Consider the following 143,187-nt stretch of genomic DNA (forward strand, 5'->3'; position numbering starts at 1 on the left):
TTCTGGGCGACGCCATATCCTGTAGCGCTTTGACCTTGCTAGGGTTGGCTTCAATGCCTCGCTCGGTGACTATGTAGCCTAGGAAACGACCACTTTTTGCTCCGAACAGACACTTTTGCGGGTTCAACTTGACCCCGTACGTTCGTAATATCCGGAAGGTTTCTTCTATATCTGCACAGAGGTCGGCCGTTCGGAGTGATTTAATGAGTATATCATCAACATATACTTCTAGGTTTCGCCCGATCTGCTTTCGGAACACTTGTTCATGAGTCGCTGGTACGTAGCCCCAGCGTTCTTCAGTCCGAATGACATTACGTTGTAGCAATAGGTGTCGTCCGCCGTAATGAAGCTTACTTTCTCTTGGTCTTCCCGGGTAAGCGGCACTTGGTGGTACCCCTGATAAGCATCCAACATGCATATCAGCTCGCATCCAGCGGTTGAGTCCACCATTTGGTCAATACGGGACAGAGGGTAGAAGTCCTTTGGGCATACCTTATTTAGATTACGGAAATCGATGCAGACCCGCCATTTTTTGCCAGGCTTGGAGACTAGTACCATATTCGCTAACCAACTCGGGAACTGTACCTCGCGTATGTGGCCGGCCTCCAAGAGTTTCTCGACTTCCGCCCGTATGATGACGTTCTGCTCGGCACTATAGTCCTGCTTCCTTTGCTTGACGGGGCGAGCGTCCGGCCGGACGTGGAGCTCATGCTGCGTGATGCTTGGTGAGATCCTTGGCAACTCGTGCGTTGACCACACGAAGACGTCGTGATTCTGCTGGAGGCATCGGACCAACTCTTCCTTCCGTTCTTCTTCCAGATCGGATGCAATGAATGTGGTGGCCTCCGGTCGGCCTTCCCGAATCTGCACTTCCTCCTTTTCTTCATAAACCAAAGTAGGGGGATTTTTAGTTATAGTGTTTACCTTAAGGCGCGATGCTTTCCGAGCGGACTTTGCTTCGGCTCGGACCATCTCCACATAGCATCGTCGGGCCGTCAGCTGATCTCCCCGGACTTCTCCCACTTGATCTTCTACGGGGAATTTGATTTTTTGACAAAAGGTTGAGACGACCGCCCGGAACTCATTGAGGGCCGGTCATCCCAATATTACATTGTAAGCAGAGGGAGCATCGACCACAATGAAGTTAGTGGTCCGCGTCCTCCGTAGCGGCTCTTCTCCCAGCGAAATAGCCAACCTGGTCTGCCCAATCGAAAGGACTTCATTGCCAGTGAACCCATATAACGGGGTCGTCATTGGCAATAGCTCGGCTCGGTCAATCTGAAACTGGTCAAACACCCTCTTGAAGATAATGTTGACCGAGTTGCCTGTATCAATAAATATGTGGTGAATAGTGTAGTTAGCTATTACCGCTCGGATGATGAGGGCGTCATCGTGGGGTACTTTAACTCCCTCAAGGTCCCCGGGACCAAAGCTGATCTCGGGTCCGGATGCCCGTTCTTGACTGCAGCCAACCGCGTGGATCCTGAGTTGACGGGCGTGTGACTTTCTGGCCTGATTCGAGTCACCTTTCGTCGGTCTACGGCGATGATGTTGATTTCGCCCCGAGTTGCATTGCTTCTATTCTCCTCCTCCCGAGTGGATGGTCTCACTCGCTCCTGTGAGGCTCGGGGGTTGGCCCTTGGCTGGTGATGTTGCTCGAGTGAACGCCTGGCCATTCGCCGTTCGGTGTTCTGATGATGAGCCCACCTGTCCAGTGAAGGTGATCGGTGGCGATAGTTCCTTGGCTCAGGTTGGCTGACCGGGGGGAGACTCCGACAGTCTTAAGTGTTGTGAGTGGCTGATTGATGGATTCTGCAAAACATGGGCGTCCATACCTTGTCTTTTTGCCTAGGTCGTTCGACTGCAATGTGCTGAACGGCGGGTGACCTAGAGTCTTGATGTGGCCTCATCCCCTCGGCACGTGGTCCCCTTGGCGGTTGCTGGCAGGTGTGTGGTCTCCGCTCGGCTGGGACCGAAGGCTCGCCTGGTGTTTCCTTCTTTCGGGCCGCCTGTGCTTCCTCCACGTTAATATACTCACATGTTTTTTTCAGCATGTGGTCATAGTCGCGAGGAGGCTTCCTGATGAGCGAGCGAAAGAAATCATCGTCGACTAAGCCTTGTGTGAAAGCATGCATCATTGTCTCGGACGAGACCGTGGGAATGCCCATAGCTGCTTGGTTGAAGCGTTGAATGTAAGCTCGGAGTGCTTCTCTTGGGCCCTGCTTCATGGAAAAGAGGCTGACGCTGGCCTTCTGATAGCGTCGGCTGCTGGCAAAGTGATGAAGGAATGCCATTCAGAAGTCTCTGAATCTCTGAATTGATCCGTCCGACAACCTCCGGAACCAGCGTTGTGCCGAACTGGACAATGTAGTGAGGAAGACTCTGCATTTGACTCCGTCGGTGTATTGATAGAGAGTAGCAGCATTATCGAACTTACCGAAGTGGTCGTCCGGATCGGTTGTACCGTTATACTCTCCGATCGATATGAGAGCGTAATGCTTTGGGAGAGGGTCTTGTAAGATAGCCTCGAAGAACTGGCGATTGACCCGCTCGGGGGATGACTCAGCCCGCGACGCCTTCTCCTTCCTGGCGTCCCACATGGGCGCTTCATCGGACGATCCCTAGTTGGCTAGGGCCAGCTCCGACGGAGTTTGGAACAGTGCCCGATGAAACGGAATAGGGGCGGGTGGCGTGTCTCCTGGTGTGCCGGTCTGCCCCTTATTCTGTGCCCAAGTAGAGTATTGCTCCGGTTGGTCCTCCATCGTCGCTTGACCACCAGAAACCGAGGTGACCTGCTGCGCTATCCACTCGGCTTGGGCCTTCTACTGTTGCTCGACCATCTTCGTAGCTCACGTTTGGATGAGTGTGTCGAGCTCCTCGGGAGAGAGCGTCACCATGAGTTGGCGTCTAACTTCTTCCATCTTCTCGGCTCGGATTCAGGTGCGTTCCCACAGACGACGCAAATTTGATCCTGTCCGAGTCCTGAGTCGATGAACGTTGGGTACGTGGCGCTCCTGGTGATGACGTATAGACCTTCGACTGCTGTGAACCTCCGGTGAGAACCTACAAACACAAAACCGAGCCGGGAAGGGGTTCCCGGCAACGACCCTCCGATGCTCAAGTCAACTCCGGCGGAAAGAGAGAATGACGAGAATGAGAACTGTAGATACAGTGATGTAGAATGCATACCTCCATCGAAGTTAGGGCTCCCGGGGGGATGCGTGCACGCATCCCAAAGCATGCACGTTCCTCAAAGCATACCTGAAGTGGTCGTGTCAGAAAGCGCGTCTGACGCCATACCGCAACTGTCCGAGCATATCCCTGACAGGACAGTGGAAACTTCCACCATACGATTCTCTGTACGACCCGACCGCCGACCATGCTGCCCGTCGGCGGTAGCAGTCTTGAGGTCGATGTCATCCACTGCCCTTTTGTCCTCTTCTGCATTGTTTGTCTGTCACCGGGCCGAACGGGACGGCCACTTAGGCCTCCCAACATCCAGTCAAGGGAGCGTACCGGACCGAGCGGGAAGGCCGCTCGGCAGACCAACTCCTCTCCTGAGCGTCGGCAACCCAACCTGTGGTTCGGTTTGGCTGCGTACTGGCTCGGCTGCTATCTCGGCTGCTAGGCCAAGTCTTGTCTCCTATCGGCAGGAACCATTGGCGGGCCCCCTGGACTTTGACTTCCCGACTCACGTGTCGTTTGATAGATCAATTTAAGCGATAGAGGGGAGGGGGTGAATATCGCGCGTTTAAAACTATTCTTTAACCTTTTGAAACCAAAGTAGTGCAGCGGAAATAAGAAAAGAGACAAGGTATTTTAATTCGTTCGGAATCTAGCTTGACTCCTACTCGAAGGCCCGCGGTTCTTGACCGCACCGATGGGAAAAACACTATAATCATTCTTTCTGAACTCCTCGGAAAGAAGTGAATCGTACAATTACAGATATGTAAGATAGTAACACTTCTACTATCTTACAGAATTAAAGTGCAGTACAAAAAGTAAAGCTATACCGACAATAGTAGTTGTAAAACGAAGCTCGGTCGGCAATCAGATGAAGTTGCTTGCAAAATTGATGAAGACTTGTCACGTGAGCAGCTTGCAGAAGATCACAAGAGTCGATCAGAAAGTTCTACTGACCTCAGACTTCGAGCCTCATTTTATAGGCCTTAGGCGTTCGGTCAACTGATCCCACTGTTCAGTCGACCGAACCCGCTCCCTCCTTCTTTCCTGGCGGGAGTCTGACGCTGGCTCAGAAATTTGCATCAACTGATCTTTAATGGTTCGGTCAACTGATCATGCCTTTCGGTCGATCGAACAACTTCCTTCCTTGTTCGTCGTGATTTTGCCGAGATCATCCTTTAATGCTGAATAAATGTTGATTGGATCGGTCGACCGATCCCTGATTCGGTCGATCGATCAAGCTTCGATCGGACTGTGCTTCGCTTTGGTCTGAACTGATCTCTGGTATGAGTCAAGCTGGTTCAGTCGACCGATCCTCCTGTTCGGTAGACCGATCAGGCCGAATCTGCAAAAGAGAGTTAAGCAATATTCCTACAAAACAAAGGTTATCACAGTAATATAATGCATGAGTAATATAGACAGTAGAACTGTCTTGATCTCAACTTGGAAACCTAAGGTTGTTCTCTTTAGGAACCCGACCTCACTATCGCTCCTCCAGTTGTATACCTCAACTTACCTGCCAAACATTGGTCCTCCAGACCTGTTTGGACTTTTACCTGCTTAGTGTCTGATCGCCCAATCCACTAAGACTTTTCCTGCAATACTACATTAGCCAACAACAATAATAATAATACAGAATACAATGGTAAACCTAAACCTAGATTTACTGAGATCCGCTGGTCTGGTCGACCATTCAAAAAACCTTGCTTGGAGTTCACTCCTCCAAAACTTCTTGTTACCTAAAGTTACCACCCCCTAGGATTTACTTCATCTGGCTTCACTTACCAGAACCTAAGGTTACCACCCCCTAGGATTTTCTCCACTTGGCTTCACTCACCAAGACTCAGTATTCGGCTACCCTGGGATTAAGTCCTCCAGACCTATCCACCTGGCTTCCACGATATATCGAGATTTCTCTCCTTGCCTAGCCTCCAACTAGGACTTCCCTTGATCAAGCTCTATACTTAAACATATTTGTCTGACATTAAAACCTTGGAGGTCGATTGCACCAACATCGTTGACCTCTACCAATGTGGGCCTCCCTATCCTTATCCCTGGATCAATATACATATATGTAATTGTAAGTACCCCAAGTTGGTTTTGATGTGATCAACCTAGTCAAGTTAGGTCTTGTTTGTATTTGATTATTGTGTCTAAGTATGTAGAAGCTTAGGAACACAAGAAGTCAAGGGGAAGACACAACTAGTGAGAAGGGTGACACGGGAAAGGAACTGACGAGTTCGGTGCATCCGAGGGACGAGGTGCTACGGAAGTACACCGGTGGACGAAAAGGACGTAGGTGATGTTTGAGGGATGAGAAACCGAGAAGGAAGTCTGCTCGAGAAGAAGGTTGGAGTTAGGTTCGGGTGAACTCAACTTTGGTTAGCCGCAACATCACTTACGCGAAAAGATCAGCTAAGGAGCTGATCTGCCTCATGAAAGGCACCTTACATGGCTTGGAAGGCGCCTTCGATGAACAATGTCGAAGGCGCCTTCCATGGTGGAAGGCGCCTTTGATGAACAGTGTTGAATGTGCCTTCTAGCCTATAGAAGGCGCATTCTAGTGATCGTTAGCCGAAGATAAAATTTTATCTTCGGCGATAAGATTTCTCTGATTAAAGGCACCTTTAACCTTATTAAAGGGGCCTTCTAGCTTTGGATAAGTTTTTTAGGGGTTATAAAAGACCCATGGAGTTAGGAAATATTCAAGAACTTCTGTATTAATCTCCCAGCAACTTTCTGAGCTTTTCAAAGAATGTAAGAGGCTTCTCCGCCTTTATCAAAGGAGATATGTTTAGTGAAGTTTTGCAACTGCCTTGATTAACAACCATTTAGGTTTTAACTAAATAAAAAATCATAGTCTTTTACTTAGTTTTTTTTAAGTTGTTATTTATTATGTCATATTTGGTTAACTAATATTATTTCCCTGCTAAAACTAGCTCGAGATTCTTCTAACTTATTTTTAGGATGATTCACCTCTCTCTCTTGCCAACCTACCTGCTCTAATAGTAATCTTATGGAGGATTAATACATGATGTTTATGATCATTAAATGTTTAAGAGACCAATAATTGGGATATTGTTAGAGCTCTTTTTTATATATGACAAAGGGAGAGAAATTTAAATTTAAGTGGGAAACCTAAATACTTTTGCAAGAAATCTTAATTCAATGGAGAGCTTAGGTGAAGGGGAGCCTAGGATTAGGTTTCATGATATATTCATGAGTAGATTTCATATTTGTTTGCATGTTATTGCATTACTTGTTTCTCTAACTTAAATGAGTTGTCAATCATCAAAAATGGAGAGATTGTTGGAGAAATCGGTGTGACATTAGGTTTTGATATTTGGATAAACGTTTAAGTTAAGATTATTGTTGTATTTGATATGTGCTTGTGAGTGTGCAAGATGCAGGTACAACAAGGTGAAGTCCAAGTGTGTAGCCTTAGCAGTGTAAGTTCAAGTATGTAGCCTTGGCAACGTAAGTCCAAGTGTGACTTGACATGGTGAAGTCTAAGTGTGTAGGCATTGCGGTGTAAGTCCAAGTGTCTAACCTTGGCAACGTAAGTCCAAGTATGACTTGACATAGTGAAGAGCCGACAACAAGGATAAAACGTGAAGGATGAGGAAGCATCTAAGGGATGCGAGGCTGATGGAAGAGGCTAGAAGGCAAAGACGAGTGCATGAGTGATTGTACTCAGGGTAAAAACCCTAGTGTTAGGGTTTACCAGTAGACTGATCCTCATTGTGTTATTAAGTAGGTGCCCTAATTGTCGCTGCCCTAACTGTACCCTAGAGGAAATTCAAATTAATAAGGAGAGGAAAATCAATGTGGAGGTACGAGCGATCCTACTACTTACTAGCGACGTGAACTCTTTCTCCAAGAAGCAGGAGTTGCTCTTGAGACATGATTTAAGTAGAGAAATCAGTTGACTAAACCAATAGTTTCGAGTAAAGCGGATGTCTACTAGTACTTGACTTTCTTTATGTTGAAGCAATGGAAGAGGCTAGAAGGAAAGGACGAGTGTATGAGTAATTGTATTTAGGTAAAAATCCTAGTGTTAAGGTTTACTAGTCCGTTGGTATGAAATCCAGTTGACTGGTCCAAGGCACAAAATGTTTCTGTGCCTTCGGCTGTAAAGATCAGTTGATTGATAAAAATACCAATTAACTAGTAGATAATCATTGATAGAATTATGGATTCTGTGGAATGTCATTGCTTGTGTCCAACAATGACATTGGTAGGCGAAAAATGAGCTGGAAGTCCAGCTCGTGGCCTATATAACCAAGCCCATGGAGCTTGGTTATGGTTGAAAAAAACAAGAGTGGAAAACCCCTGTTAGTAGTCTATCTTGAGCCGTGATTGGTGTGTGGTGTATTGATCAAAGTTGTGTGAGGTTTACTCTACTAAGAAGGAGTCCGTGTTAGCTAGAGTTCCAGAGCTTGATCCATAGAAGGATCATAAGGATCGTCCACCTTAAGAACACGTCGTGGAGTACGAGTTTTATCTCCGAACCATATTAAACAAATATGTTGTGATTTGCTTGCTCTTCTTGTCTTTAGATTAACTTTATATTTATTTTGTTTTTTCCATTGCGCTAACATGATAGGAAGTTAACGACTTAAGATGATCTTCTATTTAACACTCTTCTAGTCGATCCGAAGATCCTCAATAGGGAAGTGGAGCTTAGATAGGCCTATGTAGGCAAGCTCGAGAGGCGGTGACATCAACCTCTGCAGATAGAGGCGACAAGCTTGAGAGAGAGAAAGAGCAAAGTGGAGAAGAGAAGCGAAGCGAACAGAAGAGAAGGTGGTGTGATAGTGTCTGTCTGTGACTGGGAAGGCCAGAGAATGATCCCAATAATCAAGGCTGTAGTGGTATTGAGACGAACAAAGAGGAACTCTTGAAGGAGACTGAGATGGAGGACGGATGAGGATTTTCTGTCCGATTTAGAAGGATGAAAAAAGTTAAATTAATCCACAAATGAATTGACAAATCCTTCCATCTATCCATTATTTAATAACAAATAAATAATGAAAAGGATGATTCATCCTTCTTTCCTAGCAATGTATAAATTTTCTTACGGGAAATTTTCTTCAGTTTTTAAATCCGTTAGTCGCGCCACCAGCCCTTACCGGGTCGTCGTCGCACACTGTAGATGCTGAGCTGTCGCTGGCCGAACGCACCTGTGCGTCTCCTCCGACGGCGTGCGCGTTCATTGCGGCTAGCCGAGTGACAGATTGAGCCACAAAGCTCACGAACAAATTGCGCCAAGCCATGCCGAGGACACAATTTTAACTCAATGGGCCGCGCCGTTCACGCCTTAAATCGGATCGGGTTGCAAATGCCATGCCAGTGGAAATGATGGGAAAATGCGTTACAATCCGGGCTAAATGTTAATTACTGAAAGTACAGGAGGCAGATTGAAACAAATGAGAATTTTCTTAAATGTAAGAGGTAGAATGAAATTTTACCAGACCAACGCAACGCGCGAACGAGTGCTACACGACGTCCGGGCTACATTGATAAAACTCATCGACTCCTGGCGAGGAGAAGGAAACGCTTGCGAGTAGAAATTAAACGCGAAGAAAACTAAGCGGCGATCGAAGCCTCGTGGGATCTTCGCAATAGCAGCAGGGGGGAAGGTATCAATTTGGGCTGTGATCGCAGGAGCGGCGGCAGGATCTTGGCCACTCCGACCTCGGAGAAGCCCCCTCCCTCTCGCTCCCTCTTCTTCGAGGCGCTCCGAGCGGGGAGGTCGAATAGGACGACGCGGGCACGGCGTGGTATTCGACTTTTGTGCCCTCGAACGGATATTTCCGAGGCGGATCTCGGAGTCACGGCGAGCAGGGAAAAAGAGGAAATATTTAATGGCCGAGAGAAGAAACATTTGATCTTTTCGGACGGAAAGTTCCTTCTTTTGTTTTCCCGTTTGTTTTTGTGTGGATCCTACCTTGATTGTTTGTGGGCATTCTCATTGGTGCGATCTGGGATCTCTGGAAGTATCGGCCTGAGGGAGAATCAAGGAGATCAGGCGTTGACCTGATTTTGGAGCGCGAAATGGTACGTTACATACTTACATCGCTCTTGTACCTTCCATTCTCTGGAGATCTAGCATTTGGTGTAGTCCGTGCAGATTTAATGTATGTACAAAGGGCCTCCATGTCTGCGTTGAAGCAGCTGATTGTTGTAGTCCTATAAATGTGTACGGCAAAGTTTTAAGATCTTACTTGATCTTACTTTACTTGGAATTATAAGCCGAGAAATTTAGTGAATACAAACCAAACATGTTTTCCTTTGGTCTTCCAGTTCCAGTGCTTTCATAGGTTAGTTTCTGAATAAGCTAAAATCGTAAAATATATTGTTTTTTTCTTTCAATTAGTTGAAAGATCAAATGAAGGTGGATTGAGTGATTGATGAACGGCTGTGTCTTATCATTACCAATAGTCTCTGTTGATTTATTTAGTCGCTTGATTTTCACTATTTATATGGTCTTCGATTTATTGTTCTCATTGCTTAACAGGCCAATCTTAGCAATCCCACAGTAGGGTCACAAGTATGGACTGAGGATCCTGATGAGGCTTGGATTGATGGGGAGGTCGTGGAGGTCAACGGAGATGAAGTCACGATCACCTGTACTTCTGGAAAGACAGTGAGTGTTTTACTCGAGTATTCTCCATTTCTAATCAACTTCTATTTTATGATATACTGTTTCCCACTGCAGATTACGGCAAAATTGAACAATGTGTTCCCAAAAGATACCGATGTATCACCTTGTGGTGTCGATGACATGACAAAGCTAGCTTATCTTCATGAACCAGGTGTCTTGCTGAACTTAAAGTCAAGATTTATGATGAATGAAATATATGTAAGTATGGATTGTGGACTTGATGTATCTTCCCCACTTTATTCTATGGCATTTTAGATAGATATTTATTCACTATGCTAATATAATGTCCAATTTCTCAGACATATACTGGGAATATACTGATTGCTATGAACCCTTTTCAAAGACTGCCACACCTATACAGTACCCACATGATGGAACAGTATAAAGGGGCAGATTTTGGTGAATTAGCTCCCCATCCTTTTGCAATTGCCGATGCTGCATATAGGTAATACTCATATTTTCTCTAAGTTAATGCTACTATATCTCCTTTCCTGATTATTAATACTGATAATCTGATCTTAAATGAAGACGCATGATGATTGATGGAATAAGCCAGGCAATATTAGTAAGTGGAGAAAGTGGTGCTGGAAAAACAGAAAGCACTAAGATGCTTATGCGCTTTCTTGCTCATATGGGTGGTAAAGTGGCAACTGATGCACGGTCTGTCGAGCAACAAATTTTGGAGGTCACACATTGAATTTTTTCTTTATTAGATTAAATTTTTTGAACTATGGATTTTGTGCCTACAATAGAATGTCTTCATCTGGAAACTAACTTGAGTATCATTTACTATTTCATCTTTGGTCCAGTCCAATCCTGTGCTTGAGGCATTTGGCAACGCAAAGACAGTACGGAATAATAATTCCAGGTAGTGAATCATTATTTCCTCACTCTTTCTCACTTCTCTGTTCCCTTTTCCTTTCTTAATCCCTTGGGTCAATAAAGTGGAAGAAAGATTTAAGTGGAGGATTGGTTGTCATTTATGATGACCAACGTTGAATTTCCTACCTTGTCAGTCGTTTTGGAAAGTTTGTTGAGATCCAGTTTGATGAAAAAGCAAGGATTTCAGGAGCTGCTGTCAGAACATACTTGCTTGAAAGATCTCGTGTCTGTCAAATATCTGATCCTGAGAGAAACTACCACTGTTTTTACATGCTATGTGCTGCTCCATCTGAGGTAATTTCTCCTCTTGGTGGTTATTGTCCTTTTTAAAATAAATAATTTTTCAGAGAAAGAGATCTAGTTATTTATAATCAAAAACTTATTTACATAAAAAGATTGTTTATTAGTTTCTATTCATCATAAGATCTGACATAATGGGAATTAATCACGCAACAAAAACATGATGTATGTCACAACTTGATTGAATTTATGGATATTATTCCACTATTGTACATCATGCAAGGCTCTACCATTAATGCCCACTAAGTTTTTAGCTCAGCATGGAAGAAAACCATCTTTTGTTGAGCTAATACATAAAACCACTTAAACTTTGTGGTATTCCTTGCTACTCACAAGAGAACTTGTCTTTTCCTTGTTGAACCTGTAAAACTATCTGGCCTTTTGTAGCCTCATAGGGGGTTGCACTCATCATGCTTGCTGTGTTCATACTACTGTGATACAGCATAGTATATTCATTTCCGTTGGCCTTGTGAATCAACTGGGTAATTGGCCTCAACACTGTCAAGCAATTTTATTTTATCATATCAAGTTGCCTTTATTTTGCGTTGGTCTTACTTGAAGAGATTATCATCACCAATTAAAAATCATAAACCAATATTTGGCTGATCAGTTCACTCTGTGTGCACATATACATTCCTTTGCTTCATTCTTTCACACTTGTATTTTAATTTCTTATGCCTGGTGAGAATTGGAATGTTAAGTAACTATCTTGAGCTGGCCCTTCTTAAGGAGTTGGGCTATCTATAATTTGAGTTCTTGTGATGCTATCCTGACCGTAAAAGGATAGTGAGTTGTTATATATACTATTGTCTGTTCCGAGAATTAGTTCAACTCTAATTATGTGAAACTTATTGAGGTTGGAGCATATCCTATTGTTGTAGTCTCTGTGGTAGCAGGTTTCCCTTTCTACTTGATGAAAGAGAGACCATGTATCCCAAAGAGAGAAAAGATAAATCAAGTTTAATTGCACTCGATATTTATTCCTGCACCCAGAAACCTAGTCCAGAAGTCAATGCTACCATATCAGAGTCTCATGGGAACAATTTAATAATAAATCTTCTGAGGGAACTATGGGAATCTTAGGAGGAGAGCCAGAACGTGAAATAAGTAAAAATAAAAACGATACTAAAGTGATTTATTCCCCTTATTCTTGTATTGATCTATAATCTTAGTATGATTGATTAGTTGGCTAAGTCACACTCAGTTGCTGCAATGGGTAAGCAGGACATTGATAGATACAAATTGGACCATCCTAGAACGTTTCACTACCTTAATCAGTCCAATTGCTTTGCACTTGATGGGGTAGATGAGTCAGAGGAGTACTTAACAACTAGAAGAGCCATGGATGTTGTTGGAATTAGCACTGATGAACAGGTACAATTTATCCTGTTTCATTCTCAAACATTTTACATCCTACTATTAAGTATGTAGTTTATTTTATATTTATTTTTCGTGTATGCTTTATTCAGGATGCAATTTTCAGTGTGGTGGCTGCCATTCTTCACCTTGGAAATATTGAATTTGCCGAAGGAGAAGAACCTGATTCATCTGTACCTAAAGACGATAAATCTTGGTACCATCTAAGAACTGCTGCAGAGCTTTTCATGTAAGTCCACTTCTTATCACATGTCCTATTCATTGCATTTTTATAATCTGTAAACAAATCTCTTGAGAAGTCAACTAAATTTTTAGGTGTAATGAGAAAGCTCTTGAGGATTCCTTGTGTAAAAGGATTATCATAACTCGCGGTGATCGCATTACCAAAAATCTAAATCCTGAAGCTGCAACTCTTAGCCGAGATGCTTTGGCAAAGGTTGTCTACTCACGGTTGTTTGATTGGTCAGTGTCATTGAATTGCAACAAATTTGTGAACATTTTTTGTTAACTGATACTTGCCTTCCAAGAATTTGTTTAAAATATTCAATATTCATTTTGTATGACAGTCTTTAGTCACTATGCTATTTACTTGTGTCTGCAGGCTTGTGGATAAAATCAACTGCTCAATTGGCCAAGATCCTGATTCAAAGATTTTGATTGGGGTGCTGGATATTTATGGATTTGAAAGTTTCAAGACAAACAGGTGCTTAGCTGGTATGCTTTTATATTCATCATTGAAGACGCCAAAAAAATCATCATGTTGTGCATCAAGTTGGGGGTTGGGGGGTGCCTCATTATGATCATTCCATTGGTTTTTTGTCTTTTTCTCTATTCTATAGTTCTGAACATCTGTTTTCTGCATTAGAAAAGAAGTTTCCAGCAACATTGCTTCTGTAACTGGTTTTTGTCAAAAGAAAGAAACTTTACGCAAAGTCTTAAGTACATGTATTCCATTAACTGAAAAGTTGAATTGTTTGAGTCTTGAAACATATGCTTTGCCTGTCCCTATCATTCTTAGATCTTACTAGTTCCTTTTTTTCCCCTATAAAAGGAGGAAATTGGTAAGGGGAAAAAAACTTTGGGGAAAAATTCAGAGAAAAAAAATTGCAAAATATTTTTATCTGACTGGTTCCTTGGAAGGAAAGAAAGAGGGAGGAAATTAAGTCTTAAAACTTTATTTATCAAAAACATAGAAAAATAAAAAGGCAGCATTGTGCACAAAACTATCGCCAATGTGGAGTCCCAAGGAAGGGTATGCAGTCTTACCTTGCTTTGCAAGAGGTTGTTTTCGAGATTCTAACTCGTGACCTCTAGGTCACATGGCAGCAAATTTACTATGCGCCAAGGCTTTCTTCATGCAAACATTAGGGATGACAATTTCACCCGAATCCGATGGGTAATCCGACATCCGACCCGAATGGAGGAGGATATGGAGGGAATTTTTATACTCGATTATAGTAAATGGGTATGGAGGCGGATGTGGTAAAATCCTACCCATACTCTACCATATATATATATATATATATATATATATGGGAAAGAAAAAACTTTAGCCCGCTTTTCGTCTTAGAAAAAAAAGACTTAGTTTGTCTCTTTATCCCATCATCAACACGTATCTCATCTTCTTTTCCACGAGAAATGTTCACCTGATCGAAGGAACGTGAGATGAGGAAGAGCTTACAAGTACCTTGAAATATTTTTTTTTTTTTAAAACAAGAATGGTAGGAAGTAATAAGATGATGGGTAGGATATGGATACCCGAAATTCCGACGGGTATGGGGATGAGTATGGGTATAGATATAATAAATGGGGATGGGTACGGAGGATATGAAATCCTACCCATCGCCATCCCTAACAAACATAGAAAAATAATGAAAAATATATCTGAAAAAAAAAATCATTACTTGGAAAAGTGAGTTTTCCACCTAAATTGGACAGAAACTATATAGAGGAGAACTTGAGAAAGATTTTTTTCTGAGTTTTTGAATGGAGGAAAGTGTTACTAGGAATTCTTTTTGGTAACTTATTTCCTTTCTAGTTTCCTTCCCTCTTATGAAACACCATAAGTATCTTTGCCCTAACATTATTGGAATTTATTCTTGTTAAGAGATAATAGTTATATGATAAATTAGCCTTACATGGGATGTTAAACATTAACTATTATGTTGGAGGCTAACATAGATTACACGTAAGCCTCAAATTATTACACACAAGTCTCTTTTAATGAATGTTTTACATTGTTATTTCTCAGCTTGATATCAATGTAGATAATTGTTTAGTATTTTTATTTTTAAATCCCTTTAAGAGGATGCCACAAGTTAATTCAGTCTTCCTCCACCCAACATCGCTTACTTTCCACATCTCAATTTTCTTTAGTTCCTTCACATATTTCACTTTTTAAGTAGACCCACCAACACTTAATGCCCGTCTCCTCATAAGGTCTTGCCAATCCTCACTTCTCTCCTTCTCCTTTCTCCACATACTCCCCATTATATATTCTCCATCATCATGGAGTCGAGCTTCATGTAGATTGCAACACACTCAATGCGGGTAGTGTCACAGGATGTCTCAATGTGGATGCATGGTGATCTTTTAATGCCACCATGATTGGTTCTGTATCTCAGTTGTCGGCAACCTCCACAACTGTAAGTTCTAGTTTCAGTCTTGTCACATATTCTGCTTTGTCACACAACCTTGGTACCATGACAGAAACCTACACCTTCTTCCTTGCCTTCTAGCTTCTACCCTAGCACCATGACAGAAACCTACTCCTTCTATTCTCCTTGCCTTCTATGTTCTGCCCTCTTCTTCCCCCATCACCCATGCTTTTGATCCATACTGCCTTGTTGCCACCCTGTAAGGTGTTGAAGGGAGGAGCAACTAGGGAGGATGAACACATTGCTCGACAAGTCACTGTTACAACTTCTTTGCTAGGAGCTCCATTCCATGTGGGAACTTGCCTCCACATTCAAGTTGGCGCTTGGTGTCACTTGAGGTAGGAAATGACTAGTGGCAGATAGGAAGTGACTCTTTATTTCTGTATTGCCAAGTGCAGGATTCGGAGTCATGTGTGTGTTCCAAGTGGTCTACTAATGATTTTAGATTGGGCTAGGTCTACTGTACATCACTTATCTTCCTCTAAGCTTCTTGTATTGATATGGTAACAGATATTTTCTAACTTGTTTTAATGCTTTCACTATACCCATGAAGTCTACCTCAAATAGTTAGGACAAGCATTGCTTGCCAAGAGCGGTATCTCTTTCCTTCACTCACTATGCAGCCTTTTACATGTATACTTTGATGCATATATTTGTTGAAAAATGCTTTTGTTTAAAATTTATACTTATTTCTGGTTGGCTTTATTGGCACAAACACCATCTATTTCTCATAATTCAGACCTCTTTGATCCTGGAGGATAGATATTGATACAGATGCATGTGACGTATATTCATGTTGGAATGTTGATGCCCTTCTACCTATGAATAAGTGTATTTTTTTCTCTCTACCTATTAAACAACATGTAGCTAATCATTTACTTATTTCCCTCCTATCTGTGCTTAAGGCCCCTCCATTTGATTCTAACATATTTATCATTTGCAGTTTCGAACAGTTTTGCATCAATCTTACTAATGAAAAACTGCAACAACATTTTAATCAGGTTTGACATACTAGTATTATCATAAAAACTGGATGAGAATTCCTACTTAGTTGTTCTGCTGAGAATGCAACATTTTTATGTCTAGAAGATGATTGTTAATCTGTTTTCTGCTTATTGCAACAGCATGTTTTTAAGATGGAACAAGAAGAATATACAAAAGAAGAAATTGATTGGAGTTATATCGAATTTATTGACAATCAGGATATTCTTGATCTTATTGAGAAGGTTTGTAATGAGTTTCAACCTAAAATATTTTTTCTGCTATAAATCTTTTGGGTTATGTCTGGTGAACAAGCTTCTTTTTTACATTTGCAAGAATTCATCTATATGGATTGCAAAATTCTCCATGGTTGAACTTTGCTATTCTAAATATTTTCTTTCTTTTTCCATTACAAAATTACCCAAGTAAATAAATTGCAAAATCAGTGTAAATTGCTTTTGTGTATCTTGCTACATCTTCAATAGTTTGGTGAACACAGATGAGTTGTAAAGAAAAACAATCTCCTTATTAGTGATGATTATCTGTCTTCTCCCATGCTTAACAGTTTATATCTGACATTTCAAATTGTCCTTTAAGTGAATGAAGGATTATGACCCATAATGGTTTTGTTTCGCACTAAAGACTAGAAAGACCCACTTATTTCTTTTTCAACAATGATCAACAGAAGTTGGAAGAGGCTTTCTAGGAATGTAAAAAATTGTTTCTATCTAGAATCTGGCCTATGCAGTCTGATATCTTGATGAAAGGAGAGAATATGTTAAAACTATCCATGAGCCTCATATATAAATGGTCTGTTTGTGTCTTAGAGTACTACTATATGAGCTATGACTTTTTGCCAAAGATATGTGATGATACACGGTACACCAATAGCAGTAAGATCTAAGTATGCACTTCAAAGATCATAGGAATTTTATGGAAAATTATTTTAGTTAACTTTGAGAATTGACAGATATGTGTTACATGATTAATTGTTGTAATCAACTTCTAAAATGTCAGAATTGGTCCACCAGATCTGAGTTTTGGACCAGTATATGTGCTAGATAGCATGCTGTAACATGGAACACTATGCCATATTCGATTGTGTACTGGTTTGATAGGATTTACGACATCTACTGTCTATTTTCTTTATAGTAAATTAATTTACATAGTTTGTAACAATGACAGGGAAAAATAGAGAAGACTCCTGTGCTAACTAGCAAATCCTAGGCACTCCTGTGTATTTATTGTTTTATGTGTGGTTCATAGTTGTACACTCATATGCACTTCGTTATAAAGTAAATTGAAATTTCAGTATTAAGAGTATATTTTCACCCTTCATTGAACATTTTTCAGAAACCAGGTGGAATAATTGCTCTTCTAGATGAAGCTTGGTATGTATGATAATACCCCTCCATTTTTCTATTTTGTTACATTGCGTATTAATTTTTTTTCAGCAGCTGATGTATGTTCATATTCTTAGTATGTTGCCAAGGTCAACACATGAAACATTTGCTGAGAAGTTGTACCAAACATTTAAGAATCACCAGCGATTCATCAAACCTAAATTTTCACGCTCCGACTTTACCATCCGTCATTATGCTGGCGATGTAAGTTGAAAACCTTCAAACATTTAAATTCAACTGGATTGATTGAACTAAGCAAGTTTTGTTAACTTCTTTGAAGTGGCAAAAAACTGATTAATATGCAATAAGTGCATAATTCTGTTGAGCCCAGCTTCAGTTTGAACTATGGTTCATAGTCCACAGTCTAGATACGATCTCTTAGTTTCTTCCCCATTTTGAGTAGTTCTTGTGCATGGTCAGGAATGTCATCTTTTCTTAATATCTTTCAGGTTACATATCAAACAGAACTTTTCTTGGATAAGAACAAAGATTATGTTGTTGCTGAACACCAAGAACTCTTGGGTGCTTCAAGGTGTCCCTTTGTTGCAGGTCTTTTCCCACCACTTACAGAGGACTCATCTAAATCTTCGAAGTTCTCATCAATTGGCTTAAGGTGTAAGGTGAGTTGTTGGTCTTTTCTTTCCCATTTTACAATCTGATGCTAATATGCTGTATATGTACGTAACACTTGTGTGCACTTCTTTGCAGCAACAACTTCAAACTTTATTAGAAACTCTAAGCCATACTGAGCCCCACTACATACGATGTGTAAAGCCTAATAATCTTCTGAGACCTGCAATTTTTGAGAACACTAATATTCTCCAGCAGCTTCGTTGTGGGGTAATTTTGCATCCACTTAGATTATTGCTATGTAATTGTTCTTGTCTACCTTGCTCACACCTTCGTTTATCCCGAACTATTATTTACTTGTAAGACCAAACATTGTAGATGGACCATTCTGCTAGATAACCCATTTGAGCACTCCTTTTGTTGCTTAAATGAGTTGATATTACTTGGTTTACCATTCAGCATTTCATTGCCATGAGTTTCAGAAGTAGTTAAAATTGGTACTTGATTAGTTTCTGAAATTTTGGTCTCTATACTGTTGAAAAGACTCCTGTTTCTTCTATCTACATGCTTGTTCATGCCAAATGGCATGGTGAGAGCGTGTTGAATTATAGTTGTCAAATTGTATGATTCACGATTTGATAATTTATCATGCGATTCACAGCTCTTGACAACCTTATGTTGAAATACTAGTCATTTTTGTTAGTATAGTTTTAGTGTATCGGTTACATGGAAAGATGCTTTCCTTTTTGTGGCATATAGGGTGTGTTGGAGGCAATCAGAATAAGTTGCGCTGGATATCCCACACGACGCACATTCGATGAATTTGTAGATCGGTTTGGCATTTTTGCACCCAATTTATTGGATGAGAGGTAGTTGTTATCAATCTCAATGTCTGGAAAATAAGCATCTTGGCTTATAATTGGTTACATTTTTTTTTCTTTGTCACAGTAGGAATTTTGATGAGGTGACTGTTACTAAGAAATTGTTAGAGAAAGTGGGTCTCAAAGGTTATCAGGTAAATAAACAAGTTGGCACTAAGAAGCATGATATTGCATTGTCTCCTTGAAAAGTCCAATTATCTGCAGGTTCATCCAACATCATCCACATGCTCCATACAATTTGTTGCTAACTTTTTTATGTTTACGTTTGGTGCTTGATTTTGGCTGCTTTGTGCTTTGCTATGGATAAATCAATACAACATGAAAGTTTTAACCTACAAGCATGCCTCTACGTATTTCATAAGGAACAAGAGCAAAGTAATAGGTTTGGGAAGATGAACAACAAAATTTTTGGGTTAAGTAGCTGGAGAAGGTTATCACCATTGGAGAAATTACTGCAAATATGAAACTACTTTAATTGTTAAAGGAAAATATCCACGATCCACATCAACCATACTTTAAAAACAATTACCAAGAATGTATATATGTTACAGCATCCTCTAAATTCCTTATGCAGTTAATAAAAGATTAAGTCATCTTCTAAAGCAATAATACAGAATAATAGTCATATTTCAACTCATGTAACTTGATATAAAAATTAGGTCAAATAGTTGGGACTCATTGCTTGTTATTCTATAATAATATGTAATAGAATAGTATGAGCATAAAATAACCATAAACTCTCTGATCTACCTGACTTTCATTAGCTTTATATGAATTTGAAAGAATTCACAGAGATAAAAAATAAGGGTAAAAAACTAAAAATCAAAAGAGCCTAATTATCAGAATTGTCAAAAGGGCAACCCTTTTTTAAAAAAAAAGTCAAAAGAGTGTCCTATCATATTTCTGAAGATGTCCTTATTCCAATAATGTTGTAGCAACTATGGATGTAGCATCTATAACGTGTAAAAGTAAATTTATTCAACTTCGTTAAAAAAATTTATACATAGAGTACTTTTATATCTAAAAAAAATTCTTTACCAACTTGGTCAAAATTGCTCAAACTTAATTAAAATTGCTTCAACATGGTCAAATTCAAAACTATTGTAACAAGGATTAATTGAGTGTTACAACATTGTAGTAGCCAATTGGTCGTCACAATATTTTTAGTGTGAATTTGTTCATGTTGAAGCGATTTTGATCAAGTTTGAATTTTTTTTTATATAAAAGTTATTTTTTAACCAAGTTGAATTAATTTATTTTTACATGTAGCAGCAGCCTATGTCGTAGCTGCTCTAACAATATGCTGGAATAAGAGTATCTTCTGTATTAGAAATATGGTGGGGTGTCCTTTTGATTTTTTGAAAAAGAGGAGCCCTTTTAAGGATTCTGATAATTAGGAGAACCCTTTTGATTTTTGTTCAAAAAATATCATTCAAAGAATTTCTCATTGTTTTTTCCTTTTCATTCAGGCTATTATAGTTCCATATTCCATGTATTAGTGGTAGATAGGAATGGTAGAAAGATGTAGTCGATGCTTTTGACTTTTTTCAAAATGTCTTTGTCCAAAAAAAAGTGTGCAAATAGATTTTCCCTATATATTTTGCTAATTGGTATCCGTAGTGGGTAAATTGTGCCCAATTACTTAAACAGAAGGAAGAAATTTTACATTTGTCAAACTGCATATTCTTGCAGAGACTTGCCATGTTTTAATGCTGACAAAATTTTAATTGTACTATATGGATTTCTAGATAGGCAAAACAAAGGTGTTTCTTCGTGCTGGTCAGATGGCTGAATTAGATGCTCGTAGGAATGAAGTTCTTGGACTCTCTGCTAAGAAAATTCAAAGAAAAGTTCGATCCTATTTGGCTCGCAAACATTTCATCTTACTCCAAAAATCAGCTATACTGTTACAGACTGCATGCAGAGGTAATATCAAGAACAGTGCATTAATTTAGTTGGTTTAGGATATGTTCCCTCTGTATATTTCTGCATATTTGATGTCCAGAAGGATTAATATGATTGCACTAAAAGTAAATTTCACCCTCTGTTGAAGGTTACAATGCATGTCAACATTATGAAAAGATGCGTAGGCAAGCTGCTGCCTCAATAATCCAGGCATATTTTCGCATGCACCTTGCAAGGAAAATGTACACCAACAACTGTCTTGCATCTATTACCATTCAATCTGGTTTACGTGGGATGGTTGCTCGTAAAGAATTTCATTATAGGAAACAGACAAGAGCTGCAATAATTATTCAGGTACAAGTACATTGTGTTTACTTTTACCTGTCAACAAAAATTAACAATATATCTGTTAAGAAGTGACACTTTTCAGTTCCATGAATCTATCCATATTCATAATTATTGTTTTTTTAGTTGAATATCTTCCCTAGCATATGCATATTCATTCATCTATAAAATCAACCTATTTCCAGAAGTATTTATTACATGTGTATGTGCTGGATGCTTTAGTTTTCAACACTAATTATCTTTTTCCAGTTATTGTGTTAAGTCCATATGTCCTTTTTTCAGAGTTATTTCCGCAGACACTTAGCGTGCTTGCGTTATTTGAGACTAAAGAAAGCAACAATTACGATGCAATGTGCTTGGAGAGGAAGAGTTGCTAGAAGGGAACTACGAAAACTTAAATTGGTATTTTTTTTTTCAACTTCAAATATACTTTAAAATGTTCCTATATTATCTCGTAAAGTTTTGTTGTACAATTATGCATTAGATTGTGCCATAAGAAAGAACTTGTATTTTCAAGTAAGCAAAAAGGTTTGCTTGCAAATCTAGAGCAACCTGATAGTTTACTGAGGAGCAGATTTATAAAAAAAAAAGGACAGCCCGGTGCACGAAGCTCCCGCCATGCGGGGTCCTGGGGAAGGATCCATTGTACGCAGCCTTATCCTGCTTTTTGCAAGAGGTTGTTTTCAGGATTCAAACCCGTGACCTTTTTATCACATGGCAACAACTTTACCGTTGCGCCAAGGCTCCTCAACTTTACCGTTGAGGAGCAGATTTATGAATATGTAAGATAGTTGAAATGCCTCATCTTTCAAGTACACAACAATACTGCATATCTTATCTTGAATAGTTAGCACACTGAAGGCTTATTTGTAATTTGAATAGATAAAGAGAAACTAATGTAAAATTATTGTTGTAAGAGTCAAATGGATAAATTTAGAATGTTGCTGTCAAATGTCTTTGTTCTCTGTTATTCAAGTTTACTACCGATGAAAAACTCACTTATTTGAGCAAAACATTTGTGCGTTTACATTTACCTATTTTGAGCATCACCTTACATTTTTTTTTTCTTGATTTTTAGGCTGCAAAAGAAGCCGGTGCACTCCAAGAAGCTAAAAATAAGTTAGAGAAGCAAGTTGAAGAACTCACATGGAGACTACAGCTGGAGAAACGAATGAGGGTTAGTATGGTGTAAATTTTCAGTATTCTTTATCAAAATTTTGAGAAGTGTATGAAGATAGGTGTCTGTGGTTGCCATGCATAACTCATCACAACATGCTGGCACTTTATGCGTCTGTGGCTTAAATATATTTTATTGACAAAAAGTGAATATTTCAATGTAATTTATATTTAGAACAAGTATGGCTACAAATGTTTAGGTCCTTCTCATACCATTTACTTTCATTTGTAGCTTGACCTGGAGGAAGCAAGGTCTCAAGAAATTACAAAGTTGCAAGTAGCCTTGCAGGATATGCAACTACAGGTTAAAGAAACAAAAACTATGCTTGCAGCAGAGCAAGAAGCTTCCAAGAAGACTGCAGAAAATGCTTCTTTGGTACATGAGGTCCAAGTTATTGATACAGATTTGACGAATAAAATCACAGCTGAAAATGAAAAATTAAAGGTGAGTTTGGTCCCCATAGTTATCCCTTATGAATTCTTCACTTGCCTCTGCTACAAAACAAGTCTAAGCACAAAGAGTAAATAAACTTTTATTACTTCCAATACAATGCTACTGGTCTATATTTCAAAATCACCTGTGCTGGTGATACTTATTAGTAGGCCTATATTTCTTTGGATACTGCTTTATATTGCTATATATAACTATTATTACTACTACTACAAAAACAACCAAACTTTATCTCACTAAGTGGAGTCGGCTATATGGATCCTTTACGCCATTGAACTTTATCTTCTATTATATCGTCTATACTTAAATAAATTTTATTTTGTTTTATTGTTACTATCTAAGTCTTTTTTTGGTTTTTCTCGTTTGATATGTGTGTTTGTCATAGTTTCATATCGCCTAATTGGAGCATTTATTGGTCGTCTGTACATGTTCGTACCATCTTAAACATGTCTCTCGGAGTTTTCCCTCAATAGATGCAACACCGATTTTCTCTCTAATGCTCTTATTTCTTATTCTATCCATCCTCGTATGTCCACACATCCATCTTAACATCCTCATCTCTGCGACTCTCATTTTCTGCTCGAGTCATAACCCAACATTCAGCTTCATATAATATAGCAGGTCTAACTGCAGTTTTGTAAAACTTTCCTTTAAGCTTTAGAAGTACTTTACGGGCACATAAAACACTGACGATCTTCTTCATTCAACCATCCTACTTATATTTTATGTAAGACATCTCTCTCAATCCCTCCATTGTTTTGCAAAAATGATCCTAAATATTTAAACCTCTCGGTTCTAGGTAACTCATCATCTCCTATCTTAACAATTGTCTCATTACGTCTAATATTGCTAAACTTAGATTCCATATATTCTATCTTTATTCTACTAAGCCTAAAACTTTTCCCTTCTAGTGTTTCCCACCCAGATTCTAGTTTAGTATTTACTCCTTCACATATTTCATCTACCAAAACAATATCATCTGCAAACAACATGTATCACAGTACTGTGTTTTAAATGTGTACAGTGAGTTCGTCTATAATTAGTGTAAAAAGATAGGTACATAGAGCTAATCCTTGATGTAATTTTATCTTTATTGGAAATGCTTCACTTATTCCGTTTGAAGTCTTTACTCTGGTCGTTACATCCGCATACATATCCTTAATTAGTTCAATACATGTTATGCTAACACCTCTCTTTTCTAGAATTCTTCATATAATTTCTCTTGGGGCTCTATCATAAACTTTTTTTTAAGTCAAAGAATACCATGTGTAGATCTTGTTTTTGCTCCTGATATTTTTAAATTAGTTGTCTGAGAAGATGTATAATTTTTATTGTCAACTGATGTGTGTAGATCTTATGATCATTTATACATGTTTTGACGCACATTCACTTACTTTATTCACGTATATTCTATGCATGTTCGTCTCTCTCAGCATATATTCAGCATAAATACTCTTTTGTTCGGAGATCTGTTCTTTGTTTGGTTTTGTGTTGACAGGGACAACTTTCGGAGCAAAAAAAAATAGCGATTGTCGACGAACCGGAACGAGGCAGAGAACATGGTCGTGCAACCTTGCACGGCCGTGTGGCCAAACAGAGGAAGAACAGTGCATGACCGTGCAACTCTTGCACGGCCGTGCGACCAACCAGAGATAGATCCGTGCATGGCCGTGCAAACCTGCACGACCGTGCCCCCACGACTGCAGCCAAGCAATTCACGGTCGTGCAATCCTGCACGACCGTGTCCCAGGAGCAGTGCCCCAGAGCCACATGGCCGTGCCAATTGGCACGACCATGCAGCACGACCAGAGACAAAAGAAGGCACGGTCGTGCCAACAAAAACTTGTTACGAACCACAAGTGCACGGATGCGTCGTCAGTAATATATAAGATTGTCGAACCACAGAGACTGTTGATTAAGCGCTAGAGATGTCACAAAGTAAGTTATTGTAGGTGCAGCGGAGGCCGGCAAGAGGGGGGTGAATTGCCTGAAAAATAAAAACTATACCCTCCTCGTGCTTTCAACTCAAAAATGCAATAGCAATAATAAAATAACTGAAATAAAGAAACAGAAATAAAACAGACTTAGCAATTAACCTGGTTACAACCAAGAAGGTTGTTAATTCAGGGCGATGAAAAGCGCACTAGAAAAAGTCTCCTTTACTGAAGGCGGAGAAGCCTTTTACACTCTAACAGCTCAGAACTATTGCTAGGAATGACTACAGAGTTGATTGAACAATTGATGATTAATTCCTAGGTCTAGGGGTCCTTTTATAGCCCCTAGAAAGTCTATCCCGTAGGTCTAAGGCGCCTCCAACTGAGGTCCAAGGCGCCTCAGGTCGAGTGAACGGATAAAACTCTATCCGGTGGACAACGGACGTTTTGATCGGGATGAAGGCGTCTTCATCAAGCCTTGAAGGCGCCTTCAAGCCATGATGAAGGCGCCTTGAGCTGTCTTTCCAGCTCGTTTTCTTCTTTGCTTTAACTTTCGAAGTTCCGTCCTTTTGGGTGATTTCGGCCAACCGAAATAGGGCTCACCCGAACCCAGTTTCCGGCCTTCTCCTCGAGCAGTCTTCCGACCCGGCTTAACGTCTCTCGAACGCCGCACACGTTCTTCTTGCCCACCGGTGTACTCTTCCACAGCTCTCTCGTCCTTCGGACGCACCGAGCCCGTTGGCTCCCTTCCCGTGTCGTCCTTCTCGCTAGTTGCGTCTTCCGCTCGACTTCCTGCGCCTCTAAGCTCCTGCACACTCAGACACAGGGATCAAACACAAAGCAGGACCTAACCAACTTGGTTGATCACATCAAAACAACCACGGAGTCTAACAATCTACACGGTCGAAAGTTGGCTTTGACGCTTACGAACTAACGAGTGTGATTAAAGAGAGGGAAAGAGGGTTGAGACGAAGAGAGAGGAGAGAGAGAATTGATCTTGGAGGGAATGAGCTTTGGGAGATGGATTCTAGGATTTCGGTTTCATTATAATACTAGGAGATATTACATAGATTGCTTAGTTTCTATCCTCTATGTCCATGCTCTTGCAGGAAGTTAAATTGGTCAATATCCCTAAGTATCGTATAGAGACGATTCCTGTGAAATCTTGTAACGGTTAACCCCTGTCACAAGAGCGCCTCGGTAGATCACAGGAATACATGTCTAGTAGATAACAATAAGGATAAAGGTAAAGATTTGGTACGGTTTCCTACTTCCTTATGGAGAAATTGCCTCTCCTTTCAAGAGAATGTCCTAGACGTCCGTGATCGGGTTTCCCTTGTCACTAGAGCCTCTCGGGTATACGATCTAGAATACTCTTTCTACAAGAGCAGCAATTCCTAAGGTATTGTTTCTCCTTTGAAGGGAACGTCCTAGACGTCCGGAAAGGGTTACCCCTGTCACTAGGGCACCTTGGTCAATACGCTCTAGGGCATCCCCTTTGCGTGATTAACAATCCTCCACATCAATCAACAAAGCGTGCAAAGGAATATAAATATGTCACACACACAATTCATCATGAACAAGGCATTAACAAATCATTGAATAGAAATATGGCGAATCTACATAGTTCTACATCTCCATCATATTGTAAATACTCCCTAATCCTAGAAGAGGTCTACTCCATTGCGAGGGAAGAACAACCTCAAAACATAAAGTAAAACATACTTACAACCCTTGATGTGAGAAGAAGGGGAAGAAGAGATGCTTGCCGAGGTTTCCGATGTCTTGGGGATGCCTCCTTGCTCTGGAGATGGACGGAACGTCAAGGGATGGCGGTGGATGAAGCTCTAGGGTTTCCCCCGGAGAGGGACGAAGTCCCGAACCAAAGATGCCCCCAAGAATAGGGTTCTTGACCCTTTTATAAGCTAGGGCACGGGCGCCTCACGGCCCGTGCCACGGTCGTGCGAGATCCGCACGGCCAACTGCCTCCCTTCGGGTTGAGTGACACGATCGTGCGAGATCTGCACGGTCGTGTCTTCCTTCTGCACTGGTCGTGCTGCACGGCCATGCCTTCTTTTGTCTCTGGCCGTGCTGCACGGCCGTGCCAATTGGCACGACCGTGTGGCTTTGGGGCACTGCTCCTGGGACACGGCCGTGCATTGCTTGCCTGCGGTCGTGGGGGCACGGTCGTGTAGGTTTGCACGGCCATGCACGGATCTATCTCTGGTTGGCCGCACGGCCGTGCAAGAGTTGCACGGTCGTGCACCGTTCTTCCTCTGTTTGGCCACACGGCCGTGCAAGGTTGCACGGTCGTGTTCTCTACCTCGTTCCGGTGCGTCGACAATCGCTGTTTTTTTTATCTAAAAGTTGTCTCTGTCAATACAAAACCAAACAAAGAGCAGATTTCCAAACAAGAGTATTTATGCTGAATATATGCTGAGAGAGGTGAACATGCATAGAATATACGTGAATAAAGTAAATGAATGTGCGTCAAAACATGTATAAATGATCATAAGATCTACGCACATCATCAACCTTCCAAGCATAAACCCAAATTGATTTTCGGTCATCATGGTCTTTTTCCTTAATCTTTTTTCTATTACTTTTTCCCAAAGTTTGATGCTATGACTCATTAATTTAATACCCCTATAGTTTGTATAATTTTATACGTCTCCCTTATTCTTATATAAGAGAACTAGAGTACTTACTCTCCATTGATCAGACATTCTTTTCATTTTCAATATCATGTTAAATAATTTTGTAATCCATTCAATGCTTTGTTTCCCTAGGCACTTCCATACCTCCATCGAAATATCATTTGATCCAACAACTTTTCCATTGTGCATCCCATTTAAAGCTTGTTCTACTTCTTAAGTTTGAATTCTACGATAAAAATATAAATTTCTATATTCATTTGACCTATTTAAATTACGTAAGTTAAGTTGGTCACCTAAATCTTTATAAAAAAGTTGATGAAAATACCTCTTTAACCGCTCTTTTATTTCTCCATCGTTTACCAGTATCCTATTACATTTATCTTTAATATATTTTATTTAAATAAGATCTTTTGTCTTCCTTTCTCCCCCTTTAGATATTCTATATATATCTCTTTCCCCTTCTTTTGTATCCAATTTTTGATATAATCATTCAAAAGTTTCATTTTTTACTTCATTCATTACTTTCTTAGCTATTGTATATATTTTTAAGTTTTCATTGTTCTTACAAATATATAATTCTATAGAAGCTATTCGTTTTTCCTTCACTTTCTCTTGTACTTTCTTATTCCACCACCAAGATTCCTTACTTAGTGGCGCATGTCCCTTTGACTCACCGAGTACACTCTTAGCTATTATTTTCAACTTTGATACCATTTTATCTCATGTCGTATTAGAGTCACCGTATATTTCACCTAATGCTTATACTTTTATCTCCTCCTTAAATATATTTTGCTTCCCATCTTTTAACTTCCACCATTTAATTTTAGGAGTCGTATATATTTTCTTTCTATTAACACTATGCTTGAGGTGTATATCCAACACTACTAACCTGGGTATTTAAGCTTTGTGTTGGGTATTTAAGCTTTCTCCAAGGATGACTTGCAATCTTTACAAATTTTTCCATCCTTCTTCCTAACCATAAGAAAGCCAATTTGCGATTTATTATTTCTACTTTTGAATGTGATTAAGTATTATTCTCTTTTCTTAAAAAATGTATTAACTAATATAAGGTCATATGCTATCGCAAAATCTCATATAAGTTTCCCTTCTTCATTTCTCATTCCAAACCCATAGCTCCATGTACCCTCTCATATCCCTCATTTTCACTTTGACATACCCATTTAGATCACTTCCTATTAAAATCATTTTATTTGGCGGAATGTTTTGTAATACTTCATCTAAGTCGTTCCAAAATCTTAATTTGGTAGCTTCATCTAATCTTACTTGCGATGCATATACGATAATTATGTTCATAGTTTCTTTCGTCACTATTATCTTAAGGGCTATAATTCTATCCCATTTTCTAACTACAACTTCAATCTTTAGTTAACTACTACAACAATATCCACTCCATTTTTTACTTTACTCTTTTCTGTGCACTATAACCTAAAACTCGAGTTTTCTATCATTTTTGCTTTCTTGCCTATCCATTTTCTCTATTAGTTTTCCTATTATATTTGTCAACCTATGGTGTGAAAACTCTTACCCATTTAACACTACACCCAAGTTATCATGGAGATGTAGCGATCTTTACCGATACGTTACAGTCGGACCCTATAACGCGAACTCTTACATATTTAGCACTACACCCGAGTTCTGGAGATGTAGCGGTCTTTGCCGAGACGTTATAGTTGGACCTGTAACGCGTTCCTTTTGGGGAACAACCTAGCATTAGTACAATAATTTAATGAATTCATTCATTGAACATTTGTCAACCCTCCTTTATCCGGGCTTGAGACCAGCCATGACTGGCTGTATATACCTATTACTGACACCAATTTGGGTATACACAAACTTGGATAAATAATTTTTGTAGTCACATAATTCTACCATCTATATTTCTATTACGTAATAATATCTTCTTGTATGCTTGGAACAAATAAAAGGTATTATCTACAACTGAAACAAAGAGTTATATTTGCACACTTATATTAACATAAAGGAGGATTGAGGAAAGATGTAGAAATGGCAAAGTCTTGTGGAGGGGGAGATTGATTGGGTCAAACAGCCACTTCTTTCCTTCAGCAGCGTAGTAGTGATTACTAAGCTTGGTAAATAATGAAATAGTTTTTTAACTGAAAATTCATTGTAATTAGGTTTTTTTAATTTTAATACATTTTGGTAATTGTCGTAATTTATCTGTTGAAGTTTAATAATTATTAAATTTTAGGGAATAATTTAAATTTGGTTAAAGTTTAATAGGTATCTTTTAGTATGATAGATGTTTGATTCAGGGGTATTTCTTTTCTAGTTAGTTGATATTGAGTTTATAAAAGTGATGTCATGTCTATGTAATATTCAATCTTTGATTAATGAAATTTCCTCTGTGTAATTGATGTATGTGTTTATGCTTTATTTGTGAGATAGTTATTCATTTGCCTCATCAAATCTTGTCACCAAATTCTTGTATGGTTCAATGATTTAATATTGGTGTTGCATCAACACTTTATTACCCAGGTAGTGTTTGATGGGTGGAACAATTGTTGAGACTGAGGATGAGGAAAGATGAATAACAATTGTTATGTTGGGTTGGGTTGGCTAAAAGAATTTGAAATAAGTGGAAAATGAGTAGAGGTAGTGATGAGGTCATTTTGTTAAGTATTGGCTTGGACCACATGAATCATAGCATGTCAAGATCTCTTGTAGTTCATCAAAAGGCATCACTCTCTTCAAATTCATAGCTTGAGACTACTTCCAGCTAAAGTAAGACTAAACTCCCTTATTTGTGGGGTTCAATTGTTGGCCCAAACAAGACAATGTTGGGGTGTTGTGTTGAACATACCAACACATTGTGCCGGAGGCATCAAGGAGGAGGAGAAGGGAAGGAAGCAGAACCCTGGATCGGGAAACCCTCCTGTGAGGAGGATTCAAGCGAAGAGGAGAAGTCGTCTCGTGGCATTGGTGGAACTCTCATATGAGTAAGCAGTCATTGCACTGGAAAAACCCTCACACGAGAAGTCTTCACACTGGTAGGACGCTCAAACCAGGAGGAATATCTACTAACAAAGTTCTTACTTGATCTAAAAGCATAAGTGAAATGCGATTATCAACATTAGCTCCAACTGCATAAGCAGCAGAGCACAAGAAGAATCAAGGAAATTCCAGAATAGGACACTTAATCTGCAAGTATCCCCCAAATGATTCTTCTAGTAAAAATTCACTAGAGTTCTGACACCCTCACCCTGTTTTCATAGACTTGAAGCAGCAAGTTATTGATAGGGAAGAATCATTTGGAATTTCTACTAGTGAATTTGTCTTATTTCTACTCATTTAAGTTTTGACCATGACACCCAACCCAATACAAGAATTCAAACCATGCTTTAACTTTGTACATTTTGATAGTTGCAGACTAAATCTATGAAAACAGGGTGAGGGTGTTAGAACTCCAGTGAATTTTTGATAATTTGATGCTCCAAATGTACATTTTCAAATGATTCTTCTAGCACATTATTGATAGGAAAGAAACAACGATAAAGCATGATTTGAATTCTTGTATTGTGTTAAGTGACATCCCAGTAAATTATCAAAATGTACAAAGTTGAAGCATGATTTGAATTCTTGTATTGGGTTGGGTGACATGGTCAAAACTTAAATTACTGGCATTCAATATTGTTTGGCACAGACAATCTTTTGTCTATTGTGCCAAAGGGTATCATAGTGTCACTTCAGGGAACTGGTGGTTCAAAATTGGGTCATCCTTACCTGTTGTTTTGAGTTTTTGAATGATAATGATAATTAATTAGATTTATCTGTGTTTCCAGGTTAGTTTTGAAAGTAAATCTAGGCAACCCATTTTGGACTAATGAGAAGTAAGATTTTACTTGTTGCGTTCATTTTGCAAAAAAAAATAAAATTTGTCAGACTTGTTTTCTTTTCAATTTCCAAACTCTTTTCTAGAAAAGGAAAATTGGAAAGAGAGAACTGGAAAATGTTTTAGGAAGCAAACACATACTAAATATTCAAATTGGACTTGGCAGCAAGTACATATTGATCAAGCATCAGGTTGGTTAGGCATACTTGATTTAGTGCAAAACATAGTTAGAATAAGTTTGCCTCATTTTACTCTATTTCTTATTTTCTACATGAGTGTATTGTATGCCTTCCATGACCTCTTTGTTTCAATTGAGAATAACATCTTGTGGGTATTGGGGCCCAGTGTTGATATGCTATGCTTTGTTTAGTTTTCTTTTTTGCTTGTATAATGTTTGGTATGAATTTCAGGCTTTGGTGAGTTCTCTTGAAACAAAAATTCAAGAAACAGAGCAAAAGTTTGAGGAAACAAGTGCCCTAAGTGAGGAGAGGCTAAAGAAAATTCTTGAGACAGAATCAAAGATTGATGAGTCAGAAGCAAAATTAATTGATCTGAAAACATCGATGCAAAGGTTTATATAGTTATTGTCATTTTTGTCTTTAGCTTGACATTATGATTTGAATTTAAGAATCAAGGTAGAACTAAAAAGGTTTGAACTTGAGTCCAGAGTTGTACCTTGATTCTTAGACACATTTTCTATTCCACAATGGATTAAGTTTGTATGTTCCTACTGCAGTCTTCAAGAAAAGTTGTCCAATATGGAATCTGAGAATCAAGTTCTGCGACAGCAAGCCTTAATCCTTGCATCAGTCAAAAACACACCCTCTACCCCATCGAAACAAGTACTTCTGCCCTCTATAATATCTCCACCATATCTTTGCAAATTTTTTTCTCCTTTCATTTTCACTTGCATGCTGTCATTACTTGCAGAGTATGGACAACCTTCCGCACCAATTTATGGATCATAAGGTCTGCAACAGACGCCGGTGTCAATTTCTCTTTTGACTTCTTCCATGAGTTGAATTGTGTTACTCCTGCATTATTTTTGCAGGACCTACCAAATGCTCCTCCTCCTATTAAACACATTGCCAAGACTGATTCCAGGTTGAGGAAATCTTATGTTGACAGGCCGCAGGTAATGAATGTTTCTTATCAAGGTTTAATTTATGTTATTCCTATTCTTTGATAGGTGATTCACCTACTGTGTTTTACTCTCAGGAGAATGTTGACATGCTGATCAAATGCGTGGTTCAAAACATTGGTTTTGATGAAGGAAAGCCAGCAGCTGCAGTGACTATATACAAATCTCTTCTTCACTGGAAATTATTTGAAGCAGAGAAAACAAGTGTTTTTGACCGTCTTATTCAGATGATTGGCTGTGCAATTGAGGTTCTTGTATACTACATAGATCTCTGTTTATTTAGTTCCAACTACAACTATAATTGTTGTTGCTAGTTGACCTGTTCTTCCTTTTGAAAATGAAACACACGTTCGGATGTCCAAAAAACTTGAACAGCCTGGCCTGACAAGTATTGGGTTGTCAATATTTGAAAACCTGATCATACTGTTTTTAGTTTAAAGTAAATGAAATACATAACTATGAAAATATTTCTAAAAATCTGATTTGGTTAGAATCTTCAGAACAAATTGACAACAAATTATCCCAGTATGGTAGGCACAACCTAATTTGGTGCTGGTGAAACTCAAATTTGCTTTGCGAAAGAACCTCTGAGTTGTCTTTGTAATCTAAGCTTTTATTTTATCTTTTTTGTTAATTTCCTTTCTATTTTCCCAGTGCACAGTAGACATCTCAGCTGATGTTGGTTAGATTTCTTTAGTAGAATTTAATTGAGCCAGAATCAATTTTCAGCACGGACTGACCAAAATAAAGGAACTTCAGTTGGTCTGATATTAGTTGGCTATTCAATACTGATTGCAATAAGTCGGTCCATAATCTGGTTGGGACCAACTTATATTGCACGTTCTGTTGAATTATTCTGGTATTCTAAAAACCCACAGTGCCTTGAATGAAATGTGGCATAAACATATTGTTGTTGGTAAATGGTGAATATGCTCCTTTCACACTATATTAGTTTTCTTTTTTATATATACAATTTCTGTATTTATTCTTTATACTAAACTTTGTGCCCTTTAATTGAGCAGTTAGAACTTTATGTAGGTAAAACCAATTCTTCTTGTGATTGACTTTTTGTAGACCATGGTTAGTCACTTATTCTTGCCACATATGTGCAATACAGAAGATCATTAAACTTATCGCACTGTAATTGATTTGTCCCGTGGATGGAATATGTTCTTCTGGTGATATTTAGAAGAATTTTAAAGAGCCAAAGTATGCTTTTAATTACTTATGCTCGGACAAATTATTTGTAGTTGAATGATCAACTTTGACATTAAGTTCTTTGAGCAAAAGATATACAGTATTTTGAATCATCTCAGGGTACAATTTTCTGGAAACTTGGGAAATTTTTGACCATGCAATTTGAGAGAAAAAAAAACATAGAATAGGGTCTGGAAAGGATGATCACTTTGGTCAGTTAAGGGCATAAATTTAATTCATCCAGCCTATAGTCGGAAGCCTATTTCATTAGTTTTATCAATTAATATATATTTATTTATTGAATCATATATTTTGCTTTCTAACTATTTGTTGGACAGAGATCAGAACTCAATTAGATGTCTGGTACTTGTTCTTTTTATTAAGTTATTTAGCAGACTAATTTTAAGTATTGGTCCCTTACTTTTTCAGCAATAGCAAGATCCTTTACTTGTGTGGGTGTATGGTGAAACAAATTTACATTTTCAGATACTTAAATGCACTTTTTTTTTGTTGATCAATTTGTATCAGCATTACTTGTTAAATTCCTTTGCTCTTTTGTCCATTAGCATATGCTGTGGCCTATATATCTGTTTTATTTATAAGAGTCGGATAACTGTTAATTTTCTTTGCACCCTTTTCTGGTACCATCTGATGTTGCTAGTCAGCTATATCTCTTTTATTTTATAAGAATTGTGTAACTATAAGGTACTCAACCCAACTAAATGTGTGATGCAGGATGATCAGAGCACCGAACACCTAGCTTATTGGTTGTCAAATTCATCTACTTTGTTATATCTCTTGCAAAAGAGTCTAAAAGCTGCTGGTGCAACTAGTAGTTCTACACCACGAGGGAAGCCTCCAACACCAACATCATTATTTGGGCGGATGACACAAGTATGCAATTCATCTGGTCTTTTCTTTGATATGCAAATTTGTTGTGAATTTTTCTTAGTTACTGAACGAATTCTTCAGTAAATGTAAAATTCATCGACTTCATTTCTTGTGTAATGTGGTGCAGGGGTTCCGCTCTTCTTCAAACATTCCTGTGGATGAACTTGCTTTTGTGCGCCAAGTAGAGGCCAAATACCCAGCATTGCTGTTCAAGCAACAGCTCTCAGCTTATGCTGAAAAAATTTTTGGGATCCTTCGTGATAATGCAAAGAAAGAGTTGAGCTCATTAATTTCACAGTGTATACAGGTGAGATGATTTTCATATCTCCGTGGTTGTTAAAAATTTGCCAGTCATCGTTCATCACAAAACTAAAGTTCTTAAATATGGGCAAAATCTACAATTTCATGCTCTTAACACCACATGCATGAGCAGATTGCATTAGGTGGCGCATGTTCTAAGACTGACAATCTTAACCCGGAGTGTAATTTTTTCTTTTGAGTATTATGAGTATCAACATTGGCAAAATTTGTGCACATCTATGATTCCACAAGCACAAATTTAATAGCCATTCATCATTAGGAAATGTGTATATTTTATTATCTCATATTCTACTTGCCTCTGCAATTTAGTTTTACATAAATTCTCTGACTGCTTATCTATAATGCCTGCAAGTGTTCCACTCGTTCTTTATGCTCTTTCATTACTCAGATAGTATTACATATATCATGTCCTACAGTACATACAGGTTAAATCAGTGTTTGGTGCAATATGCTTTATGTTTGGAGAAAGGTTTAAATACCAGCCAGACACTAACTTCATCAGACTGGTGTGGCTGGCGTTGCTATAATCGGAGAATATATATACCAACTTGTATCTCAGAATAGCTTCTTTTAGATGATATTCTTGGCTCTAATAAATGCTACAGGGTCATATTACCATTAATCACATTCCAAGTTATAAACATGTTTGATGGTGTTTTAAGACCTTAAGCGCACATTTATTTACTTAATTGATAAAAATTTTTGAAACTGAAGGTAACTAGGACAGTAAGAGCAAAAAGTATGCTGAGAGGGCGTTCATTTGGAAGTAATGCTCAGAACAGCCCGTGGCAAAGCATCATCGACAATCTTGATAATCTCCTGGCAGTGTTGCAAGGGAACTATGTAAGGATTGTTTTGTTGTGTATAAATTAGGAACAAATGTTTATTCTGGCAATTAGGTTACCTTTGTTTGTATGTTGTATTTTAGGTACCCGAGATTCTTATTCAGAAGTTCTTTGTTCAAGTCTTCTTCTTCATTAATATTCAACTTTTTAATAGGTGTCTCTCTCTCTCTCTCTCTCTCTCTCTCTCTCTCTCTGAATATTGAATTTCAAATTTATTTACATGCCATTTGATTGGAGTATGCTACTATATGTTGTTATAGTCTTCTCTTGCGCCGAGAATGTTGCTCCTTTAGCAACGGAGAGTATGTGAAATCTGGTTTGGATGAAATGGAATTGTGGTGTAATAAATTAAAACCAGAGGTAATTACTATATATTTATATTCTTTAGCTGGTAGACTCTGTATATACGTCTAATATTTTGGGTTTTCTTAATTGTAGCTTGTTGGATCATCCTCGGATGAACTTAAGCACACAAAACAAGCTATTGGTTTCTTGGTAAGTTCATTTCAATATACAGTGGTTTGTCAATCTACGTGGAGCAGTTGTCTCTTAGATATCTGTAAATTCTGTGCACCATTTTCTTGAACGAATCATTAACTAATATATAATATCATATCATTCCATTTTATTCTCGAGTGTAATTGTAGTTTGTCCATTTGATCTGTTACTGGTGTATATTGAGTTGGTTATTCCTATTAATTACACATTTATTTCTCAATGTGGAATTACCCCCAAGAAGATTGCAAAGAAACACTAGTTGATGTAATTCTATTTCTTTACTATTAAATTTAATTTTTGGTGGTTATACTTGCTACTTGAGAAGAACCTGAGAAGCTTTTAAGTGAATATTAGTGTAGATTCTTAGTGTCGTCAGTAATTCACAAAGCTTCTAATTGACTATTGTCCACAAACATAAATCAACTCGGCCCACTAGTTTTGCATACTGACTGTATGAACTATGTTAATCTGTAGTATTGATTTATTTTTTTACTGTTAGCTCTCATTACAATCAACTGGCTTACTTCCTTTGCTAGAATGACGACTTAAACTGTCAACGTGTGGTGGCACTTTATTTCTAGAATCAGATACATGTTCTCCTATCCAATTTGTGAAACTTTGAGATATTACATATTGCAAATGACAGTGAGCATCCTGCCTTTTATGAAAGGACACAACTGTCATGGGATTTCAAGTATTGTTAATTCACTTTCTGAAATATTCCTGTTTTTAGTTTGGAATAAAAAAAAATAGCAATACTGTGTTGTTTTCATCTGATGGTTCTTGGTGTCCTCTGCAGGTAATATTCCAGAAGTATAGGATTTCATACGATGAGATAGTCAATGATCTCTGCCCGGTAAAGCTTACTCTTATTTGCTCAAACCCATCAGATGTGCATCGAGTACTGAAAGCATGCCATTCGAATATTTTTGATAGTTACTTGTGCCTCCAATTTATATGCAGGCGCTGACTGTCCAACAGCTGTACAGAATTTGCACCCAATATTATGATGACAAATACAATAGTCAAAGTGTTTCACCAACTGTAAGTTCAAACGACGAAATCTTTGCATTCTGGAATTCTTCGGTAAAGGAGATATTACATTAAAATCATTCACGTGCTAATCCTCTTTACTTTTCCTGTTAGTCTCCGAATTCCATACATAAGCCATTTAAAACCAATAATTTCTCTCATTCATTCTTCGTCAGGTACTTTCTGACATGAGTAAACTAATGGTAAATGATTCCGCTGACGACGATGAAGCTACATTTTTGCTGGATGATGATCTGAGGTAGAAACATTGTTATTTAACATACTGTAGTGGTGTTAAAGCTATAGAGCAATTCATTTTAATTTCATCTTTTTTTTTTTTTTTTGCTCATGATACAGCATTCCCTTCTCACTGGATGAAATTTCAACCTCTGTACATGATAAAGATTTACTCGACGTCAAACCACCCGAGGAACTCATCAAATATACAGCATTCCAATTCTTACTAGATTAAAGTTTGGTGATCCAAGCATGCATATATAGTTTTCAACATGTGAAGGAACATCTCCATGCGACCATTCAAATTCTTTAATATTCATCACAGATTTGTCAAGTCTGTCAGTCCCATCCTGGGGGCTATAGTTTCCATTTCCTTTAGGTTTGTTGATTTAGGAGTGGAAGCAAATTGCGCTTGATTTTGGTTCAATTCTTTGTTTGATCCAAAGAACATTGCCTTCATCATAGGCAAGTTGTGTTTTAGATAAAGTTGTGATAGAAATATGTTTTTCTCCAGTTGTGTAAAGATTCGATTTAAGTGCCAAGGGCAATTGTAGAGCAATATACTGAATTAGTTTTGTTTTTTTTTGTAAATCCAGAAGTTATCATTATTGTCAGAGATTTTTAGATTTTTATTATATTTATGGCTTCTGTTTTTTCCTTTCAAAAAAGCTTCACTTTGCTTAATTTCATCAACTGACTTATTTAATCAAAGTTGCATTATATAGGTTAAATCTACTATTATTCCATATATCTTTCAAAGAACTTTACCACCCCATGGTAGGACAGAATTGTTACTATAGGATAACAGTTTGAATTTTGATAAAGTTGAGGAAAAAAATCCTTGGTTAATTATAGCTTTTCAATTTATCTCGTTACATATGGTTGTGGGGTGGCTCGGGTGATAAATTTTACCTTTTACTCCCATTTCAAAGAACTTTTCCCTATTTTTATTATATTATTTGTTTAGTAATATTCAATGAACTGATTGTTGTGGTAATCTTTGATGAGATGCAATCAGTAAAAAAGCATATAAATTATTGAAAACGATCCTATTTTTTCTCTGTGAACATGAAAATTAGATCATAGAAATAGTTGTTACAATGCAAGATAATACCATATATAATAGATCCGTATCAATGGAAACTTCGGACTACCTTTTTAAATAAGAATGATAAACTTAAATTCCTCTCATTATTATTATTATTATTATTAATTATCTTGAATTTTAGACTAGGCGGCTCTTTTAATAGGCGACCAAATCATCAATATTTGTGTTATGAACTTTATAAGCTAATTAACTAGTGGACATCCAAACTAATAACAGAATAACTCTTTTGCAGAATTTGACAGAAAGGTACGAAATAGCGAATGGAGATATATAAGTAGGCGAAATTACATAGAACAAGCGGAGTGGAGAGTATGAGTTGATAGGGCAAGACAAGCGGACTAGACGAGACTAGCTAACCGAAACCGATAAATCAAACAAACTACACAAACCAAATGAGTCGGCTATATCGAGAGAATGGTGAATGGACAAGGGATGTCCAAGTAAACCAAATGATGAGGCAAACCGGGCGAACTAAGAAACCCTAAAAAGCCTGACGATTTAAACGGGGTGTCAAACCTAAAAGGACTGATCTGGGCAAATGCCAAAAAGAACCGAAATACTCAAACTAAGTGGATCGAGTGAATTGTAAGGGTGGAAACAGACCAAACAAATAGGTTGAGGGTCGAGAGCCAAACTACATGGACCTTGTGAACCGAGTCAGCTATGGAATGGACCAAGCAATCCTAACCAACTAAATAAATAGAACAAGCAAAACAAAATCAAACATAAATTGAATTATTTTACTCATGATACCATTCCATCACAGAAGTAACTCATGGAATTTAACATATATTTGAGCAAACTACAACCGATGTTACAAAATAAGAGCATTCTTCTAACATGAAACAGAATAAAAGCCACCCCTATGCTATAATAGGATATCTGCATTTTGATGCCAGCTTGGCTTTTATTCGGAGTCATGTTAGAAGAATGTTCTTATTTTGGAGCATTGGTTGTAGTTTGCTCAAATATATGTTGAATCCCATTCCTTGTTCAATTGAACCAAATCTCAGCGCTTACAATGAAAAGACAATTGAAAATTCAGAAAGGAGGAAAAGGTGCAGAAAATGCATTCTTAGAATCGGCAATCATCCTGGCTCATTAACAGATCGTGAACAAGATTGCAGTTTCACTAATTGACAAAAAAAACAAGTACAGCCTTCAGTAACATCTAGCAAACGGGTTACACATTATAACATACAAATCACAAAGGCTTAATCTCTGATTTCCAAAAAGGAGAAATTAAAGGTTGACATGGAAGACATGTTCACTTTGGTAGTTGCGTTGTGGCTTATTAGTAACCTACAAGTTGACAAATATTAAGATTGTAGTGAAAACAAATCGTCCAGCAAATGATGGTACATAATCCAGAGCTGTTAGATTTACCTTCAGATCTTTTAGCCAAGCAAATCACTTATGGCTGTGTTAAGTAATACTACTCTTGCATACTGGACATGACATCTTCCTCCTCAGCCATTGGTCAATGCACTGTAGAAGAAGAAAAAAGGGAATATATATAACTACATTATTCTCAATAGAGGAACAACCGGTGACAATTATAGTATTTCATACGTCTTTGTGGAACTTATGCAAGCATGGTAAGTGTCTAATAATCTCTCCAATGGATGGTTTATCGATGCAGATAGCACATGGCTCCATGTTATCAGTCTGTTGGGAAAAAGGAAAAAAAAATCACGAAAATGCTTTGCTGGTTACAGGATTCCTAACAGGAATTTCAGAACTAGAATGAAAATTCCTATATACACCTGCACTGTTGATTGTGGTAACTGGTTAATCTGATTTGCTGTGGCACCTGTATGCTGATGGTTGTTATCATCAAGGGCTAATAGCGTCTCATAATCACCTCTGCATAATAAAACGAAATTATTAGGTTCAAATTCTCCACCTTTTTGATGGATGTGACCAATTGTCATTATCAAATTATCAAAATATCAAATAGAAGCATATTGAAATAGATCAAATTTATCTGATCACTGCATATATATATAATTTGAAATTGGAATTCCTTGTTCCTATGTACTTATTATGATTGTCAATTCAGCATTTCAGTGAGATCTATAAAAACAATTATGCAGATGGCATGTGATGAGTTACCACAAAGTGCATAGGCATTATCCAGGAGCATATAAAGCATATAGCTATTATTTAATAGACTATTTAGCATTTAAGAACTTAACAAATAATTAAGCCATAAGCATTGGTTTACACACAATGAATAACAAAATCTGGGTAAGTTTCTATCACTTTTTACATGTACACAAAACATAGTGTTTATGTCTAAAAAAAGTTTCAAAATAAAATAATGTGTAAATTTGGGAAGAAAGCATAACATTTTTTTAATCCCACCATGAATAATCCTATATGTATTTTTGAATAACATATATAAACATATTGCATCACATAACACACGCACACACACACATAGAGAGAGAGATAGAGAGAGAGTTTTGATATCTTGCACACCCTGTGCACAACCGTGAACACCCAAATTTTTTTTCGATTTGAAAATTTCTTTGTGCTTAATGCTATAATCCAATCTCTAAATCCTAAAGATGAAAACTTATTGACATAATCGAGAACTTAAAAAAAATCACCGATTTTTTATCCCATTAGAGGCACTCATGATTGCCACTCACCAAAGGTGAGCAGGCTATCATGAGTGTTGGTGCAATATCCCTACGTCAAGGTTGACCAAGTTGACTAAGCTTGAGTTTGCTCAAGCTTGAGTCTTGATGTTTAGATTTCGATGTTTGACAATATGTGGAGATTGCAGGTGCAATCGTCCGATTGGGGAAATTGTTAGTGCAATTCGCCTCTGATCAAGGTTTGACCAGTTTGATGTGAAGAAGAGTCAAGTAAGTCGAGGTTGACCGGATACTTGACTAGGAAAGGCCTAACTGGAGGTTAGGCATACGCAAGTCCAACAGAAAGGTTGGCAGAAAGGAAAATCCAAGTGGGTCAATATTGACCGGACACTTGGTGGTGAAAGTCCCAGTAAGTGAAGCCGGGCAGTGGAAAAATCCTAGTGAGTGAAGCTAGGTGAAAGTCCTGGTGAGTGAAGCTGAAAGTCCTAGTGAGTAAAGCTAGACAGATGGAAAGTCCTAATGAGTAAAGCTAGACAGATGGAAAGTGAGTGAAGCCAGGCACGTGGAAATCCAGGTGGGTCAAGGTTGACCGGACACCTGGTGTTGGGAAGTCCAAGTAGGTCAAAGGAGTGACTAGATACTTGGCACAAGAAAATCCAGATTAGTCAAGGGCGATCGGACATCTGGTGGAAGGAAGTCCAAGTGGGACATGGAGGACCGGACACTTGGCATGAGACGGTAAGTCCAAGTCGGTCAAGGTTGATCGGACACTTGGCACGAGGAAAAAAAAATCCAAGTGGGTCAAAGGATTGACCGGACACTTGGTGAAGAAGTCTTAGCAGGTCAAGATTGACCGAATGCTCGGCATGAGAAGTCCCAACAGGTCACGGTTGACCAGATGTTGGGTTTGGGGAACCTCGGACTTGAGTTAAGCAAGTCAAAGGGAAGTCAATCGATCAACCGATCAATTGAAACGTGGAGCAATCGATCAGCCGACTAATTGAAGGTGTGCTGCGAGTGAAGGCTGACCCAATCGATCAGCCGATCGATTAGGAAGCGTTATTGCAAGCATAGAACAGTTCCTAATCGATCAGCCAATCGATTGGGCACCGCCAATCGATTGGTTGATCGATTGAGGGCTGGTTTTCTCGCGCGAACGCGAGGAAGCCTGAATCGATCTGTCGATCAATTCAGGTCGTTTCTAGCAGAGCACAGAGACGCTCTGAATCGATCAACCGATCGATTCAAGCCTCCCCAATCGATTAGGCAATCGATTGGGATATGACCGTTGTGCAGGAAACGAGCAATGGACGACAACGATTGAATGGATGTGACGTGACAATCGATTGAGAGTCAACCCAATCGATTGGGATCCCTAAAAGCGCAGAGTATAAAGTTGTGACGAGCTTTCTTCTTCGTAGCTTTTTCGACATAGTGCTTACACGATCTTCTTCGACACTCTCCGTCAATTCTGGGAAGCTCTTGGGGGCAAGTGTTGCTGTACTTCCAAGGTTCAATAGGTCATTCTTCAACAACAAGGTCAAGCAAGAAGAGGTTTTTCGTTTGTATTCTTGTATTTTCTTTTTGCGTGCATTGTATCTTGTTGTGTAAGTGTTGTACGAGATTACTCCACCTCCGGTAGTTACTGAGGAGTATTTTTCATAGTGGAGAGCATGTCGTGTGTGAATCCTTGGATTAATCACCTCTTCTTGAGGTGGATATCAAGTAAATCTACATGTTAGTATTGTGAGTCTTGTTTCGAGTTCTATCCGCTGCATATCATCATCACGAAGCAAACAAATGAGGCGTGACGAGCTATTCACCCCCTCCCTCCCCTCCTCTAGCTACAAAACAACCCTAACAATGAGTACATATATATAAACATAAGGCATTGCATAAAGCTTAATGAGGGAAAAGATTAGCAAACCCCAAAGTTGGGGCAAACAATTGATAATTATGAATTACATATTGCATTCCTTTATACTGATCTTTTCAGTCAAGGATTGTCTGCCCTTTCTTCTTATTAGTCATTATTGTTTCACACAGATTTAAAAGAAATCTGATTATAATCATCTACTTGATGTCTAGTATGTTAAAAAGAATAGGTCTGGCGGCCGGTGGAAAAATTCCGTAGGGTCGGGCCGGTCATCCCCAGGCTAGTCAATGAGGCTAACTGGGTTTATCATTTTTTTTTTTTTGTTAAAAAGAATAGGCCAAACTAATGACACTTGTTCACATGAATCTTGCACTTTTAGTTAGGGCAATTAGCATGGCGCCAAGCTCACTCTCTTAATAGTTAATAGTCTGTCATGAATAAACTATAGCTGAATTCAGACATCACCACAGAATAACATTGGAGTACTGTTGAATTATTAAATATGAAGTTCAATAAAAGATATAAATTACAACAGTACATGTAACAGTTACCTAGGTCACCTAATTTTCACAGTGTACACTGATAACAAAGAGAGTATCTACCAAAGTAACAGAGAAGTATCATTCATTAGTCAATAGAATCATGTGGTTATAGTGTTGCTGAACAAGTTCCTCATATGGGGTGAAGTTATTGTTTAAAAGAAGTATAAAATGTTGCATAATATAAGGCAAATACTTACTCAGCAAAATAACTATGACTGTGAAGGATATTGGAGGCAAATATGTGACTACCAAGGTTAATCCCAACTTCCATTTCTTCAAAAGCATCTAATCCCTGAAAAATGGAAATGAAAATGCCTTTATGCAAGATTCAAAACTAACCTACTAACATTCTAGGAAGGCACTGAGAAAATTGAGGAATAAGAAGAAATAAAACTTCATAGATGCTGTAAAATATAATTTTAAGGTTTTCATTTGTTGCTGTTATAGACAAACAGTATTCTTCAAAGAAAGCTGGCCAGTCACCAATAGGTAACACAAAATCATGAGCAACAAAATTATCCTAGTGAAAGATTCTTGTTTCCTTAAGATTTTTTTTTTTTGGTCTTGATCACAAGTGTCATCACACTACATTGGATCAAACTATTTATGTTCAGGATGAAAGGAACAAGGTTAAATCCCTCCCACCAATATCATTATATGGATTCAAAACTCCCTAGCTCGCTTACCACTAGACCAAGCAATTATTGGTTCCTTAAGATTTTTTTGATGCACCTGAAATGCTGAAATGCTCAAGGATTTGACCTAAATACTTACCATGGACAAAGTTTTGTTAAATAGCAATTGGCAGTGTCTTCAGTAATAGCAGTTCAACCAGATACCAGTAGACAGGCAGGTGAATATTGGATGGTGCTCTTAAAGAGTTGAAATAAATTTAATTTCATATCCTATTTTATTTTCTCATGTCCATTCTACTCTTGTTTTTTTGACTTTCTTCTTTCTCGTCACTCGTGTTCCTCCAAGCCACAAACTGACAGTATCTGGCACTTGCTTTAAATAATAGAATAACTCTAACCAGAAAGCCACAACCTTATTTGATCTCTACAATAGATTTCAAAGGCCAATTAAAAGAACAAAATTCTATAGACCTAAAGCATAGAAATGCTTTCAAACTTAAAGAGAAAAGAATTAACATAAATCGAAAGACTGATAAGAATCACAGAAACAAGCATAAGTTTCTTATAAAAAAGGCACAAACACAAATGCAGGCATAAAATTTGAACTCATGCAACATTCCATTCTTTATATTCAAGTATGTTACATGGACAAATTATTCAAGTTCTCATTCTTAAGGAGATTTTGAGTAAAACCAGGCTTTCAGCTTGGAAGTTAGCATTGCAAAACACTACCGTTTGCATATCCAGATCATCGAATTCAATATCCCTCATTAATCGTGGCCGTCTTGCCGATAATCCATTTCGGTAGTTTGCTGACCGGGGAATATAATTCCTGGATGGTTGAGATTGTTGAGAATGTAGGCGTGCAAGTAATCTGCTTCTCTAGAAAATCAGATGAAGAGTTAACTTACAAAGACAAGAACCAGACCAATAGATGCTGAAGATAAAACATAAAGGCAAATGCAAATGATGAGAAGCTACTAGCTAAATTCCATTTCCAGCAGAGACGCTCAAAGTAAATTTAATAAAGATTCAACTAAATCATATGGTTGAAAGATAAAAGAACATGAAAAATACAACAATGTTTAGTCTTTAGTAAAGTGAAATGAAAAGTACAAGTCAAGAACATATTCTCTAGTAAATAAAAACAACAATGTTATGTTTTAGTAAAGTGAAATGAAAAGTACATGTCAAGAACATATTCTCTAGTAAATCAAAATAATTCAGTATTAGCAAAGAAAAAAAATGAAATATTACGAGTCCATATGAAAAATGACAGTGGTGTCAAAGTATCTGAAATCTCAAGGTCAAAGTGAATACAGGAACCCAAATTTAAGTCTATGATGTGCAATAGTATGAAAAGATTATCAGTTGTCAAAAAAGAACAGAATATGGCAGGTGGTACAGTAAGATGATATATTTTTTTTTTAATTCAAAATGAAAGAATTTTAGTACCATTTTTGAAACTGGAAATATTGGTTTGATTCATGATTTAAAATCTCAACCCATATTGGTGTTTCAGTTTATGACCGAAGCAACACGGTTTCCATACCGTATGTGCCATACCAATATGGTTTCGATATTTTTTAAATATAAAATATAGTAATTAAAAATAAAAAATAATCTAAATACTAAAAAAATTAAATAATAAAATAATTTTTAAAAAAAGAAAAAAAAAATGAGATTGTGGTGTCTTATATGATAAATAAATAAATAAATAAAAATTGATTATATATTTTTGGAATTTAAAATAAATAAAATACATATATGGATATATATTAAGTTAATGGGGGTAGTTTTATTAGGATTTGATTATCTATTTTTAGTTAGGAGTTGATTGAAATTATTAACCTAACTTTTTATTATTAACCTAAATTTTCTCTTAGCCTGCACCCCGCGTGTGACGTTGCCGCGACCCACGGAAGTCGCAGCAGCCTCTGTGTCCCCGCTGCGACCTGTGAATCTACGTGGTGCCAATGATGCCGAGCGAAACAAGAATTTTCTCCCGTTATGTTCGACACGGAAAGAAATTTTAAACGCTTGTTTGATTTACATATTCTCTCTCAATTTGATAACCCCAACCATGCCCACCTCTATGCCTGATATAGGTGCTCGACTAACATAGAATTAAACTGACTTCACTGGCTAATATTTTTGGACCTAAAAGAGGATTAAGAAGTGAAGCTTAACATGAAAAACCAAAGAAGGGAGATAATAGCATTGATGTCACATCAAATTAGCAAAGCTTTCTATCAAATAATTAACTGGTCTTTTCTTTTAGACAATCACATCATTTTTTTTCTCTTTTCTAATATCATAGTGTTAAAAGTCCACATTTGATCCTCTATTCTGACAAAGTCAGCACTCTTATAGCAAACAGATAATTGTACTCCTCGATCTTCACACCAAATTCTAACTTAAATTTAAAGGGAACTGATCTAATTGGATATTTCAATTACACTCTTAAGCTTGCATTCAATTTATTTTCTTGAACATGATAGCCAAATTGGCTTAATCCGAACAAGAAGGAGGACATGTCATGTGAAATGCTAATAAAGAATTTCATTAGTATGAATTTTCTCCGTTTTACTAAAGACAAATGGATATGCAGATGATAAAAGTTAATTATAAAATATGATACAGGTTTTGCTCTTGAAGAAAATTTTCAGGGACAAATTGGGAGAAGTAACTGAATTTAAATGTACACGATCCAACAAAAATATAGGGTGTCAATATAGGTCAGCAGCTAAAAATATTGTTCTTGCCTAAGAACAAATTTCATCAGGAGACAAAAAGCATAGGCATGGAGTTTACTGAACCAGATGAATTCAGACACAAAACATAAGGCTTAATAGCATCCCTCCTTCCAACCAGAGAATTTTTAAGCTCAAGCAAAACATGACAAGTAGAATATTTACGTACATGGTTGTGCTGAATTTGATCTGAATGTAAAGAAGCACGCCGACTATTCTCCTCCTCTTGCAATTGCCATGCTATGGCTTCATCAATCTGTCAATAAACAGATTTGGACATTCTAAATAAACTACATAGTATAAACAAGACATTAAGTAAAATAAAACTGAAAACCATCTAAAGTTTAGGATTACACCCAAAATAAAGTCTGCACAAAAAACAATATACAATCATAAGGTATTAGTAAGGGTGTTCTAACCACTTCACTGTCAAAAGTTATTAGTGATTCTGATTCATTATAAAGCTGCTCTTGAAGTTGCTGAGCTAATAACTCATCAGACTCAATCTGTCTAGCCTTAGCACTAGAGCTATCAGAAGAACTGGATCCTGGTGAATGCAGCTCATCAACTTCAATAACTGGACCTAAAATAATGCCACGCTGCCTAGAACTATGAGTGCCAGTGGTTCTTGACTTCAAGGGCTGACATGAAGTTCCTAAATAAGAGACCTCAGGAGTCGATCCATGTTTCCTCTTTCCATCTGTATACCTTTTTCTCCAGTTTTCTGGATTTGACCGAGAAAATGATCTTTCTGCCCTTAAGTTTGACCTAGGCAAAGCAGATGTTTCATGATTTTCAAGTACAATATTCAATTGATCTGTAGTTTCAATTCCATCTTCATTTCTTGATGAGGGCATATGTCCTTTACTTGTTTCATTTTGAGTCCAACACAAATCTTCAATGCCCTGAGCACAGCTTTCTATATTAGTCACTTCTTGTCCTGCTGACCTATAAGACCTGTCAAATGTCACCAAATGAACCCCAAAACAAAAAATTCATAATAAATGACTGTACAACAATTGACAAAGTTGGAATTGGTAATTGTATAGATCATTTACAATTACTTTACAGTCCTTGATGATGATTTTGTACTAGTAAACAAACACTGTAGAACAATTTAGTAATATATACCTGATAATCACATCAATTCCTTTCTGGTGCATTTTTTAGATCATGGACACGTGTTACGAGATTTAAAATCTCAAGTTGAACTGAAGTTTCAATCTTTGACTAAAACAGTATTGTTTCAGTATTGTGACAACGTTTCGATATATATGGTGCAAGTGGAGGAGAAAGGAAATGAAGAAAACAAAGAAGATAAGATATATTTAAGTTCAGACTTTGTTCCATTTCACAGCTTTAGTTTTGACAGTATCTTATATGGACATAAGATAAATAAAAACAACAATATTATTATTATTATCTTAATTCATCTTGACCCATATTGTAGCATGCTGCGAGATGCTAAATGTTGATATAATGTTTTACTCATTGACATGATTGCATGTGCCAAGTAATATTGATAGTATTGAGGTTCACTAATTTATTGGTTCAACTACGTTGCCTAGCACAGTACAAAATTTCAACCATGATATGTTATAAAAATATTTATCCCAAACCATTGCCTTTTGGATAAGTGATAGTCATCTATATTCAAATTTTGTTTCATATTTAATTGATAAATATATATACCATCAACTAAGCTAGCCAAAAGCTTAGATTGACCCAATTTAGTCTGTGGGTCCATTAATGAGAGTATAAAGAACAAAAAAATGTCAAGCTTTTGGAACAACTAAAGTTTGGGAGATATGGTTGCCAAATCAAGCTTTGTAGTTTATAGTAATTTGAATGTATAAGTTAATAGGAAATTGGCAGTTTATGCCATAGCCACATAAATAAGAAATCTAGCCCACTAATTTTTTTTAAGCCCATTCATCCAAAATGCTTACCCCAAAGTTAATAATAGATAACTTAATTAAACTTATAAACATTCTCTACAGCCCAAAGTCACCATGCAGAAATAAATTAGGATCTCACAAACTCTCCAACTTAGGACTCGATGACCATAGCATAGACAAAGTCCAATGATTCCATCATAGCATAGACAATTCTTTTTCAAAGGATTCACCATTCCTAGGATAAGAACAGGACCTGCCTAGATGTAACATTGTTAGGCTCAACCATTAGTAAATACGCTTATGCCCAAGTTAGTAATAGCTTGCTAATCTAGGATATATCTCATTCATTAGCTCAAAACTCACTAGGTAGAATTAAACAAGGATTTCACAATTTATACTTTTTAAATGAAAAATAATCTAATACAGAGGCACTCCTATATGTTGTGTCATGCAAGAATTATATTAATTTTCCACTAACAATTTTGTTATATATAACAATTTGTCTTAACATCCACAACTTGAAACCATGATATTAGTTGTTTTGACAATCCTCACAAGTAGTTATTCACACTCATGCCATAATAAAAAGACTCACGTTAGTTAGTTGGATATACTATTTTTTTTTTTTTTGTTTTTATTCATAGACAACTATTATTATACCATACATACAAGACTTAAACATAACACCCTAGAACTAATTCCCAAAGTAGGACTAGACCTATTCGGCATGCCATTGTAACTATCATTCTTAAAAAACTAGTAACTCCAATACTCCTCTGAAGCTAGAGTAGATGCCATACATGTCCAACTTATGACAAAAACTAAAAAAAAATCTATAAAGACACTCTCTAAGATAATCCTAACACTAGTTTGTTTTTCCTAGTATGACTAACTATTGCACTCTAAGATAGCAATTGTTACCAATGAATCACATGGGGTCTTGAGTTTCAATGAAAGAAATAGAAAGCAAAGTCTGTGTTATTATTAGGAACATGAAAATTAAACTATATCTAAAAAGTCCCAAACAAACACTAACATTCAATCAAAAAATTAATAACTTGATGCCTAAAATAATTTAATTAATGAAGTTTAATTCAAAGCTATGGAATGAACCAAAAAGACAAGGAATTGCTTCAAACTGGTCAACATAATCTGATGATGGCAACCAGTATCATGTTGATATATAAATTAGCATGAGAGTGCTCATCTGATCAATGACCAAAAATGGCATGTCAACTAGTTTTAATTGTTCATTCAACTACTTCTCATGGCTTGATTCCCCTACTTGGTACGGAGAGGTGTTTGTTACAATTAAATAGAAAGGTATCTATAAGAAGATAAAAGGACTTGGTAGCATATGTTAATATTCTAAAAGGCAGAGCACATTATTCAATTATATAAATATACTGTGCTTAAGCATGAAGAATCACCTGTATGGTGGTAGATTTCCAGATTGTCTGTCAGTCATCATGGTATCACAAATTGTTTTTCCTTTGTCATCATCATTATGTCTGACCTCAGAATCAGAAGCAGTAAGTGTTTGACGTGGAGTGCTGACATTGTTTAGCACTCCTATAAGTCCAATCTCCTCTCGCTCATCTACAGGATGACTAACAGCCCAAGTATCTCCATGGTTTTTATGGCGACCGCTAACCTCGGTAGCTGGAGAGAATTTTCTTCCGTTAGAATAAATTGTTCCATTTTGGCTGTGAACCTCAGAAGCAATTCTAGTTCTTGCTATGTTACAAGGAGAAATGCACCGATTTCGTACCAGATGATGTTGCACATTGGGCTTCTGAGAAATACCATCATGTGTTGCACTTGATAATTCACAGTGAGAAATACCATTATGTCCGTCCTCAGAATCAGGAGCAGTAAGTGTTTGATGTGAAGTGTTGACATTGTTTAGCATTCCTATAAGTCCAATCTCCTCTCGATCATCTACAGGATGACTAACAGCCCAATTATCTCCATGGTTTTTATGGCAATCGCTAATCTCAGTAACTGGATAGAATTTTCTTCCATTAGAATAAATTGTTCCATTTTGGCTGTGAACCTCAGATGCAATTCTAATTCTCGCTGTGTTACAAGGAGAGATGCGCCCATTTCGTACCAGATGACGTTGCATCCTGGGCTTCTGATAAAAACCATCATGTGTTGCACTTGATAATTTACAGTGAGATTCAGAATGTGAATCACAAGATGAACTAACTCCTTTCCCCTTGTCTTGGAACTTCATACTAGAATCCTGCAGAATTCTTTTCCCTTTCCTAGTTAAAATAATATCAGTCTCACTCTCTGGTTGTCCAACTGATGATTGTGAAACAAGCAATCCATCCCTTCCAGGGCTTCTCAGCAGTTCATTATTTTCACCTAGTGATTTTTTCTGCATCTTTCTCTCAGCAACCTTAAATATGTCATCATTCCTTGTAGCAAGTGTGTCATATTTCAAGTCAGTTCTTTCCACTCTAGTTTGTCCAACTTCAGATGAGCTACCAAGTAAAGCTCTTTTATCAAAGATTCCAGAGTAAACTTGCCCTAATTTTTCTTTCCTATAGATATGCTTTGTTTGGTCAATTTTACTTGTTCTACTGACATCCCTTGAGCCAACATCCCTGGAATGGCAAGAATTTTCTAGTAAAAAATGCTCTGTATCCTGGTGTTGTGGCGATGGACTGAAATTTGTTTCCATGGGTGAGCTGCCAGGTGATGACTCAACCAACTGTACCAATCTTTCTGGAGTATCAGGGATTTCCAGAATCAGATGAGGATCCATCCCAACAATGCTAAAACTTCAAAGGTAAAAGTTGCTACTGGTTTCTTCTGATAAGGTCCTTTAATCTGACATTGTTCTTATCTTTGAATAAGTATCAACTTTGTGGATGAACAACTAACTAATCGCAAGTTATCAACCAACAGATAACCTATGGAACTATAATGAATTTCATCAAAACCTACAAGATCAAAATTCAAACATATGATTTAATGGTGAGTAATTGTCATTCCAGTGGCAATATAATTCCTAAATAGACATATTCAAATAATGCTTTCAAAATATTATCCTTTAGACTAAAGTCATTAGATTTATTATTATTATCTTTCTCTTTCAAAATATTATCCTTTAAAGAATAGGTCATTAGATTTATTATTATTATTACTATTGTTATAATTAATTCCTATATTGACAAGACACTCTTATATACCTATATATAGACATTATGCAGTCTTTGGAGAAAGCAATAGACAATCAATTAATCAAATTAGTTTCATTGTTAGAGGTTGATCCCCTTGAAGTGATTATTGCTTTCCTCTTTTCTCTGATTTCCTATGAGATAGGACACAAGTTCCAATCAACTTGGTATCAAAGTGACATCCTCGCCAGCACCAATTATTCTTACATTATAATCCCTCCGCTACCATCACTACTACTATCCTTAACACAACCATTATCATCATCCCACAATACTAGGTATATCCATTGCTAGTATCAAAATCTTCAACAACTTGAGTATAAATCTCCTCAACATAGTTACAATTATATTTGAAGAAGCTTCCTTTATAATTTTCTTATTTGTACATTTTTATTAGAAGAATCAAAAAATATTATGTTTGTTTAATTCTAACACTATGGCAGGAAGATTTCATATAGTAACAAACCAGGAGATCCATGAGAAAAAATAAGAATTCCCCTATTGGAGAAGTAGAGATCATGTAAGATGAATTTCGAGAGCTGAGATATTTTCTCTCCAACAAGGCACACCAGATGACTCCAAGGTGGTCATAGCTTCTCTACATTTGGAAGGGAAGATTCTTCAAATGCAAAGAAGCTATCTACGCCTTGGAATTATCTAACATGTAGTGTAGGAGAAAAAAATCTTTTAGCTCTCGAAATTCATCCCATATGATCTCCACTTCTCCAAGAGAATTCATCTTTTATCTCATAGTATCTCCGGTTTGTTGCCATATGAAATTCCTTTACCATTGTATTAGAATTGACCAAACGTATATATATTTTTTAAAATAACATTCATTTTATTTTTTAATAGAAAATAAACAAATAAGAAAAATATAAAGGAAGCTTTTTCAAATAAAATCATAACCGTGTTAAGAAGAATTAGGCTCAAGTTGTTAAAGACTCCAATGCTAGCAAAGGATATAATTGGTGATATGGGATGATAATAACAATTGTGTTAGGAATGATAGTGATAATGGTGGTGGTGAGGAACCTCACTCTTATACCAAGTTGATAGGACCCCACGTCTTATCTTGTAGGGAAACAGAAAAAAGGAGAAAAAGGATTATCACTTCGAGGGGATGACCTCCAACAATCAAACTACCTCCAATAATCAAATTAATTTGATTACTTAATTTTCTTGCTTGACTCCAAAGGCTATAGAATGTCTCTATACTATAGGCATATAAAATTACCTTGTCAACATAACAATAATAATAATTGTAATGAACTATTCTGAATGATAATATTTTAAAAGATAAAATTAATAAATGTAACCACCTATTCTAAATGATAACTGAAATGACTATTCTAAATAATGTTTTGAAGCGGGTTTCGATTAATCAATCTGAGGATCGTATCAGGTTCCTATCAAGTGATATCTAAACGACAAACAAATTGACCAAAAGCATGCATTTAGAAGGAGAAGGATAAGAAAAAGCATTCAATCAAGTACCCTACATCGTTGATAAATAAATAAATTTCGCTGATTATTTGTGCTGCAAATAAAAACAATTTTTGATAAGAAGATGAAGGATGCAAACTATTTCCAAAAACAAGAAAGAAAGAAAAAAAACACAAATTTTCGGCAACAAAATTAAGGTATGCTTGTTAAAACACCTATGCACACAAAGAAAAAGATAAACAAAAAAAGTATTACTGCTAAATGGACCAATAGGTTGCGTAAGTCCTTCGGAAACGAAAAGTAGGAAAGCAAAAACTAAAGATATTGAAAAAGGTACAGCAAATTGACAACGACAACAACCTCATCAAGTTCACGAATAGAGAGATCAAACTGGATTATGATATCAGATCAAAAGAGGTAGTCAAGAATAGGGATAGAAGTTCCAAATCAAATTTTAAAAAAAAAATGCAACGAGAAGATGAGATTGATAGCCAAAAACGTATCGGAAGAACTCGTACAATAAATCCAAAAGCCGGTCATCGATCGACGCGGCCGATGCGTTGCCCTACCCGATCTCCATCTTACCACGTGAGAGATTGTTGCCGGACCGGAGATCTTGATCTTGACGGTGTTTCCGCCGCCGCGGCGCTAAGCTACGGATCAAAGAGCACGGGTGTCAAGAAAAGGTAAGGTAAAAAATCGAACAAGGCCGTTTTGAGCCCAGGCCAACCGGAATCGGTCCAGGCGCTAGCAGGCTCGGGTAAGGCCCAAAGGAAATCAGTAAATAAATTTAAAAATTATATTATAAAAATAGTTTGATTAACTCCACACGATTAACTCTAAATAAGTTTTTAATGAACAATTTGTGTAAAATTATCTCATTTTAGTTTATATTACAGTTTATGATTCATAAATCAAAACAAACAATTAAAAAAAATGATAATCTCAGTTAACCTCGTTGATTATTTCTAGGATGATCAGTTGTTCGATTTTCAGAAGGTCCAGAAGTCTAATATTTTTTTATTATATTTCCATTTGAAAAAAAAACTTCTATAAATAAATCGTAATTGAGATTCGAATATTAATTTGGATAATAATTTGAATGTTACTATGACATCATGATTTGGAGACAAAATAATTTACGAATGAATGGACATAAGTCAAATAGACATTTCATGGAACAGTTTAAGAACGGAATTTTTAATTAATTGTGTTTCTAAAATTGAAAACAAACAGATTGATTAATAAAATTAAAAAAAAATATTATGATTTTCTGTTAAGTGGTCTCATTCAACAATTTAACTCAAAGGGCGGCCATCAGGACTATGCTATTTATACTTTTTTTTCCTGACAATCAATTCTTTATAATCAATTATCCAAATTAAAATGGATAAAAATTGAAAGGGCGTTTCTAACAAATCATCAAATAGACATTTTTTTAATATAAAAAACAGAATTTCTCATCATATATTTTATCCTGAAAATACCATTATTGTAATAATAGCGTCTCTAGAGTAACTATTATGCCATTGTAAAAATCCTTACTATATTATTGTAGTAGTTGTACTTAGTTATATTATATATGATAGCTATGTGCGAGGCTCTTTAGGTAACTAACGTGGGTTCAAACCACATCCTACACATGTGCTTCCCAATTGACTTGATGGCTGATTAAAATTTTTCTTAGAATCAAATCGATCACCTAGAGAATTAATGTAAAAATTAAATACTTAGATTAAAAAAATAAAATAATAATAATAAAGTAATTACCAAAAGATAGAAACGGTATTTCTACAAACTATTTTTCACAATTAAGTTATTTCCATCAAACAAATGGAGCTTAATGTATAAGATCTTGAACAGACTAGTAATCAGGACCTGAAGCGTAGAATATTTTTATAAAGAGGACACTCTATTGCAATATGTTGCTCTCAATGGAAGCAGGTTGCAACTTCAACTTCTTTTCCCACCACTCATCCCCTTGTTTTCTTTGCCGTGTCACCATCTACTTCAGGTTAGTATCGATATGAAAGCTTGATTGTTCTTTCAACTCAGACAAGAGCTTCTGCCTCGGCATCGTTCTCCTTCAGACCTGCTCGATCCTGTGGCTCTGTGGAACAAAGCAACAGCAGTGAGAAACCTTGAAGTTTTAAGCGGTTCCTTGGGACACTAGTTCGGTATCAAGTATCAACAAACCAGTGCCAGTATGGCACATTACTTTTGTAGATATCAGCAACCACCATGAGTCTTCTTTGCAAGACAGAGGCCATGAAGAGGAAAATAGAACACATTCCAAACATGATAGTGATTGGGAAAGCATTTACCTTCAAGACAACATGAAACCAGGAGTCAATACTTGGAAAATAAAAAGTTATTTGTCCCTACGTGGCTAAGCTTAAATTATTTTGCAAAAAAACAACTACGGACACTAAAGATTCATTAGTACTTACATTGTAGAGTACTATACAGACGAATAGATTGAGGGGTATGCGAAAGAAGTTCATGATGGTGCTCCTGGCCTCCTCAGGGATGTAATGGGACCTCATCTTCATCATAGATGGCCAAAATATGCCCACACACACCTCAAACACACAAAAGCCGAGGAGTTGAATAGAGCCTCCGAAAGAGATGCTACTGCCTTTCACATCCGAAGGTGCTAATAAGAACTGTTTCACGTTAGAACTTAATTTACACTCGCATGAGCAAATGAAAGTTTCATATTGGTGAAAACTGAGAAGAGACTTACAGTAGAGATAATTGGAAGCAGCAGAGTGAACGCGGAGACTGCAAACACGAGCTGCATATAACTTTCAACTTTAAGAGTTGATCGGGCCATCAGCCGAGATGCAATGGAGCTCCCCAACATTGAAGACAACATGAATGTAGCAAAAATAAAACCATGGGGTATATCCTCATCATTTTGACTCAATGCAGGAGTCCACAAGAACACAAAGGTGTACATTGAACCTTCGAAAAGAGATTGTATCGCGCCCAACAAAGCAATTTTTTCATCTGTGATCAATATAATTTCTCACAAACTCTTGTTCTATAAAATTGAGGCAATTGTTTGATGGGATAAAATAAAGTTTACCTGAAGCAATAGCTACAGCAGCAGCTTTGAACTGTCCCATTAAATCTTTGCTCTCAGATGGATCTCCAAAGTTTTCACTCCAAGATGACAGGATAATAGCCATGCCTATGGCAAGAAAACATGCAGCAGAATCGAAGGGAGCCACAGGACCGAATCCCAAGGTATCAGCCACAAAATTGGCAAAAAGACCAGAAACAATGGCTATAAGACCATTGCCTAGAAATATAGCCTTAGAGAAAGTTATAGACAGCCACTGTGGATCAAAACCTCTCTGCACAGAGAATGGAGAAACCAATGCATCAGAACAAAAACTAGAAAATCAGTCAAGAAATCAAGTAGAACCAATGGACTAGTGATTCTAAATCTCAGACCAAGTAATTCAAATGCTCTCTGAACAAAGAAGAAAGAAAAATGATTTACTATTGTCTTACAAACTAATGACTTTTGCTAAACTTCCTTGTTACAGATGGAATAGAAACTATGATACAACAACAACTAATATATTGATCTAATATCAACTTATAAATCAATAACTCAGCTAAATTTCACTAAATTGCCTATCATAGATGGAATAAAAACTATAATCAACAACAAAAAAGACAAGCTATCAGTCCCAACTACTTTATATCACCTGGATCAATTTTGTCCATCCATCCAACTCTATCCAAGATTACATCATAGTAAAACTGATATTTAAAAGCTAAGATACATCTGATCCATAAAAATCCAGTTGAGAAATAAACTAAATGGGAAACTTTGGGATACTAATTGACATTTGCAACCAAACAATAGATAAGTATTTCAATGTTTTGAAGTGAGGACGGGCAACTATAATACAGGGACGAGCTCCTTCATTATTGGTGTGCTAGCAGGGCCCATTTCAGCCCACTAATCAGAGGATCTTTGGCCCACATTATCTTCACCAACATATCAAGTTGTGCTTGTCCCAACTGTTTGGGATGGATCGGCTATATAAATTTTTATCTCCATTGAGCTTTGTAGAATAATACTATATCACGATTACTATTCAAGATAATTAAATGAATTTTTATTACATCAATTGATTTTTCTTTGGTGAAGGGGAGTCTTGGTGCAACAATAAAATTATTGTCATGTGACATAGTGGTCACGGGTTTGAATTTCGGAAACAACCTCTTGCAATACAAGATAAAATTGTGTACAATAGATCCTTCTTCGAGACTTGCATTAACGGGAGCTTCATGCACCAGACTATTCTTAATTAATTTTTCTTTGGTCTCCCTTTGTTCTAATCAACTCAACTCTTCTAAGAAAATAATCGAGCTACACCTAATTGCTTGCTGTATGAAATTATTACTTTTTATGTCGGTCCTTTCTAGTAACCCCACATGTCCATCCTAGCATTTTTCATCTTTTGCTACATTAAGTTTTTGTGCGTGTTGTTTCTTAACAATCCAACATTTTTTATTTTTTGTTCATGTTATTTCCTAACAATCCAACATTTTTTTCTTCATATTATATATTTATATATATAATAGTAGTTCCTACCATAGTATAGAATTCATCTCCTAGTAGCATCAATGTGTATATAATCTTAATTATCTATCACTGTGAATGCATCTCAATTGATCATGTATTTTAAGCATAGCTAATCAAACCGGTCTATTAGATGGGGCTTGGGCCTAGAAAATTATCGCTTTTCCCATAATAGAAATGCCAAGCATTGAACGTAGCTTATGACTGGTCCTAGGAATGTGAAAGTTTGGTCGAAAATGGGAGATGCTCAATAAAACTGCCTTACATCCATGGTTGGTTCTGTTAGCTGTCCGACTGCATTAATGGTTTTCATGGCCTCCGTTAACCATGGCATCTCAGTCTTCAAGCAATAAAGTATTATTTGACTAACCCAATATGCAGTTAAAACTCTTGATAATACAACTCAAATCTCAATCAAGAACAATACAAACTAGCAAAATGAAGATAAGCATATGAGGCAGGAAAAATTAAATTAAATTGTAATTACTAACAAATATATCCCTTCAAAAAATTCATAATTAACCACAAATATGATATTGAAATTAATATGCTTTAACACACTCTTAGCATAATTTTCAACTAACACAGCATAGATTATATATATAACAAATACTAAACACTTTACACCTACTTATTCATCGTACTGAATCATACAAACAACCATGATTAGTGAATATTTAGTTTGAGTTCAATGGATGGTTGTAGAAGACTATACCTTGATAGTTAAAATCCAATTGGCATTGCCTTTGTCAACAAATACAGGAAAATTTTTTGATTGATTCTTAAAATTCAAGCCATTTAATGTTTGGCCTGTATTTTAAATCATTAGTAACCATGTCCAGAATATGTTTGCATTAGTTAGACAAATCTGATAACGCATTGAAAGTAGTGGCGGATTGAAACACAACAATATTTAGAGGGATAAAGCATATTCCATCAAGTTTTGCGGGATGAATGCCCAATTTTTCAAAATTTGAATGTTATATATATAAAAGAAGCAGAAAATAAAGGGTGACAACTAAAGTGAACCAAAATCTAACAAAACTAAATAAACAAAGAAACCTTGGATATGTCAAACAATCCTAAGTATTATGATAGATAATCTGCCAACTTCACCTTATTGTGCTCTGCAACAAGCCATGACTCAAATGACGAGAAGAGCAAAGACGTAGCAATTCCTCCCAGAATACGTCCCACCATCAAAACTTTGTATTCCGGAGAATGCTTTGTGATGCAACTAAGAATGTACGTCATGCAGTATGTTATGCAAGCCCTCTTACGCCCCCTGCATTTGATCACAATAATGGTTTGTGACTTAAGGTGCTCAACCTCGAGCAAATCAATTGGGGAGCAAAACGAGCACGAAGGACGAAAATCTCACTGTTTGTCGGCCAAAGATCCCACGATCGTCCCAAACAACATTGACGATCCGAAACCCGCGATGAAAAGCCGCCCAATGTCCCCTTTGTCGAAGCCATACTGGCTATAGAGGTAGTAGACGTAGGGGCCTTGCAACCAGTCACCAGCTGAAAACAATCAAAACAAAACCCAATCAACCCAATACTGGAAAGAGATACATAATCATTAAAAAAAAATCGATATTCAATTATTCCAAAATTCTCAGATCCGAAGAAAATGGCGTCCGGCTCAAACATAAGACAAAAAAAAAAATCAAATCAACACGTCATTTACAATCTCAATAAAGAAAGAGAAATTTTACGGCAAATGTATAAGGAACCCTATAATTCCGCTCTGGCGAAAGCCAAATCAGATCTGCCAACGGGCGAGCAGATCGACAGGGAAAAAGCAACTTCCCGCGGAGAAGAAAAAAATCTGAGATCTGCAACGAACCCATCATGAGGGAATAGACAACGATATAATTGTTCTTGAAGGCGTTGAAGGCCGGAGAGGTGGCGACACGGTCCTTAACCGTCTTGCTCAGCTCCAAAACCGCCACTATAGCGGAGAGCCCGCCGAACACCAAGTAGTAGAACACTTCCATCTCCCTTCGTCTTCCTCCGCTTCCGTTTGCCTTCTCCTCCTCGCTGTCGCCTTCGGTGAAGGAGAGCGTGGGAAATGGAAGCACTTCACATTATAATGGAACGTTACCGGTATCGGTACTTCACATATCGTTATTTATGCTGTTTTGCGGAGACATAACGGTACAACAATTTAATAAGTTTAACGTAGGAAATGATTATATATATATATATATATATAATCTCAAGTAAACTTTAGCATCAATTAATGAAGGGAGCACTTAAAATTATGAAATTTATAAAAAAACACACCTAATTTTCAAATTTCACAAAAGTGCACTTATTTCTCATTTTATCTCTCCAACAGATAGAGCGGTAAAATGAAAAATAAATATGTCCTTTTGAAAATCCAAAAGTTAGATGCGACTTTTGAGAATTCCACAACTTCAAATGCGCTCTTTGGTCAGTTGCCAAAACTTTAATGGTGTGTTGTGCTCTCAAATCTTTCTTTTTGTTTTAAACATCTCAACAAGGAAAATTAACTGGGGTGCATCTTCAATCTCAGCAAGGATTCCAAGAACAACAAAATGTAACAAAATCAATACAATTCAGATTGCTTGGTTTTGACTCCAGTAGCCTGATACAATTCAGAATAACTTTAAATTTTTCAAACAATGACGTTGTGCAGGAACACTACTACTACCTGGCCCATCCTCTTACTTTGATTTGCTGTTCTTTTTCAATTCTACTGTGAGGGAAGAGCTTTGGGATTGTGACAACTTTTGCTGTCCTTGTAACCTTTCCATATGCTTTTTCTTGATCTAGTTCCCTAGTTCTGTTAATTTCCTTTGGTTCTGTCTTCTTCTCTACTAAGCTTTTAGAAAGCACACCATGATTCTCGTGGTCGTTGGTCAATACATTACTCAGACGCTTGCGGTCTTCTTTCCTCTTGATTCCATAAGGAGATGCGACTTTGTAGAGAGCTGAAACTTGACCCGTCTTTGGCCTGTTTATAGATGTTGAAGTTCTAAGAATGTGAGGATCAGTATAGCTTGTTGATTCATCACTTGCTGTTCCAATTCTTGATCTATTGGCAGACTGTGAAAGTAAAATGGAGGGAGTTTCAAGCTCTTTAACCTGAAAATTAGACATTCAAGTTTATGAACTTTGAGAAGATAAGTGAACTGAAAATCGAAATATAAAGATCCAACTCTCTTACTCTTTGTTCAAGAGCAAACTGAATTTGCAGTCTTTCTTTAAGTTGACATTGTAGCTCCTTAACCTGTTAAATATGGATGTCAGTTTTAAGTAGAATGAAAGGTAGGAAATGGTTGAATGTGTGCATGACAAAGTTACCCTCTCCTTACTGCAATTTCAGAGTGTGTTTGTTCATCAAGTTTGAATTCAAGCTCTTTAACCTGTATGACAACGATAAAAGAATAGCTGAAATATGTAATGTAGATGAGTGTTGAGAGATTTTCATTTTGCATTTTGTTTTACTCAAAATTTTATTTTATCAAATATTAATATGAAAATTTCTGCCATAGTCACAATACTTGAGAGGACCTTTTATAAGCGACAGGCAGACTTAAATCAACTCTGGAAAAGGGAACAATGAAGTTTCCCTGTATTATTAACACAAACCTTTTCTTGAAGACTAATTGATTCTCTGTGTTGCTGCTCTTTCAATTTCTGTTCCATCTCTTTGATCTGTAAACAATATAAATTCGATTTGTTAATCTGTAATGTTAACGTTTTTCTTTGCAGAAAATATTGAATTCTTATTATTAGTGTAAACCATACCTTTTGCTTTAACATCATGGATTCTTCTTCCTTCCTATTCAACTTTTCCATGAACTGGCACTGTTTCCTATCCAATTGGCTTTGGATTTCTGCACTTGAGTTGACTTGGCTAGCAAGGTCTTTATTCTAACAAGAGTAAACCTAAGCGTGAAAACGTTTTCTTTTTCTTTTTTGAGTAAATCAAATAGTGCATTCTTTGATACAGTACCTTCTCTTGTAGCATCCTATAATGTTGTTCTTTCTCTTTCAGTTTATCCTCAAGGTTTTGACAGTTCTCCTCAAACCTCTTTAACGACTCATCCTTGGTTCTATATTCCTGTCTCAGTTTATCAAGCTTCAACAAAAAGACAACAGCAGGTAATTACATCGACCAAGCGATTATAAAAGACGCCTAGTTATTAAAACATAACATAAATAACCATCAGGAACCAATACCATCTGCTTCATTTTTTGCTGCTCAACTGTGTCAGTCTGCCTCTTAGCAGGACCCAATTCTACTCCCCGCACTCGACTTGCAAAGTTTAGTGAACTGACAGTTTCACCCATGTCATTGTTTGACGAACTAATTTGTACAAACATCAAAGCTTTTGAATCACCTCCTGCAATTCACAATAGCAAATGCAGATATTTTAAGTATTTAAGTGAATAAGAATTGAAGAAATGCTAATTTTCTAATCTATCAAGCTACCTAATGAATCTTGCAGTAAATGTGTAAGCTTGGAATTCCTGCAAAAAAAAAAAGAGAGATTTTCTTAGATTCTGAATTAAGCCAAGTGATAAATCTGAAGCAGGCAGCATTGTATCATTTCAAACCTGTAAGGTATGTGGTTAGTTTTGGATGCAAGAGCAGAAATGACATCTCCAAGGGCGGAGAGTGACCTGTTAATGTTTTGGGCTTCCTTGAGCCTCTCCCCTTGAACATCTGTCTTTGTTAGTCTCTCACTTCCGGCCAAATCCACAAGACAAAGCTTGCTATTTGTGCACTCTCCATTCACCAAGTTTTTTGCTCTCACCATTATACAAAGCATGCTGAAAGTTCTACTAGTTATAACAAGATAAAACCATGCTTGAGATAACAAATAAACAATGCAAAACCAAGTTAATTACTAACCAATGAGATCTACTGCTATGCACATTTACATTGTTTGAACCAACTGCTCTGGCATTGCTCCCAGCCTGCAGCACATTCCAAGCTTCCTTCATGTTCTCAACTTTAGCTTCTACCATTCCTGGCACGTGATGAAATCCTTCAGCTGCTTGCCTAACTTCCAACCTACATGAAAAAAGTATTGGCAAACAGCATAATTGTAAGCACAATAACCAAGGACAAGGCAAATGTATTAATAGAGAAAGGATTTTACTTCTTGTTTGAAGGAGACGTTGCTAATAAATCTCTGATTTGCTCATTGTACACTTCTAGAACACTCACAGATATGCTGTAGGAAATTGTCTCTTTCCTCTCTACAGCTATTTTAAAAAGCTCTTCCAAGGTTCTATAATTCACTCCCCTGTTATTCTCAGTACCTTCCATGGTGAATGTCTTCCCTGTACCAGTCTGCCCATATGCAAATATGCAGACATTGTAGCCATCAAGGACTGATGTGACCAAAGGTGAAGCATCCTCATAAACATCAGCTGCACATCATCATTTATAACAATGACTATTAAATAAGGCAGAACGATAGTGTAAGTCAATATCAAGTATCAACAAGTCCAGTCAAAACTAAATCAGTACGTTACCTTAATTTCACTTAAGTAATTATTAGCATACATCATCCCAAATTAAGGAGTTTTGTTGAATCGGGGAAAGTTAGTCAATCCAACCACCCCCTAAAGAACAATTTCACATCCTTTTTTCCATTTCTTTAAACTGCAAAGTTTTCACTATGAAGATTTTGCACCATGTTTTTAGGATTCCATAGTATCTTCTTTTTCAATTTCTTACGTTATTTTGATTAAATTGACAAAGCTTAGTTATGGATGCATACTTCAACTGACTCACTGAAATGTATTTCTATTAATTTAAGTACAGTTAACTACTGTGTTGAATGACCCAAATTTCAACAAATTTCTTGTTATCTGCATTCTCAAAGAATGATTGCAGTCTTGAATACCTTGATTGTCCTTTGGCGCATAGACACGATCAAACTTAAAGTTTTTCTTTGTTGTTCCACCAGTCACCATTCCAATTTCACCATCCTTAGCTGCATCAAAATCTATAATGGCATGACAACCAGATGAAATCTCCTCCTCACTCAAGGGGCGACACCTACAAAATACCCTAATATTCCCTGGAAGGATGAAAATAACTATTCTAGTAAGTCAAATGATGCAAGAAACATGTAGATAAGTAATAACAGATGCATACCTTTTGTCTCCTGGAGTTGGTTAAACAATCTTTTCCTCTTGATCATCTCCTCATTGTATTTTACTTTGAGATCTTCGCTCTGTGCAACTGCAAACATAAAGTTATATTTGAATTTCCTTTCTAGTCATTGTCAAGTATCTGGAAGTGTGAAAACCTACCTAAGGCCTGAATTGCAATAGTCATCTTATTTAGATTAGGAATTGAGTTAGCACAATCATGTGCTTCTTGAGAAAGTTTTATGTGATCTTCTTTTATCGTCTAAAACAAAGAAGAGAAGTTGTAGTCAGAGTGAAAAAGATAAATAAATCAAAATCTAGTCTATATTCGAATGACAGAAGTTTGCTGATGTAGATCTTAGTCTTATGTACCTTAATCTTCTTTTCCAAATTATTGATTATAGAAGACCACAACTTCTTATCCTTCTTGTATTTATCAGAAACATCTATAAAATTTTCAATCTCCCTTCCAACAGCCTGTTCTACAAGCAAGAAAAGAATAATTAGATAGTTTATTAGAGGCATCATTAACAAGGCAAAAAAAATCCCCTACCAAGTGTTTCATTTTGGAAAATCATTTTGTCAAGCTCCATAGTGACCTTCTGTAGTTTTTGATTTGCATTGGTTAGTGACATCCAAGCTTCATAACATTCATCAGATTTCATTTTACACTCATTAGTTAGCTCCTGTATTTTCTTCTCATATTGGGCAATATTTTTACTCTGTAATTTTTTCTGCAATTGCAAAACATATCATTCTTAGCGATCAAAAAACTATACTTCAAATCTGAGGACCTCAGAACTAAGGTTCAGTTCCTGACCTGAATAGGAGAACCCTCTACCTCAGTGGCACATTTGGTGCATAACTGAAGCTCTGGTCTTACCGTGGCTGCTAAACTCTGACGAAGTTAAAACTAAGAAACCATAAATATTAAACTTCAATCCTAGAGAGATAATAAATATAATATACCTGATAAGGCTGGAGCCTTTCTGATGCAAATTCCAGAAACTGTTGGTGATCCACAGACTCCCTCAAATCTTATTAAAACACTCTCATTGTGTACCACAGAAACTCTGATATCAACTAGCTGCAGAGGCTTATTAGCTCCAACAACAGCATATATGTCAAGTCCAGATAATATCTGCAATTCTAACCCAGAAAAGGATTTCTCAGAATCTATAAAGCTAAAATATACTACACAATGCAGCAGGTGCAAGAGATCTTGCCTTCTCTTCTTGTACATATATGTTAAATACCCTAATTCCTTTAGGACCATTGGTATTGACTATCTCCGCAAAGTGCAAGTCCACAAAATAGTCTCCTGGAGCAAGATTATTAAACGTGTAGTGGAAGTCGCCATATCGTGCAGATTGATAAAGTGATAGGTGGTCACCACTTTTAGCTATGATTTCATTGGTTTCTATTATGTCTCCACCTTGGAAATAGGCATCACCATTGAATTTCTTATGGCAATCTTTTCCCTGAATCTCGCATCCTCCAGCATTAACGAACATCACGACATCGTCTGAATATAGCGTGCAGATTGGAATGAAAGAGTAATATCAACTTGGCAGAATAATAGAAAAATTAGCTAATTCAGCTAAGCTCAAAATTTCATCTCTTAAGGGGTTGTAACAGGATATTCAGTGTCCAATCTAAGTTCAGGTGAAACGTAAAAAATTTAATCTTTCAGCAAGAAACAACAACAGAGTTCGCAGCTCTGAGAATGCGAGCTGATACAATCACGACAAAAAGGAGATTCATTTCGACCAACAGTTCCAAAACCCTATAATTTGTCTGAATCCTGATTCGTTAGTCTTCCCTCCAAAAGAAGTTGTTAACCCCTAATTTTACCAACAATGAAAGAACATCCAAAATAAATTCTGACCTCAAAAGCTTGCTCCTTGAGCCCTTCCCGAACAAACCTTGGACTGGCGACTTAAGATATGGAATTGAACAACTCTAATTTACGAAAAAATCTAACCCCTACCCACCCAGAACACTGATTGAGCAAAACTTGAACAGGAGACTAAGAGATGGCAGAGCCCTAATTTCCCCCGACAACGCAATAACACCTTGAATAAAAGCCTGACCTCCAAAAGCTTGCTCCTCGAACCCTGATCGAACAAAACTTGGACCGGAGACCAAGATCATCGAGTCGAACATGTCCTCCATCACCGGCGGAACTCAATCGACGAAGAGGGAAATCAGAATCGGGCCACTTCTCTTACTGGCCTATCTTGAAATGGGAAGAGACGGCAAGCGGGAAGGTTCATTAGATCCATCGCCTGCCTCCTTTACGTCCTTAGACAGTTCGAATTTGAAGGGAATACAACCGTTGGGAGCAACCGACCGTTACCAGGCGGTGGGTGGACGGTGGACGGTGGACGGTGGACGGTGGACGGTGGACGGCGGACTGTGAGAGGCAAGACAGATCGCAGCCGTTGATGGGTTCGGACATGTAAGTGGTCAGGGAATAACGATGTCGGTCCAATTAATTCGTTATCTCCCATTCTCCAGTTTCATGCTATTTTAAAAAATTCATATGTTAAATTACAAAATTACATTCGGAAACATTTTAAAAAAACTTTGGTAAATAAAATCATTGACCTCAGTTTTATTTAAATATGTCCACCTTAGTTTTAAAATCACCAAGGTACACACCCGGTTTCCAAAATATCGCCTGCCTTCCTCTACCCTTTGTCCGATCAACGATCGCTTAAATAGGCGACGGAGGCCCGGAGTCAATCAAAAAATCACGGCCGAGTTGATTGAGTAGTTAGTCGTATACATATAATTTTTACCCTAGTGCAAAATCATGATTGAGTCTAGCTATCGAGCTGGAGTGAGAGGCGAGATGACTGAGTCTAGCTGTAAAATCAGGATAAGTCGTTATGGTTGTTTTCACGTGTTAATGTAATTAGCGTTTATATGGTAGAATGATTGCTCCAATTTTGAGGTCAATTTTTAATAAATGTGGTAAAAGGTGATTCGCTCGCCCCCAGCGCTCCCGCCAACTCATCCATAAGCCAACACGAAGGAGGTAAATCACGGGTGACTATTAGCCATTAGTACAAATGGCCAAGACATGAACTACAACATTTTTTATTTTTGGCAACGCCTCTCATTGCAACGGTTTAAAAACCGTTCTCTTAAAGTACATTAGGCAACGGTTTTTAATAGTGTTGGTTTAATAAATTTTTTTAATATGCAACGATTAAAAACCGTTCTCTAAAATACATTTATTTACTAAATAGATTAGGCAACCGTTTTTAATATTTTATTTTAAATATTGTTGCGCTACATTAGGCAACAGTTTAAATTACAATATTCTTTATTTTTTTAAATAAAGTAAGGGTATGGAATTTGAATAAGGTAAAATAAAATTGATAAATTAAGATCTTATGAGCAACAATAAAGGAAATCATCCACTAAATTTTCTACGAAATGTAGGAAAGTTAAACGAACTAGTGAAATTATTTAATAGAGGGATTAAAATGGGGATTGATAAATTATAGTTACCCTAGATTAGGGATTAAATTGCCCTAGGTATTAAAACCTAGGTATAAAAGCTTCTCAACCATTTTTCCCACACCCAGCCACTGTGCCCAAATCGCCGCTTCATCCCCTCCTCAACCCCTCGCTGGACCGATCAAGCTTGTCACCGAGCTTAGATCCCTGCTCCGGAATTTACCACCTCGGCAACTTCGTGGGAGCAATTGAAAGTGTTCGATTTCCTTGGAGTGCCTTTCTTGTGTTCCTACTAGCGTCCGTCGAACAGCGTGTGTGAGTTGAGGTTCGGTTTCTTCCGTGATGTCGAGGTTTCAATTCCTGTGTTCTGTTCGCTTAAATGTCTGATCGAGGTGCCGGTTTTTTATTGTGTGTCGAATGGAGCTTTGGTTACTGGTTGGTTGAATGGAACTCTATGTAGGTTCCGGCGACATTTTTCTTTGGATTTAACCGAGGATTTCGAGTTCTTTCATTCCGATTTGAGGTTTCATTTATCTCTCGCTTGGCTCGTATGGTTTCTGGTTTCCTCATGTCGGAGCAATCTATTATAGATGGTGCGAATTTGCTAGGGGATTGTTCTGTTTGGGATTTATGGGTTTTGTTGGCATAAGATGGGTTTGAACTTCGATTTTTCCTTCAGATTTGTTGATGCCGTGAGTTCTATGTAGGTTAACTGTTTGATTAAATGTCGACTTGAGATGTTAGAGGTGGAATAAGCTGCGTCTTGGTTTTTCTTTTGGGAAGCTCTGGATTTGAAGGTAGTTTTCCTCGTTGCGGACAAATTTACATCTCGTTGGATGAGTTGGTTTTGAACTTGGTTTTGTGGCTTGTGGGTTCCATGAATTTCGCTTTGAAATCTTTGTGTAGTTCCTCTCAAAACACCTACTCTGCTGTATGATTTCTTTTACGGGTTTTGAATTGAAGATTTTGTGTAGATCTTGCTATATTGTTGGTTCAATTTCTATAATGAAGTAGAAAAATTTTAGTTGACTCATTTGGTGAAGGTGCTCTTCGTGTTGGGTAGGAGATTTAATAATCTTGTTAGTAAGTTTGTTTTCCTTGTAGATTTATTGCTGTTGGAACTTTTGTGAGGCTACGGTTTGTAGTGATTCAATAGAATGATTTGTTGCTATGGCAAATTTTCATTTGGGGGTAGGAATTTAGTTGAATTGATTACTGGTAACACTGGTAAAGTAATAGTTGCCATGAGAATTGAATACGTTCCCTTAAGCCTTAGTCTTGTATGGTAAGGTTAATTGTTATTTATTAGTCTCTTGTTGCAAATTTATATCCATATCTGCTTACATACCTTCATATCTTGTCCTTGGTATACCTGACTAACTTGGGGTCTCGACTTTCACTGTGTTTGAAAATTGGAACAAATAGCTGGATCTATTTTGCAAAATGTTGCATCTTTTACCACCCCTACATTTGTGATAATTACTTTGTACTGATTTTAGGCTGTTTTTATACATAATCACGTGATAAATTTCAAATGTAAATAGTCAAATTCAGTTGTGGGTATTAACCTATACTGACACATCTTTTCCTCTAGGAGTCACCTATTCTTGCCTGGTAATTAATGTGTGTAATCAAACAAAGACACCTGCTCAGGGTTTGGCAAATAGAAATTTAGGTTTGGGCTAAGAACTCATTCACGTACTAGGATTTGAGTCTGAATCTTCATGATGCAAGGCATCATCAGTGGACCATATTATGGATGCCCTAGTATGTGTGTGATATTCTACCTCTGACCTTAGGTATCATTTTAGGCTCTGAATTGGTTTAAAGACTCACTTACAGTAGCACAGGCCTAGAAGAAGCAATGCAAGGAGACATGCAAATTATAACCAGTAATATATAAACAAATTTGGTTGGTCATGCTATGAGTGTCACATTACAAGTATTGAATATGCACCAAACTAACATCTGTAGTGGGTTAGATAATATCAATTCTCATTATGCACCTTATGTTTTCTTTGTAATTCTACAATATTCCTATTTTTTGTGCTATACATATGTTTTTTTTTAATATTTTCTATAATTAAATGTCTTTTCTTAGACTTGAGCAAGGCTTTGTGGTGTGCGAATGTCTAATGCTTTGCCAAAGACATTGATGCACCCAGAGACTTTAGTAACTTAACAGTGGCCAACTCGAGTTTGAGGAATACAATCTTTTGTGGTAGTCAGCTAATCTAAGGTCTGCAATTGTAGTTTAATATTCTCTATTCTGCTATTTGATTCCAGACTCCATTAACCACTACTTCCCTCTAGGATTGATTTTTTTTCCTCCTTGATGATGGCAAGCACCAATCTGTTGTTTCTTATCCGATTTGTCTGTATGCTATTCACTTCGCTACTACCTCCAATGCTTGACCCCTATCCAATGCAGATGATGGTATCAAGAACTCAAATGGACCTAATCTATAACTCGATGCCAAAAGAATATTGCTTTTATGATATGATATCACACCTATTTTTTCTTATTGACAACACTTTTGTGCTCACTCAACATGAGTCATGTCATCAATATTTTTCTCAGTTACCCCTGTGATATCGGATTGTTGCTTTTATGCATTTTACTTCTGTGCTCACTCACCCCTGTGATATCATATTGTTGCTTTTATGCATTTTAGTTTCTGTGTATTTTTCTCAGTTATCAGTATGAATCCAATTATGTCATTCAACATGAGTCATGTCATCACCATGAGTCAACATTTATGTAATAATTTATTCAACATTTATAACTCTCTAGTAGCTATGATTTTTCAATTATTATTTATGATGATTGGTGAGGTTTTAATATTTTAAATTTTATATACATGATCCTAATATGGATGGTGATCATGTGGATGAAGATCAAATGTTGGACATAGAAGCGGAAGAAGATGATGCTATATAGCTTGATTTTTTAGTACAAGTACTGATAGTGGATGAAGGTCAAATGTGGATGCAGATCAAATGTTTTGATCAGTAATGATAGATGACAAATGATTTTATATTTTGTGTGCAAAGATTTAAGTTTAAGGTACAGAAATATTAAGACAAATGTGGATCAAGATGATGCATACTTTGTTAATTAGTATATTTGTTTGATTATTATAAAATTTTGTTTTGGATAACAACGTAATTAATTTTCTTCAATATGTATGTGGATAATTAATATATTTTGAGCATGTTTTTCTTTAATTGGTATAATTTTCTTCAATTGGTATATTTTTAGTATTAATTTTTTCTGTTGTTATCAACGACAATAGTTTTCCTCTGTTGTTATCAATAACAACGGTTTTCCTGTGTTGCAATCAAAGGCAACGGTTTTTCTTGTGTTGCAATCAAAGGCAACGGTTTTTTCTGTTGCTATCATAGATAACGGTCATAAACTGTTGCCATAGAATGATTAAAAAATCGTTGGCTATATTCATCAAAGGCTATGGTTTTTTTTATAGTGTTGCGAATTATTAGTAAAACCGTTGCCTAAACAAAAGGCAACGGCTGACTATACCACGGTTTAAAAACCGTTGTCTAAAGAAAAGGCAACGGTTTTTATACTTTAGGCCACATTTGTTGGACGTTGTCATTGGTGAAAAATGTTGTAGTGATGGGGGAGGTTATGCTCGGTTACGCCGATTTCGACCCTAAGACCTCATGTGGCAACTCCCCATGTCTTAACCATCGCACCGCCCCGAGGGGACCATAAATACTAGTAATCATGCACACGCGTCACGTGTGTAATATAATACATTGAAATCACATTGACCCTCTATAATGAAATTATATTAATTAAAGTATTTTATCATTAAAATACTAAAGTAGAGTCATTAGGGTCAAGTACCTGACTTTTAAAAATTTGAATTATTTAGGTCTTTGAAAATCCAAATTATTTGGATTTTCGAGTGTCACCCTTACGGCTTCCCTATGAAAAAAATTAATTTAATTTAATATTATACTTATCTTAGCAAAAAAATATAAGAAAAGTATATTTTTTAACATTGTCGGCCTAAAATATTAATAGAATCTTCTTTGATCATAGTGTTATTAATTCTAAGATGTGGACTAAAGAGGACTATATTTTTTTATATAATACAACCAGAGAAAATTAATGATGAGAAAAATTCATAATAATATGTCACAGCTGAGTTTCGAACTCTAAATCACTGATTGTTTCACTTGTGGAATTACTAATAAACATTGGAATTATTTTTAGTGTGAATAGAAAAAAGGATATTAACGTAAATTCATTTTAGGCTTCACCAAAATTAGTTAGTAAAGGGGGGAGATTTTTAATAAAATAGTAAGATAGTAAGATAAAGTATATTGTTGAATGTCTTATCTTTCTATAAAAAAAAAAAATAGAGCAGCTGTGTTAGAATAAATATCCCCATAATTTATCTCCTTTAGAGAATATGTGATCACCTTGAAAGAGCCATTAAAATGATAATTTCATCTCTTTTTTTCTCCAAAATTACATTTTTGCCATGATTGCAAAATTATGTCCGAACCTAGTAACAAAAGTTTGGTGGTGTCGAAAATACTTTTGATACTAGTGATCATGTACCTAGATTGCGTGTAATATAATATATGAATATACGTAAATTTTATAAAATAAAAAATATTATTATTATTTATTCTCGAGTGCAATGTAAAAGTGACGCTTGAGAATTCCAACAACAAACTATTTTAATGAACTTTACCTATAAAATAAATTAATTTAATATCATACTTGATCTTAGTCAAAAAAAAAGATGAGAAAAGTATGTTTTCTAACGCTGTCAACCGAAGGTATTTATAAAAGTTTCTTCGCTAGAAGTGTTGTCAATCATAAGATATGAGACTAAAGATAACCGGAGAAATTTACTAATGAGAAGTGATACGAGATGTTACGGGCAGACTCGTGTATGACGTAGTAATCAAAGTCAAGGTGATATAACAGTCAAAGTCAAGAGGATGTAGAAACCAATGTGTCACTCATAACAGGACTTTGTTCTTCGCCCAGTGCTAAACACTTTAGTACGAGGATGGCCGACCTATGAGTCGGTCAGATCTAGGGTACCTAACACTCCATTCCTGTATTAAGACATCTATTATATATCCGAACAATCGATAGTCGATCGACCGAGTTACTTCACATCTATCTTCTATACGTATAAGAGACGGGCTTGCTGAACTGTGTAAATCTAACCAAAATTATTACTAGCTAGCTATATAAAGGAAGGCTGACATGTGAGAAAACTTATAGGGTCGACTAGCATTTGAGTCGACTGGTAATATGCTGAAAGACTTGTATTGAATGGGAAGCTGAGTCCCCTTACTCCGGTCAGATGTATGACCGGTCGAATCTACGGTAGGTCATACATTTGGCCTGAGTATGGGGACCCAACTTCCCATTCAGTACAAGTCTTTCAACATATGACCGGTCGACTCAAATGTTAGTCGACCCTATAAGTTTTCTTACATGTGTCCTCCTTCATATATCCAACTAGTAATAATTCTAGTCAGATTTACATAGCTCATCAGACCCACCTCTTATACGTACAGAAGATAAGTGTGAAACAACTCTCCTTATAAACTCGGTCGGACTTCCAGATCTCAAGGTCTTACTCTAAAAGCAAGTCTTCTCTTATATGGACGATCGACTTAAAGTACCGATCGAATCTCTTAGGACATAGTTCCTCTTTTCTCAAAGGCAAGTATCCCGGTACACGGCCGATCTGCTAAAAAATCGACAGGACCTAGGAAACTTAGTTTTATATTACTTCCAGAATAGATCTCTATCAACGCCCAGTGCATAACCAAGTAGCTTAAGGGAAGGACGGCTATACAGTCTAATGATTTATAGATACGATCGAGATACACTCAGCAGACAGCATGATCAGAGAATTATAACAACTTGTCAGAATAACAACCATTTGTCAGAGAATATTTCTTTATTATAATATGAGCATTCTCTAGAACTTTCTTCGAAGGTGATTACACTTTCTATCAATCAACAATTTATGAAAGCATATTCCTTAACAACCTCATTAATGATGTAAGTTACAAAAGATAAAAAATGTGCACATATAGTTAACGGAAGATTCCTGATTCCTCGCACTATTACTATACATCGCCCAAATTGTATATCTTCCCTTACTCGACAATCTCTGACATTCTCTACCACTTCATGATTGCGGAGGTTATAAAAGGTGATATATAAAGGGGTCCTCTTTGTTAGTTGGGGAGACATGCTTTTACAGCAATCTCATTTGCTCACACTGTTCTTCTTCCTCCGCTCGGACATCGTACTGATTTAAGCATCGGAGGGTCTTCGTCATGAACCCCTTTCTTAGTTTTTGGGCATTGATATTTTGTTGGCTCGCTTGAGTGTGTACAAAGAAGAGAAAGACACTCAATGACTCAAAGCTCTTTTATCGATCCAGTTCATCATTTTTTTCTCCTTCACAAAGTCTTCTACCAATCAATCACATCGCCACATGCTAACGAGTCATCTCTCTAATTTTTTTATAGGATCAAGAAACATTTTCAATAATATGCCGCATTTGAATTTCGAACTCTAGATCCCTGACTAATTAATAAAAAAAATTTCAATAATATGCCACAACTAAGTCATGAACTATAGATCTTTGATTGATTAATAAAAAAAAAATTCTAATTATATTTTATAATTAAATTTTGAACTCTAGATCTTGATATGCATATATGAAAATTATTAAAAATTTTAAAATGATGTCCGGTGTGAAAAAGTAAAAAAAGACATTGACCTAATTTAATTTTATATTTCATCAAATTAATTGAGAATTAGTTAGTAAAAGGTCCATATTTTTAATAAAATAGTAAAATATCACTGTAGAAAAGAGTGTTTTGGTATTTGAAAAATAGGGTGGGGGTCGATCAAAAATTCCAGTTCAATCGAAAGTATTTCTTTATCTAATAAACACCCGTATAAACATGTTTACATCTGCACGCCCCCCTTTCTTCCGCTCGCTTTCATCCTCGCAAGTAAACGTCCATCATCTACCCTCGCACGTACAAGTAAAAATCGAATTGATCCCCCCAAGCTCATCATATGACTCCTCCATTCATTAACCTGCACGCAACGGCGACAACAACCTCCATCAGTTCTCAAGCCAGCTGCAATCTCAAAACACGGTGAAGGAAGGAAGAAAAAGGACGAGCTTACATGTTCTTTTCACAAAGGAGAGGAGGATTATGACGACCAGCAGCCCGGCCAAGCTTCCCAGAACTATCGCCACATTTCTTGCAGTGTGATCATGATCATCAGAGTAATCTTTCATTCACCACCGACAACAAACAAACAAAAAAAAAAAAAAGGAAAAGAAAAATGTAAAAAAGTTTGAAAAGTCATGCAATGGAAGTAATAAATGTCTGTTTCAGGCTAATTAATCACATCACAATCTGAATTCATTGCTGAGAAAGGAGCTTGCACCTGCGCTAATGGCGGCCTGGAAGTAGTGGGCGGGAGCCCAGTACCTGGCGTAGCACTGGGCCAGGTACACGTCGGCGGAGAGGGCGTCGCCGCAGACTGCCCTGAGCTGCGACACCGCCTGCGCCAGGCACGCGGCGCAGTCGGCGGCGATGAGATCGCCGAGGCACTGCGCGTCGCCCTGCACCGTGCCGGAGGTGCTCACCAGGTAGCTCGCGGCGCCGAGGAGGTCGGCCAGCACGGCCTCGCGCTGCTGCAGGAACGCCGTGGCGTCGCCGGAGGCTCTGCCGGCGGCGGCGGTGCCGCAGAGGCGGAACACCAGCGCGGCGTCCGGCTTGCCGAGGAAGTTCTCGTTGCTGTAGCGGACGAAGCAGGCGGCGAGCTGGAGGGAGCCGGCGAAGGAGCGGGGGCAGACGACGGAGAGCTGATCGACGGCGTCGCGGACGCAGGCGGCGCAGTGGCCGGGAGGCAGGTCGGTGCGGCACTGGAAGAGGCCGAAGGCGGCGAGGCCCGGGGGAAAGGTGGAGTTGTCGCCGACGGAGTAACTGTTGTAGAGGGCGAGTGGGGCCCCGGCGACGAGGGAGGCGAGGAGGGAAGCGAGATGGGACTGGAACGGCGTGATGGGATCGTACTTCCCCGGCGAGCAGCTGGCGTATATGAAGGAGGAAGCTTGCGATCGCCGGAAGAGAAGCAGACCGTAGAAGAAGAAGATGATGATGACGTGGCGGTAATTCTTGAGGAACATGTTGCGACTTGATACGCAAACGATCGATTCTAATCATTGAATTAATAGTCCATTTTTTTGGCTCGAATAATTAATTTTAATATTATAATATATCACTATATATATATATTATATATTAATATTTTCATCACCATAAATAAATATTTAAATTTGACTCATTTAAATTTCATATTATATTTCCATTATCGGATCAGTGCGGATGTACCAATGTCAACCCATGTCCATTGATCAAATGCGGAGAGACTCCAACTACCCAAATCAATGATTAAATCTTGGCCATTGGAAGTGTGGGACCAGCCGAATGATCGGTTTCGATGTGGCTATTGCGGTATCGCAATCGAAGGGGATCCCGTCCAAGGTTTCGTCTCTTCCACCGTTCGGATCAAATTATTATTGTTTATGCGCTACGTATAGAATCGGACCTCCACCGGCGTTTCCTCCCGATTTCGTCGTCGCCAAGGAAGTCCGATTCCAGATCGAGAATTCGAGATCTGTAACGGAGTGGAAGCAGCTGATCGCCGTCGTCGATACCAATCCGTCATCATGATTAGCGGAGGCCTTCTCAAGATCTACCCCTCGGAGCTGAAATTGCCTTGTAATTTCTATTTCCTTTCTAATACTTCGAATTTGGTTATAATCTGAGTCAGATCTCTCTCCCGTCTCTAGATTTGACCTTCTTTAATTTTTGTTTAATACCGATGTGCATTGAATTGCTATTTTGGGGGTCATGGTCCGGAAAATTTCTCTTGGTTTCATCGAGTTTTTGGTGGATTCTGATGATGATTGTTTGCATGCGACTGATTGTTTCCTGAAGTCGAGATGAAAAAACAAAGCTCTTGTAGTATGCAGCTGACCAACAAAACAGATCATTATGTTGCTTATAAGGTTTGGTTTGTTCTCCAAAATTTACTCTTTTGTGCCTATCATCGGCGATTTTAATCTTCTGGAAGGGTTTATTTCTTGGAATTTTTGGGTGGTTTCCTTGCAATTCTTAGGTTAAAACAACTAGCCCCAAAAAATACAGTGTGCGACCAAACATGGGAATTGTCCAGCCGAGATCATCAGTTAGCATAACAGGTGAAATCCTACTAAAAGCCTGGATTTAATTCGTGTTTTCTCCCTTTTTATTTCTGAAGCTATTTTTGCTATTTATCCTCTCCGTTAGTGACAATGCAAGCTCAGAAGGAGGCTCCACCTGATTTGCAGAGCAAAGACAAGTTCCTAATCCAAAGTGTTGCAGCAGATGAAGGAACCACAACCAAGGACATAACCACTGAAATGGTACCTTGCTTGGTGATATTACTTAGTTTCTTTTGGAGTCTTATTTCTTAATCCCTCGTATGTCTTGAGAATTGATGAACTCATTCAAATTTTAGTTCAATAAAGTACCCGGTAAAGTTGTCGAGGAGTTTAAGCTACGCGTCATTTATATACCTGCTAATCCTCCCTCACCAGTTCCAGAGGAATCAGAGGAAGGAGGTTCCCCACATTCTTTCATGTTAGACAATGAAGTTCAGAGTTCAACATTACTCGATGCTGTAAGTCCATTTTACTCTCTTTGACTTAACTATCTTGTTGGCTTGGGCATTAATAGCAAAACTGAAAATAATTTCAGGCATCAAGATCATTGGAAGAACCTTCTAGAGAACATGAGGTAACTTTGAGATTCTTCTATTCTGCCTATCCGTGGTGGAAGTTTTACTTAACCAAAGACATCCTAAACATTATAAATACAAACTTTTTCATCCACCGTGCCTCGCTATATTGAGAATGAGATATGTGCTCCACTTTGAAATATAAGCTTTCGTCAAATTTAGGTCATTTAACATTAACTTTACCTTTCAGATAGATGAAATAACCATTTAATTTGTCAAGACATATTTCATGGTATGCTACCATTTTTTTGCTTTGTTATGGAGTAAACTGGGACTTCTTCAAATATTTTTGTTATACACTATTGTCTACCCATGTATTGCTTCAGAGCAATTTTTGGTTATTATTGTTGTTTATTTCCATTGGTTATAGAGTTCTACATGAATTAGGGATTTGATCTGTAACTCATGGAAGCTGAATGAAACTAAGACTTTACCGATATTTGCTATTTATATGAAGCATATTACTATCTAAAAATATTTAATATTTATAATATTATTATCAATTTTCAAATAAAAAAATGGGCCAAAACTCAGCTTATGGGCAAGTCCTGCATCTGCACAACCCAGTTTGAGTTCGCACAAGCTCACACACCACAACCTCGATGTCTAAAAGTCATATCATGCTACGGCCATGGGCGACCCAACCCACTTTATACCTATATAGTCAATATAGATAAGGTGAGTAAAAAATGAATTAGTAAAAGCTAGATGATCAATTTGGAGAGCATTCATATGCAAGATTATGCTAGCACCAACTGTTTGGCAGATGGTTACATGGATCTTATGTTTATATTGACCTTTATGCAAAATATATTACCAGTAATATTTAAATTTATTTCAATCACTTTTATGTTCTCTTAAATATTCCCTTCCAATCACTCCTGCAACTCAAATCAATTCAACTTGTCTCCCTATAGATTCTAATGATCATCATTAAGTATTATTGATTCAGATCTAAAATTTGACTGATATAATCCTACCATTTCTCGCAATATTGAGAACCTAGTGCTCTACTCTGAAATGTAAGCTCGTGGTCAAATTCAGGTCATTAACATAAACTTAACCTTTCATATACATGAAATGACCATTTGATTTGTCAAAAGTTATTTAATGGTATGTAGATTTTAGTTGCTTTGCTAACCATGTATATTAAGGATGCTTCTCCCTCCCAATTCTTCAAACTCATATACGTTTAATGTAAGATAACTGTATATTATTGTATTAGATCTGTTAGAAAGCTATTATTTTTTACCTTTACCATATGTTTGTAATCCACTCTTTTATAGTATATCTATATTTTGATTAAAGTAATATTGTTTTGTTATTTTTGCTATTCATTTCCATTGCTTAAAAAATTCTTCATAACGTGAGGATCTGATCTGGATCTTAGGGAAGTTGAATGAAATTAGGATTTTAATTATATTTATCTTTTTTATGAGGAATAATAAAGAGAACTATGAGAAAGAGGAACTTTAAAATTACAGATGGGAAGTAGGAGTGACAGAAAAAAAAGGTATTCAGTAGGATGTTATTGAATAGTTTGTATTCAGTAGGATGTAATCAAAGAAGGTGGGTGAAAGGAATTAGGGGAAGGTAAATAGATAAATTTGGAGAGCAGTCATGAAGAGAAGGGTGAATTTCAAGATTTGACTTACTAGTCAGAATACATTAGAAGCCATGCAAGATCGTATTAACATTAACTGTTTGGACTTTGGAGGCAGCTACATGGATCTTAGCCTTACAGTAACACTTAGGCATTAACCTTTGTGCAACACTGTACAACTAGGAGATCCAGATTATTTTTTTCGAAACACTTAAATTTTCTTTAATATTCACTGTCCATCTCTTCTACAACTCAAATCAATTCAATTTTTCTAATTATAGGATCAATTAGTTGTCACTATATCTATTCGATTGAGCTCTAAGATTTATCAAATGCAATTATATTTTAATGTTATTTTGTAAACGAGCTAGATACCTGTTTTTATCTCCTTATGCACATTGATTGTTATGAATATAATTCTGTAGGTGGAATCATTAGCTCAAAAGCTGACTGAGGAGAAGAAGTATGCACTTCAACAAAATCAGAAATTACAACAAGAGTTGGTATGGTTTTCCCTGATTTTTGATTTAATATTTTCCTGATTTTGCTAGTAACAGTTTTTCAGCTTTTGAACACTTTTCTTTAAATTTTCAAATGTCTAGCAAGCCTAGTTTCTTGCATTGGATGTTATTCAAGTTGTATGCTACTATTTCCAGCCTTTCTTTTTATATTAATGTGCTAACAACATTCAATACTCTTTATTACCATCTGTAGGGTCATGAATATGGTCTAAGTAGTTGGGAAGTGTAAATTGTTCAATTCCTTGCGTGCAAGCAAAAACAAATATAGAATTAGTAATACGAGTGTGCTCGTGTATGGTTGATCATTTCAAGTTATAATTAAAAGGAACAATGCTAAATACACCAATATAAACAAGAAACAATGCTAATACACCAATGTAATGTGGTTCAGAGTCTCTACTCCTACTTCAACTCATCTGGTGGATCGCCCTCACAAATCCACTATAAACCACCCATTTATAAGAGACAATGGGGAAAACCTCTATATAATCCAGCTAATGAGTTCACACTTAAATAATCCTCAAATCTTCCTAACAATGTAAATTGTTCAATTCCTTGCATACAAGTAAAAAACAAATATAAAATTAGTAATACGAGTGTGCTCGTGTATGGTTGATCATGTCAAGTTATAATGAAAAGGAACAATGCAAATACACCAATATAAACAAGAAACAATTCTAATTGGAGCAAAATATGATACCGCTCATCCCAAGCGGTCCAGTATTGTCGGTCCCAAGACAAAATACAAATAGGTAAATCATGAGGGGCATTTTTGCCCTAGCACAACCCTTTGCATGGGGGAGGTTAAACACCACTTACAATAAAAATATGGGGCCCCGTATTTTTATTGTTAGGTGCATCAATGCTAATTGGAGCAAAAGGTGATATCGCTCACCCCAAGTGGCCTGATTTCGTCGGGTATTCCCAATTAAGTGCCCCGTATTTTTATTGTAAGGTGCATCAATGCTAATTGGAGTAAAAGGTGATATCGCTCACCCCAAGCGGCCTAATATCGTCGGTCCCATGACAAGATACTGACAGATAAATCACAGGAGGCATTTTTATCTTAGCACAATGACCCTTTGCATAGGGGAGGTCAAACACTCAATAAGGTATTTTGCACCCATTGGGAATTGATCACAAGATTTATTGGAGCAAACACCCATACAGGTACCAACTACATCAACCTGCGGGGACAACAAGAAACAATGCTAATACACCAATGTAATGTGGTTCAGAGTCTTTACTCCTACTTCAACTCATCCAGTGGATCACCCTCACATATCCACTATAAGTCACCCACTTATAAGAGACAATGGGGGAGACCTCTATATAATCCAGCTAATGAGATCATGCTTAAATAATTCTTAAGTCTTCATAACAATGTAAATGAACGCACAAGGAAGACTAAATTAGCAATAACTTGAGTTAGAGCCTTCAACCTTTGTCATCTTTTGAGCACTTAAGCACAAAAAATATCAGATGTAAACAATATATTATGTGCCCAAAAGCTCCCTTAAAATATGGTTCCAACGGCTAACTACAGAAAGTCATTGGTCTGCAATTGTTGTAGACATTAGTTTAAAGTAACTACTGACTTGATTAGGTCATGGAATAGGGTTGTGCCTTATCGCGCTAGTAATTTATTGTCAACATGACATCTTTCAATGTTAAAAGATACTAGCTAGTTGTGTTTGTATGTAAGGCCCGAATGAGTCTGCCAATATACGCTACATTTAGTTGAGAGAGATCTTGACACTTCCATTTTGTCACACCCAAAATGGCTACCAGTTGTGTTTATATCTATATATAACATTTAAGTTGCATTAGTAAATCACTGACTTAATGCAGATAGTTGCCCCATTGATCTGCCTTTTGAAATTTCTGCCTAGCTTGTTCACTTATCATAAACTTCTTTTTCCATATTCAATCTCCAATATTGCTTTCGACATGTAACTTCCAAATAGCCTCATCATTTTGCACCCTAGCATATTGCTTGGAAGCTTCAGTGTATCAAACTATGGCATCGGTTAAACAAATGCTCACGAGCAGAGATGCCTTAGGATGCTCCGTTGTAGTGGTGTTTGCTACTGCATCTGCTTAGGGAATTTAACAGTTACATATGGACTCTCAGATGCTTAATGTGATGGCCTATCCAAATGTCATCCTATCTCAATTTGATATACGTTCTTTGCGAAAAAACATAAATGAACTTGCCTTCTTGTCTCTCTTGAACTTCGAGTTAGATTTTCATATAGAGCTGATTTTAGGTTCAAGTCTCTCCGCTGCAAGATTTTTTCCAAATTTAATTTAGTCCACCTCATCTTTTAACACTTGACATGCTCAATGTATAAGGGAATAAATGGTGGATATCGAATTCTAAGATTGTTATCTGCTAATATATTAACCTTTTCACTGTTCTGCTTTGGCTTTCACTCAATTCTTTCTGTACATACTATCGCTAGGTCAACTACAACATTGACAAAATCTACTACCTTTGTTATTCCTTAAATGATGTTTAAAATGTTGATGCTATTAGAGTTATAATTTTTCTACCTTTTCAACTTTCAGGAACTGATTAGAAAACAGCAAAGCCGCGGTGGTGGTTTCTCTGTTTCATTTGTTGCGGTCGTGGCTTTCTTGGGCATCATCATAGGCTATCTCATCAAAAACACATAAAAGCAGGAGTTTCTCTTAAACCAGAGTTCAGTGCTTGCCATGAGCGCATCTAGCAGATTCTTCTTTTCCCTTAATGATGAGGATTGTGCTTATTTTTTGAAACAATGAAAAGGATCGGTTTGTGCGAGTTCATTCTTTATAGTCAAACAAAATAATCCTTTGTTGGAGTCTGATTTGGGGATTTAATTATCTTGTATTCTTAAAAACATCTTCATGGTTTGCATTTATAAAACAGAATGTTTCCCTTTTATTATGTCTCATGCAAATGTGAATGAACCATGGATCACACCATAGGCATGTTTGTTTCTGCTCTAATTTCAAGTTTTATTATTCTGAATTTCAATCGTATTAGCACCAACACAAAAAATAAACAAAAAATTTACTAATTGTTTTCTTCTTTTTGCAGGAATCAAAGGAATCCATCGTCATCATCAAATTGCAGGAAGAATTCCTCTCAGGTTGGTACTAGGAACACCTCCTCATCTACTCTGTAGAAACAGATTGCCAGCACTCCGACTACTACCGCCGCCGCCGCTGAGATGAAGCGGCATCTGAACCGCCGGCGGTCATTTTCTGTTTCCTTTTTCTCTCCCTTTGCACTGTTCTTGTCCCATTCAGTTGCCAAACCTACTACTTTCTCCTCCACAAGGGTGCCCAAGTCCTCAGGCTCCGGCACACCACCATCTCCACCACCATCCCCTTCCTCCTCTCTCTCTGTTTCCGGGTCCGCCGCGTCGCAGCACTTGTGAGTGCAGGGGCAGGTCAACGCGTCGCGGAGGCCATCCGCCGGCGGCACGTCGGAGTCCTCCCAGTCGCGGAGCGCCCGTTCCACGGTCCTCAGCCTCCCGGACAAGTGCAGGATATGCGGCGGTAGCGCGCGGCCGGCATGCGCCTCCATCTCGGTGGCGAGCAGGACCTTGAGGAAGTCGATCTTCGACGCCGTGCCCTCGCGCTTCGACGGGTTCGCTTCGCGGAGCCTCGACTCCAGCTCTTCCAGGTTCTTGTGCAGCGCAGCGTGTAGAGGCTGCATGGCCGGCGTCCTCTTCATGGCGTGTCGTGGTGTGCAACGAGAGCGCAGGGGTGGGCACACGGCGGCGGCGTCTGCGGCGAGTCGCTCGAAAACGAATTGGAGGTCGTATTTGGATTAAAGAGTTGAGGCTTTCGCAAATCTTTTTTTTTTAAAAAAAAACTTATTTTGAAGTATTTTTATAGATTGTCTGATTTTTTTCCCCCTAATTTACTACTATTATATTTAAGTAATTTTATAACTTATTTTAAGTATTTTGGTGATATTGTAACTTATTTTTAGCGGTTAAATAGATTATCCTATATTTTTCCTAATTTACTAATATTATTATTTTGATAATTTAAGAAAATACTTATTTAATATTGATGCTAATTTTTCTTCGTTTTATGGGCATTCTACTAATTAAATATTCATAATTTTTGAAATTTGAATAATATATATCATTAGCCTTTATTATATTTTCTAGTTTTAAAATTTAATTTTTCCAATATTAGTTTCTTCATTCTTAACAAATGTTATAAATTAAAGTTCCTAAATTTTATCTTTTTTTTATATGTTATAACAAGTGTTGATAGTTTTTATATACTTTAATGAGTAAAATGAAGGACTAAATCGACTAGTGGGTTTAAATCTTCTGGTTTACACTTAATTATACGTGATTAATTATCATTATGAAAATTAAATCTTAATTAAATGATATAATGTTTTATGTATGAAAGGGTTCCTACTAGTATACGTAGGGATATAAATGAGTCAAATTGTTATTAGTAGTTCGATCAAAGCTCGAATAGAGCTTGGAGTTGATCGAGTTCGAGTCGAGCTGGAGCCAGCTCGTTTAATATTCATGTCAATCTTGAATCTATTTAATACTGGCTCGAAGTTTGTTGAGTTTGTTCTGCTAGTTTAATATTTAAAATAATTATTATTTTAATATTAAATAATAAGTTGAGGAGGTATTTATGATTAGAATATTTTATTAGATTGGTAGAGGTTGAAGATTTGAATTTCAATATGCACTTCCATTTACATTTATATTCACTAGCTCGAATTGAGAAACTGCTCGAGCCGAGCCCCTTTAAATTTTCGCGAGTATGTAAATCGATAATCCAATTCATTCATTAATCTTGTTGCAACATCTCATCGCTAAGGGTAAATATGATATTTCAACTTGAATCCATGAACACCTATATGAGCAAAAGCATCTGGGCCTGGGGCAAATACTTATGCTCCCATGGAAGGGGAAAAGAAAAGCTCCTTGCTCTGTTCTATTCAAGTAAAGGGTGAACAAAAGCCAATTCTTACTTTCACTTTTTTTTTTTTTTTTTTTTGCTATGGACAAAAATATTTTTTACTTGAACAATGATTCTAGAGAATTAAAGAAGAGAAGAATGGGAGAGAAAAAAAATTCAAAAATTATATTTTTTTATTTGAAAAAAATGTGATTTATAAAATGATTTAAAATGGTAATTATAATCTTAAGGATGTGGTGCTATGCTAAAATATTTTTAAAAATAATAATAAAATTTAAATTAGATAATTTTTTTAGAGATCCATTTTTGAGTATTGGAATTAAGAACATTTTTTTTAAAAAAAAATGCAATTTAAAAACCATGCCCATTTAAAATCTAATTAGTTAAATGAGTACCTAAATAAACACAGCATTAAAGGCCAGCAAAAAAAAACAATTACCGACAAATGAAATGTCCATAATGCCCTTGTGGGGGCGCTGTCTGCATTTTCTTGGGCAGCCGAGCTCCGTTTCTCCTCTTCCCTCCGAATTAGGGCTCGCCGACGCCATGGACGCCCAAAGAGCTCTCCTCGACGATCTCATGGGGGCAGGTGAGTCGCTCTTCTCGCCCATTTCTCACCCTTCATCTGCTCGATCGTCTCAGTCCCCCTATTTCGCTTTCCGCAGCACGTAATCTGACGGACGAGCAGAAAAAGAAGTACAAGGAGGTCCTTTGGACGATAAGGAGGTGTGCAGGTGCTACATGGTTCGATTCTGCCCGCACGATCTGTTTGTGAACACGAAAAGCGACCTTGGTCTGTGTTTGGCTCATCGTTTATTGAGTTTATTGATTGGTGTGTTGCTATCTGTTCTTACGTTACGTTAGCTTCTTTTTAGGAGTTTGTCCTAAAATCCATGACAAGAAGCTGAAGGAGAGGTAACTACTGACTACTTAAATCGCCCAAACCTTTGGAATTTAGTTTGTATGACCAAAGCATCACCATTTTGAGTGGTTTTGATGTTTGACCCTGTTTTGAAGTCCTTCAAACGGTTTTTGTGTGGGTTTCTTTATTGTAGAGTTCAATCTGCATGCTACTCTTGTTCAGGGAATGCTGTGTTCGTGATAGTTGAATTTTGTTCGTTATGAGGTTATGCTTGGGAGAATGCTTTGAACCTTGATTATGCCTTCATATACTTTGGAGACAATAGCTTTGTGGCAGGATTCGAAGTTTGTCTTGTTTTCTTTAATTCCATAAACTCATGGGTCGGATGTGGTTCTTTAATTTGTATTGCTGTTATTTTTATTAACATCATAGAAACTATTATAGTTGATTATTTGTGACATATTATTCTTTATTCTCCATTAATTGAACCATAATTTCTGTATAGTAGCTAATTATTAGGAAGTTCTATATTTATATGATGTTAAAGAGGACAAAAAAAGATAAATTTGTCTACAGTCTGAAAAAATGAAGAGGTCCAAGGGAAAAATATGATAAAAGGTCATCTTGTGGAGCAGCTAATTTTTTTTTCCTTGGCTAGACTGTTCTTCAGCAACATAGTTTGCATTTTAAGGAGTAAGTACCATGAATGGTGATGGTTAATTTAATTCTATCTCCAGCCCAGGTAGATTGAATATCTAAGGTAAGGGGCATGCCCATGAGCATACTAATTGTTAGTTGATTTTTGTTTTTGACGTCTATGTTGAATCTAATCCATGGAAACAAATCTTGATTTATCTATGAGCTTATTCACTAATGTTCTTCTGAATTGTTAACGTCTCTCTTTGCATACATTCTACTTTTAGAAGTGCAGTTAGAGTTTATGTAAACTGTAATACTGTCATTCTCATTTTTCTTGGAAGTGTTGACTTAATTAATGTAATGGTTCACCTGGAAGATATTTAGTTTTCTTTCTCTGGCATATAGGAAGGATAGTCCGTAGATTATATTTTCATATCTCATGGATAATTAGTAGTTGAGCTGGAAGTTTGAATTGCTCAAACATGGTTTACTTCATGTTATCTAAGTATAGAAAAATTTCTGTTTTGCAGTTTTGAGAAGTCCCCTAGACATGATGCTTATGTTCTGAGGTTTGAAGCTGACCTTGCAAAATTCTGTGAGAAGCTGGTGCACTTCTTTTACCTATTAATCATTTCTTTAGCATTCAAATTATTGTTAGTTGAAGTACTACAAGTATGTGATGCAGGTGGCTGATCTAGATAGAAAAGTCAAGCGTGGCCGTAAGCGGTTAGAACAAGAGGTAGATGCAACACCTCTTCCAGTCCCTAATGAAAAACCTGAACAACTTTCAGTGTTAGAAGAAAAGATCAAGAAGCTTCTAGAGCAAATTGAGACACTTGGTGAGTCAGGAAAGATAGATGAAGCTGAGGCTCTTATGAGAAAGGTGATATAGAAATATTTGGTGCATCTTAATTTACCATTATAATTGCAACATAATTGACATTGTGTGACTAGGTGGAATTGCTTAATGCTGAGAAGACAACTTTGGCTCAACAATCTGCAGCAGCTAAGGCTATTCTTCCACAAGAGAAGAAAATGGCACTATGTGAGATTTGTGGCTCTTTTTTGGTAGCAAATGATGTTGTTGACAGGACACAAACTCATGTTACTGGAAAGCAGCATATTGGTTATGGTATGATCCGAGATTTTCTTAGTGAGTTCAAGGTAAATATTCTCAGTTTAAGTGTTTTAAATCTAATATTATCTTTGTGGTTTAGACATGCTCTCAGTATGCCTTGTTGCACAGGCTGCTAAGGAGAAGGGAAGGGAAGAAGAGAAGCTTGCTAGGGAGAAAGGAGCAGAGGAGCAGAGAAAACGAGAAAAGGATCATGGGAGTCGTGTTAGAGAGAGTCATGTGGGTGGAAGAGAAAGATCCAGAGAACATGACCGTAAACGTGATCGATACACAGATAGGGGCTATGAGCGAGAAAGATCAAGGGATTTGAGTGGCCAAGCAAGCAGGGCAGGAGGGTTGGACCGTAGGCATGACTATCGCAGAAATGGGAGAGAATCTAACAGAGACAGGTATCAGAACAGATCTGGAGCACGAAGCAGGTCCAGGTCTCCTTCCAGACATGGGTATTGATGGTCAAGAAGTCCTGTCTGACAATACTAGTTGTTACTATGAATAGTTTGTCAAGTACTGACAGCAAAGAGGTAGTCCGTTCAGCCTGTTTTTTTTCCTTATTGCACTTGTGCTTGAACTGAAGTATCGGTTTTGTTAAGACTGTGTCGCTGTCTAACAGCTCTGTTGAAGTCAATGTGGTATTCAAGTTAAAAGAAAACCAATGAGGTAGGCAAAATTGATCCCTCCCTTTTATTACAAGGTCAATTTGCTGCAACTAAAACATCCTTCATTTGTATCTATGAGCCCTTTCACAAAGCATCCTTTCGGTTTTTAGTCATTTTCTATTATAACTAAGGTGACAGATTCTAATACATGACATGGTATGGTGTTCAAGATGATGATTATTGATCAACTTATGGGGAGGTAACATTAGTTCTACCTACTTTTTAAATGCAGTTGAGCCTCTACAAAATTTCATTTGATTAACATCTACTAATCCACACAAATTCAGACTACATATGCAAAGAAAGTGTGAATCTTTGACACCCTTTTGTGTGATTCATCTTGTTCTTTTAGTTTTTATATTTTTATTCATTTTCTTCTTTGATACAGTTTTGTTTTATATTAGTTTGACCAACATACAAAGGAAACTAACAACACTCAGATTATGCTGAATGGCATAGAAGGATGTGAAAATTGCTTTTATACTTTGTGTCACTGGATGCGTTTTTTTTTGTCTCCAGTATTTCCAGGATATGAAGTCTCGACTCCTATGGAAATGATCCATTTTGTTCTCTGGTTGTTTGTCTTTGCATTTGCTCGATGGAATATTGGGTTTCACCAGCAATTATTGACAAAGTGAATGTCTAAGACATTCCTATTTTTCTTTGTAATCTGTAGACAAACACAACCTATATTTGTTATGCCTTTGTTATTTGCATGGAACAATAGAAGGGAAGAGTATGCAGATGAATTATCAATTTTTTTCATGCATTTTTCCTGTTCTTCTTCCCTTTCCTTTTCTCCAACCTCTCTTCTATTCACCGGCCATTCTAAGTCAGATAAATTCCATCTTAGGTCATGACTCACATGGCTGATATTTCATTCAAGTGTTTTAGAATTTCAAGGAAGGTAAAATCTCACATAAATGTTTCAATGCTACAGGACAATAATGATTTGTGTAAATGTTCTAAATTGGCATTCTAGCTTTCTGTGATAAGCATCGAAGTGCTTGTTTTGTTTTTGCATCTTGTTATCCTGTTTTTTACCCTAAATTGTTCATATGAGCAGTGCTAAAACAGAAAGTTTTATCACCTTTATTTGTCAGAAACATGATCTTTTTTTAGGAATTAGACTTATGGAACTATTATTACCTGGCTACTCTTGAAGAATGGTATCTCCTACGCATTCTTGAATCTATTGGACTTTAGGCAGCTTCAACAAGTAGTGGAGCATTGAGGTAACGTCGGAGACTTGGTTCGAATGGTTGATGAATTTTTTTGTGGCATAGCTTCAGGTTGCAGGCAAATAGGAAAGAAATGCCAGATGACGATGTTTCTTGAACCAATCAAGTGAAGTATAGGTAATTTCCCAGAATTATTTGCACTCGAATAGTGATGAAATTTTTGTGGTTTAGTTTCAGGTTTTTCGATAACTAGGGAAGAAATGGCAGATGTGATATTGGCTTGTATAAAGTTTAATGGAAGGAAACTATTCATGTAGTCAAAATCTCAGATTGTTGGTTAAACACGGTTTGATGAGCATGAGGAAAGAAGACACCCAAAATGTGTTTTAATCTACACAGGCCATTACAGCTGAAACGAGTAACATTGACTGGTTACACTTGAAATGTTAATGAATTCCGGTTACCCCTCTTCTCTCTTTCTCTCTCTCTTTTTTTAATGAAATGCCAGATGATGTGGCACTGGAAGTTCTCAATTCATTTTTGTTCTTGTTTGAGCCTTTTTTTTATCTGGTATTTAGTTCTTGTGAGCTGACTAATCTCGAGATAGACGGCCTGATTCAACCAGTGAACCGAACCATCGCAGTGCCTATATGGCCAGATCTTGTTTTTATTAGATCACCGGACCAGTGGACTCCATCAGGATCTGGTCGTGATTTTCCTTGTCGAGGAAGGATCGAACTGATCGACTCAGATAATTTCTCGTATGCATCTGATCTGATGAGGTAGGGGTTTTTTTTTTCCTGATTCGGTGTTGGATTGACATTGTAGGCACAAATTCAAGTAGAGATCAATGGAGGTGGAGCCGCCGGGGCGGCTACGTTATCTCATCGGAGCGGTGGTGATGATGATCAGGGTGGCGCTTCTGCTCGAGTACATGATGTTCCGCATCAAGTGCGTCTCTTCCTCCTCAACAAACTCTAGGCAGACGTAGGTAGGTGTGCTTTTCATTTCATACAACGGACTCAAATCCAGTTCGTGATTATTCGACTACTTCTGCATTTGTAAGAAGTTTTTCTTTGGCATTGGAATGCAGGACCAAGGGGCTGATATAGAGATAATTGTCAACTCCTACTGCCAATGGCGATCGTCTTGCTTCTGGTATTTTTTACTATTTTGTGGTGTGATATCTTGTATTTCTATTGATGTATTTGACGACTAGTGTAGTGTAGCTTTATCCCCTTCTTTTCCCCTGTGAAGAGTAGGATTTGTTGTGGTGGAACTGGATGCTATTTATGGTTGATTGTATTCATTGTTAATATCATTATCAGAACTGCTTGCTAATTGCTTTAATCTTAGTAATAAACAAGTTTTTAGAAGTCTTATTCTAGCCTCCAGGTGTGTCAGTGGAGTCAAGAATCATACTGAACTGTAAGTCAAAGTCAAGCATGTCAAACTTGCTTGAGTCAGAATCAAACCCGGTCAAGAGTGAGCCCAAGGTAAGTTTGGTTCACTCAGCCAACCAAGCCCAAGAAACTTGGACCCAAGTGAGTCGTATTAACCCCCAACCGAGGTTAGGCTTGCCTTCAAACTAGCTTCGGCTCGGTTGCCTCACTCGAAAAGCTCAACTCGAGCTGACCTGCCAGTCTTATTCGAAAAGCAAAGGGCTGACCTGCTAGCATCCTCAAGTCGGCCACTTTCGACCTCTACACTTCAGCTAGGCCAGACCTCTTCAGTTCAACTACACCCAACCTCCTTGTCTCGGCCACGTTCGACCTGTACACCTCAGCTAGGCCAGATCTCTTCAATTCAGCTACATCCGACCTCGGTTAGGCCACACTACACCTCGGTCATGACAGACTTCTCCAACTTAGTTAGGCCACACTACACCTCGGTCACGACAGACTTCTCTAACTTGGCTACGTCTGACCCCTTTAACTTGACTCATTCTAGATACCTCCGAAGACGATCACCAATTCTCTCTCTTTAATCATGTGGAACGTTGGTACCGTGATGAGCGGAGAACGTGGGGTGACTAGGAGATAAGGATAAAGCATGTGGATCTACGTGGCTACCCCACGAGTTGAACGTGGGATTCATATCTCACTCCTATGGGATGGTATAAAAGGAGCCCACTTTTATATGCAAAGGTACCATACATACACCCAAGACAACTCCTACTTTCCAACTTCTTGATCATCGGACTAACTTAAGCGTTGGAGTGACTACATTAAGGTCCATTTTGGCACCATTCTAACCTCCCCTGGTGAGTTATTTCAGTCCTGCGATTGATCATCTTCCCGGACCCTTCGGAGCCACACCTCCTATCTCGACGCATCCTTTGTTGGCTCAGTCATCCACGGTATTTGACTAGAACATTCAATTTGCTTCATCATTATATCAAAAAATGGTTGAGGTAGCAGAAACTCTTTCTCAATTTAATGACTAGTAGGAAAGGTTTGATCTTGTACTTTGAGTCTATAGGTCTGTTCTTCTCTGCTTTACCTAAAAGTTATTGTTGTCATTGGTTCGAAAGGGGTTTAGCCTCCTCTTCTTGATTGCCATGAACTTACACTCATGGGTACTATCATATATGCTCTTGAGACCCTATCTCATAACAATGTTTTTTTGTACTGAACTATGGTAAATCGAATCGGGACATGAAAAATTTGACAATAAACTAGTTGTCAAAGTTCCTTACCCATGATTGCGAGCTATGAACGAAGAATAGTTTTCCCCTCAAGTCTTCTGAGCTTCTATAATGAGTCGATTATAGATAGTGTAGAAGCTAGAGCAATACATTTACTTCTAGTTCACTAATTTTGCAACAAAGGCCCACCAATTTTGAGTTAATTTGTGAAATAGAAGAACTTCACAAGGCAGATGTTTAATCTTAACATATCCTAAAGAACATTTGAAGATAACCACCTATGTGAGAGGATATATGGTTCTAAACATTATGATAGATTCAACTTTTCTGACATTGTGCCACTTTTTGGGCAATTCATGCTAGATACTTGATCCTGACTTGATCATGTTTAAAAACAGAGAAGATAACAAGTTGAGGATATGATTTTATGGTTGACTGAATGAAGACTTCACGCGGTCCTATGAGACAAATAGCGTTAGTGCTGAGTCGAGAAGGGATTCCCGACGTTGGTCCACTGATGCTCAAATTAGTCCTTCGCTTAATGGAGAATAGCAGAAAACTGTAGTTAGAATTTGTAAAATAATAAAGTTGCACATACCTCCTCCGCCTATAGATGAGAACCCTCTTTTATAGTGTCATTGTAGTATTTATACCCGCATTTCAAAGTGTACAATGCTGCTCTCCTGCGGAATGCTGATATGGCGTCGCCACATCACATGCAAAAAATAAAAAATAAAAATAAAAATAAAGCACAGAACCCACAAATCTTTGCACTCTCTCTCTTGTAACGCATGAAGAAGCAAAAAAAATTAAAAAAAAAGCATAGAACCCACAAATCTCTGCCCTCTCTCTCTCGACGCACAGATCATGCCCCCAGCGAACTAGGGTTAGCAGCCGCTCCTCCCTCTCTCGCAACGCGCCCCTCTCGCCGCAAGCCCTCCTCTCCTCTTGCCGCGACACGGACCTCTCCTCCCCGCAAGCCCTCCTCTCCTCTCGCCGCGATGCAGTGCTCTCCTCCCCGCAAGCCCTCTCACCATGACGCGACGTGGCCTTCCTCTCCTCCCGCCGCGACGCCCTAGTCTCCTCTCCCGCGACGCCCTCCTCTCCTCCCCGCAAGCCCTCTCGCCGCGACGCGCTACATCCTGTCAGGTTAAACAAATTTTCTCCAGTGAAAATAAATTACCCACATAACTGCTCATGTTTTCATTTCGCAAATTTGCATTTTTTTTTGGAGTGCAATGTATCTTGTTTTATATTGTTTGTGCTGTTAAAATTACTTATTTGTGTTTCAATTTTGTTTCTGTTTCTCCAATAAAATTTGCTTCTTTATTATTATTTTTTTTACAAGAAATATTTCATGTCCCTTAAAATTTGTATTTCAAATTTGTTCGATGTTCTTGAATTGTGAGAGAACTAATATGTAGATTTGTTTGTAAATGTTTCTTGGGACCTAATTTGATCAAATTAGGTTGAATATCTCTGGCCTATATAACTTTATGATCACTGGAATAGGTTTTACACGATGGACAGGTAATGTTAAGTGTCACATTCTTGGATTGAATTGAGGCATTTTATGCACGTTTGTGGGTATTGTTAGCTTTTTTCGTTGAAAATTACATGCTTTAATCGATTTTATGTCTTTTTCTCATATTGCTGCTATTCAGGCACTGATTGCAAGAAAAATCATGGAAGTCGGCTCTTCATCATCATCATCGTTCACTCGACGACGTACGAACGACGAGCAATGTGGAGCTCCTCACATATTGTGTTATTGTGGGTTACGATCTACACTCCAAACATCATGGACGGAATCTAATCCAGGAAGGCGATTTTTTCATGTCCAAAATATAGAGTAAGTTTTCGTTATATTAATACGGTGTTGTAAGTTTTTAAATTATTGAGTTTTGATTAAGTTGATTTGAAATTCAGCAAAGGGGATGTGGCTTCTTCTTATGGCACGACCCAGAATCGTTAGAGAGAAGTAAGACAATTATTAATGAGTTGAAGAGAAATAACAAAAAATTAATGTTGGATATTAGTGAATTGAAGAAATGTACTAGTTGCGAGGGTACAGTTGAATACAATGATATTCTGGACGATGAGAACAACAATCATGTAATTATGCGGATGAGTGATGAAATACATTCATTGAATAGGAAATTTAGAGTTGCTATGGTTGTAGTTGTATGTTCTTGGATTGTGATGATAGCGATATGGTTGATGTAACTTATGTTTTGATGTAACTTGACATTGTAATGTAACTCTAAGTGGTGTAACTTGTTTTCTGATGTAGCTTGTTTTGTTGTGTGTTTACAACTTTAAGATGGTCCTATTACCGTCAAAATAGAGAGAAGAAACACCTTGCTATATATGGTTATGCATTTAGCAATTTTTTTAAATATAAATATTTAATATTATAGAAATTTTATACGAATGTCTCTGACATTTTTATTATCTAACTGTTATATTCTTTGTTTTATAGGTTGCAGATTTAAATAGCCTTGTGAATGCATACGCTGTGATACATTTTATTTCTCCAACACTCCCTATCATTTCTCACTTGTGCCATAGATAATTTTATGCCTATTCTCAAGATGTATTGAAGGCACTAGTTGTTCATGCACTTCGTACACATCAAAATTCTATATGAACTCAGCTTTCATAGGGCTTAAATTACATCCTAAATACAATAAGGTCTTCATGTACATTTTTTCCCATTCATTAGTCATTCCAATAGCCACGATGATCAAACTCATCTACATCTACATGTATGAGAAGGAAACACTTGGTTCTAAAAATCCGATTGGAAGTGTCAGAATCATCTGGGCCCCGAGAGCTCAATAGCTTCGATGATGACAGAAGAGGCTTCATTAGCACCATCAGACCTTTTGGAGGAGCTGCAAGACCTACAGCAAGTTACTTCCCCATGAGTTTCTTCAGTTTGTTCTGTTGGCCCAAAAATAGATTCAAGTATTTTAACAACTTCGGACATCTTCAGCCGAAGGGCAGGATTCGAAGAAGTGCAGAGCAGAATAACCTCCACAGCAGTTTCAAGCTGAGCAGAATTAAAAGCATCGTTGAGATCTTTGTCAACCAATTCAGGGTCTCTCTTCTCTTCATGTAAAGTCTTGATCTGCATTAGGCATTGGTTCACGAATTAATAGATAAACACCACCAGACGGGTAGCAGAATAGCTACTAGGATAGCAAAATGAGATGATGTGAACAAATGAGGTAGGATAAAACAATTATCAGAATACACTCACCCAGTTGTGAATCATTCTTTTCTGGGCATTACCATTTCCATTGCCTTTTGGTCTATGATCAATTCTAATAGTAAGATGATCAATTTCTGTGAACAGTAGAAGAGCAATAAGTGAACAATGCAGGGCCCCCACATTCTTCGAACGGTGATATTAATACAAGAAATCATACAAATTTCTGTAAACAATAGGAGAGAAATAAGTGAACAATGCAACTCAATAAATCATACAACACTGCAAAATCAATACAAAATGATATTAATGATGATCCTGTGAGACCAACTTGAGCCACCTTAAGCTTTTATAAAATGATACTAATATATCACCACTGCATTCAAATTTTAATAGCCTACAACACTTAATTCTTATTAAGAACATTAGTATAATATTACTAAACATATACCACTCCATTCTAAATTTCACAAAAGGATAATAATATTGATCCTATGAGACCAAAAAATCCATATTAACTCCTGTTGTTTCTCCACTTGCACTGCTTGCAAGAACTTCATTTTCAACTTGCACTGCTATATCCAAGAACTTCATTTTCAGCTTGCAAGAAGCATCCTGACAATTCAAAATACAATATGCAAGCATGTCATGAACCAATATCTCACAATTCAAAATGCAATATGCAAGCATCCTGACATCGACAAGCTTGAACTTTAGAATTCAAAATCATAACCTGCTTTTTGTAGAGACAGTAGGGACATACACAGTATGCAAGGATCCTAACATCCTAGCGCATGTTGTTAGAACCTGCAACAATAAAGTCAATTTATTAATTTAATTTTCTCAATAAACCATTATAATTTAACAAATTATAACTTTGATAGTACCAGCTATAGATCTCAAATCCGGTTCATATGTGTCGTCAACACTGTTAAGATTATTATCTTCAGTTGATCTGCTAATTAACACATTGTCATATTTACAAAATGTAATAAAATAAATTTGTGTTTGCAAGTAAACTTATAATAGAAATACAGAATGCCGCATACGTTTGTTGTAAATTTGGACAATTACGTTTGTCATGTAACACTCCTCGATGTCCGTATCCACGACAAAGCTTGGAATTTGAGGCTGATTTCTCCTTTGATGATTTCAATATTTTTCCACATCCCTTAGTTCTTACTGAAGAAGGATCACTAATACCAAGACCCTTATCAATGGATTTCTTTTTTTTTTTACTTCTATCATTGCATGTTGTACTAATGGACATCTCTTTCATTTTGTTGTAGATACAATCGAATTGTTCTTCTAAGAAGGTTGCCCTCTCATTACTCATAGATTCATCATCAACTAATACTGAAGCTTTATAGGACAATCTCGAGTGCCTCGACATCAAATACCTTTCTGAATCTAGATCATCAATGACATTTTGCTCCCCTAAAGCATATATTGCTCCAACTTTTGCATCTGGTGTCCATCGTTTGAGTATATACGTATCAGGCAAAAGAAACACTTGGTTAATACGAAAAAAAGCTAACATATATCTGTATGGAATGCCCTCAAACTCAAATTTTGTGCAGCTACACGATATGTAGTCCCTTTGTTTGTCATGCGTTAGCACTCTTGATTTTGAGGAAGAAGGACTTTGAAATTTAATCACATGGTAAACGGCTGAGACAATTCTTGTAAATGTCTGTTGCAGATAATAACTATGACTCTCGGTCATTTCACTTTGAAACTCCAGCTATTTCTTTTTTGTGTACAGCTTAACCATTTGAGTTTTCATTGGCCAGGTTGTCTTAACTTTGGGATGTTCATTCATATCAACATGGTCCGCAACTAACTCATTATATCTTTGGTGTCTCAGTGCTATATTAAAACGGGTGATAAAATCCATTAATGAGTTCTTATTTGAGACATATTTCTTGAAAAATGCATGTGAACCTTCAGATCTTTGACTACTTGACATTCCTGCAGAAAATACATGACTAAAATATGTTGGCACCTATATATGTCGTAATTCATACATCAAGGACAACCAATCATTTGTCTCTAAGTTATCACACTTGATAGTCTCTTCCCATGATTTCTCAAAATCATCAGATGTTGTAGAATTTACAATGACATTCTTTATGCTGTGATAGTGGTTTCGAAAAGTCAAAGGGTCTAATTTATCTGGAAATTTGTTTAATATGTGTCATAAACAATATCGATGTACTGTTTGAGGGAAAACTTGTGCAATGACTTTTGTCATAGCAGGATCCTGATCAGTGATGATAATAATAGGTGCACCTTTAGGCATGGCTTCTAAGAACTTTGTAAGTAACCAAACAAAAGACTCAGTTTTCTCATCATTTAGAAACCCACAACCAAAAAGAATTTTCTGATGATGATGATTAACTCCTACAAATGGTGCAAAAATCAAGCCATATTTGTTGGTGTTATATGTCGTATCAAATACAACTGCATCACCAAATACACTATACGCCCTTCTTGATACATGATCAACCCAAAAATACCTACTAAATCTATTATCGGAATCAATCTCATAATCAAAGAAAAAAGCAGAATTCTTCTCTTGCTCAGATGTAAATAACTCAATCAATGTTTCGGCATCAATACCCTTTTGTTCATCCCTTAGATTCCTTTTAAAGTTTCTAATATCTTTTTCTGTACAACCAACCCCCTCAGTGTCTCCATACTCTATCTCCAATAATCGCATTTGTTGACAAGTTGATACATTAGCCTCTGAAAATTATTTTGCCAATGTTTTCTTTGCTGCCGAAACATTACGATGCGAGCGTAACAAATGCACCTTTGATGGAGTCGAGAGTGGATGATTATGAGTTTCTATGAAGTTACTGACAATCCAATTAGGTCCCATATGTTTCTTGACAAGTGCAATATTTGCCTTACAACCCGTTCTAACTGCACCACGTGCTCTTTCCCTTGTTAGTTGATCAGCGTTTACATGCTTATTGTTCCGCATTATATCTGTATGCCCTTTTTTAAAGCATACAATTTGTTTCCACGTCACTTCATTTGCCATCTTGTTTTTCCTGCTCGTGTTATTCCTTGAACTAAATCCTGCTTCTCGTGCATATTGGTTATAGAATGAATATGCATCCTCTAGTGATACGAATTCCATTCCAATTTTTGGCTTTCGATCATCTGTAACTTGGTGAATGAATTCTTGATCATCAACTCTATTTTCCTCCATTTCTGGGCACCCTCGCATTATATTTGACAATAGATAAATAAATAAATACTACAATTTTCTAAAACAAAATAACAGTAACAATCAATCTTTCACAGATACACAAACAATCAATGAGAAGGACACATTGCCCTCTAAAAAAAATACAGATTTCGGAAATGAAAAACATCAATGAGCTAAGACTGATGGATCAAATATTTGTTGAAATTTACAAAGCCATAGCAGATACTAAATAAATTTTATCAAACTTACCGTCTAAAGGAGCAGTTATATTCCAACTTCTGGGAAATCTTCAGCCACTGTTGATTTTATGTTTGTAGCTGCTGCAAAATAAAAAACATCAATGAGCAGTTTTGTGGGCAAGACATCACTGGAGAAAATTTGTTTTACTGGAGAAAATTGTTTAACCTGACAGGATGTGGCGCGTAGCGATGAGAGGGCTTGCGGGGAGGAGAGGAGGGTGTCGCGGGAGAGGAGACCAAGGCGTCGCGGCGGGAGGAGAGGAGAGCCGCGTTGCGTCGCGGCGAGAGGGCTTGCGGGGAGGAGAGCACTACGTCGCGGCGAGAGGAGAGGAGGGCTTGCGGGGAGGAGAGGGCCGCGTCGCGTCGCGGCAAGAGGAGAGGAGGGCTTGCAGGGAGGAGAGGAGGGCTTGCGGCGAGAGGGGCGCGTTGCGAGAGAGGGAGGGGCGGCTGCTAATCCTAGTTCGCTGGGGGCGTGATCTGTGCGTCGAGAGAGAGAGAGAGGGCAGAGATTTGTGGGTTCCGTGCTTATTTTTTTTTTATATATTTTTTGCTTCTTCGTGCGTTACGAGAGAGAGAGTGCAGAGATTTGTGGGTTCTGTGTTTTAATTTTTTTTATTTTTTTTTTGCTTCTTCTGCATGTGATGTGGCGACGCCAAATCAGCGTTCCGCAGCATTCCGCATGAACCGTTCCACAGGAGAGCAACATTGTCAAAGTGTATGCACTTTTTCCAAACCTTCCTAGGAAAAAATAAGTCAAAAAGTGTCCCTGACACATTTCCTTAAGTGAGTACACACATCCCTGATGTGACAGGCTAGAAGTTTCTAAAACACAGTCTGGTTGTTGGACATGCTCCATTGTCAGTGGTACAAGCCTCCAAAAGAATATGATGAGATATGTAGGTGAGTCTCACTATAGGCCACCCGGACATCGACAGGAGGCCGCTCGGCAAGGATATCTTGGCTCGGTCATATTGAACAAAGCTATATTCCTTTATTCGACCTTTATATTGTTTGAGCCACCTTTCATCCGACCGGTCATGGAGTCTGGCCAGGACGAGGGTCCAGGTGATTTACACCTTGTCTCATACCACAGTCACAGGCTCCCCGCGGTCGGTCGAACAGTCACGTCCGACCGATCGTGTAGCCCGTTCAACCCACTACGCCCTACCGGTGGACCTATACTTAGACTATAGCTCCATATCAATCGCTTTTCTTATTTTGACCCATCTTCTATGGGGTCCTTTTTCATCCCCATGTCAATACTAATTCGTGAAAAATTATTAAGTTTACTATTATACATAGATATATTAAGGTAAGGTCACCGTTTCGATACTTTGAGTAGCTAGTTATGAAACTTCTTTGCCTAGTCTGAAAATTCTTGTGTGTTGTCGAAGTCTTGTCACGTATTTGAATCGAGATTTTGTGTGCAAGATTAGAATTTTTACACCTTGCTTGGGTAGATCCATCTAATAGAGTTGTGGTCGCTAACCACAGAGAGTTCATACAATGTACACAAATTATCGCAAAATGAGTTGGGATTAGATCTATCGTATGATGGTAGCAAAATCAAGCTGCCAGATATTTCAGTTACGTACTGAACTGATTGTCCTAAACTAAGAGCGAAGAACACACTAGGTTTTCACAAACGATCAATGTTAAATCCTCACCGATTGTTATCACCATTAGTGAAACTAATCTTTACATTTTTCAATTGTTTTTTTTATATAAAAAAATCTATTAGAATTTGACACGCAGTTGTTTCATTCATATCTATCTTCTAGACATTCTCGATGGCTTTTAACAGTATTTTGTATTTATGTATGTCTATAAAGAGACTTCTCTGGACGCTGGAAAGTAATTCACTGATGCATCTGGTTAATCTACTTCTCTGGACACAGTAAAAAATCGAGGAATTTGAGTGTCATTGCCATTTAGTTGTGCTACCAGCCTACCATACTGAGCTAATTTAACGAATAAATAATTTTACAATAAAATATTTTATATAAAAATTTATCTAATTTGTCCCGATCTCACTCAAGTTAGACCATCTAGTTTAACCGGCCCACCTGATTCTCCTAGGGCTTTGACCGATTGGCTCGACCCACCTAACTTGCCCCGCTTTGGTCTGATCCATCTGACCAACTTAACCTGCTAGACTAAATTGTTATAACAGACTTAACCAACTTAACTTATGCATTTGGGTCCGCTAAAATAAGGGTATAAATGAACCAAGTCGCTTATGAACTATTCGAAACTCGATTCGATAAAAGTTCATTTGAGTTCGTTTAACTAGACTCGTTAAGATAAATAAACTAAACTCAAGCTTCACAATATTCGACTCGTTAATTCGTGAACATGTTCGTTAAGTCCATGAATCAACTTTTAAAAAAAAAAAAATTTGATATTGAATTTATAGATTTTACACTCTACTTATGAAACATATAGATAAATATATTAAATTTATTTATTAGAATAAAATTATAAATTATAATAAGAATATTATGATTTTCCCTAAATATATAATTTAGTTTTTAATGAATATTTAAATTTATAATTTATATTTATTAAGTTCGTTTAAACTCGATAAAAGGTTGAATAAGCTCGTGACTCATTATGAATATATTTGTTAAATAAAGCTCGAGCTCGGCTCGATTATAAATGAGTCAAATTCAAATATTCATGAGTTCGACTTGGTTTGACTCGATTACACTCCTGCCACTAAATCTATTTAGATTAGTCTAGTATACCTAACCCATTTGAGACAAATTAGTACTAGAGTAATGATATATAGAAGAAAAAAAATTTAGGAAAAAATTTAGAAATAGATACATAAATTGATGACCCATCAATTTTATTTGTATGAACCTATTATTTTATATATCTATACTTAAATTTTTTTTCAGAATTTTCCTTATATACATCCTTTTTCTTAGTATGGGCACATCATAAAATTAGATATAATATCATTTATTCATAAAATAAATAGCAAAATTTTTTCTTAGTATGGGCACATCATAAAATTAGATATAATATCATTTATTCATAAAATAAAGAGCAAAATTTAAAAGGATTATTATTATTATTATAGTCAACGAAATATTTTTTCATTTATTATAAAAAAATCATGTACATTTTATTTTTCAAAATCACTTTTATATTTTACACGAATAACTACTACACAATTATAACCGCTATAATTTCAAAACTACCATAATTGTAATAATTATAATTATAACCATTATAATTCCATAAATACCATAATTATAATAATTATGATCTCATAATTATTACAATATAATATTAATTAATATTAATCATAAATATGATAAAAGATAATTTATCCGTCCATGCACCTTCGCCAATCCATCTCTAAATCAATACTGATGAATTAAATCATACATAACTATTAAGACAACTATTAGGACAAATAAGAAATAACTAAGGTAATGTAATGATCATAATGTAATATTGATCAATATTAAAGAACTATGAACTATAATATAATTTATTAAAGTAGAAATGTTATTATAATATAATATTGACTGTATTAACCAAAATAAAGTGTTATATTATAATTTATAACTGTTACATGTTTAGAGTTGAAATGTCTATGTTTTAATAATTATGAACTATAACTACTATCACATAATTTAGGATCAGAATTGAAATGTCACTGTAGCATGTATCAACTAAATACATCATCCATGGTTTCTTGCACAATTCTACTCTAGTCAGTGAACTCAACAAAGTTTGAAATTTATTGACTTTGAATAAATTGAAAGTGCCACGCTTGGTAAACAAGCGAAATCTAGATTTAACACCATGCCGATTAAGAAGCAAATAAACATATCTTATATCGCAATACACCGATTTGGTTTTTTTTTTTTTTTACCAAAAGTGAAACGGAAGCAGAACTACAAGCTAAAAAACTTTGGACAAAGTAGCTTCTGATTGTTACCATCTAACATTTCGAAGCCAATTCTCCAGTTGATTCAACATGAAAACAAGTGTTCCTGATACAAATGCAAACTAATTCATACAAATCCTCCAATTGATCAAAAAAGAAGGGAAAGTAGTTGCTTTGGTTTAGGAGGAAATACAGCATATCATGATATCCAATTCCTGCCTGCAATGAACAGAATTAGGTTTCATGTCAAATTTAAGAACCTAATTTTGAGTGTTCATTGATCGATAGAAGTGCTGTTTGAGACTAATAATTTGTCACACTGTTTTTCCTGCTTTGGCAGAAGAAGTCTTTAATAGTAGACAAATGATCATGTAGTACAAAAAATCTAGCATCATTGAGGAAGCTCATTGTTGTCGGAGGAGAAATAATTAAAAGTAACTTGAAAGGGGCATGCATAACTGTAATCGTGTTCGTCAAAAGAAGTGGGATCCAACCAAAAAAAAAAATAGAGGTTAATACATGGAGTATATTTATGCAATGATCAACATTGCTAGATGCTACAAAAAGAAATAATAAAGTAGTAGAGCGAGAAGAGGAATTCATGACAATAGAAGTTTCTAAGAAGAAATACCAAGAGATCAAACTCAATGTTAAGAACTAGTAATAGATTATTTTTTTAGCTCTACGATGGCACTTGCACATAAAATGTTTGAAGCAAGATTTTTATAGCTAATATTGTCATGAATTGCTTAAATGAGAGAACTTATTAATTTATAAGACTTTACCATTTGCCTCAAATGCCTAAAATATTTAAGCCAAAATTATAGTAGTTCACTCATTTAAGCTAATCAACACAAAATCACACCCTTAAAATTTATCAAACGAGTAAAACCAAGTCAGATGCTCAAAAGCAAATTGGCTATTACTTCCTACATTAAAAATCAGCTTGCACAAAGCCATAGATAACAAGTTATACGAAAGCTAAATAGAATAAGAGTACCTGTTTCCATTTATCTTGACTGTGTGGGAGAGCAAAGTAGACCTGAGGCATCTGCTCCAATCACTGCAAGCTCACAGACAGAGCAAAGATGCCCCTCAACAGCTGGTACAAACCGAGCTCCACAATAAGGACAGGAAGCATCTTTTTGGCCCCGATAAATAGGAACATATGTTTCGCCACACACTACAAAAGGATTTCTATAATCATAGTTGAGCTGATTAGCATCCTTTTTATCACCGCAAAGTTGAAGCACCTGCCTAGCCTTCTTTGCTTGGATTTCTGTTGGGCTGCTCTCAAGAAGCATCCTGGCAAAATTTGCTGCAGTAGCATAATTTCTTCCCTTGTAGCAGATAGTCATAGCATTAGTGAGTACAAGCCTCATATGAATCTTCTGAAGCTTACAGTTGGTGAAATAGGCTGCAAGCTCCTGCTGTTGAATAGAATTGTCCTTGATTTCCTTTCTTTTAACTTCAATTTTCAAGCCCAAGACATACTCTCTGGCAATTTCAATCAACTCCTTCACTTCATCAACTTCCCTTCTCGAATCCACTACAATAAGTGGAATTGTGTATAAAATGTTGAGAAATAGACGTAAGGCCTCAGGAAACTTTCCATCAGTTGTGGCTCTGTAAGCTGCCTTTAGCTTCTCATCCATCTGGGAAAACTTAACTACTAAAGCTGGTGGTCTTCTCACGTTAGGACTTGCAGATTCACTCCAATTCTTCTCAACAGCAGTTGACATGGCTGGAGCAGAAGCAAAGGCATTTATGTAGGTTTGACTTCCTACAAAAAGATCCATGAACAAGGGCTTCATAGGAGCAAAATTTTGTATGCCCAATTGCCTGGTAAGCAAGCGCATGGCTGTATCAAAATCTCCAGCAGCCGCATGCTCCCCTGCAAGAGATGACTTTTGAATCCAGATTTGGGTAACAGGCATGCCAGGGTTAGGGGCAACAAATAAAGCACGAGCATTTCCAGAAACTTTTGGCGTATCAGCATCTGCAGGTAATTCCAAATCCTCAAGATCCCATCCTCCCTCCTCATTATCTTCATTTCCAGTTCCATCCTCCAGTTCTGCAACTATATCGGCATCCTGGATCATGCCGTCCACATCAACAATGTCTAATTCCTCTTCGCCCCAATCAGCATTGGCCGCCTCCTCCTCTTCATCCTCTGCTTCCTTCCTAGTGTCCAGCCCATTGTCAAAGATACCTCTCATTACTCTTAGCAATGGCCAATCCCCAGAGCATATCAGAGGTGAAGGTGGCAACAGAAGAGAATGCTCCTTACCTTCAGGTAAAGAGGGAACATTTTCTCCCAGTTCAGTAGAAAGCCTCTGAGCAATTTCCATGAGTCCATGAGTTGCAGCAGTCACATATGCTAGAGACAATTGGCCAGCATTTTCCAATATCTTTATACGTTCATGGACATCACCAAGGTACATGGCATTATGGAATTGGCCCATAATATCATTCTTGATTTCAGCTATTCTCAGCATTTTGGACAGCTTTTCTCTGTTACCAGTTATGAGATAAAGAAAAGATAACCTCTCAAAGTTCTTTGTCCTCTGATATGCATATTCCACTATGCTAGTATTTCCTTGTCGAAGGGCCTCAACACCCAACCTGTACCAGTGGTCTTTGTCATCAATCTCTTTTGCTGAAGCGACAGCAATTTGGATGTTACCACTTTCAATAGCTAGGTTGAATCTAGTCTTTTCATCTTTCACAAAATGCAGAGCCACTTCAGGAAAGCCTTTCTGTTGCAGATATGAAATGACAGCTTGTCCACAAAGCTGTGAGTTCTTGATCATATTCATAACATGATCATATCTTTTCTGCAACAGGGAGAGCTTGAAGATGTACTCTGTTGAATCAATTGATATCACACGGCTCTTACCATCTCGATCCAAAACAAATATATTGTTTCCAGATACCTTGGTAATGTACACAGTATCATCAAGCGTTTTTATAATTCCACTATCTCCATTAGGAAGGCAATACTTGATATGATTCAGTGTAGTATAAATAAAGACACCTTTTTCATCCCACGCACCACTTTTTACGCGTATTGCTTCTTGCAATGTGCAACGGTGAACAAGTTTCTTGCTAGCAATTATTATAGCATGCTTACCTAGCAGCGCAACTGACTCCATATCACTTGACCATACAACATATTTAACTGATGGGGTTTGAAGCTCTCCAACCACAAGCCTCTGTTGAAGGTCAAAAATGACGACCCTGTCCTCAGCTCTGCATAATACATTACCAGTTCCAGCATAGTATATTGCATCTGTAACAATTGGAAGAAGACTCTTCTTTACAATCTCATTCTTAAGATTCTTGACTACGGCTTGATTGCTGCTCTTGTCCAGAACAGCGAATCTATTACGAGCTACAAAAACAGCCGATGCTCCCACTCCCTTCCTTGCATCCTGCATATAGTCACCCCTTCCAACAACATCTTTAGGAATCACATACAACTCATATGATCCACCATCCACGTCAGAACATACCAAGACAGCATTCTCTGTTGAGCTGAAAGACAATGTTCTAGGTCCTTGGTTCAAGCTAATGGAACCAGGCCTCCTTATCGAAACAACTTGACTGTCCTTTTGAGATGAGAACTCATAGGCATGCAAGAAACGATCTTTTACATAATATAAAGTATCTCCACTGACAGAGAAAGCAGGTCGCTCCCTCTCCAATTTAAAAACAATCATTCCACTATCATGACCAGCAGCAAGAAGGTTCATTTCAGGATGTGCTGCAAGAATCCAGAAGCGATCATGTTCTCTACGAAATGTCTGAATGCCTGTTCGTTTTGTAGCATCCCAAACGCGAATACTTTTATCTTCTGAGTTGGATACAATGATATCTTGCTTTGCATGAAACAACACAGAAGACACATTATTCATGTGACCTCGCAAAGTATCCACCTCCCAAGCTTTTGTATCTGCAATACCACAGGTCCACAGATATATAATGGATCATCTTTCATTTGAAAATTTCAAAAATATTATTCAAGAAGCCAAGAACTTCCTAACGATATAGTATTAAATAACCAGTATTCTATGCTCATATCTATTGTGTGTTATGTGATATTTAGGATTCAATTTTCCTGAGATAAGGTAGTTTAAGTACTCTAGATAAGATCACAAGCATGCCAAAGACTCAAAGAGAGATTTTTCTTTTTTAAGTTACCATTCATTCTCCATATTTTCACTTGTCGATCATCTGCTCCAGAAACGATAAGAGGCAAACTAGGGTGGAAAGACGCCCAATTGACTCCTCGATCATGACCTTCCAAGACATATTTGACAACAGCATCAATACCGCCAAATAAATCCGTGTTCATCTGTCCCAGACGCAGGAGATCATCAGCCGGAGCAACCTTTTTCCTCAGTGCACTAATATCCCAAACACGGATAGTCTGATCCAGAGATGCAGAAACGACCAGTTCTTCTTTAGGATGAAATGAGGCACACATCACATAGTGATTGTGCCCTGTCAACACTGAAATGCAGGTTCGAGACTGCCAATTCCAAATCCTAATAGTTTGGTCATCGCTCGCGCTGACGATCCATGGATGCTCATCATGGAATTGCACAGTGCGAATGTAATCAAGATGCCCAAGGAGGGTGAATAAGCACCGGTGTGTCTTATAATTCCAAACCTTAATCTTATAGTCATCACCTGCACAAACAAACAAAAACAAATGAAAAAAACAAAAAAACAAATTGGACACTGAGGCTATTGCAAGAGATCTGAACAAGTGAGACTAAGGAAAACAACATATAAAACATCCCCGAAGATCCATCGCCAGACAAAACTTTCAGCCACAATTTTACAGGAGATCCATCGCCGAGCGAAATATTCCTATCTAATGTCAGATCTGGAAAGAAAAATGCGATCCAACACGAGGGCAGATAGATCGAATGAAGTTGAACAATCTGAGGCAAAGACAAGGATCACTCACCTCCGGAAACGAAAAGGGGTTGGGACTTGTGGAAGTGGACGCCGCGGACGGGGCCCTCGTGCTCGTCGAAGCGGTCGATGAGGGTGCCCATACGGTAATCCCATAGCTGGATAACGCCGCTGTGAAGGCTGGCGAGGATCCAAGGCCGCTTGCTGTGGAAGCTCAGCCCCTTCACCCGGTTGCTCTTCGTCTCGAACTTGGTCAGCATCCTGATTCCTGCGAGACCAACCGAGACACCGAAACAGCAACAATAACAGCAAATCAGAGGCGAAAATGAGAGAAACGTAAACACTGGAATCAGATCTAGGGCTGGGATCCGAGGGCAGATCTAGGGAAGGGTGTCCCGACCTGAGAACCTAAGGACCTGGATCTGGGGATTAGATCGCCGCCGGGAGGGTAGCTCGACGATCGAACGACGGTGGAAGGGGGCTCTTCGTTCCGGCTACGCTCGGCTTTTCCACTCCATTCTCTATCTCTCTTCTCTCTCTCTCCCTATTTCGCGATGCTTTCGGGTTTTTCATGTTTTCTCTATTCACCCCGTTTCTTACAATTCACCCCTTGCATTTTAACTAATAACAGTTTGCGATTCATTTTACCCTCCTCTAGTCCTCTTTTTCTTTTTTTTTTAAACAAAAAATGGAAATGACTTCCTAAATAATATAGATCATAATAAAAAAACTATTTTTTAAAAAAAAATCAAAAAAGTGCACCATTAAATATTCTATTTCAAGATACGCTTACTTAATATTTCAAAAATACTCTTACTATTACTGTTACAATATATAAAAAAATTATAATAATATAATATTATTATATTATCATATACTTAATAAAAAAAATTATCTTAGCCGTCCTAGTGGCTAATCCCAGCTCCACGGATAACTATAATATACTTAACAGGTTTTATGAACGGTAGCAATTATTAGTAGATACTATGTATTTGTTATATATTTTAAAATGATTTTAATAAATTTGAAAATTTTTTATTAGTAAAATTTAAATAATCTTGATAAGTTGTTAATTTGATATAACCGAGATTTTAGTGAAATAGTTGACTTTTTGTAAGTAATTTTTAACCGTTAGTAATTTTTATAGCTAAATTTGAAATATTAAAATCACAAACTTAAAATATTTAAATAATTAAATTTTCAAACAACTAAGTTTCTTTTACACACTATACAGTTAGCAAGTAATTTTTATATATTTATGACTACATTCTAAAATTTTAAATATTAAATTCTAAACATTCAATATTATTATTCAAAATATTTTTTTACCAAAATCAAAATTACTTAAACTTCGTTAATATAATTAAACTTCTACGTAGAGTAACTTCTACTACTGACAACTAATAACTAAGGAAGGATCATACAGCGATAAAATGTCATTAGTATAGGGTAAGGGATAATTTAATGTGATGGTCATTCAAAGGAAATTAAGGAGAATCTGAAGAAAACAAGATGTTGATAAGGAGACGGGCTTTCTCCTTAATTTTTTTTAATTAATAAAAGACGTTAATATAGATAAATCTTAACCCGTGAATAATAAAAATATTAAAAATATCTTAAATATCATAAAAATCATAAAAATAAAAATAATTAAAAATAACAATAAAATCTTTAGAGACGAGTACCTAAATATTACTTTTTAAGTCTAAAATTTGGCGGTTAATAGTCCTTCTATAATAAATGTAGATATCTGAATTCTAAACGCATGGTCGTCAATGGAGTCTGATTCTGAATTCAGAGTTAAAAAATTATAACCTTTTGAAGTTCAGGAGAGCATGTTATTGTTGGTGCAGTTTGCACTAACAGTCTAAACTCAAGTTTTGATGAATGACAAATAAATTAAGTTAGATATTGTTGTGATCTAACTACTTTACCAAGTGTGCAGAGTTAACCAGATAGGTAAACGGGTCGACCGGATATCTGCAAAAAGTCCAGCTAGGTCAACGGGTTGATCGGATAGCTGGTGCAAAGTCCAACTAGGTCAACAGATCAACCAGATAGCTGGAACGAAGTCCAAATAGGTCGACGGGATAATCGGATATCTGGCGAGAAGTCCAGCTAGGTTAACGGGCCGACCGGATAGCTGACATGAAGTCCAGATAGATCAATGGACTAACAGGATGTCTAGCAAGTTGGTAAGTTAAAGCAAGTTACTAGAGGAGAGTGACCTTGTGAGGATGCGTCCCGATTGAGGGACAGTAGGCATCGATCCATTTTAGGTCCATTTGGGATCCCTAAACTGAAACCTTGACTAGTTCCTGGTCATGAGAGGACAAAAAATAATTATTATTCTTTATTAATTATTATTGTCCTTATACTTGTGTTGCAGGTTATTTGGACTAGCATTATTTTGCAGGACAAAGGAAAAAATTTACCTTCGGATGAACAGTGTCTGAAGGCGTCTTCAAGCAGTGAAGGCGCCTTCATACTGTTCATAGAAGACGTCTTTCATGGCTATAGAAGACACCTTCCCCAGGGTAAAATTTGACTTGTTCGGCGATAAGCTCTAGCGAAGTTCAGGATAGATTTTGACTCATTGGAAGCGTCTTCTACGCCTATGGAAGGCGTCTTCCACAGCTTATATAAGGCAGGCTTGACCAAGCAACCTTCAGCACTCATATACGAGCTAATATGCATCCGTTTTAACTTTCGACTGCTTCAAGCTCCTGCTATGACTCTACTACGAAGCTACTGCACCCGATGAATGTTCCGAAGACTTTCGATCGTGGCCGGTAGACCAACACCAACACACGAATGCTCTCACACTCGATCCTTACGTATTGGTAACAAGTTCTATTCGTGTACTTAATTACTGTAAAAGGACAAGTGCAATGTGTTGCACTCGTTCTAATCTTCTTGTACTCGATTCCCTCTTACGGAGGTACCGAAAACAACTTTTTAGTGGATTATCCATCGATAGGTATGCCGGACCTGGGTCTTGGAGTAGGAGTCGCTGAAGGCTCCGAACCAAGTAAACTAATTATGCTTTCTTGTGTTCTTTGTTCTCGCTTTCTTATTTCTTTCTCCGCTGCGTACTTTGTTTTTAGATTTAAAAAAGAAAAGACGAGTTTTTTGAAAACCACGTGATTTACTCGCCCCCCCCCCCTCCCCCTCACGTGCGAATCGATCCAACAAGTTGTGTCAAAATAGGTTTTGCTCTGAATTGGTACAACCACTAATCAAGCCAGGGGAATCATTTTTTTTTCACATTCTATTTGAATTGGTAAAAGTTTACCTATTCTGATAATTTTTTTGTTCGATTTTAACTTGAAGTTGGTGCAACACCTCTCAAGTTCTTTTATATTTCTTTATCTCAAACTCTACTAATCCCAAGACAAAGTCTTGGCACCTCTTTTAGTTTTCTATCTACAAGTGTAAAATGGTCCAAAACGAAGGATACAACACTGTCCATCCTCCCCTCTTCAACGGTGACGACTTCCCATACTGGAAGAAGCAGATGGAGGTGTATCTGAAAACAGACTTCGACCAGTAGTTCAGCGTCGCCAAAGGGTATAAGGCACCAATGGACAGCGTCGGAATTCCAATAAACTCGAAAAATTGGAATCCGGAAATGAAGAAAAAAGCACAAATTGACTTCGGGACCCTCAACACAATCCAGTGCGTGCTAACAAAAGAAGAGTTGAACTGCATCGGTCCTCACGAAAATGCCAAAGTGCTACGGGACAAACTCATAGAACTACACGAGGGGACCAACGACGCAAAAGTAATGAAAAGAGACTTATATCTAAATAAATTATTTAATATAAAAATGCAGGAAGGTGAGATTACCAGTCAGCTGCACGCGAGGATAAAGGATATCCTGAACAGACTTCACACCATCGGCTACCAGATGGAGAACTGGGATCTAATCAGGTATGCTCTAAATGTAGGACCGTTGAGCCGGCTAGAAGGGAGGTTGAATAGCCCTGTAAAATAAAAAACAAAACAACCCTTCTCGAACTCTTAAACTAACACTTGCATAAAATTAACTTAAACAAGAAAAAGCAAGAAAAGGAAGAGGCACCGGATTTGACTTGGTTACAACCGGGGTGGTTGTTAATCCAAGAAAGATGATCGCACTATTAATTTCCTTCAGGCGGAGAAGCCTCTTACAACGTTGAAGCTCAGGAAACAGAAGCTAACTACAGAGAGTGTACAAGTGTTTGAAAGAAATGCTTGAGTTCTGAATTGATGAAAAGCTTCTGGACCAAGGCTATATTTATAGCCTTGGTCGGGGCGCTTGGAAGGGTTCCGGGCGCCCTGGGGGGATAAACTTTATCCCCCAACGTTCAGATCGCGTAAATAGCGATCCTGGTCAAAATCAAGGTCCGGGCGCCCGGAGGCCAAAGTCAACAAGTGTTGACTTTTTCATCCGGGACCTCTTCTCTGGTTCAGTCCCGCCTCGGTCCGCTTCTTCTCCTCCGGATCCGCTCGCTTGGGTGATCTCTGCCATCCGGAAAAGGGCTCACCCGAACCCAACTTCCGGTCTTCTCGAGCGGGCTTCCCTCCGACTTCTCGTCCCTCGGAATCACCGCATGTTTCCTTCTCGTCCTCCGGCGTACTCATCCGCAGTTTTCGTCCCTCGGACGCACCGCGTGCCGTCCTTCTCGCTAGCTGCTGTAGGTCCCTTTGGAGGCCGGCAAGAGGGGAGGGGTGAATTGCCCTACAAATTAAAACAAAAACCCTTCTCGGATATTCAACTAACTTAAAAGAACTTGTAATTAAAAAAGCAGAGACTAATTAAAACAGAAAATAGACACAGAGGAATTACTTGGTTTGCAATCAGAGGATTGCTAATCCAAGGCAAAGAAAGCGCACTATCTGATTCTCCTCTGGGCGGAGTAGCCTCTTACAGCGTTGAACGTACAAGAAGAAAAGTAAAGCACACAGAAGTTGATTACAAGTTCGTCGTTCTGATTAATTGATTTGCTTCTGGACCAAGGCTATATTTATAGCCTTGGTCGGGCGCCTGGAAGGCCTTCGGGGGATAAAACTTTATCCCCAGCGTTGGATCGAGTTTGACTCGATCTGGTCACTATCATTCCGGCGCCGGATGGTTCCGCACCGGAGGTCCGCGCCGGACCCCAAAGTCAACTCGGTTGACTTTTTCCGTCCGATCGCTCTGCCGGTTCAGCTCGTCTCGGTCCGGATCTTCTTCGGCTCCACTAGCTTGGGTGATCTCGGCCATCCGAATAGGGCTCACCCGAACCCATGTTCGCCTTCTCCTCGAGCGGGCTTCCTTCCGGTTTCTTGTCCCTCGAGCAGACGCTTCTTCACCGGTGTACTCTTCCGCGGACACCTCGTCCCTCGGACGCATCGAGCCCGTCGGCTCTCTCCCGTGCCGTCCTTCTCGCCAGCCGCGTCTTCCGCTCGACTTCCTGTGTTCCTAAGTTCCTGCACACTTAGACACAAGGGTTAAACAACGCAGGACCTAACTTAACTTGTTTGATCACATCAAAACACCTCGGGGTTCCAACAATCTCCCCCTTTTTGATGTGAGCAACCCAAGTTAAGCTAGGGAAAAACAGATGCAATAAAAACAATTTATTTGTAATTAAGTCCAAAGATATTTCATAAAAAAATTTATATAAAAAATTTATATACCTCCCCCTAGACTTAACATTCTTCTCCCCCTTTGATCACATTAAAAATAGGGGTTCTTTAAACAAGTCTAAGGTAATTAATATTAATTTCTAAGGCAATGTTTCAAAAGAGAATATTTAGTAAAACAAATTCTAAGTCAATATTCAGAAAATTTTAACGTGAATTTTTATAAAAGATTTCTAAAGCAATTTTCAAAGGAAAATGTCTAAGACAGTATTCATAGAAAAATTCCAAAAAAAATATCTAAGTTAATTTAAAAAGATTTAAGTCGATTTCCAAAAAGAATTTCTAAGTCAATTTTCAGAAAATTTCTAAGTCAATAATTTTCAGAAAAAAAAAATTTAATTTTAAAAAAAATTATTATAAATTATATGAATTGAATAACTCTTTTAAAGCATTAGGTAAATTAAATTAATGCTTTTTCAGTTAGTCAATTAAACTTTTCATTTCGATACTTGGCTTCCAGGTCGTGGCGAGGCACTAGGCCTTCTTGGTTATTGGAGCAACAACCACTTCCTTAGACAAAGCCTTATAATGAAATTAGTCGTTTAATTTCCTTGCTGAAAATGCTAAGTTAAATTAAACAGGTTTTTGGAACCCAGTAGAGGTTCCTACCTACAGGGTTAACCAAGTATTTCCTAGGTACATAGATTTTTGATATATTTCTAATTTGACTTTGATGAAATCTATAATACCAATTTAAACCTCTATAATTTCTAAAAGTAGAAATATTTGAACTTTTATATTTTTTCAATCTTTCTATTTCTTCTTTTAGTTTTTCATTGTGAATTTTCAATTTATCAAAATCCTCTATTAGACATGATTTTGCTAAAATTCCTTTTGTTTCCAAAATTTCATTTTTTAATTTGGCATTTTCTTTTTCTAATTTATACATGGATTTAGTCATTGCCTTAATGCCAGAGTAAAGTTGATCAGGGGGTAAGAGGCATACCTCACTTACCATGTCAGACTTAAAGCCTGAATCTCCCCCTGCTTCGCTGCCTTCATCCGAGGTCGCTCCCTCTTCATCGTTGCTCGATTCTGATATACTTTGTCCATCGTAGCTTGCCATCAGTGCTATCCCGGCGTATTCTTGAGCTTCTGATTCAGATGAAGAAGTGTCATCCCAAGTTGCTTTTAGGTTGTGTTTCTTGGGAGACTTCCTTTTGTCCTTTTTGAGTTCTGGGCAGTCTTCTCTTATGTGTCCCTCCTTCTGACACTGGTAGCATCGCACCTTTCTTCCTCCTTTTTGATTCTTTTTATTCTGCATTTTAAATTTATTAGACCTAAAGAATTTTTTAAAATTTCTTACCATGTGCGCTTCTTGATCGTCTTCGGAGTCTGACTCGAGTTCATCCTTCCGAGTTGTGTTTAGCGCTATAGTCCGGGTTGTATCCTTTGTCGTTCCTGCACATCTAGTTTCGTGTAATTCAAGAGTAGAAAAACATTCCTCTAATGTACTTACCTCCAGGTCCTTTGAGATGTAGTAGGCGTCGATGATTGACGTCCACTCTGGAGTTCTGGGAAAGGCGTTGAGTGCGTAGCGTAAGGCGTCCCGATTTGTTACCTTTTCACCGAGGTTCTCGAGACCAGTAACTAGTTCTTTTACCTTTGCATGTAGACCGGCTACTTTCTCACCTTTCTCCAAGCGGATGTTCATTAGTTTGTTTCGGAGGATGTCCCTTCTAGCGAGCTTCGCTTCGGATGTGCCTTCGTGGAGTTCTAGAAACTTATTCCAAAGTTCTTTAGCTGATGAGTAGCTTCCGATGCGGTTTACTTCCTGAGGCGGTAATACACTTAGCAGGTGATGTTCCGCACGGCTGTTTGCTACGAACTCATTCTGCTCTTTTTTTGTCCAATTGCTTTCTTCTTTTTCTTCACCGTTCTGATTTGTTGGAGCTACAAAACCGTATTTCATAATAAAATAAATTTCAATCTCGGTTTTTAGAAATACCTCCATACGACGCTTCCAGTCTGTGAAGTTCCCCTCGAATTTTGGTGGAACGATGCTTGGTCCGGCCATCTTTGTTGCTTCGATCGGCGGTTAGTCCTCCTGAAGCGTCCTTGCTCTGATACCACTTGTAGGTCCCTTTGGAGGCCGGCAAGAGGGGAGGGGTGAATTGCCCTACAAATTAAAACAAAAACCCTTCTCGGATATTCAACTAACTTAAAAGAACTTGTAATTAAAAAAGCAGAGACTAATTAAAACAGAAAATAGACACAGAGGAATTACTTGGTTTGCAATCAGAGGATTGCTAATCCAAGGCAAAGAAAGCGCACTATCTGATTCTCCTCTGGGCGGAGTAGCCTCTTACAGCGTTGAACGTACAAGAAGAAAAGTAAAGCACACAGAAGTTGATTACAAGTTCGTCGTTCTGATTAATTGATTTGCTTCTGGACCAAGGCTATATTTATAGCCTTGGTCGGGGCGCCTGGAAGGGTTCCGGGCGCCCTGGGGGGATAAAACTTTATCCCCCAACGTTTAGATCGAGTTTGACTCGATTTGGTCAAAAACATCATTCCGGGCGCCCCGGAGGGGTCCGGGCGCCCCGGATGGTTCCGGGCGCCCCGGACCCCAAAAGTCAACTCTGGTTGACTTTTTCCGTCCGGTCGCTCTGCTTCGGTTCAGCTCGTCTCGGTCCGGATCTTCTGTTCCGGCTCCACTAGTTTGGGTGATCTCGGCCATCCAGAATAGGGCTCACCCGAACCCATGTTCCGGCCTTCTCCTCGAGCAGGCTTCCTTCCCGGTTTCTCGTCCCTCGAACGCCGCGCACGTTCTTCTCGTCCACCGGTGTACTCTTCCGCGGACACCTCGTCCCTCGGACGCACCGAGCCGGTCGGCTCTCTCCCGTGCCGTCCTTCTCGCCAGCCGCGTCTTCCGCTCGACTTCCTGTGTTCCTAAATTCCTGCACACTTAGACACAAGGGTTAAACAACGCAGGACCTAACTTAACTTGTTTGATCACATCAAAACACCTCGGGGTTCCAACAGCTGCGTCTCTTGCTCCCCGAGCAATCTTCCGCTCCGGCTTTCGTCCCTCGGAACCACCGCACGCTTCCTTCTCGTCCGCCGGTGTACTCTTCCGCAGCACCTCGTCTCTCGGACTGTCGTCCTTCTCGCTAGTTGCGTCTTCCGCTCGACTACTTGTGTTCCTAAGCTCCTGCACACTTAGACACAAGGTTAGAACAACACAGGGTCTAACTTAACTTGTTGATCGCACCAAAACAACCTTGGGGTTCCAACACTAAATGTGTTTCCTCGAAATGCACTGTCAGCATCCATCGTGGATGCCTATAAGATTTCAAGAAATTTGTCAAAATTAAAATTAGACAAACTCTTTTATGAATTAGAGCTACACGAACAGATTAATGCTAAAACCGAGAAAGGTATTACTCTTATTGCAGGGGCATCAAAAGAAAAGTCCAGAACCAAACCTGAACTTGAAATTTAGTCTAACCAAGACTCAGACCTGGTGAACATGGTAAGAAAGATGTTCACCAGGAGAAAGAGGAATTTCAGCAAAAAGGACCTACAAAAGATCAACTTCACCTCCAACTTGAACAGCAAGAACGTGACATGCTTTGGATGCAAAAAAAAGGGGCACTACAAGACTGACTGCCCAAGTCTCAACTCTCAAGAAGAAGAAAGCTCTAAAGCGACTTGGGACGAACTGTCCTCGGACGAATCAGACAATGACGAGCCAAGATACAACAACTACCTCACATTGATGGTGTACAAATCAGAATCGGAGAACGAATTAGAAGACGGGTCCGAACCTGAGACAAGCCACGAATCCGTAATCGATTCCGAAGATTCCGATGAGGTATATTTTGATTTAAGTAAAAAAAATTTTAAAATCATTTCATGTTTAAATCAGAAATTAACTACTTCCAAAACTAAAATAATTTAACTAACCCAAGAAAATAAAATATTTAAAGAACAAATAAAATCAAGTTCAACAACTGAACCAATTCAAGCTGAAATCCCAACTCAAGTTACAAAACTTGAGGAGGATAATTTCAAACTAAAAAATGAAATAATTGAACTAAAAGAATTGCTTAAGAAATTTACAACTAGATCCAAATATCTTGACATGATACTTGGATTACAAAGAGTTGTGAACATAAGTCCGGACTCGGATACAAGTCCAGCTCAACCAACAAAACTTTTATTTCTTTAGTTAACCAAAATAAAAATCAAATTAAGGCTTGGGTTCCAAAAGCATGTCTAACCATGCAAGTAGGACTCAATCAATATTATATACTAAAAGATCAAATTTATTACATAAATCAAAATAAATCAAAGGACTCTCCCTTAAATTCCAAAATTAAATCTTCAAAAATAAATACAAATCAAAAGAAAAATCTTAAGTCAATTAAACCTAACTTAAATGAATACAACATAAACACAAGTTATAACCGAGTATACTACAACTATAAAACAAATCAACATAAACCTAAAACTTAAACCCAAATGTTCAATAATTTAGGGGGAGACTCCAAATTAATTGGCACATCCAAAAATCAATAACTTACCCAATGGGTAATTAGGATTAGTTTAAATATGGAAAAAAGTTTAACTTGACCAATGATACTGTGAAGTTTTGGATGATAGTAGGTTAGGGAAACTTTGTCTATACATGTTTAGAAATATATGACTTCGACCTGATGTATTTGGCTTAGTGGAACTAACTGAAGCTACCCCTTACAGATCCTAACTAGCTAGATAAAGGTTTTATACTAAGTTCAGTGGATAAAACTATTTGGAAAATCTCGAAGACATGGTTACTCTAATGATGTCCAGGTTGTTGGGATCTTAGATGGCTAGAGGGGGGGTGAATAGCCCCTTTAAAAAATTAAACAAAACTTCTACACAGATAATTGTTAGCACAGCGGAATTAGACAACTAAAGGAAAGAAAAACACAAGCACACTAACACTAGGATTTACGAGGTTCGGGGATAACTTGCCCCTACTCCTCGGCGTGTCCGTAAGGTGGACGACTCCTTGATCTTCGGTAGATCGCACCCCGGAAAACTTCCGGCTACAAATCCTCCTTCTCGGTGGAGTAACCTCCCCACAACGTCTCAAGAAATATCTAAGTTAAAGCACGAGACTTACAGAAGCTCGGTGGCAAAGGAGAATAAAAATGCTTACAACCACGTGAGGATCAGTAGCAGAACAGAGATCGCAGTTCACCCGAGAGCTCAAGAACTTCGCACAACAGCACAGACTTTTCTTTCAAGCTTTCTTGTTATTGTTCTATTCTCTCCTCTCGCTGTTTTTACTGCTTCTCAAACCTGATCTCTGCCACCGATCCGTCAAAATCACAATCAGCAGCCCAATCCCTCTTCCTCCTTACCGGTTCTCCGAACTCACACCAATGATATCACATCACCGGCGTCTTGAGCTCGAACCAATCCCGTGAGTCAAGCGGATCGCAAGGATCACAAGAAGATCCGTTGATGCCCGAAATGCACCATGCGTCGAAACCAAAGAAAGACCATTTGTCGCATTCCTCTTATGAACTTAATTTGAAATTAGGCTTGGAATGATACCGTTAACCCGCAAACTCAAAAGCTAACGACAGAGGATTATATCACATAAATGAATGAGGTATATCAAAAGCGGTGAAGGAATCGATACAAATAACAAATCGAGGTGTGGATCGGTCACGGATCCGATCATGGACCGATCAGCAACAACCGATCGGTTCGAGGCCATTCGATCGATCGTGAGGATCGATCAGATTGAGTGTGGATCGGTCCACGCACCGATCCACCCCTTCTCTCTTCGCAGCTCTTCTCCGATCGGTCTCACGGCCGATCAGATCGATGTGCTCGAGTGTTTTCGATCGATCGCGGCCGATCGATTTCACTCGATGCTCGAGTGTCATCCGATCGGTCATCGATCGATCCATGGAACTCGATTTCCGGATCGGTCCGCCGACCGATCCATCGATTCTGTAAACATGGATCGGTCTACCGACCGATCCAATGTGCCATGGAATGTCCACTTAGGTCCCTCTCTGACCTAATCCGGAGAACGAGCTACCGTGCCCTCTCCGAGTCCATCAGGTCCAAAGAACGAGCTACCGAGCCCTCTCTGACCTAGTCAGGTCCAGAGAGCGAGCTACCTAGCCCTCTCTGACCTAGTCAGGAGAACGAGCTACCAAGCCCTCTCCGACTCCATTAGGTCCAGAGAACGAGCTACCGAGCCCTCTCTGACCTAGTCAGGTCCAGAGAGCGAGCTACCTAGCCCTCTCTGACCTAGTCAGGAGAACGAGCTACCGAGCCCTCTCCGACCTAGTCAGGTCCAGAGAACGAGCTACCAAGCTCTCTCTGACCTAGTCAGGTCCAGAGAGCGAGCTACCTAGCCTTCTCTGACCTAGTCAGGAGAACGAGCTACCGAGCCCTCTCCGACTTCGCGTGCCAAGTTTCCAACTTGGACTTTTTCCTTCGACCTGATCACCCTTGATCAGTTCAATTAACATCTGATACAAACTTAAATCAGTGTCAACATCAAAACAACAGCCAGGTCAGACTGTATCAACAATCTCCCCCTTTTTGTTGTTTGACAATACGATTTAAGTTTAGATCAGAGATATTCTTATTTTCATAATTTTAGGGGAATCAAGATCCTCCCCCTAAGGTGGATACACCACCAAGTCAATGACGGGAATCAAGATCCTTCCCGTTATCCTCTCCCCTAAAATCAAGCTTTCATACATTTCTAAACTGAGGTATCCTCTCCCCCTTTGTCAAACATCGAAAAGGTGCAAATGAGGTGACAAAAACTCAAAAGGCTCCCCCTTAACCCATACTGTCTTCTCTTAATTGACCTAGAGTTCCCTCTAAGGTCACAATATGACAATAAGAAAGACATAAGATAAATCAAATCATGGCATAGGAACAACATATTAATATGAACTGAAGCATAAGTAAAAGCAAGAAATGGACAAATGAATAGCAAAAATATAAGAGTAGCATAATATATGAGTAGCATAAGTATCAGGTCAGACAAAGATATCCATCAAATAGCATACAAAAATACAGACAGACAAGGTGACACACAGACTGTATCAATCAATGTCCTTAACATGAGGAGCATCATCATCATCTGCAGGAGGCTCGTAACCCTGAGGAGGTATGCTGGAGCCCGAAGGTGGATGACCATAGTAACGCTGCGGAGGTGGGTAGTTGGCCATCCAGCCCAGAAGCAGCTGCTGCGTCACCAGCTGCTGACTGCGGAGATCATCATAGTGCTGGTCGATGCGTACGCGCAGTCCATGGAGCTCAGCTGCCAGTAGCTCATCGTGTCGATCGAAACGGCTCTCCAACTCCGCAATCTACCACCGCAGGTCAGGGTCGGCCTCACCAGCAACAGGAGGAGGAGGAGCAGCAGCCTGTCGAGGAAGTGCCCGTGGTAGCTCTCCCAGAACTCTCCCATCCTTCCACCGAACCGTCCCATTCTCCCCCAAGATACCAGACTTGGAAAATGCTCGTTTCCCAAGTCTGCAGTCCTGTCTAACCATCTTCACTATCCTACCCTTAGACACATCTATCTGAAGGGTCTCGAGCCAATCTGTAATTATATGCCCATAAGGCATATAAATGGTGGAGCTGCTAGGCTGAGAATAAGAGATGATCGAACAATAGATGCTCGCCATGATATCAAAATCAAGACGGCGACGCAAGCCATAGAGCATCAGGCAGTGGTATGATCGGATCTCTGCCAGAGGTTTGGATGTGATCCGGAAGAAGACAATTGGTGACTATCTTAAACAGGATATAGTCAGGAGGAGATAGTCTCAGGGCCGCAAAAGTGGGAAACTCGACATCCAACTCATCCAGTCCATCTGGTCTAGGATGTCCAAAGAAATACTCATAAATGGTATCAGGTGACACATCAAAAGGAGGAGGTAGTGGGTCCGGTAAATCAGGATACAGAGAAAAAGGATCTCCTGAAGACTTCCGACAACCCAGATACTCAAAGAATTCTACAATGGAGAAATCAACAGTCCTCTTGGCAACTCTGGTCCTATAAGCACCAATACTGATCTGCTGAAGATTGTTGTAAAATTCCGAAACTATGTCATAGTTGATATCCCTCTCTAAGTAGACTAAAGAATCAAGTTTATAGTAGGCTAGGGTCTCGGTTATAGTGGGACAAAACTCATCCATGAATTTTCGATCTACAGATCGACATGGAAGCAGCTTGAAAGTCCTCTGTTGAAAGGCCTGTTCAAATTGTTGGTTCGGGAACCTTGAAGAAGAGGATGGTTGAGGTCGGGAGGGTGCATGGGACTTGAATTTCTCAGCTGGGGACTTAGAAGAACCCTCACCGGCTGTTTTCTTCCTAAATAGATAAAGATTGGGACACGGTCGGGGCAAATGGGAGTCCACGGGAGCCACACAGAGAGAACCGAGACAACACACATAGAGAAACTGTGAAAAGAAGCTAAAATGCTAAGAATGAACAAATCTCGGGAAGAAGGAGAGTTACCTGGGCGCTATTTGAGGTTTTCGGAGAGGATGAAGAGAAGAGTCGGGACTGAGGAGGGGTTCGGCTAGGGTTTCGGCGTGAAATGAGAGAGCGAGGGATGGGGAGAAGTTAAAAGAGGGTCAAGATCGAAGATCGGACGGTCGTCCGATCAGAGAATCGACCGATCGTGGAACGCCCCGATCGGTCGTGGAATTCCGGATCGGTCGTTGAGACCGAGCAGGAGCCTCGCGTTATATCCTCCGATCGGTCGTGGAGACCGATCAGAGCCTCTGATCGGTCCCTGGACCGATCGAGGTCGATCAAGAATCGAAGATACGCCCGATCGGTCGTGAGACCGATCGAGATATCATCTGATCGGTCCTGGACCGATCGGTCTGATAGTCGCGATTTCACCTCAAATTCTTATCAAAAGCTCAAATTTTGGTTTAACACTTCCAAGTTCGTAACCTAGATCCGGAGAGCCCACAGAATATATTCAGTGATACCAATGAATATTTTCTAATGATGAGCTCTAATGGTTTGGAATTATTTAGGGCTCGAAACTTTTTCAGACACATCATAACAGATGTGCTGAATAAGTTTACTTTGTTTGCTTGTTTGTTGAAACTATGATTCATAGTGAAACAAGTACTCAGGCTATCGGTTCAAAATATCTCCTTGTTATGAGTAGTTCCAAGTTTGTCAAAAAAAAATTTTCACCAACTTGTCCTAAATTCAAACAGGAAGGTATCAAGCAATGGTATCAATCAACACAACAAGGTTAGAAAATTTCTAGACATAGGTCCAACCAAGATTCCTTGGTTGGAATATATGAGTAAGATCTAGAAACCAATTACAAATGAATTGTGTAAAGGTCTTCCCCATACTCAATCTATATCTCTTCAACCTAATTATTCAAGGGATGCATGATACATTTTGAATAATTTGGTTGATCCTAGCATCTCACCCCATTTCTAGCAAACAAAAATATTTTGTTAAACCTTATAGTTTGTGTGAGATGTTCCCAAGTAATCCAAATTATTTTCCCAATTTCTCTTGTCATTTCAATGGTCCTTAGTGATCATGATGTGGTCAAAAGGACTTATTGAGCCAAACACATCCCCAACTCCCTCCTTAAGTGACTAAATTCATTTTCCGGGAGGGGTTTGGTGAAAATGTCGGCTAGGTTTGACTTTGACTCAACATATGTGAGTGCAATGTCTCCCCTAGCTACGTGATCTCTAATGAAGTGATGACGCACTTCAATGTGTTTGGTCCTTGAGTGATGGACTGGATTTTTCGTTAGGTTTATTGTGCTAATGTTGTCACACAACACTTGCACTCCTTTATACGAGAGTCCATAATCTTCTAGAGTGTGAATCATCCACAACAATTGTGATACACTCTCTCCCATGGCAATGTATTCAGCCTCGGTCGTGGAGAGAGCAACACAATGTTGCTTCCGACTTGACCAACTGACCAATGATGAACCTAAAAATTGGCAACCCCCACTAGTACTTTTCCGATCCAATTTGCATCCAGCATAATCGGAATCGGTATAGCCTATCAAATCAAAAGACTCCGTACGAGGGTACCACAGTCCTACTCTCATTGTGCCTTTGAGATATCTCAGAATTCTCTTAACTGCAGTTAAATGAGATTCCTTGGCACAAACTTGATATCTAGCGCACATACCCACAGCAAAAAGTATGTCCGGTCGACTAGCTGTGAGATATAGAAGACTACCGATCATGCTTCTATATTACGTTAGATCAACTGGTTTCCCACTCTCATCATTGTCAATGAGAGTGCTTGTCGCCATTGGAGTGGTTACTTCCTTAGAGTCACTCATTTTGAATTTTTTGAGCATCTCTTGAGTGTATTTCGTCTGATGGACATAAATTCCATCTCGAGTTTGTTTGATTTCAAGTCCAAGGAAGAATGTCAATTCTCCTACTAGACTCATCTCAAACTCACTTTCCATGTGAGAAATAAATTCATTCAAATAGCCCTTGTTATTTGATCCACAAATTATGTCATCGACATACACTTGGGCTACAAAAATGTTTTCACCATCTCTACGCAGAAATAGTGTTGGGTCTATTTGGCCTCTCACAAATCCCTTTTCTAGTAAATATGTTGACAACCTTTCGTACCAAGCTCGTGGTGCTTGCTTAAGCCCATAAAGTGCTTTCTTGAGCTTGTACACGTGGTTTGGAGCTTCGGTATTCACAAATCCCGGTGGTTGTTCAACATAGACTTCTTCTTTAATGAAACCATTTAAGAAGGCAGATTTAACATCCATTTGATAGAGCTTGAAACTGTAAGACCGTTAGATTCGATAGAGGGGGGGTGAATATCGATTCGAAAATCTCGAGTTAAAACGCAGCGGAAAAGTAAAGAAGTAAAGAGATGACACTGTTGATTTTTACTTCGTTCGGAGCCTGTGACGACTCCTACTCGAAGGCCCGTACTCCTTAAGTACTTTCGTTGGGCAATTCACTAGCAATTCGGATAATTACAATTTACGTACAAATATTGCTAATGAAAAAGAAAGAAAACAAAGCTAACCGACAAACAATGAATTAAAAAGAGAGCCGGAGTGAGTCGTCGGAGCTTTGTGAACGTTGTTGGAGCGCAGAGCAGCAGAGTGATTGGACTCAGAGTTCTCAGCAGACTTGTATATTGAAGCTCCTGCCTGGGGCTTCTTTTATATGCTGCTCCGGGCGCCTGGAATGTGACGTAACACTCCCAACCAGCATGCTCCAAGGACCTCCGGGCGCCTGGATCCCTTCCGGGCGCCCGGACCCTGTTTTCCCGCAGAATCCGTCCTGCACGACAAATGTTAGTCCGGAGGCAAATATATATCCTGTAAAACAGTTTGTTAGCACATTTAACGTTCAACAAAGTAATAGCAAAGAGTATGACTTAGATTCCGTCTTTCCGAGACCGGAATCTAGTCACGATCTCGACTTAGATATCCGAAATGGATCTAAGCCGGATCGACGCCTAATGTTCCCTTCCCGAAAACGCGTCCTCAATCCTCTCTAGGACTTACCTTACTTACCCGCCAGACGTCCGGTCAGCCCGTCGACCCGTTGGACTTCTTGCCAGCGTCCGGTCAGCCTTGGACTTCTCGCCGACTATCCGGTCGACGGACTTCTCGCCAGCGTCCGGTCAGCCCATCGACCGCTTGGACTTCTCACCATCAGCCCGTCGACCTAGTCGGACTTTTCCGCACACTTGATAAAAGTGTCGGACACAACTAACTTAACCCATTTGTCATTCATCAAAACTGGTTAGACCGTTAGTGCTACCCGCACCAACAATCTCCCCCTTTTTGATGGAATGACAACCTGGTTAAGTTAGTGAAAGCATATGTACGAAACAACATGCATTTGTGTGGTTTTAAAGTTAGTTTGAGTTTTCAAATTGGTTTAGCTAACTTAACCACCTAACCCTCCTCCCCCTTTGGCATTCATCAAAAAAGAACAAGGGTAAATAAGCATAGTGTTTAAGTTACCTAATCATGAAAAAATAACTGAGTTTGGTTCAAAATTCAAGGATAAAAGGACACTCTTTAAATCCAAGAAAAATCAATTTGACTTTGGGGGAGCTTAAAAAACTTGTTTAACGCATTTGTTCTTTAGCTTTTGAAAATTTGCTAAGTGTAGATTGTCTAATTTTCAATCAAAAGTGTATAAGGTCTAATGTTTCAAACTAAATTTCCAAAACAAGTTTGAGAAAATATATTTTTCAAAACTGATTTATTTTTCAACACTAAGTTTGTAAAAGATTCAATTTTCAAAATCAAAGAAAATGATTTTGAGAAGCTTAGTTTGTAAAATTTAGCTTTGAAATTAAGATCTTATTTTTAGAATGTGTTTGTAAAATTTGTTTTCTAAAATCAAATTTTCAAAGTGTAAAAGTGTTAAACCCATGGTTTAAAATACTTGAAAAGGTCAGTTTTCAAAGACTAGGAAAAATGGATAATAAGTTTGTGAGGTAAAAGAATTTCACAATTTTAAACAAGTTGTTTTTAACCTTTGATTTTCAAGATTAAGTTTAAATTCAATTTGGAAAACTAAAGTAGTTTTATTTCTCCCCCTGAAATTGATACTTAACTCTAACCAGCTGTCTAACCAATTAGGTACTAACTAACTATCAGAAGATAGTAGCTTTCACTAGGTTAGTCAGATTAAGGAAATTATAATCAGTCAGTGTTTGACTTGACTGATGAACTTTAATCTGATTAATATCTGAATTGTATTTAACGTCCAAACTTATGTTGATGCACTGAAATAAGCATCTTAAGTCCAGACAGTTGGCCTATGCATCTCACCCCTTTCTATGTTTGTCAAACACAAGCAAGGTAACCCTAGGGTGTTGGTGAGATGCTCAAAAACTAGTCCTATGGGTACATGCTTTCTAAGGATGTAAACCTAGTCTAAGGCCAAAACTGTTTTTGAAAATCTAAAAATGGAAAGTTTTGAAAGCAAACAAGTTTAACCTATAATTTGATAAAATCATTTTTGAAAGTATTTTTTGAAATTTCCTAGTCTATTAAGATAGAACATATTCAATGTAAGTTTGAAATGCCACTAGATAAATCCAAAATATTTTGCAAATAGTGTAGCTACAGAAGTAGGTCATCACTAAAGCTACTGAGATGATGAAGGGGGTGGTCCAGATCCCAAGGATCGAAGAAGTGCCATCAGCTCAGTGTGGCGGGTGTCCCCGGCAGCTCGTAACTCGGCAACCTCTCGCCGTATGTCCCGATGAAAGTCGGAGTTCTCCTGCTGGAGACTCGCCATGGATCTCTAGTCCGGTCATACGGTCGGCTAGAGTGCGGGGAGCGTGTCGTGGTGCTCAAGCTGGGGGTGGTGGTGGAGCCGGTGCGGCTTCCTCCGGAAATAGTGCGAGCATGAACTCGTCCATCTGTGCGTCTGGATCGGGCTGGTGCTGTGCCCCCCTCCGCCAAGTCATAGTCCCATCATCTCTATCTACCTGGATGCCGGCTAGGGAAAAGTTCCGAGAGGATATAACATCGAACTCGGTCATATGGGCAACGTCTCCTCTAGTGACATCAATGTGCAGCGAGGACATATAGGCTGTCAGAATGTGACCAAATGGCATATGGACTCGACTGTCAGTCACGTATCCGGCTGAGTAAATGATGGTGGAAAAGATATGTAGGCTAATGTCAATCTCTAACCTATGAATCAGGGCATAAAGTAGGAATGAATGGAATGGGCGCATCACAGCGATGTCCCGAGTGGTCAGTGGTAAAATGCAAAGAACTACAACCCTATAAAGAGCGTAGTCCTGGACTCTAAGTTCTACTGACCTAAACTGTGTCACAGTGGGATCTCTCTCTCCCCCCAAAAAATACGAATACATCGTATCGAGAGTAATATGTGAGTAGGGATCGTCGAACGGTAGATCCCTCGGAGGATAGCATAAAAAGGAGCAAGTAGAAGGACGCAACTCTAAAAACTCTCGGATAGTCGTAGGGGAAAATACGATATCAGTGCCTGCCGCCCTAGTGGTATAGGTGAAGTCGTCTACTTTTACTAGGTTATTGCAAAATTCGGCACATAGACTTATGTTTATTGGACTGGTACATTCGACAAGGTTCCTTAAATTGTAGTGGCCTATAACCTCTAAGGCAGAGGGACATGACCTTAGGAAGAACGCTCCATCTATGCAAGTAGTCCTAATGGCCTTATAAATGGTGGACTCAAATTTAATCCTAAGTTCGTCTGTGGGAAACCTAGGGTCTGTACTAGCATTGGAGGGTCCAGCACCAGTATTTGTTCGTTTCCTACTGTATATAAAGAATATTTAAAAAAATTTAGAAGACAAAAGAAATTTTTAGAGAGTGGAAGAGTGTTTTACCGAGGAGCCATCGAAGAAAAAAAATATAGATTTGACGACCTCGGTTGAATCGCAACAGCATCGTCACCGCAAGAAGATTTTGATTTAGAGTACTTTCGCACTGAGGTTCAAAGTGAACCTTGGCAAAAGTGAGAGGGAGTGGGGCAGATGTTGGGGGCGCCTGCTGCCCCTTATTTATAGGGGACTCCGGGCGCCCGGATCCCTTCCGGGCGCCCGGGGTTGCTGGGGCGGGGCGCCTGGAACCCCTTCCGGGCGCCCCCGACTAGAATACCAGGGGCGCCCGCCCCTGGTTTTGGATTTTTTTTTTGAAATTAATTTAAGTTAAAGTTTTGAAAATAATTTTTAAGTTAAAATTTTGAAAATAATTTTTAAATTTAAAATTTTGAAGATAATTTTTAAGTTTAAAATTAAAGTTTTTAAGTTAAAATTTTGAAAATAATTTTTAAGTTTAAAATTTTGAAAATAATTTTTAAGTTTAAAATTTAAGTTAAAATTTTGAAAATAATTTTTAAGTTAAAAATTAAAGTTTTTAAGTTAAAATTTTAAGTTTAAAATTTTGAAGATAATTTTTAAGTTAAAATTTTGAAAATAATTTTTAAGTTTAAAATTAAAGTTTTTAAGTTAAAATTTTGAAAATGATTTTTAAGTTTGAAATTTTGAAAATAATTTTTAAGTTAAAATTTTGAAAATAATTTTTAAGTTTAAAATTTTGAAAATAATTTTTAAGTTAAAATTTTGAAAATAATTTTTAAGTTTAAAAATTAAAGTTTTTAAGTTAAAATTTTGAAAATAATTTTTAAGTTTAAAATTTTGAAGATAATTTTTAAGTTAAAATTTTGAAAATAATTTTTAAGTTTAAAATTTTGAAGATAATTTTTAAGTTAAAATTTTGAAAATAATTTTTAAGTTTAAAAATTAAAGTTTTTAAGTTAAAATTTTGAAAATAATTTTTAAGTTTAAAATTTTGAAGATAATTTTTAAGTTAAAATTTTGAAAATAATTTTTAAGTTTAAAAAAAATTTAAAGATTAAATTTTGAAATTAATTTAAGTTTAAAATTAAAATTTGAAATTAATTTTTAGTTTTAAAATTAAATTTTGAAATTAATTTAAGTTTTAAAATTTAAAATTTTGAAATTAATTTAGAGATTAAAATTAAATTTAAATAATTTTTAAGTCTTATTCATCTCACCCGATCTATATTATCAATCAGGGAAACCTATGGTTTTGTGAGATGAAATTGGTTTGATTATAGAGTTTTGGTTTAACTAGTGTTAGATTCAGACTTAGCTTTGGTTTCCACAAATAGGCATTCTTCGGATAAACTTCTAAGCTCGGTGAGTCTCATGGACATCATTAGAAGTAACCAACCTTTCGAAGTTTTCCGAATAGTCCTATCCACGGAACTTAGTACTAAATCTTGGTCTAACTGGTTAGGATTCGTTTAAGGGTAGCTTCGGTCAGTTCCACTTGGCCAAATGCACCAGATCGAAGCCATATCTTTCTAGACATGCGATGCCCAAGCTTCCCTAACGTACTATCATCCAAAAACTTCACCAGTACCATGAGTCAAGTTAAACTTGGTCTCTCTTTAACTAATCCTAATTACCCTGCCGGGTTAGTTGTTATGGGTTACCCTGTCGGGTAGGTTAGTTTTGGAGGTGCCAGCTATTCTGGAGCCTCCCCCTGAATTATTGGCCATTAATTTAGATTTTGGGTTTGTGTCGATTCTTTTTATAGTTATAATCAACTTGGTGATAATCTAAATTTTGTTGAGTTTTGAATTTTGATTTTAAGTTAAATTTATATTTTAGTTTTTGATCTGATTTATTCAAGTTTATATAATGTATTTTATCTTTAGGTATATAGAATTGATTAAGTCCTACTTGCGTGGTTAAGCACGCTTTCGGGACCCAAGCTTGTTTAGTTGCTTTGTGTTGGGTTAATAATGATTTAAAGGTTTTGTTTGAGTTTGACTTATATCCAAGTCCGGTTTTATTATAGCATGCCTTTTGGTTATTTAGAATTAAATCTAAATTTTTAGATCTTGTTGTGAATTTTTCCAACAATTCTTTTAACTTATTAATTTCATTTTTTAATGATAAATTCTCCTCCTCAAGTGTTCGATCTTGAGTTGGATTCGAATTTTTTAATTGTTCCTTGAGGTTTTGATTTTCCTCAAGAAGCGATTTATTTTCATTTTCCAACTTAACTACTTTTTTATTTAAACACGAGATAATTCTAAAGAATTTACGATTTAAGTTTAGGTATACCTCTCCGGAACCTTCGGAAACGAGTGCGGACTCGTGGCTTGATTCGGGTTCGGACCCGTCTTCCGATTCCTCTGATTCGTCTTCCGTTTCAGCTTCGCGAGCCATCAGCGCGAGGTGACTTTGGTGCTTTTGCCTTTCTCTCTCCGATTCGTCTGAGGAGGAATCGTCCCATGTTGCTTTGAGGGCTTTCTTCTTTGTTGACTTTGGTTTGTCAAGTTTCAATCTTGGGCATTTGTTCTTGTAGTGCCCCTTTTTGTTACATCCGAAACATGTGACATTTCTTGAGTCGGCTGGCGAACTGATCTTCTGAAGATCCTGTTTGCTGAAGCTTCTCTTTTTCCTGGTGAACATTTTCCTTACCAGGTTCACCAGGTGTTCTTCGTCTTCAGAGTCTTGATCGGAATCTTCTTCAGATTCGGGCTTGTTCTTCTTTTCCTTAGAGGAACCTGCAAATAAGGCTACACCTTTCTCGACCCCGGCGTTAGTTTGCTCATGAAGTTCTAATTCACAAAAGAGTTCATCCAATTTTAATTTAGATAAATTTTTGAAATTTTGTAGGCATCTACGATTGATGCCCACAAATTGTTTCGCGGAAAAGCATTTAACGCGTACCTGATTAAGTCTCGGTTCTCCATTTGGTGGCCTATCGCGTGGAGACCGTTGAGGATATCTTTGACTCGCACGTGCACTTCGTTTCTCCTTCTCGCATTTTTATATTAAAATTTTATTTAAAAAGAAATCTCTTTTTGTTACCTTTACGTCCTTGTTCCTTCGCTTTCGATCGCTTTATCCCAAAGCTCCTTAGCGTTTTCATGTGACCCAGTTCAGTTCTTCTCGTGTTAGTCCGCAGTAGAGTATTGATGGCTTTGTTTTCAATTGATGCCTTTTCTTTATATCATTTGTCCATTCTTCATGGTCTACTATTTTCCTGAGTTGTCTCTGGAATTTTGTAAGCCTTTGTGACGCACATCCATTGGTCGTAGTCTGCCTTCATGTAGACCTCCATTCTCCTCTTCCAAGACGAAAAGTCATCCCCGTTGAATAGGGGAGGACTGTGCTCAAGCCTTCTTGTTGAGACATCTTATCCCGCACACACTAAATTAACTGGAAAAAATCCCAAGACTTCGTCTTGGATTAGCAATCGGGAGAAATAGAAACTCTAAGTTGGTGTTGTACCAATTTTGATTTTAAATGCAACGAAAAACTTCCAAAAGATAATAATATCAGTTTGGAATTAAAAGATTTCACCCTCGTCTGATTGGTGGTTGCACCAAATCGAGCGACGCTCCGATACCACTTGTAAGACCGTTAGATTCGATAGAGGGGGTGAATATCGATTCGAAAATCTCGAGTTAAACGCAGAAAAGTAAAGAAGTAAAGAGATGACACTGTTGATTTTTACTTCGAGCCCGTGACGACTCCTACTCAAGGCCCATACTCCTTGAGTACTTTCGTTGGGCAATTCACTAGCAATTCGGATAATTACAATTTACGACAAATATTGCTAATGAAAAGAAAGAAAACAAAGCTAACCGACAAACAATGAATTAAAAGAGAGCCGGAGTGAGTCGTCGGAGCTTTGTGAACGTTGTTGGAGCGCAGAGCAGCAGAGTGATTGGACTCGAGTTCTCAGACCCTTCTTTTATAGGATGCTTAGCGCGCCCGGATCCCTTCCGGCGCCCTGGTGTGACGTAACAGGCCTAACCAGAGAGCTCCAAGTGTCAACGTCGTGCTAGGGATAAACTTGCCTCCGGGCGCCTGGACCACCTTTCGCCAGAAACTCCTTCTCCTGCAAGACAATGTTAGTCCGAGGCAAATAAACAAGATACAGTTTGTTAGCACATTTTTACAGATACGCTAAGTAATAAAAATTAGCATCAAGAGTATGACTTAGATTCCGTCTTTCCGAGACCGGAATCTAGTCACGATCTCGACTTAGATATCCGAAATGGATCTAAGCCGGATCGATGCCTAATGTTCCCTTCCCGGGAACGCGTCCTCGCAGTCACTCCCCTCCAGTGACTTACCTTACTTACCTGCCAGACGTCCGGCCCTTCTTGCCAAGCGTCCGGTCAGCCCGTCGACCCGCTTGGACTTCTCGCCAGCTATCCGGTCAGCCCGTCGACCTAGCTGGACTTCTCGCCAAGCGTCCGGTCAGCCCGTCGACCCGCTTGGACTTCTCGCCAGCTATCCGGTCAGCCCGTCGACCTAGCTGGACTTTTCCTGCACACTTGATAAAAGTGTCAGACAACAACACAACTAACTTAACCCATTTGTCATTCATCAAAACCTGGGTTAGACCGTTAGTGCTACCCGCACCAACAGAAACCTCTATGTGCAGCAAAAGCTAGCATCAAACGAATTGACTCTAATCAGGCCACGGGAGCATAAGTCTCATCATAATCGAGACCTTCGACTTGACTATAGCCCTTGGCTACAAGTCTTGCCTTGTTTCTTACAACTTCTCCCTTTTGATTTAACTTATTTTTGAAGACCCATTTAGTTCCAATAATGGTGGTCTTCTTAGGTCTAGGAACTAAGTCCCACACTTGGCTCCTTTCAAATTGACCTAACTCATCTTGCATAGCTATGATCCAATCAGGATCGCGCAATGCCTCATCAACTAATTTTGGTTCAATCTCTGAAATCAATGCGACTTCATTAGACTCATTTCTAAAGAATGACCTAGTCCTAACCCCTTGGTGGATGTCTCCCACAATTTGATCTTGGGGATGACTAGTGGCTATCCTAGATTGTCTTGGTGTTGGTGGTGCCTCATGAATGGTCTCACTAGGCACAGGCAAGGACTCGACATCAAGCAAAGAGTCAGATTGAATTCTTTGTTGCCTTTGCTCATCACCATCAGAGTCAATTTCGACTCTTTCTATGTTTTGATCATTCAAACTTAGCCTTCTAAGTTTAAATTGAATTTCTCCTACATCCCTTGATTGATCATTTGAGTTAGGGATTTCTTCAAAAGCTACATCAAAGGACTCCTCAATCAATTTAGTCCTATTGTTGTAGACCCGATAGGCTTTGCTGGTGAGCGAGTACCCGACCAGTATCCCTTCATCAGCCTTGGCCGAAAATTTTCCAAGATGGTCCTTGGTGTTCAAAATAAACACCTTACAACCAAACACCCTAAGATGTTTAATTGTAGGTGGTTTCCCAAACCAAAGTTCATGGGGAGTCTTTCCTAAAAACCTATGTATCAGGATTCGGTTTTGCACATAGCAAGCTATATTCACAGCTTCAGCCCACAAGTAACTCGGTAGTGAGTACTCATTGAGCATGCTTCGTGCAGCCTCTTGTAAGACTCGGTTCTTTCTCTCCACAACCCCATTTTGCTGTGGGGTCCTTGGAGTTGAGAACTCATGTCTATACCCTTTTGCTTGACAAAATTCTAAAAACCTATGATTTTGAAATTCACCACCATGATCACTTCTAATGGTTTTAATTGTTGTCGATTTTTCATTTTCAGTTCTTCTACAAAAGGAAATAAAAATATCTATGGTTGGATCCTTAGTTTTCAAAAAGAAAGTCCATGTATATCTAGTAAAATCATCAATAATTACTAAACAATATCTACTACCATTCAATGAAATAACATTGTTACAATCAAACAAATCCATATGTAATAAGTCTAAGGCAGTAGATGTACTCACAGTGCTTTTACCTTTATGAGATGCTTTTGTTTGCTTACCCATTTGACATGCATCACATAGTTTGTTCTTTTGGTACTTGATGCTGGGTAAGTCTCGCACTAATCCTTAGTTGGCCAACTTCCGGATGTTCTTCATGTTTACATGTGCCAACCTTCTATGCCATAGCCAAGACTCTTCTTCTTTCGACATGAAACACTTAATCAAAGCATTAGTAGCACTTTTAAACGATACTTGATAAATATTATCAACCATTGTGCCTACTAGTACCGTGTCAAGTGTGTCAATGTGTTTAACCAAACATTGACTTGAATGAAATTCAATTGTGTAACCCGTATCACACAATTGGTGACACTTAGGAGATTAAAAGTCATCCCTTGACTAGAAGGACATTCTTGATATGGAGACATTCGGATATATGAATGTCTCCAACTCCTACAACCTTAAGGCTACCATTATTACCAAAAGACACATTACCTCTACTTTTGTTTTGAATGGTTGTAAACAGTGATCTGTCCCCGGTCATGTGCTTGGAGCATCCACTATCAACAAACCAAGTTGATAGATGTTCCCCCTCGACCAATGCCTACAAGACACGGAAGATAGAGGTTTTAGGTACCCAAATCTTGGGACCTAATGCTTCTACAACAAAAGACCTAGGAACCCATGCCTTGGTCATACCTTTCCTAGTTCCATGAGCCCTAGAAACATGTGATCTACTATTTTGAGTTCTAGACATTAGAGAAATGAAACTCGACTCCTTGGGTTGATACCCTAGCCCGGCCTTGTTGTAGACTGCCCTTTGGGCATTTAGAATCATGTCTAGAGTCTTAGAGCTAGTTGAGAATTTCTCAAGCATTTTCTTGAGTTTCTCAACCTCACCCTTTAACGCCTTGTTCTCATCCTCAAGGACTTCTAGATGTAGGTCATCGACCTCATCTTCTCTAAGGGTCCTTAAGGTTTTTACTTCTTCTTTTAACACTTTATTTTCTATTTTTGACTTTTTAAGCAATGTAGATAAGTGAGTGATAGTCTTATAACACTTTTCTATATGAGAAGAGGTTACCTCTTCATCATTCGACGATGATGAAGCCGCGGTTGAAGCGTCGCTCGAATCTCCCTCACTTTCGGAGTCCGAAACCTCCCTTGCCATGAGTGCTAATTGTCGTGTGCTCTTTTCCATCTTCTCTTCTTCCTCCGATGAGCTTGATGAGGACTCATCCCAAGTGGCCTTGAGAGCCTTCTTCTTCTTGCCTCTTTCCTCCTTCTTTTTGGCTCGTTCCTCCTTCCTCTTTAACTTCGGACACTCGCTCCGAATGTGTCCTTTCTTGCTACACTCATAACATATAACATACAACATTAGATTTATCAAAATTTTGATCATTAGTTTTACCTTTTCCTTTGTATCTTCGGCTTCTTCTCATAATCCTTCTTACGAAGTTCGCCATCTCACTTGATGATGATCCACTTTCATCATCGGATTCGGAGGAAGAGGTGGATGAGGAAATCTCCTTTTCCTTCTTCCTTCTTCCCTCCTTGCTCTTTGGTCCTGCAAATAAAGCAATACCCTTCTCTTTTTGACCTTTGTTAGCAAGCTCATGAAGTTCCATCTCACAGAAAAATTCATCTAGTTTAACAATGGAAAGATCCTTGGATACCTTGTAGGCATCTACCATAGATGACCACAAGGCATTCCTAGGAAAAGATTTAAGAGCGTACCTTACTAGATCGCGATTCTCCACTCGTTCGTCCACAGAGTGTAGACCGTTGATGATCTCCTTGAATCTCCCATGAAGCTCACTTACCGTTTCATTGTCCTTCATGGTTAGATTTTGGAGTTGATTCAAGAATAGGTCCCTCTTGGCAATCCGAGAATCTCGAGTTCCCTCTTGGAGCTCGATGAGTTTGTTCCATAGGTCTCTTGCACTCGAGAACGGACCTACCTTGACGAGTTGGTCCTTGGCGATTCCACATTGCAAGGTGACCATAGCCTTGGCATCGGCTTGTGCTTTGCGGAGTTGTTCGGTAGACCACCTTGACGAATCGAGTTCCTTACCTTCTTCATCCTTTGGTGGTGTGAAACCTTCCTTGACTGAGAGCCACATGGCAATGTCGGTCTTGAGGTAATACTCCATGCGGCCCTTCCAATATTGAAAATCTGCTCCTTCGAAGTAGGGTGGTCGATTTGTGCTAAAGCCTTCCTTCATAGCCATCCTTGTTTGCTCTTTTGGGTGTTAATCCGAATCAAAGAGCCCCTTGCTCTGATACCACTTGTTGGGATCTTAGATGGCTAGAGGGGGGGGGGGGGTGAATAGCCCCTTTAAAAAATTAAACAAAACTTCTACACAGATAATTGTTAGCACAGCGGAATTAGACAACTAAAGGAAAGAAAAACACAAGCACACTAACACTAGGATTTATGAGGTTCGGGGATAACTTGCCCCTACTCCTCGGCGTGTCCGTAAGGTGGAAGACTCCTTGATCTTCGGTAGATCGCACCCCGGATAACTTCCGGCTATAAATCCTCCTTCTCGGTGGAGTAACCTCCCCACAACGTCTCAAGAAATATCTAAGTTAAAGCACGAGACTTACAGAAGCTCGGTGGCAAAGGAGAATAAAAATGCTTACAACCACGCGAGGATCAGTAGCAGAACAGAGATCGCAGTTCACCCGAGAGCTCAAGAACTTCGCACAACAGCACAGACTTTTCTTTCAAGATTTCTTGTTATTGTTCTATTCTCTCCTCTCGCTGTTTTTACTGCTTCTCTACTGTCACCGATCTGGTCAAACTCACAGAATCGTCGCTGCAGCCAATCCCTCTTCCTCCTTACCTAGTTCTCTCGAACTCACACGTGATATCACATCATCCGGCGTCTTGAGCTCGAACCAATCCCGAGTCAAGCGGATCGCACGGATCACGCGATCCGTTGATGCCCGAAATGCACCATCGCTGAAACCAGCAGAAAGACCATTTGTCGCATTCCTCTTATGAACTTAATTTGAAATTAGGCTTGGAATGATACCGTTAACCTGCAAACTCAAAAGCTAACAGCACAGAGGATTATATCACATAAATGAATGAGGTATATCAAAAGCGGTGAAGGAATCGAACAAATGAATCGAGTGTGGATCGGTCACCGGACCGATCACATAGCCCACAGAAATACTCTCTGAGGTCATTCGATCGGTCGTAGGACCGATCCGATTGAGTGTGGATCGGTCCACGGACCGATCCACCCTTTCTCTCTTCTGCAGGCTCTTCTGATCGGTCTCCCCGATCGATCAGATACGCAGCTACTGAGTGTTTTCTGATCGGTCTGCAGACCGATCAGATTTCACTCAGTGTTCTACTGAGTGTCATCTGATCGGTCATCAGACCGATCCATGGAACTCAGTTTCACTGGATCGGTCTGCCGACCGATCCACTGATTCATGTGTCACTGGATCGGTCTACCGACCGATCCAATGTGCCATGGAATGTCCACTTAGGTCCCTCTCTGACCTAATCCGGAGAACGAGCTACCGTGCCCTCTCCGAGTCCATCAGGTCCAGAGAACGAGCTACCGAGCCCTCTCTGACCTAGTCAGGTCCAGAGAGCGAGCTACCTAGCCCTCTCTGACCTAGTCAGGAGAACGAGCTACCAAGCCCTCTTCGACTCCATCAGGTCCAGAGAACGAGCTACCGAGCCCTCTCTGACCTAGTCAGGTCCAGAGAGCGAGCTATCTAGCCCTCTCTGACCTAGTCAGGAGAACGAGCTACCGAGCCCTCTCCGACCTAGTCAGGTCCAGAGAACGAGCTACCGAGCCCTCTCTGACCTAGTCAGGTCCAGAGAGCGAGCTACCTAGCCCTCTCTGACCTAGTCAGGAGAACGAGCTACCGAGCCCTCTCCGACTTCGCGTGCCAAGTTTCCAACTTGGACTTTTTCCTTCCACCTGATCACCCTTGATCAGTTCAATTAACATCTGATACAAACTTAAATCAGTGTCAATATCAAAACAACAGCCAGGTCAGACTGTATCAACACAGGTGACTCACCATAGCTTAAAAATTTATCAAAAAATATCCATTTGGTGAGCCCAAAGCTAAACTTGAATCTAACACAAAGTTAAACCAAATTCTGAAACTGAATTTAACTCATCTCACAAAATTATAGGATTTCCTGATTGAAAACATATATCGGGTGAGATGAATAAACATTAAATTAAATTTTATTAAATTAATTATACCCTAAAATCAAAATTGAATTAAATATTTTAAAAATTACTTTAAAAATGTTTTAAAAAATTACTTTAAAATTTATTTTAAAAATTACTTTAAAAATGTTTTAAAATTTACGTTATTTTAAAAATTACTTTAAAAATATTTTTAAAAATTACTTTAAAGATGTTTTTAAAAATTACTTTAAAAATGTTTTAAAAAATATTTTAATAACTTTAAAATAATTTTAAAATTACTTTTAAAAAAACTATTCTAAAAATTGTTAGGACAAGAATACCTTCCTCAAACTTATAACTTAGGGAGTGTTTGGTTGATAAGCTTGGGAATGAGGGAATGGAATGATAGTAAAAGATGGTGTTTGGATTGTGGGTTTGGGAATGATTTTTAGATTTATGGGAATTAACCAAACCCATATAACTAGGTAGGTTTCATTTCCATTCTCATTCTCATTACACCTTACTAAACACAAGAGAATACTTAGGAAAATTAATCTCAAAAGTAAAAAATGGAATCTTTGTAAGCTACTCATTAAACAGTAGATGTTACAGAGTATATATAACGAAATTATACTAAGAATTGAAGAAACCTCAAATGTAAAATTTGAAGAGACCAACCAAAATGTAGAACAAACTCAAACAATTGATTTTGTTTGAGGTAACAGTAGTTAAGAGGGAGCCAGTGAAAACCTAAGTCACGAATATGAAGAAGAAGATCAACCTTAAGTAAATGAACCTACTAGAACTGTAAGAGTTCACCCAACCATCCAATTGACCAAATAATTGGTAACTCAGACCTAAGAGTTCAGACTAGATCATCCTTCAGAAATTTAAGTCAAATATCTTTGATCTAAAAAATTAAACCCAAAATGATAGAAGAATCTTTACTTGACCCAAACTAGATCATAGCAATGTAGGAAGAACTAGCCCAATTTGAAAGAAATGAAGTCTGGGACTTAGTACCACCACTCAACAATAAAAAGGTAATAGAAACAAAATGAGTATTCAGAAATAAACTAAGTGGAAATGATGAAATTATTAGAAACAAGTCTAGACTAGTGGCTAAAGGATTTAATCAAGTAGAAGAACTTGACTATGATGAAACATATGCCCCAGTAGCTAGACTTGAGTTTATCAGAATGCTCCTTAGCTATGCAGCTCATAAATGATTTAATCTATATCAAATAGATGTTAAATTTGTCTTTTTAAATCGGTTTATAAAAGAAAAAGTTTATGTAGGTCAACCACCTGAGTTTGAGAGTCTAGAACATCTTGACCATGTCTTTAAACTTAAGAAAATCTTGTATGGTCTTAAACAAACACCTAGAGTCTAGTATGAAAGGTTGACCTCCTACCTAATTTTCAAAGGATTCAACCAACGACAAATTGATCTAATTTTATTTGTAAAATCAATCAACCAAGATATCTTTATAGCTCAAGTATATGTAGACGACATAATCTTTGGTTCAACCAATTCAAAATTTTACAATAATTTATAACCTTAATGGAACAAGAATTTGAAATGAGCTTAGTAGGTAAACTAACTTTCTTTTTAGGTTTACAAATTAAACAAACTAATGAAGGAAATTATGTTTACCAATAAAAGTATATCAAGGAATTACTTAAAAAATTTGGAATGGAAAACGTCAAGGAAATAAAAACACAATGGCAACTAACACAACCTTAGATAATGACCCAAATGAAAACTCTGTTAAATATTATGGAACTGCGATAGGTAGTCTTCTATACTTAACCACAAGTCGACCTGATATTTTATTTACAGTTGTTCAATTAATTTATATTGTAGATAACATGGTGTGTGGTGTCACTCACAGAAGATCATGTTATCAGTTCTTTATAAATTATAAATAGTTGCTCACGACTAAGATGGAAAGGAACAAACCATTGAAATAGTCGTAGTGTAATTAGGTATTAGTTTATCTTGACTAATAAATTACACTAGTACACTCTAAGTGTATTGAGTAAGACCATTTTAGGTAAGTTCTTTTTATACTAACTTAATAAAAGAACTAGACCTTAGTCATTATGGAAGTGTGTGCTCTTAATCCTAATATAATAACAAGCACATATATTTAGTATTTATTTCTTTAACTTATCAAAGGGTGAGATTTAGCTCGATAAATCAATAGGCCCGATAAAGTTGGGAAATGATATTACTTATAGTGTGTGTTATTGATTATAGAAGGAAACTGTGTCCTAGTTATCTAGGTTGAGAATGTCCCCAAGAGGAGCTCATAAAGATTGTCATGTTAAACCCTGCAGGTGGACTTAGTCCAACATGACAATGAAGTTGAGTGATACTACTCTTGGAGCTAGATATTAATTAAGTGAAGTTGTCAGTGACTTACTTAATTAGTGGGCATTCGTTATCTTAAACACAGGGAGACTAACACACTCATATATGAAGAAACTCATAATGTAATTTGGGATTGGTGCGGTAGTGCAATAATAACTCTCTAGTGGAATGAGTTATTATTGATGAACTTGAGTTGTGTGTTCGGGGTGAACACGGGATACTCAAGCTCATCGGAAGGCCAAAACCAATTTCTCCTCTAGGTCCATGTCGTAGCCTCATTAAAGCCTCAAATCCATCCAATGAAAGCCCATCTTGGTGTCCAAGAAGGGTCGACCCAAGGCTTGGTGACCAAGCCAAGGGTCGGCCATGAATTCCTTCAAGGTGGCCGGCCTTTGCTTTGTGCAAAGGGGCCGGTCACAATAATTCAAATATAAGGGGGTGTTTTGAATTTTTAAAATCTTCTTTTTTAGAAAACTACAAGTTTTAAAAGAGAGTTTTTAAAATATAAAACTTTCCTTATTTGAATTAGGCCACATGGTTTAAAAGAAAGTTTAAAAGTTTTAAAACTTTTCTTTTTTAACCATCCTCATGGTTTTAGAAAAAAAGGAAGAGAAGTTTTAAATTTTAAATATTTTAATTTTGTAACCATGGTTAAAAAAGGAAATTTTAGTAGAAAAGTTTTAAATTTTAAAACTTGGTTTTAATTTTTAAAAACTTTCCTTTTTTAACATTCACAATAGGAAAGAGAGCTTGTAAAATTTTATAAGAGGATTTCTTCTTATAAAATTTTATAAAAAATATTTTTCTCTCCTTGATGATGTGGCCGGCCACCCTTGCTTTGTGCCCATGCAAGGGGCCGGCCAATTAAAGATTAAATCAAATCATGATTGATTCAATCAAGAGGAAAGAAAAGGAAAAATTAAAAGGGAAAAGGAATAACAAGAAGAAGATTTTAATTTTTGTAAAAAGTCTTCCCTTATTTGCCTTGGGCAAGTAATATAAAAAAAAGGGGAGGAGAGGCCACATGAAATAACAATTCTTATTCTCTTGGTGGAGACTCTTCTTGTGGCCGACCCCTTTCCTCTTCTCTTTCCCCTTGCTCTCTTTTGTTCTTTGTGTTGGTGGTGGCCGAATATTGAAGAAGAAGAAGAAGGTTTTGGGTTGTGTTCATCTTGGAGGATAGTCGCCCACACGACGTCCAAGGCGAGGCGAGGAATATGACAGAAGATCTCGAGGTTATTAGCATACAAAGAGAAGGTATAATTAGCAATTGTTTTCCGCATAATGCTAGTTATTTTTCTTTGTAAAAATTCCAAACACAAGAGGCATTAGATTCTAATTTTTCGGATTTGTTTCGAAGTTGTGTTTTCTTTGTTTTGTTTTTTGAATTTGTGATTCGATTGTTCCTTTTGATTAAACCTAGAGTTATATAAGGAAATTAAATATTAGCTTTCCTTAAAAGGCTTTGTCTAGGCGGTGGTGGATGCTCCCATACCCATGAAGGCCATGTGCCTCGCCATGCAGTCCTGGAAGTCAATTTTGGAAATTAATATTTAATGAAATTTATAACATAGGTGGATTTGGATCAATAGTGTTAAGTTCCGCCTGCGATCCAAATCTAAACCATTGAGAACAGATAAGTTAAATTTGGAATCAATGATGTTAAGTTCTGTCTGTGATTCCTAATTTAACTTCTAAAGAGCACAATAGGTTATTTAGGAAATGTTCGACACTTGTACAAAATTTTTGTACAGTGAAACTGGTACGATCTTCCTAGGACTAACCAACACTTGTTCTAGTAGCCGCATTTCCTTGTCCACCACGACTTCTTCTGGAGCTTTCTCAGTTTTCTGAACCACTCTTTCAGTATCATCGTCACCATCCAGACCCTCCTTGATGAGTGATGCTGAGGTAGATATTAAGCCTCCTGGTGATCTTAATAGGGCTTCTCCACACTAAGGGAAAATTCTTTTTGCATCTTTGCATCGTACGTTGAGGGACTCCTCCAGATCTTCCCGAGCCTCATTTTCTGCGTGTTCCGACTTGCTCTTGTCCATCAGTGTTCCCCCTTTTTCCTTGGGTTTGATCGGGCGTAAAGATAAGTTTAGCACATCTTGTCCTGACCACTCGCTGAGATTGGATACCACCGTATGGATTATTTCTCGTGTCTCATCCAAACCCTTCTCCATGAGTGATCCTCCAGCTGCAACATCTAGAAGGTTCTTGTTCTGGAAAGAGAGTCTGATGTAGAATATGTGAAGAATTAACCAGCTCTGAATACCATGATGTGGACATTGATATAGGATTGATAAGTATCTGTCCCAAGCTTGATGCAATTCCTCCTCATCACGCTGCTTGAAGTGCAGAATCTGATCCCTCAAATGCGCAGTCCTTTTCGAGGGAAAGTATCTGTTTAGAAATTTTTCTTCCAATTCTTCCCATGTCCGGATACTTCTTGGTTGTAGGGTGTTAAACGAAACCTTTGCATTATTCCTGAGACTAAATGGGAAAGCTATAAGCTGTATCGACTCAGCCGGGACTCCTTCAACTCTTAGCGTGTTGCAATAGTTGTGGAAATCCAGGAGATGCAGATAAGGATTCTCTGAGTCTGATCCCCCAAACTGATTTTCTTGAACCTTTGAGACAAATGAGGGTCTGAGCATAAAGCTCTTCGCTGGAATCTCTGGAAACACAACAGGTCCCAGTTCTTTAACTGACTTTGGGGCTCCATAGTCCTTCAGTCGTTCCAACATTATGCCACCTTCGAAACAACCAGGGGTGTGCAATACACTAACATGTGGGTCGGAATCTCCTGCCAGGTTAGTTCTATGCAATAACAAGATATAGAATTTTAGACAATGACGATAAGAAATAAGGAATGTTAGAAGAAAGGATTAAAATGCAGAAAATAAAGAAAACAAAGCCTAGTCTAATCCAATATGACTTAGCTAGTGTTATGGACGCAGTCCCCGACAACGACGCCAAAAACTTGTTACGCAACCGCAAGTGTACGGTTTCGTCGTCAGTAATATAAAAGATTGTCGAACCATGGGGACTGTTGATTAAGCACTAGAGATATCGCAAAGTACGTTATCTAGACTAACCTAAGATTGGTGAGAAAAGAGAGTAAGAGAGAGAGAAGAGGAAAGTGAGAAGAGAGAAAAGAGAGAACTGATCTTGGAGGGAATGAGCTTTGGGAAATGGATTCTAGGATTTCAATTTCATTATAATACTAGGAGATACTACATAGATTGCTTAGTTTCCATCCTCTATGTCAATGCTCTTGCAGGAAGTTAGATTGGCCAGTATCCCTAAGTATCACGTAGAGATGATCCCTGTGAAATCCTGTAACGGTTAACCCCCTTGTCACGAGGGCGCCTCGGTAGATTACTTGGATACATATCTAGTAAAGA

The 143,187-nt window shown here is 38.0% G+C and overlaps 8 protein-coding genes, 1 long non-coding RNA gene and 1 pseudogene across 21 annotated transcripts; 4 read left to right on the plus strand and 6 right to left on the minus strand.

The window, feature by feature from the left end:
- The first annotated feature begins 8,715 nt into the window (after positions 1-8,715).
- LOC122036512 (myosin-6-like) lies at positions 8,716-37,993 on the plus strand. Of its 3 annotated transcripts, none has more exons than XM_042595859.1 (39): positions 8,716-9,243; positions 9,704-9,832; positions 9,905-10,048; positions 10,150-10,295; positions 10,379-10,535; positions 10,660-10,718; positions 10,867-11,026; positions 12,257-12,406; positions 12,502-12,638; positions 12,725-12,871; positions 13,011-13,112; positions 16,010-16,067; positions 16,191-16,292; positions 17,401-17,438; positions 17,528-17,654; positions 17,900-18,070; positions 18,159-18,290; positions 18,780-18,889; positions 18,969-19,035; positions 20,650-20,827; positions 20,955-21,160; positions 21,434-21,553; positions 22,230-22,328; positions 22,560-22,772; positions 31,651-31,811; positions 31,977-32,082; positions 32,171-32,209; positions 32,292-32,375; positions 32,459-32,629; positions 34,314-34,472; positions 34,597-34,776; positions 35,505-35,633; positions 35,719-35,789; positions 35,896-35,995; positions 36,074-36,130; positions 36,933-36,989; positions 37,097-37,177; positions 37,342-37,424; positions 37,523-37,993. In XM_042595859.1, exons 1-39 carry the CDS (start codon positions 9,241-9,243, stop codon positions 37,635-37,637), a joined length of 4,548 nt encoding a protein of 1,515 aa, XP_042451793.1. In that variant the 5' UTR covers positions 8,716-9,240; the 3' UTR covers positions 37,638-37,993. The 3 variants fall into 3 exon arrangements, with proteins under 3 accessions (XP_042451793.1, XP_042451794.1, XP_042451795.1); XM_042595860.1 differs by having other exon boundaries at positions 18,972-19,035; XM_042595861.1 differs by having other exon boundaries at positions 10,920-11,026.
- A 1,624-nt stretch (positions 37,994-39,617) lies between these two features.
- Positions 39,618-54,145, minus strand: LOC122036513. 3 transcript variants are annotated; one of them, XM_042595863.1, is made up of 10 exons: positions 54,043-54,145; positions 50,251-51,774; positions 47,342-47,879; positions 47,092-47,178; positions 44,902-45,051; positions 43,732-43,826; positions 40,277-40,376; positions 40,083-40,178; positions 39,897-39,998; positions 39,618-39,812 (listed from the first exon to the last, which is right to left on the minus strand). In XM_042595863.1, exons 2-9 carry the CDS (start codon positions 51,594-51,596, stop codon positions 39,936-39,938), a joined length of 2,475 nt encoding a protein of 824 aa, XP_042451797.1. In that variant the 5' UTR covers positions 51,597-51,774; positions 54,043-54,145; the 3' UTR covers positions 39,618-39,812; positions 39,897-39,935. The 3 variants fall into 3 exon arrangements, with proteins under 3 accessions (XP_042451797.1, XP_042451798.1, XP_042451796.1); XM_042595864.1 differs by having other exon boundaries at positions 47,342-47,870; positions 53,976-54,129; XM_042595862.1 differs by having other exon boundaries at positions 53,976-54,128.
- A 1,100-nt stretch (positions 54,146-55,245) lies between these two features.
- On the minus strand, positions 55,246-60,166 carry LOC122036494 (molybdate-anion transporter-like). Its single transcript, XM_042595827.1, has 8 exons — positions 59,915-60,166; positions 59,445-59,589; positions 59,180-59,348; positions 56,549-56,819; positions 56,204-56,469; positions 55,908-56,123; positions 55,676-55,781; positions 55,246-55,567 (listed from the first exon to the last, which is right to left on the minus strand). The coding sequence occupies exons 1-8, from the start codon at positions 60,063-60,065 to the stop codon at positions 55,509-55,511; spliced, it is 1,383 nt and encodes a 460-aa protein (XP_042451761.1). The 5' UTR covers positions 60,066-60,166; the 3' UTR covers positions 55,246-55,508.
- Positions 60,167-60,575: 409 nt separating this feature from the next.
- Positions 60,576-66,637, minus strand: LOC122036507 (kinesin-like protein KIN-14E). 8 transcript variants are annotated; one of them, XM_042595850.1, is made up of 20 exons: positions 66,303-66,612; positions 65,436-65,734; positions 65,179-65,350; positions 65,030-65,100; positions 64,763-64,943; positions 64,582-64,691; positions 64,372-64,471; positions 64,214-64,300; positions 63,960-64,136; positions 63,207-63,480; positions 62,957-63,118; positions 62,659-62,874; positions 62,534-62,571; positions 62,281-62,444; positions 62,054-62,179; positions 61,846-61,971; positions 61,687-61,752; positions 61,410-61,460; positions 61,262-61,324; positions 60,576-61,179 (listed from the first exon to the last, which is right to left on the minus strand). In XM_042595850.1, the coding sequence occupies exons 1-20, from the start codon at positions 66,382-66,384 to the stop codon at positions 60,742-60,744; spliced, it is 3,003 nt and encodes a 1,000-aa protein (XP_042451784.1). In that variant the 5' UTR covers positions 66,385-66,612; the 3' UTR covers positions 60,576-60,741. The 8 variants fall into 8 exon arrangements, 7 of the variants coding, with proteins under 7 accessions (XP_042451784.1, XP_042451788.1, XP_042451787.1 ...); XM_042595854.1 differs by having other exon boundaries at positions 61,399-61,460; positions 66,303-66,611; XM_042595853.1 differs by having other exon boundaries at positions 61,399-61,460; positions 61,687-61,971; positions 66,303-66,625.
- A 7,905-nt stretch (positions 66,638-74,542) lies between these two features.
- Positions 74,543-75,930, minus strand: LOC122036489 (plasmodesmata-located protein 8-like). The gene is made up of 3 exons (XM_042595819.1): positions 75,164-75,930; positions 74,897-75,004; positions 74,543-74,803 (listed from the first exon to the last, which is right to left on the minus strand). The coding sequence occupies exons 1-3, from the start codon at positions 75,903-75,905 to the stop codon at positions 74,799-74,801; spliced, it is 855 nt and encodes a 284-aa protein (XP_042451753.1). The 5' UTR covers positions 75,906-75,930; the 3' UTR covers positions 74,543-74,798.
- Positions 75,931-76,307: 377 nt separating this feature from the next.
- LOC122036476 (vesicle-associated protein 1-3-like) lies at positions 76,308-82,613 on the plus strand. The gene is made up of 8 exons (XM_042595802.1): positions 76,308-76,500; positions 76,720-76,790; positions 76,901-76,982; positions 77,071-77,186; positions 77,282-77,443; positions 77,521-77,559; positions 79,589-79,666; positions 82,256-82,613. The coding sequence occupies exons 1-8, from the start codon at positions 76,449-76,451 to the stop codon at positions 82,361-82,363; spliced, it is 708 nt and encodes a 235-aa protein (XP_042451736.1). The 5' UTR covers positions 76,308-76,448; the 3' UTR covers positions 82,364-82,613.
- A 2,471-nt stretch (positions 82,614-85,084) lies between these two features.
- On the plus strand, positions 85,085-90,440 carry LOC122036498 (annotated as a pseudogene).
- An 840-nt stretch (positions 90,441-91,280) lies between these two features.
- Positions 91,281-94,053, plus strand: LOC122036491. The gene is made up of 3 exons (XR_006127399.1): positions 91,281-91,472; positions 93,425-93,612; positions 93,690-94,053. It is a non-coding gene; the product is annotated as an uncharacterized LOC122036491 (long non-coding RNA).
- A 525-nt stretch (positions 94,054-94,578) lies between these two features.
- On the minus strand, positions 94,579-97,963 carry LOC122036522 (protein NSP-INTERACTING KINASE 1-like). The gene is made up of 5 exons (XM_042595874.1): positions 97,790-97,963; positions 95,708-95,781; positions 95,476-95,665; positions 95,026-95,160; positions 94,579-94,893 (listed from the first exon to the last, which is right to left on the minus strand). Exons 1-5 carry the CDS (start codon positions 97,961-97,963, stop codon positions 94,579-94,581), a joined length of 888 nt encoding a protein of 295 aa, XP_042451808.1.
- A 4,205-nt stretch (positions 97,964-102,168) lies between these two features.
- On the minus strand, positions 102,169-107,836 carry LOC122036479 (coatomer subunit alpha-1-like). 2 transcript variants are annotated; one of them, XM_042595806.1, is made up of 5 exons: positions 107,667-107,836; positions 107,319-107,534; positions 106,544-107,035; positions 103,341-106,295; positions 102,169-102,559 (listed from the first exon to the last, which is right to left on the minus strand). In XM_042595806.1, the coding sequence occupies exons 2-4, from the start codon at positions 107,524-107,526 to the stop codon at positions 103,351-103,353; spliced, it is 3,645 nt and encodes a 1,214-aa protein (XP_042451740.1). In that variant the 5' UTR covers positions 107,527-107,534; positions 107,667-107,836; the 3' UTR covers positions 102,169-102,559; positions 103,341-103,350. The 2 variants fall into 2 exon arrangements, with proteins under 2 accessions (XP_042451740.1, XP_042451741.1); XM_042595807.1 differs by having other exon boundaries at positions 102,332-102,446.
- Positions 107,837-143,187: the final 35,351 nt, after the last annotated feature.

The sequence above is a fragment of the Zingiber officinale genome, unplaced genomic scaffold (assembly GCF_018446385.1).
Source record: "Zingiber officinale cultivar Zhangliang unplaced genomic scaffold, Zo_v1.1 ctg167, whole genome shotgun sequence".
NCBI classification, from domain to species: domain Eukaryota; kingdom Viridiplantae; phylum Streptophyta; class Magnoliopsida; order Zingiberales; family Zingiberaceae; genus Zingiber; species Zingiber officinale.

Coding starts and splice junctions, on each gene's coding strand:
- LOC122036512 (XM_042595859.1), top strand. Junction 21,161..21,433: donor GAGCTGCAATAATTATTCAG/GTACAAGTACAT, acceptor TCCTTTTTTCAG/AGTTATTTCCGCAGACACTT. Junction 34,473..34,596: donor TATTTGGGCGGATGACACAA/GTATGCAATTCA, acceptor AATGTGGTGCAG/GGGTTCCGCTCTTCTTCAAA.
- LOC122036476 (XM_042595802.1), top strand. CDS start 76,449: ATGATTAGCGGAGGCCTTCTCAAGATCTACCCCTCGGAGCTGAAATTG. Junction 77,187..77,281: donor AGGACATAACCACTGAAATG/GTACCTTGCTTG, acceptor TTCAAATTTTAG/TTCAATAAAGTACCCGGTAA. Junction 77,444..77,520: donor GTTCAACATTACTCGATGCT/GTAAGTCCATTT, acceptor AAATAATTTCAG/GCATCAAGATCATTGGAAGA.
- LOC122036479 (XM_042595806.1), bottom strand. CDS start 107,526: ATGCTGACCAAGTTCGAGACGAAGAGCAACCGGGTGAAGGGGCTGAGC. Junction 107,036..107,318: donor ACCCCTTTTCGTTTCCGGAG/GTGAGTGATCCT, acceptor TTGTTTGTGCAG/GTGATGACTATAAGATTAAG. Junction 106,296..106,543: donor GAAAATATGGAGAATGAATG/GTAACTTAAAAA, acceptor GTGGTATTGCAG/ATACAAAAGCTTGGGAGGTG.
- LOC122036494 (XM_042595827.1), bottom strand. CDS start 60,065: ATGGAAGTGTTCTACTACTTGGTGTTCGGCGGGCTCTCCGCTATAGTG. Junction 56,470..56,548: donor TGCTGTAGCTATTGCTTCAG/GTAAACTTTATT, acceptor TATTGATCACAG/ATGAAAAAATTGCTTTGTTG. Junction 55,782..55,907: donor TCTGTATAGTACTCTACAAT/GTAAGTACTAAT, acceptor GTTGTCTTGAAG/GTAAATGCTTTCCCAATCAC.
- LOC122036513 (XM_042595863.1), bottom strand. CDS start 51,596: ATGGATCCTCATCTGATTCTGGAAATCCCTGATACTCCAGAAAGATTG. Junction 45,052..47,091: donor ATCAAATTCAGCACAACCAT/GTACGTAAATAT, acceptor CTGATTTTCTAG/AGAAGCAGATTACTTGCACG. Junction 40,377..43,731: donor AGTCATAGTTATTTTGCTGA/GTAAGTATTTGC, acceptor TTTATTATGCAG/AGGTGATTATGAGACGCTAT.
- LOC122036489 (XM_042595819.1), bottom strand. CDS start 75,905: ATGTTCCTCAAGAATTACCGCCACGTCATCATCATCTTCTTCTTCTAC. Junction 75,005..75,163: donor CCAGGCCGCCATTAGCGCAG/GTGCAAGCTCCT, acceptor GGTGAATGAAAG/ATTACTCTGATGATCATGAT.
- LOC122036522 (XM_042595874.1), bottom strand. CDS start 97,963: ATGCGGAACAATAAGCATGTAAACGCTGATCAACTAACAAGGGAAAGA. Junction 95,666..95,707: donor ACTGTCTCTACAAAAAGCAG/GTTATGATTTTG, acceptor TGTCGATGTCAG/GATGCTTGCATATTGCATTT. Junction 94,894..95,025: donor AAAGAATGATTCACAACTGG/GTGAGTGTATTC, acceptor TGCCTAATGCAG/ATCAAGACTTTACATGAAGA.
- LOC122036507 (XM_042595848.1), bottom strand. CDS start 66,384: ATGGAGGACATGTTCGACTCGATGATCTTGGTCTCCGGTCCAAGTTTT. Junction 65,351..65,435: donor TATATGTACAAGAAGAGAAG/GCAAGATCTCTT, acceptor TTAGAATTGCAG/ATATTATCTGGACTTGACAT. Junction 63,481..63,959: donor TGCGCCAAAGGACAATCAAG/GTATTCAAGACT, acceptor GATGATGTGCAG/CTGATGTTTATGAGGATGCT.